The sequence below is a fragment of the Pseudorca crassidens genome, chromosome 3, assembly GCF_039906515.1.
Source record: "Pseudorca crassidens isolate mPseCra1 chromosome 3, mPseCra1.hap1, whole genome shotgun sequence".
NCBI classification, from domain to species: Eukaryota; Metazoa; Chordata; class Mammalia; order Artiodactyla; family Delphinidae; genus Pseudorca; species Pseudorca crassidens.
In genome coordinates this window covers 144,603,278-144,746,966 of record NC_090298.1, presented here as the reverse complement: position 1 = coordinate 144,746,966, position 143,689 = coordinate 144,603,278, and the positions used below count along the sequence as shown (strand labels likewise).

At 41.4% G+C, this 143,689-nt stretch overlaps 3 protein-coding genes across 5 annotated transcripts; all 3 read left to right on the top strand.

The window, feature by feature from the left end:
• The first annotated feature begins 9 nt into the window (after window positions 1-9).
• On the top strand, window positions 10-34,944 carry ATP6V0E1 (ATPase H+ transporting V0 subunit e1). Its single transcript, XM_067732835.1, has 4 exons — window positions 10-194; window positions 5,106-5,153; window positions 25,828-25,957; window positions 34,453-34,944. The coding sequence occupies exons 1-3, from the start codon at window positions 91-93 to the stop codon at window positions 25,919-25,921; spliced, it is 246 nt and encodes an 81-aa protein (XP_067588936.1). The 5' UTR covers window positions 10-90; the 3' UTR covers window positions 25,922-25,957; window positions 34,453-34,944.
• A 12,630-nt stretch (window positions 34,945-47,574) lies between these two features.
• Window positions 47,575-113,067, top strand: CREBRF (CREB3 regulatory factor). Of its 3 annotated transcripts, XM_067732833.1 has the most exons (10): window positions 48,580-48,905; window positions 72,872-73,065; window positions 75,365-75,490; window positions 76,949-78,035; window positions 85,054-85,248; window positions 86,903-87,092; window positions 88,308-88,381; window positions 96,440-96,562; window positions 103,329-103,464; window positions 112,931-113,067. In XM_067732833.1, the coding sequence occupies exons 2-9, from the start codon at window positions 73,057-73,059 to the stop codon at window positions 103,442-103,444; spliced, it is 1,920 nt and encodes a 639-aa protein (XP_067588934.1). In that variant the 5' UTR covers window positions 48,580-48,905; window positions 72,872-73,056; the 3' UTR covers window positions 103,445-103,464; window positions 112,931-113,067. The 3 variants fall into 3 exon arrangements, with proteins under 3 accessions (XP_067588932.1, XP_067588934.1, XP_067588933.1); XM_067732831.1 differs by lacking the exons at window positions 48,580-48,905; window positions 96,440-96,562; window positions 103,329-103,464; window positions 112,931-113,067 and adding an exon at window positions 47,575-47,713 and having other exon boundaries at window positions 86,903-88,324; XM_067732832.1 differs by lacking the exons at window positions 96,440-96,562; window positions 103,329-103,464; window positions 112,931-113,067 and having other exon boundaries at window positions 48,580-49,235; window positions 86,903-88,324.
• Window positions 113,068-113,074: 7 nt separating this feature from the next.
• Window positions 113,075-134,185, top strand: BNIP1 (BCL2 interacting protein 1). The gene is made up of 6 exons (XM_067732834.1): window positions 113,075-113,207; window positions 115,940-116,032; window positions 120,230-120,321; window positions 123,493-123,594; window positions 124,400-124,518; window positions 131,455-134,185. Exons 1-6 carry the CDS (start codon window positions 113,124-113,126, stop codon window positions 131,649-131,651), a joined length of 687 nt encoding a protein of 228 aa, XP_067588935.1. The 5' UTR covers window positions 113,075-113,123; the 3' UTR covers window positions 131,652-134,185.
• The last annotated feature ends 9,504 nt before the right edge of the window (window positions 134,186-143,689 follow it).

Genomic DNA, 143,689 nt, shown 5'->3' with positions numbered 1-143,689 from the left:
GCGCGCGCAGGTCACGCGGCCGGTGTTGACACTTCCGGGTGGGACCACAGTGAGGCGGCGGGGCAGGGGCTGGCACCTCCCGCAGCAGCCATGGCGTATACGGGCCTCACCGTGCCTCTCATCGTGATGAGCGTGTTCTGGGGCTTCGTCGGCTTCCTGGTGCCCTGGTTCATCCCTAAGGGTCCCAACCGGGGGTAAGTGCGCCAGGCCTGCCTGGGGAGGGACGCGCGGTGAGGACCCGCAGAGCCGGGCGGGGGAGGGGGCGATTCCGCACCGGTCGGAGACCTTGCCCGGGTGATCCTGCCCTCCAGTCAGGCCCCGACCCCCGTACAGCCCCTCGACTTCCTTATCGCAGCAGCCTCAGTGTCTCCCGGCCTGAACGTGAGGAGGGTGACTTCCGGCGGACCCTCCTTGGGAAGGAGTTGTAGGGGAATTTTTTCTCATCACGTCTCTGTGTGGGGACGGTGCAGTCGGAAATGGGTTTATAAAGACTCAAGGAGAAGTTGGGGTTCGTCCCTAGACGTCTGTCGCCCCTTTAGCCCTGCCGTCCACCCAAATGAGGCCTCGTTTGCCTAAACTTTAAAGGAACGGATCAAATAAATAAAACAGAAATTGATCTCTCTGCCTCACAGACTGTCGCAGTTGCAGAGGACAAGCTTGTGCAGCAACGTTGAGCCCAGGCCTTGCATCTAGTGGGCGCCAGGCTCTAGCTGGGGCTTGATCTAGAGCGAGATTAATTATCAAAGAGTCGGAGGTATTGTTTAGAAACCCCTGCGTCATACCTTTCCAAGGGCTCTCCAGCCCTTGTATGTGAGTGTAACAAGCTCTTAGAATGATTGGTTAAGAAAGACTTTTTTCCCCCAGACTTCTTTGTTAGAGCTTTATCTGTTTTGTAAGTAAACTTTTTTTTTATTGTAGTATGAAACAGAGTCTTATCTTCAAAGGGGCTTTGGAACACCCTCTTTCTGGTTCCTCTTTGCCTTTTAGTCATTTTTTCCTCGGCGGCAAGATCATGTGGGGTGAAACTTAGACTGAAGTCACAGATTTGGGGGAACACCATCTCTTGTTTTATTCTTTGAAACGAATTGGTGGCTTCACAGTGCTCTGCATGCAGAGTAGACATTCAGTAAAAAGTTATTGAGTGGATAAGTCTATTGCCTTTATTAAAGGAAAGAAAATGCTATTACTTCCTTAATGTTTTGTGACCTGAACCCCTTTTGCTCTCTGGAATAAACTGTGTTAGACCTGTTACTTCCATCGAGCTTACAAGTAAATCATAATTTGTTTAAAAAGGAAAAATGGTGGATGAATTTCTGTCATTTCACTGTATTAGGTTCCTCTTCCCCACCCCACCCCTAACGTCAGTTATATAGGGTCATCTTTCCAGCCTGTAATAGATGATTTAGAGTGTCAGAATTCTGGGGTTATTAAAACAATTTGTATTAACCAAATTTAATTCCTTGGGCTTGTTTCTCCTACTGGAATTAGAGAACAACATAGTACTCTTTTGTTGTGTTTCTGTCTTCAGCTGTTTCATTACCCACTGTCTGTCTTCCTTTCCAGCCTTCATACTCAGAAAGCATTTATTAATGTTCTGGTAGTGTTGATCACTCCTTTCTTGAAGACCCCCATTTGGGGCCCACCATGCCCAGCCTTGGGTCTTGATGCCACTGGTGTTACCCGGGGTAATGAAACGCCTCCAGTGGTCCATGGGCTACTCAGTTCCTAGCCCTAGTGTCACTATTCAGGTTTGACCTGCTAGTGATATGTTATCTGGATCTAATTCATAGCCTCCACCTCAGTCCTTGTATTTCCTGCTCTTGGCAGGATTGAGCAGGTCTTAAAACACTAGGTGTCTCCTAGGAGTTACTGTATTACACTTTGAGAAACACTGCTCCCGGCTGGATGATCCCTATGACCTTGGATAGTTTAGTTAACTTTTCCATGTTCCTGTTTCCTCATTGTAAAATGGAAATATTAGTACTGAATTAGTATTAGTTCCCCTTTACCTTCTGAAAAGACTGCAAGTGATTTTTTTTTTTTTAAATACACGAAGGAGCTGAATTGATTCAAGGACTATGGTGAATTTTTAACACGGGAGAGCATTTCTGATTTGAAGGATTAAAAACATCTTCGTTAAGGAGCTAAGTAAAGGTGCTGTGTGAGAAGGGAAGAAAGGAGACTTTGCTGTTAAATCCTCTTCTCTGAGATCCCTGCACATCAGAATGCAGAAACCTGGGTGATTAGGAGGTTTTCAGGACCTCATGAAGCTGGGGGGAAAAGGGAGCAAAAGGGGAAAAACTCTTCTGAATCTATGTATAACCTAAAACAAGCCTCTTACTCTCATCTTTTCTACAACTGAAAAAGGGCTGGATAAAATGAAGTCTGTACCTGGAGTACTGGTTCCTGACCATTCCTATTTTTCATGATTTCCCATTCTCCTCTTTAGGAATCCACAGATTCTCTGAAAGCTTCAGATTTTTTCACAGTGGCTCCCTTAGCAGTAGTTGTGGGGGAGGGAATGGGGACAGAGCACAGGGATTAGTGTTACAGTTCAGTCAGCTCCAATTTTTTCAGACATAACATTTTTGAACATTCAGAAAAATAGAGTAGTACAGGTGTTGTATAACACCACCTAGATTCAATAATGCTGACATATTCATATTTGCTTTATATTTGCTTTGTCTGTGAATCCAGGTGTGCATACATACATACGTAATTTTGCTGAATCATTTGAAGGTAAATTGCAGTTATCATGAAACTTCACCCCTAAACTCTTCAGCAGGCAATAACTTAGAAGAAGCACATTAGGAACTGGTATTTTAATGAAGCACATTAGGAACTGATATCTTAATTAAAAAATTTTTTTTCTTTTCTTTTTGGCTGCATTGTGCCGTGCGGCTTGTGGGATCTTAGTTCCCTGACCAGGGATCGAACCCGCACAGTGGAAGCGTGGAGTCCTAGCCACTGGACCACCAGGGAATTCCCATGAGGGAGCGTTTGATATCGAACTATTAATCAAATAGTACAGAGGGGCCTCAGCTGTTTCCGATCTCTGAGTTGGTCTTTTGGGGAAGGGAAAGACTGAGGGAGGGATTCCAGGTTGGGGCAGGGGAATGGAAGAAGAGGAGCAGAAGCTTGGGATGGAGAATAATAAACATGATGTGCAACCCCCAATACCTATTTATATATGTACTATAAGGTACATGTTTTGAAGAATGTGCCTTCAGGATATATCCAGAGTCTGACCGGTTCTCACTACAGGCACTGCTACCAGAGTGGTCCATTGGTGCAATTCCCCACTAACTGGTATTTCTGCTTTTCCTTTTGCTTTCTCTTCCCTAGTCTATTTCCACCCTGCAGAGAGATCCTATTAGAATTTGGGTCAGATTTTGTCAGTCTTCTCCTCAAATCCCTCCAAAATAGCTTCCCTTTTCCTTTCAGAGGCTACCAGATACCTCTGACCTCACTTCCTACCAGGCTGTCCTTGCTCAGCTCAGCCACACTGGCCTCTGTCCTCTTTGAATGCCTGATACCCTCTCACCAGGAACCTTTGCTTTGCTAAACTTCAGGGGTTTTCATCCCTTTTGTTCACTCCTCTCTCCCCAGAGCCTGGTGCATACAAGTCACTCTGAATCTGTTGAATGGACAAGCCAGTGTATTAACCACAGAAAATATATGCACACACACAGAATTTCTAAAGGATGAGTTAAACATAATATATATAGGAGTTCAGATATTTGCCCCCTGCCTTCTAGGAGATAGTCTTTCTTACTCTATGGGGTGTGGAGACCCCGTCTTTGGAAGTCACGCCTGTGAATGATGGGGGAGCATTGAAAGGTGATAAGCTGCAGAGTGATGTAATGAAAGGAATATTTTAGAAAGATTAACCCAAGGTGATTGTAGAATGAATGAAAGATTGTATGGATAGAATGAAAGGGAAGGAAGAAAGTTTTGAATCTGCCAGCAGTTAGCCAGGCAGACCTGATAAATTTTGATTTTAACGATGGGAATAGAAAGGAAAAAAATCCGCATAAGGAGAGCTGCTTCAAAGGACTAATCCACAGCATTTGGTGACTGAAGGTGCAGGGGAGGCATGAGTAAAAAGATGACAGATTGGAGGGGTGGGTCAGATGGGTGGAAATGGCAGAGCTTCTCTGGAGTAGGAGATTTAAATTTGGAAAGAGAAATGGGAAAAGAATATCATGAATTCAATTTTTTAAACGTTGAAATTCAGCTGATCAGAGATCCAGGTTTAACTATTTTTCAGACAGGAATGGAGATGGGGAGAGGTCAAGGCTAGAAAGTCATATTTTGGTAACACGGAAGAGCTAAATCGGACTCCACATTGGATCTGTTTCTTTGACTTTAACCTTTGCTTTTCATTGCTTTTGTTATTATAATCATACATAATGGCCTGCCTCAGGGAACCCTGTCCCTCTGCTAGCCCTGCTTACCTGTGAATGGCTGCAAAAAAGAAGAAACTAACACATCCCCTCACGGAGGCTGGTCATTCCAGATGTTTTGCAAGACTGATGGCCCTTTTACTTTACTTCCTCACCGCCTCTCCCTCTTTGATTCTATAAAAGAAACTGGCATCCAGACCCAGAGAAGATGGTTTTTCGGAGACACCAGTCTGCCATCTTCTCGGGCTGCCGGCTTTCCCAATAAAGTCGTATCCCTTGCCTCAACACCTCGTCTCCGATTCATTGGCCTGTCGTGCGGTGAGCAGAGCGAGCTTGGACTCAGTAACATTTTTAGCAGTATAGTGTCATTTCATATACCAAATAGGGCAGTTACTTGGATGTCAAAGCTATTACCAGTACAGCCTTTTGTGTTCAGTTTCAGATGGGTTTGGATTAGACCCCTAAACTGTGGCATCAGTACACATTCCCTTAAATACAAATGTTAATGACTTCCGTAGAATTCTGCTGTGTGCACCCCAGGGCACCCTGCTGTCTCTGGTGTTTGAACAGATTGAGATGTATTTTCCTGGTTGTGCAATCCTTGCCAGGTTTGATCACCTGGGAAGGGAACTTAAACCTCCTGCAAAGTCTGCATAGTTTGCTAGTTATCTAATGCTTGCACTTTTTTTTTTCCTCCAGAGTTATCATCACCATGTTGGTGACCTGTTCCGTTTGCTGCTATCTCTTGTAAGTAGTTTTTTCCTAAAACAATAAGCAGTTATTCCTGGTATTTATCATATGTGTGAATAAAAGTTAAATACGTGGAGCATGATTGTCATGAAACTTTACATTTTTGTTTCACTGGGGCTTGTTCCTGGTGTAACATCTAGAAATGGTATCCTAAGGTTGAAAAGAACACTTTTCCTATGTTCAGGATATATACCTAAGAACTGTACAGATGCTCAGTTCTTCTGGCAATACAAGTGTAATTTATTTGGCACAAATTTCAATCATACAATTAGCCAGAAATTGTCATCGTACTGCTTTATATTTTACTACTGTGAAGTATTTGAGCCTACTCATTTCACTTAAATTTCTCACTATGAAGCCAATAAAGCCATTCTTTATTATGTATTTATTTTTGTCTGCGTTGGGTCTTCATTGCTGTGCGTGGGCTTTCTCTAGTTGTGGCGAGTTGGGGCTTCTCTTGTTGCAGAGCACGGGCTCTAGGCGCGTGGCCTTCCGTAGTTGTGGTACATGGGCTCAGTAGTTGTGGCTCATGGGCTGTAGAACGCAGGCTCAGTAGTTGTGGTGCACGGGCTTAGTTGCTCTGCGGCATGTGGGATCTTCCTGGACCAGGGCTCAAACCCACGTCCCCTGCATTGGCAGGCGGATTCTTAACCACTGCACCACCAGGGAAGTCCTGCCATTCTTTATTATAACTTTTGTTTTATCTCATGAATAGAAGTTGAGCTAGAATTGTGATTGAGTAGAGTAAGGGTAATTTTTTTAAACAATTCATTATACACTGTATCAAAGTATGATAATAGTTGGCATCTGTTCGAATAGATTATATAAACTTGAATGAAAGCTTTGGGATATGTGAGGTAATTTCTCAACATATATTTTTGGAATACTGTTTAAAATGGCAAAACTGCATTTGAACTATTATTATTTTTTATTTCTTTGCGGTACATGGGCCTCTCACTGTTGTGGCCTCTCCCATTGCGGAGCACAGGCTCTGGACGCACAGGCTCAGCAGCCATGGCTCACGGGCCCAGCCGCTCCGCGGCATGTGGAATCTTCCCGGACCGGGGCACGAACCTGTGTCCCCTGCATCGGCAGACGGACTCCCAACCACTGAGCCACCAGGGAAGCCCTATTTTTTTTTTAATTAATTAATTTTTGGCTGCATTGGGTCTTCATTACTGCACGGGCTTTCTCTAGTTGTGGCGAATGGGGACTTCTCTTGTTGCAGAGCACGGGCTCTAGGTGTGCAGGCTTCAGTAGTTGTGGCTCGTGGGCTCTAGAGTGCGGGCTCAGTAGTTGTGGCTCGCGGGCTCTAGAGCACAGGCTCAGTAGTTGTGGCGCACAGGCTTAGTTGCTCCGTGGCATGTGGGATCTTCCTGGACCAGGGCTCAAACCCATGTCCCCTGCATTGGCAGGTGGATTCTTAACCACTGTGCTACCAAGGAAGTCCCAGTTGAACTATTCTTTCTTTTTTTTTTTTAATTGAGATATATTTCACATACCATAGAATTTATCCTTTTAGGGATTGCCTGTTAAGAGTTTAGAACCAGCAATTCTCTTTTTTTAAAGAGAGCTTGCTAGCTTCCTGAGACTTCCTTATATGGAAAGTATTGGTGATGGCCAACTCTTGCTTAGTGCCCACATGTGGTAGGAAGCAGCATTCTAATCCTGTGATGAAAGGCTGTGGCTCTGAATCTATGAATTTCTTGTATCCTGGGACTTTTGCACTAAGGTTTTTCAAAGAGGTTTGTGGGTATGAGCCAGTTCTGGTTGTTGGCATAGATCAAAATCTGCCCCTGACAAAGAGTTATTACCATGAATTTTGGCTATCTGGCCATTCGGTCACTTGCTTCAGTGCAACTTGAAGTGTTTAAAGCTGAATCATATAGCACTATAGAAGTTTGGCTAAATGATGATGATGTTGTTTGACTGCCTTGATACGAGTGCTTATGTGATGAGACTTTATGCAGTTGGCTTGTTTAGTCTTTTCGTTTTAGTTAGAAAGGTAAAAAAGAGGCCTTTTCAGGTCATAGCTCAGCCCCCAGAATGGAAGTCTGACATGTAGCGAATAGAGGGCATTCTTATCCTAGCTGTGTTTAACTCTAAAGAGTAAATGAGAAGCAGTACATGCATCATCAAGAATTCCTCGTTTAAGTAGGGGTGACTGAGTACCAGCCTATCCTACCGAATCTCCTCTAGAAATTACAGCAAGGAAGCCCTTAATCAATCCAGGAGCCAAGGAGTGGTCCTGTAATTGAAAAAGCCTTTGTTTTCATTCCTTTGATCTCTACTGCATGAGCAGTAAGGTTAGTGGTGGGGTCTTAAAAAAAAAAAAAAAAAGACAAAATTATTGAGCAGAGGAATGACTTGAGATTAAACCAAGATGAGGTTAAAATGTTTTGTGACTTTCTGGTCCTCCATCGTCTTTGAAATCTGGTTAATTTTCCTGTTATTCTCTTTTTTTAAAAAAAAAATAAATTTATTTATTTATTTACGGCTGTGTTGGGTCTTCGTTGCTGTGTGCGGGCTTTCTCTAGTTGTGGTGAGCGGGGGCTACTCTTCGTTGCAGTGCACAGGCTTCTCATTGTCATGGCTTCTCTTGTTGCAAAGCACAGGCTCTAGGCACGTGGGCTTCAGTAGTTGTGGCACGTGGGCTCAGTAGTTGTGGCTTGCGGGCTCTAGAGCGCAGACTCAGTAGTTGTGGCGCATGGGCTTAGTTGCTCCGCAGCATGTGGGATCTTCCCGGACCAGGGCTCGAGCCTGTGTCCCTACATTGGCAGGCGGATTCTTAACCACTGCTCCACCAGGGAAGCCCCTGATACTGTCTTTAAAACAGGCAGGAGACCTGTCAGTCTCATGCCTCCTATCTTCACTTTCAAGTGTAAAATAAAATAATTGGACTTGGTTGGAAATGGTGTCACTTTGAGTATTAGTGACTTAGTTGAGGACAGTCTGTGAGCCCTTACCTCTCTTGCTGTCTAGCTTTTTTCCTTTGTCCCAATGTGCTGGTGACTGCTCTATTGACAGTGGGTCAGTACTGTCATCGATGTATTAATAAAGTTAGTTAGTACACAGTGTTCCAACATTAAATGCTTCTGGAGGCCATTTTATGGGGAAATGAGCTGGGTGGTATAGACTTTATGCAATTGTTTTTTTCTTTTGTTTCTTTGAAACCTGATCATATATCCTATTTAGCGAAATATCTGCCTGAAGCATACAGGTGGAATTCAAATCCCAAGTATTTTACATCCTTATTCCACAAAGGGGTGGGATTTCTGTAACAAATTTAATTTGAAATTCAAAGGACACTTTACTGTTTGGCACTAGTACATATAGTTTCTTGAAAATACCTCATTTGCAATTAAGACACCCCCAAAGAAACTAGATTTCCTAAACAAAGTCATGTTTTGCAATACATTCATAGACTTTTGAATTGCCTTCTCTTTGTGGCACTTTTTCCCTCCTTCCAGTTTGTTCTAGTTGAAGGTTAGATTCCGCCAGCCGAACCTTGTTTGAGCTCTGAATAAATCAGGATCTCTGCCAGTACAACCAGCTTGTGTTGCTAGCTCAGCAGAGTAAAGTCTGAATGCTCTACATCTGGTTTCCTCTCTAAGGCACAAGATCACTTTTGTTTCTTAAGCATACAGGCCTTTTAGTTACTATTCTATACTTTCTCTTGGTCTTTGGTTAGTTGTTAATGTCGGGTTATGTTGTAGCTTACCCAGAGTTACAAAACTCACATCCTAGGGGTAAAGTAGAAATTTAGTGTTGTGTTGTGAAGGTACAATTGCTTCTTGGAAAACATGCTGTATCTTTAGCACTTGACTAATTGTAAATCTTACCAGCAGAGTGATACAGGAAAAAAAATGTTGACTAGGAGACCAGGAGACCTTGGTTCTGCTAGGCTGAATAATATTTGGCGTGATTATGTTGTAGTGTGGTTTGGTAAATTTTTAAATAAGATGCTGTGTGTGAAAACTTATAACAAAGGATAAGAAAAATATAGTATTATCAGTGATTTTTAAAAATAAATTATTTTAATTCAAAGAACTATATGTTACTTGTAAGCACAGTTTGCTTACATTGCCTTTGTAGCATTCATTTTATTGGGCCTTATTAGAGTTCATTCACTCAACTTATTTATTGTTAATAATAATATATACTAATAGTACTATAATGAACCTACTGTGTACCAGGCACTGGATATATAGCAGAAATATTCTGCCTGCCCTCTTTTTTAAATAAATTCATTTATATTTTTAATTTATTTTTGGCTGCGTTGGATCTTCGTTGCTGCGCGTGGGCTCTCTCTAGTTGTGGTGAGCAGGGGCCTACTCTTCGTTGCGGTGCACAGGCTTCTCATTGCGGTGGTTTCTCTTGCGGCGGAGCGCAGGCTCTAGGCAAGCAGGCTTCAGTAGTTGCAGCACACGGGCTCAGTAGTTGTGGCTCGCGGGCTCAGTAGTTGTGGTGCACGGGCTTAGTTGCTCTGCGGCATGTGGGATCTTCCCAGACCAGAGCTCGAACCCGTCTCCCCTGCATTGGTAGGCGGATTCTTAACCACTGTGCCACCAGGGAAGTCCCCTCCCTGCCCTCTTCAGGGAGGGGAGAGAGGCAGCAAAACAGAGAGCCAGTGAAGCCGCCAATCACTTCCCCAAGAGGTTTCCTCATCTACTCATTCTCCCAAACCCCTACTCTGTGGCCCCCAAACGAGTCCGCCTCACTCACTTCTCCAGCCCCCTAATACTGCCCATCTCACAGGACCTGCACAGCTTTCAGACACTTTCCCCTACGTGTCTAGGAATTTGCAGATCCACAGTTGAGCCCAACCTTGCTTTGGTCCTGCCTCTAGAGCCAGTTTGAGGACAGGACATGATTACCTCCCAGGGCCAGGGTTCTTCACTTTGGTTTCCCACCAAGTACCCACAGCTAGTCAGTTTCTAGAATGTTCTTTACTATAGCATGCTTTGTTTTGTTTTTTAAGCTTTCTGTTTTTGGACTTTTAAAACTTACTGTATGCTCTCTACAAAAGTAGAATAATGTAATGAATGAACCTTCACGTGTCTGTCATCCATGTTGAAAAATTATCAACTCTTGTTACATCCCCACACACTTTCGCTTTCCACCCCAGATTTTTTTGAAGCAAATCCCAGACATCAGTTTATCTGTAAATATTTCAATATATGTATATCTCTAAAAAGTAATCATTCTTTTTTCAAGTATAGCCCCAAACCATTATCACACAAAAAAAGTTAATTCCTTTATATCATCAAATATCATTTAAATTTCTGTAGTTGTCTCATATACTTTATTTATATATTTATTTTACAGTTTGTTTGAATGAAGATGCTCATAAAGACCCTGCATTGCGATTAGCGATGTGTCTTTCAAGTCTCTATTGGTTTCTTCTCCAAATCTCTTTTTTTCCTGGCATATTTTAATAGAAAAAAACCCAGATTGTTTGCCCCATAGTTTTCCAGAGTCTGTTCCTTATTAACTGCATACCCATGGTGTCATTTAACATAATCCTCTTTCTTCTGTATTTCCTGTAAATTGGTAGTCATACTTAGGGGCTAGATCACATTCAGGTTCAATTTTTTGTTAAGTCTGTTTTATAAATGGTGTTGATATTTTCATCAGGGGTACATCATGTCTGACTTTTCTTTGTGTTGTTGGCATCACTGATGATGTTCTATTTCTATAACTTCTTATTTATTCATTAGCTAGAATATGTCCATAAAGATTTACTTCATCAACTATTTTGTCATTCAAATAACTGAAAAACGGTTCACAAAGAAAAGCTAGGATATATGTGTGCTCTTCTCTCTGCTTACCTGTTTCAAAATAATAAATTGTTTCCTTAGCATCTTCCAGTGGTGAGTAATGATTTTTGTTTTGTGTTAGTATCATTATGATCTGATACAATTAAACATATTTGATGTATTTCAATCCAATATAATTAGTATCTCTTTGGTGTTCAAATTGTCTCACCTTTGGCCAGTAGAAGCACCTGTATATGACCTTCTGTTAGCTGGTTGGTGGGGTCTGTCTTCATCTCCAGCTTTGAAGCTCCTTCAGACAGGAAATGTGTTTGGCGTAGGTGAAATGTCTGTCTTGTCTCTCCATAGATTGGTAATTTTTGTGTGTCTCTCTCCTGTCTTGTTTGGTGATGTCTGCTAATAAAAGGAAATAGCGGCATCAGTCCTGGAAAACAGTGGGTAATTAAAATTAAATTTGTTCCTGAGATATGAAGTCCTCCTGCCCTTCCTCCTTTCAGCTTGGAACTCAGGTGGATAGCCAGAGGAAGCCATGTTCTGTTTTAGCTAATTTGCTTGTTGCCTTCGTGGGTTTTTCTGTTTGTATCTCTCATTTATAGTTGTCTGTGTGTTCCACAGCTTTGTTACCCATCTTGCCCTAGAATTCAACTAGTAAGTATTTCGTAGAATACCTACTCTGTGCCAGTTCCTGGGTTTATGATAGAGAACCACGTCCCTGCCCTCCTAGAGGTGACAGTCCAGTGAAGGGAGTCAGACAAGCAGGTTAACAACAGTAGCAGCAAAGCTGTTCTTGATTTGTAATAGACAAGGTGAGAAGGTGCTTTAAGGAGCCAAACAGGGTGCTGTGATAGAGAACAGTGAAGGGGTGGGAGGGAGGGAGGGTTTATTGAGAGCGCTCACAGAAAGCCTGTTGGAGGAGGAGTTAGCCATGGGGGCAGCTGGAGGCCCGGTCTTCTGCAAACACGAAGGCACTGAGAGGTAAGGAGCTTGGAATGTTCTGGGAGGGTAGTGTGATGGGGTTTGATAGTGAGGCGAGGAGTGGTAGGTTTGGGATTTAGGTGAGGGCCAGGTCATGTAGGATTTTATGGGCTTGGGGTTTAGGTTTTATTTTAAGTAGATAGGAAATCTTTTCAGATTGTAAATAACGGAGTGATTTGGTCAGATGACCACTTTGGCTGCTCTGTGGAGAGCAGGCTGCTTGGAGGCCAGAGTGGAAGCAGGGCCACAAGTTAGGAGGTTACGGCATTCATTCAGGTGAGGAATCTTTGTGGTTTGGTCTGAGGTGGTGATAGTGAAGATAAAGGGGGTGCACAGATTTGAGAACTAATTTGGGAGTAGAATTTATTGGTCCTGCAGGTGGAGGAGGTGGGAGGAATCAGCGGTGGGTCCTTGGTTTCTGGATTGGGCCATTTACCAAGATGGTGAAGACTTGGGACAGGACAAATTTCAAAACAAAACTTCAGTTAAGTTCGTGCGAAGATTGAGATGCCTGTGAGCCTTCTAAGAGACATCAAATAGGAAACTGGATATAAGAAGAGAGATTGGAGGCCATACGAGTGCATGTAATTGCCTAAGACAGGGGTTTTCTATGAGGCTGGCATCCAGTAGGTAGAGGCCAGGGATGCTGCTGAACATCCTACGCTGCACAGTGCAGCCCTCCTCCCCACAGTGCAGAATTATGCAGCCCCAGATGTCAGTAGTGCTAAGGTGGAGAAACCTGACCAAAGGGAAGGATGGCGAGAGAAGAGAAGAGAGGTTAGGGCCAAACCTGAGGAATGCCAACATTTAGGTGTTGTAGAGATGAGGAAGAGCCAGCAAAGGACAAACTCAAGCCTCCTCTGTCAAATAAGGGGGAGTGACTGGCACAAATGAGAGGGTAGTAAAGTCAGTAGGCACGCATACCCAAGCAGAAGGCAGTTCTTCGTGAGAGTGGGAGAGAATTGTCTGCAGGCAGCAGAGGGAGCAAAGAAGTTATTGATGCCATTGCCAAAGCCTGAGCTGTCTGTTGTAAGAATAAGCAGCCTTCTCAGCTTGAGAGAGCCTCAGGGGGGAGCCCGGCTTCAGTGATGCTGGAGTTGGGGAAGTGTGAGAATAGAAGGTATGAGTGGCAGATCACTGACCAAGTTACAGAGAAGACAGTGCACGGGTTTGGGAGAAACAAAAGGGAGCGAAGTTGGATCGAGTGTTGAGAAGGGCAGAGCAGTCTGGGAATGGGATTTGGGTCATATTAGATGGTCCTGGGAGGTCTGGAAAATTTTTTTCCGGCAAAAATTGAGATAAACAAAGATATGAGACCTGTTGAACAACTTCTTATCATTTACCTTATTAAGCAAGGACTTGGACCTAAAGGCTTTCCGCTATAGCCTGACCTTGGAGAGGGTTTGGCAGTTAGGCAAGACTGCTTCCAAGGGCCACCGGCACTAAAATGGTGGGGTCAAGCTTTGTTTTTGTTGCTGTTGTTTTGTTTTGTTTTCCCAATACAGATATCTAGTGGTCACTGCGCCATTTGTTGAAAAGACTTTCCCTTCTCCATTAAATTGCTTTGGCATCTTTGTTCAAAATGGTTTGACCATATATGTGTGAGTCTATTTACAGACTGTCTATTCTGTTCATTGATCTGTTTGTCCAGCCTTATGATAATACCACACTCTTTTGATTACTATAGCTTTATATTGAAATCAGGAAATGTAAGTCCTCTGTTTGTTCTTCAGGTTTATTTTGGCTATTCTAAAATAGCCATATACATTTTAGAATCAACTTGTCAGTTTCAACAACAACAAAAAAACCTGTTGAAATTTTAATTGGGGTTGTGTTGAATCTGTAGATAAGTTTGGAGAGAGCAAACAATATTGAGTCTTCTGATAATGAACATGGTATATCTCTTCATTTATTTCAGTTCTCTTTTCTTTGTTTCCTTCTCCTTACTTTGGGTTTAATTTGCTCTTTTTTTCTAGGCTGTTAAAGTGGAAACTAAGAGCATTGATTTAAACTTCCCTTTTTTTAAAATTCATTTATTTGGTTGTGCCTGGTCTTAGTTGTGGCAGGCAGGCTCCTTAGTTGCAGCTTGTGGGCTCCTTAGTTGTGTCATGGTAACTCTTAGTTGTGGCATGTGAACTCTTAGTTGTGGCATGCATGTGGGATCTAGTTCCCTGACCAGGGATCGAACCCGGGCACCCTACATTGGGAGCACGGAGTCTTAACCACTGTGCCACTAAGGAAGTCCCTCCTTCTTTTTATTATTTTTATTTTATTTTTATTTTTTTTAATTTAATTAATTTAATTTTTTGGCTGCGTTGGGTCTTCGTTGCTGTGTGTGGGCTTTTCTCTCTAGTTGTGGCAAGCGGGGGCTACTCTTCGTTGCGGTGCGGTAGCTTCTCTTGTTGCGGAGCACAAGCTCTAGGCACACGGGCTTCAGTAGTTGCAGCACGTGGGCTCAGTAGTTGCGGCACATGGGCCCTAGAGCATGCAGTCTTCAGTAATTGTGGCGTGTGGGCCCAGTAGTTGTGGCTCGCGGGCTCTAGAGTGCATGCTCAGTAGTTGTGGCACACGGGCTTAGTTGTTCCATGTCATGTGGGATCTTCCCAGAACAGGGATTGAACCCATGTCCCCTGCATTGGCAGGCAGATTCTTAACCACTGCGCCACCAGGGAAGTCCATCCCTCCTTCTTTTTAAATGTAAGTGTTTAATACCGTAACATTCCCTTTAAACATCACTTTACCTAGACCCTACAAATTTTGATGATGCTGTATTTTCATTTTCAGAATTGTGGTGTTTAATTTCCACGTATTTGGCACCTTTCTAGATATCTTATCAGAAGGTATATTATGTAAGATTTCAGTCTTTTGAAATTGGGATATATTTTATGGCTCAGCATGTGGTCTTATCTTGATAACCATTCCATGTGCACTTGAAAAGAATGTATATCCTCCAGTTGTTGGGTAGAGTGTTCTGTAAACATCAGGTCAAGGTAGTTCGAATCTTCTTTGTCCTTACTGATTTTTCTTGGTCTGCTTTTATTAATTACTGAGAGAGGGTGTTAAAATCACCAGCTATGATTGTGGATTTTTCTATTTCTCTTCTTAAAAGAAAGATCCTTTTTTTGCTTCATATGTTTTGAAGCTCTGTTATTAGGAGCATGCATATATATGATTGTCGTGTCTTCTTGATGAATTGACATTTCTGTCATTATATTAATAAGATATCAATCTTTATCCTTGGTAATACTCCTTAACTCAGTTTTTACTTTGATCGATAACCATACCACCTTTCCTATGCTCATTGTATCTGTGTCTTTATATTTAGAATGTGCCTTTTCGAAGACAGTAGGTGGCTTGTTTTTACTTTTTTATCCATTCTGACTGTCTTTGCCTTTTGCCAAATGGATATTCCTTATACAATTAATGTAACTATTGATATAGCTAGGTTTGGGTTCACTATTTTGTTAATTGTTTTCTGTTTGTCTCAACTCTTTTTTGTTCCTCTGTCCTTTTATGCCTTTCTTTAGGTTAATTGAATATTTTGAGTATTCTGTTTTAATTCCTCCAATGGCATTTAGCTATACTTTTGTATTTTTCTTTTTTTTCCTTTATTTTTTGTATTTTTCTTTTTTAGTGTTGCTCTAGAGATTACAACATGCATTCTTAACTTTTCACAATCTATTTAGAGTTAATATTGAACCATTTCAGGTAAAATGTAACAATCTTGCAACAATGTGATTCCATTTACTCCCCATCCTTGTGCTATTATCATATATTTTACATCTTTATATGTTGTAAAACCCTTACTACAGTGTTACAATTTTTAAAGAATCATATGTCTTATAAAGAAATTAAGAGAAAAAAGTCTTTTGTATTTGCCTACATATTTATCATTTTTTAAGTTTGTCATTTCCTTTTGTAGATTGGATTTCCAGCCTGAAGAACGTCCTTTAGTATTTGTTACAGGATAGGTCTGACTACAAATTCCCTCAGTTTTGTTTATCTGAAAATGTCTTTATTTCACTTTCATTTTTGAAGGATTTTTTTCTGGGCTGACAAGATTTTTTTTTCTTCCTTTCTTTGAGACAACTTTAAAGGTGCTCTTCCATTATCTTCTGGTCTCCGTTGTTTCTGCTGAGGACTGGCTGTAATTTGAATAATCGTTCTTTATGCATTCTTTGTCCTCTGGATGTTATCAAGATTTTCGCTTTATCTTTGCTTTTCAGCATAGTTTCACTGTGATGTGCATAGGTGTGGTTTTCTTTGAATTTATTCTGATTGGGTTTGCTGAGCTATTGGATCTTTAAGTTAATGTTTTCCACCAAATTTGAGAAAATTTCAGCCTATAGTCTACTTTTTTTTCTTTTTGCTCTATTCATTCTCCTTCTGAGACTACAGTTCCACCTATATTAGACTGTTTGATTTTTTTTTTCCAATATTTTTTCCCTGTTTCTTCAGATTGGATAGGTTCTGTTTTTCTCATCAGGTTCACTATTTCTGTCATCTCCAATCCTCTGGTAAATCCATCCAAATATTTTTCAGTTCATGTATTATACTTTTTAGTTCTAGAATTTCCATTTGGTTCTTTTTTAAAGTTTTAACTTATTTTCTGAGATTCCCAATCTGTTCATTCTTTATAGCCAATTTTTCTTTTAAGTCCTTAACCATACTTATAATGCTGTTTTGTTTTGAGTTTGTTTTAGATCAATAAACACCTTTATTATATGAGCTAACATAAGAAGGAGGAGGATTTCTTTGCTTTTCTGGGCCTTGATTTTCCTCAGATAGAACTCCAGCTCCTTGCCCTCTAGTACACAGCCATTTGCAGGCCACACCTACTTTAGAGACATTACCTTTTAACTGATCATCTGTGTCATTTTGGACTCAGCTTCTGTGGATTCCTTTGTCCTTGATTGTTGATTACATTTCTTGGGGTTTTTGCATGTGTGTTTTTTACTAAATGCTAGATATTGTAGATGACAGACATTCTGGATTCTACTTTGTTCCTCTGAAAAACGTTAAATTTTTTCTAACAAACGGTTAAATTATTAATTGATCACCTTAAACCTGTGGAGGGTTGGTTTTACACTTTGTTGGGCAGATCTATTTCAGTTTTTGCCCTTAGAGTGAGTTCTCCATTAAGATGTGGCCCTTCTGAGGTTTCAGTGGAAAGTCTGAGGTGTTTACCAAGCCCCTCTAACTTCAGACTCCAGTTCTCTTCCGCTGTTGTACGCAGCAGTGGAAATCTCTGCTCTGTTTTTTCGGCCTTCTGGGTGTTTTCCACCAGTCCTTGGCATTTGCATTCATGGTTCAAGGATGAGCCAAGGAGTTAAGGGAATTTATACACAGGTTTTGGGGCTCCCCTTTGTGACACATCTTTTTTTGTGGTTTCCCCTCTTAATTTCTAACTGCTGGCAGCTCTGAACTTCATCTGTTGATACCTCAAGCCAATAAGACTGCAGGGTTTTGCTAGAGCTTCACACGGACTGGACAGTGTCCTCAGGGGAAATGCTGTATAAAACTAACTTCCTTCTTTCAAGGATTGAATCCCTTCTAGTCTCTACCTGCTTTGGGCACTCTTTAGTACCATCAGTTAGTTGTTTTTCATATTTTGTTCAGAGTTTATAATTACTATCTATAGAATGAGTCTGATATAAGCCACTCTGCTACTACCAGAACCAGAACTTTACCTGTTGACTTTTTTTATTTTCAGGTATTATATTTTTCATTTCTATAGAAGTTCTTTTTGCTGCTTTTATAATTTTGTTTTCCCTCCCTCCCTATCCCCTCCTTCCCCCTCTCCCTCCCTTTCCTCCTTCTTTCTTTCTCCCTGCATGTGTTTTAAGTGTATCTTATTTCTTAAAACATAGTAGACAGTTTATTTTTAGTGCATATCTGATCATTCCATTATCTGAAGTCTCTTCAAGTTTGTGTCTGCTCTTTTCTGTCTCTCACTCATGGTGTCTTGTTTCCATATGCATTTAGTTATATTTGACTGCCATCTGTCCATTTTCCCTGTAGTGTGTGTTTGGTTTTTTTCTTTTGACTGTGCCACACGGCTTGCAGGATCTTAGTTCCCTTACCAGGGATTGAACCTGGGCCCTCGGCAATGAAAGTGCAGAGTCCTAACCACTGGACCACCAGGGAATTCTCTGTTTTCCCTATAGTTTTATATGTATGACTTCTTGGGGGCCTGGTATGAGGGTGGGCTCTTCCAGAAAGTATTTACATTGCTTCTGCCAGGTGCCTAAGGCCATCATGAGTGTGGCATTAAATTAAGTAAAATTCTTGGTATGTTCTTTTTTAAAACCATGTAGTTGGCAAACCTTCATGAAGACCAGTTCTCAATGGCAGTGTTTTTCTCCTTCCTTCTTGGTGTTTGTATTTGAGACAGTTGATTTTCCTAGCATTCCACTTAAGGGGGTCGTTTGATTTTTCCTTATCTTGAGACAGAACCCTTTGGGGTCTTAGCTTTTTTGCGGTGTGTGGGTGAAACTTCCATTAGACTTTCTACCTTCAATGGGCGCTGGGCTTTGTCTACCGTTTTTCATGCCCTTCGATGTCTGAAAATAATAGCTGAAGTTAATCTGGTTTAGTTATGCTCTCAAAGTATGGAACACAACCTGTAGTCACTTTATTTTCCTCTCTGGGTACTTGCCTTCACTTAGTTTTTTGCTCTGAGACTTGCTTACCTTTCTCTCATGGATTCATGTAAAATATTTGGATGTCTTGATTGTTGATAGTGGAAAGGAAATCTAGGTACCTGTAGATATTATTATCTACTATATTATCTACTATATCTATTATCTACTATATTAAAAGGTTTATTTTTCTTACTCTGACCATATAATCTCTTCATTTATAATTTGGCAGATAAGAGAATTTGAACTGGAAGGCCTAGTATAGGAAGTATGGAGAAAAGAAAGGAAAAGATGATTCAACTTTAGAGCTGGCAAAAATAGGGCATATTCCTATTTTTGTATTGTAGTAGTACAAGGGCCATAGAAGAGATACAGTTGGCATCAGGTTAATGGAAAGTAAGTTTATGCCTTCTCATCTGGAGCTTGGGGTCCTCTTCCAAACTCCCATGGCTATGGCAGAATTAAGTTCCTTGTGGTTGTAGGACTGAGGTCCCATTTCCTTGGCTTGGGTATTAGTTGGGGGCTACTCTCAGCTCCTAAATGACACTCACATTCCTTGCCATGTAGCTCCTCCATCTTCAAAGCTAGCAAGAGAGAATCTTCCTTTGTGTCAAATCCTCCTCATCCTGTAGCAGTCTGGGTCCAATAAGGAGGTAGCAACCACACAATAGGTTAAACACAGGAAGTTTAATATAATTATTCACTATGGCAGAAGAGTAACTATAAGATAGAAGGAAACTCCATATGGTACCCTAGGGCTCAGGGAGAGTACCCAAGCAAGGACAAACTTGGAAAGAATTTAGACCTTGTTGGAGAAGGTATAGTTCAGCCCACCAGATAGCAGAGAAGTTCATTAGTTTGGCCAGGCTGGAGTTGGTCTGGAGTTGGTCTGGAGTTGCTGGGCAAGCAGTTGGCCACGCTCTAAGTGCAGGTAGCAGAGCAGGCTGGAGAGATCAGTGGCCGGGTAGTGGGAATTCTTGTGCCACTGTGATCAGGAGGACTTCAAAGCATGTAGGCCAGGTAGGGGCTCTGGTTTTCATGTCGAGAGGGCTGCAGAAAGGTTATTTCCAGGCCAAGTCTCTAGATCAAAGAGCAACCGTGTTCTGGGCCACAGCCTGTGCAGATTCCACCAAATGTCCTCATACCCACTCCCCCAACTTCTAGCCCATGCTGTGTCCCTCCAGCTACCTCTACTGAGAAAGCTTAACATCGTGCTCACTTTAAAGGAGAAAAAGGGATTCAGTTTTTTATTACAGAGCACATATTAAAGGGTGCATTGCAGTTTTTTATTACAGAGCACATATTAAAGGGTGCATGGCAATGAATTAATAAGTGATACATGTACTCCAAATGGCCTTCATCAGGAAGAGCCCTGTCCCTTTTAGGAGCTCACCTGATTAGGTCATGCTCACTTGGGGTAAATTCTCTTTCTTTTTTTTTTTTTTAATTGAAGTATAGTTGCTTTACAGTGTTTCAGGTATACAGCAAAGAGATTCAGTTATACATATACATATACATATATATATACACACACATATATATACTTTTTCAGATTTTTTTCCATTATAGGTTATTACAGGATATTGAATATAGTTTCCTGTACTGTACAGTAGGTCCTTGCTGGTTATCTATTTTGTATATAGTAGTGTGTATCTGTTCATCTCAAGCTCCTAATTTATCCCTCCCCTTCTCCCTATGGTAACCATAAGTTTGTTTTCTATGTCTGTGAGTCTGTTTCTGTTTTATAAGTAAGTTCCTTTGTATCATTTTTTTTAGATTCTACATATGAGTGATATCATATGATATTTGTCTTTCTCCGTCTGACTTACTTCGTATAGTAATCTCTAGGTCCATCCATATTGCTGCAAATGGCATTATTTCATTCCTTTTTATGGCAGAGTAATATTCCAGAGTGTGTGTGTGTGTGCGTGTGCGCGCGCATGCGCACGCACACATCTTCTTTATCCATACATCTGTTGATGGAAATTTCCCTTAAAGCCAGCTGTATCTTTTTTTTTTTGAGGTATAGTTAATGAATAATATTATGTAAGTTTCAGGTGTACAACATGGTGATTCACAATGTTTAAAGGTTATAATCCATTTATAGTTATTATAAAATATTGGCTATATTCCCTGTGTTGTACAATACATCCTTGTAGCTAATTTTATACATAATAGTTTGTATCTCTTAATTCCCTACCCTTATATTGCCCCTCCTCCCTTCCTCTCCCCATTGGTAACCACTAGTTTGTTCTCTATATCTGTGAGTCTGTTTCTGTTTTGTTATATTCACTAGTTTGTTTTATTTTTTAAATTCCACATGTAAGTGATATACAGTATTTGTCTTTCTCTGTCAAGCCAGCTGTATCTTATAATCTAATCACGGCAGTGACTGTCCCTACATATCCACCATCCCCTGTTTATACAGGGTGTGTACGCAAGGGGATGGGAATTTTGAGCAACATCTTAGAATTCTGCCTACTGCAGAGCAGGTGGGGGCGGGAGAGGAGGTGGAGATGAGCATGACTCAGTGCAGCATGAGAAACTCCTTTGTAAAGTAAAATAGGTTGTATTTCATTCTGTGGCTTGAATGCATTTTTAGCTGTATCACAGAGAAAGAGAAGGAATAAGTGGTATTTATTGAACACCTGTTTGTCAGCTACTACACGGAGCACTTTCATATATTATTCCTTTAATTCTTTTTTTTAAATATAAATTTATTTATTTATTTTTGGCTGCGTTGGGTCTTTGTTGCTGTGCCTGGGCTTTCTCTAGTTGTGGCGAGTGGGGCTACTCTTTGTTGCGGTGCATGGGCTTCTCATTGTGGTGGCTTCTCTTGTTGCAGAGCATGGGCTCTAGGTGCACAGGCTTCAGTAGTTGTGGCACACAGGCTCAGTAGTTGTGGTGCACAGGCTTAGTTGCTCCGCGGCATGTGGGATCTAACTGGACCAGGGCTCGAACCCGTGTCCCCTGCATTGGCAGGCGGATTCTTAACCACTGTGCCACCAGGGAAGCCCTTTTTTTTTTTTTATATTATTTATTTGGCTGTGCCAGCTCTTAGTTGTGGCACGCGGGATCTTCGTTGCCGCATATGGGATCTTAGTGGCAGCATGCGGGATCTAGTTCCCTGACCAGGGATCGAACCCGGGCCCCCTGCATTGGGAGTGTGGAGTCTTAACCGCTGGACCACCAGGGAGGTCCCTCCTTTAATTCTTAGTATCTTGAGGCAGGGATTATTATCTTCATTTTACAAAAGGGGAAACTGAGGCTCGGGGTTGTAAGCTCACTTGCTTGGAGTCACTCCACTAATATTTGATGTAGTTAAAATTAAAATCCAACCCTGTCTAATACTGAATCCCATATTTTCTAATAGTGTATAATAACACTGCTGCCCTTGAAAGAATTTGCGTCATTGGATTGGGATAAGGATATTTGACAGAGGTCATCTCGGTAGAGACAGGGCAAGTCACTTCTCTGCTGTTTCTTAAGGAGGTGATAGAGGTTACTCCTATCATGGCCCTCGCTGGAGGGACAGCAGATCAGAAGAGAAGTTCTCGCCGGACTTCCCTATTCCAGCAGGGAAGCTGAGCAGTTATCCGCATGACCTGTGCATCACTGGGAAGTAACCATGCCTCTGTTCCCTGTTCTCATATCTGAATGTGGAACAAAAGAACAAAGTAGGATTTGAGAGAGCTCGGTGTATAGCCTTTTCTGTGGGGAGGACGTATTTTATGCTTGAAGAATTCTAATAACCAAGAGCTGAGCTCAAGATAAGTGGCCAGGAGTGTTTGTAGATGAAGTATCCTCTGCCTCTCTCTTCCAGAGCATACTCTGCCCCCACCCTTGGTTTGTCTCTCACAAGCTCATGAGCCCCTGGGGGCAGGGTCGGGGGGTTGGCCCCTCAGCTGATTCCTCTGAGCATCCTTAGGGCCTGACGATGGAGCATGGCATTGGTAAATGATTGTGGAATAAAAGAGGAACTCCTAGGCTGCCTGATCTGTTTCATCCTTAATACCCCATGGAAGCAGCCTGGTATCAGGGACTCAGAAGTCCTGGGTTCCCTTTCCAGCTCTATCCCTGATTCGCTGTGGGAGTATTAAGCTCCCTAGGACATAGTTTCTTTGCTGTTAAAATGAGGACCGTGAACTTGACCTCTGGTGCATTCCAGCTCTTCAATTCTCTGAAAGATGGTACCGTGCCATAGCTGCCTCGGTAGTTTGAATAAGCTCAGGTTAGTTATTAGGCTGGACTTCAGGTTGTGGAGACATGTGGAACAGTTTGGGCAAATATGAAGAGTACATTTAGTTCTGTTTTTTTGGACATGTGAAATAATAGATTCATTGGAATATGATCTCTTTCTCCACCCACTTCCATCAATTCAGAGTGGATTTTTTTTTTTTTTCTCCTTCCAGTTCTCCCCACTGTTTTTCAGCTTTAAAGAAAAATCTGAAGTCAGGCAGTAATCAGAAGGGCAGACGAAGAGCTCATCTGGTTAGAGGGGGGAATTTCCTCCAGGACATTTCAAATGAACTGACCTGGGCTGTTTCCCAAGGAATTTTCTTGAACTTCGGTTTGTTGTTGTTGTTTTAAGTAAGATGTTTCACTTGATTTGAAACATTAAAAATAGTACGTAAAATTAAATTCAAAAAAGTTTCCGAATACTGATCTGAGCAAGCAGAGTGGACTTCGTTCTTGCTTCTGGATATTTCTTCTTTACCTCAGGTACCAAAGGCTCATGATGGACTTCATCTATAGTTAGCAGATGGATTCTTTGTTTCCTTAACTCCCAGACAGTTTAGATTTAGCTAAACTGATTGATGCTTTCTGAACTGTTGTCAGTTAAAATATTTCAGAAGGTAACTTTTGTACAGAAGGTAACTTTTGTAAGAACATTAGTCTGACCTGATTTTGGGTTCAGGAGCTGCTACCACCTAATTAGTGTTGTGACCACAGGCGAATCATTTCACCTCTCTCTGCCTCAATTTCCTTAACCATGTTGTGGGAGAATTAAAGATCATTTGTGAAGTCTACCATCATTTTTTTTTTTTTTAAAGCTCCCTGGGTGATTGTAATGTGAAGTCAGAATTCAGAAGCATCGCTATCCCACATCGTACAAAGTACTGGGAGATGGTGTTTTTATTCAATATTAAACATTTTTGGTAACGAGAGGAGACAGAGGCGAGGCTCTAACGTATTTTTTATTTAGCATTTCTAAGCACTGGCCAGTATTTCAGTCTGTCCTGAAAGGACGGACGACTGTTTGTACTGTCTGCTTCCATTGCCTGCTGGGATCGGGAAAGTCCTGGGTCTGTGTGGAATTTTCCATGACTCTCAGCTCTGCACCATTAGTGTTCACTGCAGTCACAGCTCTTCAGTGTGTCTGCCTGTGCTCCCCTCCTCTTTCTTTTTTTCAGGTAGATGTTAAACCTCAACTACAAGTATGGGTATTTTGTTTGCGTCAAATATTGTAGTTCTAAGGACAGATCAGAGAGTCTCATCTGAATTTTTTGTTTATAAAGTGAGTCAGCTTGAGGTAACTGTCTTGGCTGGATGTCCTCAGGTGTCACGTTTCCTGTCACAGAACCACCTTCTGTTGGGCTGGGGTGGGGAGGGGCGGGTACATTGTTTCTGTAGGTGAAGCTGCTGTCACTGCTAGATTGTCCAGCAGTCTGATCATTGGTGATCAGAATCAGCTTTTTGATTCTTTTATTGGAAGAGTTCTAAATATTACAGCAAATGGAAGAAAAGAGATCCAGCCAGATAATGGTTGCGTTTGGCTAGTTCCCCTCTTCTAGGGGAATTTAAAGTCCTAAAATTGTAGAAGGAGACTACAGGATAGCTGAGGCAGGATAGCTGCTTTCCCTTAGAAAGCAGTTCTCTGTATCCCATGCAGAGAGGACAGCGGTATCAGATTATGATGCTAAAATCCATCCTCCAAGAACAGTAGTGGATGGAGTCTGGGCCTGTTTACCAGACCCCCTCCACCCAGACGAGAGCAATTCTAATTTCTAATTTAAATAAAAACTCATGTATTTTGAATAGGAATTAAAGGCACTGTGTGTTCTGCTTCATTCTGTGCTCGCCTGAAGCGGTAACTTCTTCGAAAGGCCTTCCTGACCACCCCATCAAAGGAGTACTACCTCCATCATTCTCTATTCCTTCGCCTCACTTTATTTCCTTCCTGACATTACATTCCGTAAGCTTTGTGAGGGCAGTAGCATTTCATTTTCTCCTTTGTATTGCTGGGGCCTGGAGCCTAGCAGGTGCTCATTAAATATTGGTTTAATAAAGTAAAACATGGAATGGTTTGAATAGCCAGCTGTTTATTTGCTGTCTTTCTGTTGAGCCATACGAGTTCTTTATATATTTTGGATATTAGCCCCTTATCAGATATATGATTTGCAAATCTTTTACTGTCTTTCTTTTTGTTCTTTGCTTTGGTCTTAGTTCAGTGATTCTCAAACTTCACTGAGTATATGAATTCCCATATCAGATACAAAACCATTTATTCAGAACTTTGTGAGCAGTAGAAGAAAACTTTAAAGACAGTTTTGGCTATGTACTGTTTTGCACTTCCGACCCTGAGGTAAATATGTAACACCATCATACTTCCTCCATAATCGGTCTGTGATACAGAGGAATACCTTGTTACTTAGATCTGAAGTAAGCAGGGGGAGTTAGATGCCCATTTGGTTCAGCTCCACTACTGCCCAAAAGATATGTAACACGTTTTAGTGGTGATGGTGATGAGAGAAGGGGTGCTCAAGTGATATAGTCTAATTGGGAGACAGTGGGCTGAAATTTAACCTTGGCTATACCAGTAAAACTGGATGTGTCATTTTGGTTGTGGGTCTTAGCATTTGGAGAATGGGTAAAGTAAACTGATTTTTCCTGAGCCCAGAAGTTGTGATGATGGTAAACTGAGATTAGGCAAAAACACTCTGAGGTGATGATATCATATGAATTCAGGAAATCTTGACTACTTGGAAAGGGAACTAAGAAAATGAGAGAAAAGACAGAGACATACTATGATGAAGCCTCACTGCTTTGTCAATAATGTATCAGATGAAGGGAGGGTTTGTTCTGTGAAGGCTTTTCTTACAAGACATGCTTCCATTAGCACAGTGTGCTTTATGAACTTTAAGTGTGTTGAAGGTTTGGTCTGAACAATAGATTTAAATTCTACTAAAGCACTTTTCTCATCCTAATTTAAAATGGTCCCGTTCCAACATGATTTCACCACTTTCTGTTGTCCTTCCTCCCCCATTATTTTTTTAGTTGGCTGATTGCAATTCTGGCCCAACTCAACCCTCTCTTTGGACCGCAGTTGAAAAATGAAACCATCTGGTACCTCAAGCATCATTGGCCTTGAGTAAGAAGACCTGCTCGCCAGTGCTCAGTCATTGAGGTGACTATGCCCTTGACCTTTCACATCAATGTTGTCAATCGGTCAGCTAGAGTTTGCCTGGACTTTTCCTCATTTTAACACTTGGCAAGGGCAGACTGCTGAAAGCAAACACAATCTGAATTGCAGAAATAGATTTGGAACTTAGGCCATTCACTTTTAGCAAAGGATTTATCCGTAAGATTCTTTTAAATTGTATTCTTACCCAGCCAGTTAAATAAATTATGTTTGCATGTGGTCTTTTGGGCACAGATCAGGAATGTGACTGTGTGTACTTGGTATTTTGAGATTTAGCAGCTTTAAGTGGCTGACAGATTTTAGATGAAGGGCATCTGTGAATGCTTTGGACAGAGAGAGACAGATGCTTTTTGAAAATTGGTCTCAAAATTGCAAGTTTCATTTGCTTCTGAGGATCAGGGAAGTAAGGAGTGGTGTAGTGGAATGATTTATTCACTGGCCAAGAGTCAGAAAGAAAGCCTGTCATTTCATTTGTTCTTCAGTCTCCATTATTATGTTAACTGGAGGTTAGCGCTAAATGTTTGACTAGATTCAGGTTCAGCTTTTTTGGCAAGGGTACTTAAGTGGTTCTGTGAACTTCATAGTGCCTTATATCAGGAGAGACGTGATGTCTGGCTGTCTGGTCGTTAGAGATGCCAAGGTGATCAGTGGGTTCTGGCCCCTCCAGGTGTAAAGGTCTCTATCACCCTTTATCCAGTGATTGTATCCATTGCTGATCTTAGCCTGAATGAAGCATTGCAGTAGAAATTGCAAAAATGGTGATTTTCTAGTTTTTGTTATTACTTCCATATTTGATTAGGTGAAATATTTCTATAAAAAAATGAACTTTTCCTGGACTGCCCTGGTGGTGCAGTGGTTAAGAATCCTCCTGCCAATGCAAGGGACATGGGTTCCATCCCTGGTCCGGGAAGATCACACATGCCACAGAGCAGCTAAGCCCTTGCACCACAACTACTGAACCCGTGCTCTAGAGCCTGCGTGCCACAACTACTGAGCCCGTGTGCCGCAACTACTGAAGCCCACGTGCCTAGAGCCCGTGCTCTGCAACAAGAGAAGCCATCACAGTGAGAAACCCGCACACCACAATGAAGAGAAGCCCCTGCTTGCCACAACTAGAGAAAGCCTGCACGTAGCAACGAAGACCCAACACAGCCATAAATAAATAAATAAAAATGTTTTTAAAAATGAACTTTTCCTTATCAACTAGAGTTATTTACTAACCTTGAAATGTAGATCATATAAGAAAGGTGGGATACACACTTCATTTTTTTCTTTTAATTTTCTTTTCTTTCTTTTCTTTCTTTTTTTTTTTTTTTTGTGGTACGCGGCCCTCTCACTGTTGTGGCCTCTCCCGTTGCGGAGCGCAGGCTCAGCGGCCATGGCTCACGGGCCCAGCCGCTCCACGGCATGTGGGATCTTCCCTGACCGGGGCACGAACCCGTATCCCCTGCATAAGCAGGCAGACTCTCAACCACTGCGCCACCAGGGAAGCCTCTTTCTTTTTACTTTATTTATTTTGGCTGTGTTGGATCTTTGTTGCTGCATGTGGGCTTTCTCTAGTTGCGGCGAGCAGGGGCTACTCTTCGTTGCGGTGTGCGGGCTTCTCATTGCGGTGTCTTCTCTTGTTGCAGAGCATGGACCCTAGAGCATGTGAACTTCAGTAGTTGTGGCGCACGGGCTTAGTTGCTCCGCGGCATGTGGGATCTTCCCAGACCAGGACTTGAACCCGTGTCCCCTGCATTGGCAGGCGGACTTTTAACTACTGTGCCACCAGGGAAGTCCCTCTTTTAGTTTTCAAAGTGAGTAACTTGGTGCCCAAGTTACTTCTGGGGTATTCAATGAGGTTTTCTTTTCTTTCCTTTTCAATTTTAATCAATTAAATGTTTATTATCCTTTTTATAAAGTTCACTTGTTCTTTCTTTGGCCCTGTGGGCACCTGTCTAGACTGGCTTCTATGTCCCTTTGATATTAGTCTTTGATAATTTTCTTTCTGGCAACATCAAGGTGTCCCAGACCTCTCTTGTATGTTTCTTGACTTGGAATCAGCTGTTCCTCTAATAACTTTCCCACTGAAAGGATTCCCTGGTTCACTAGTCAGTCCTCAAGCCCAGTTGGCCCTGTTTTTCTTTCAGTGGAAGTGGTATTTATAAACCATGATCTGATTGCTAGGTGCATTCATTTCTGTTGGGGTGTTGTTGCTTCTAAGCCTTTACAGTGGACAAAGCCAGGAAGTATGGATTTTTAAAAAGAAAAAAAAAATCACGGGTTCATGTCAGTATTTCTAATTCAGATTTAACATTACAGAATTTTTATTTGACTTCTTCAATTTTATACTTGAATATCATTCACATATGCTGAAAATCTTGGCTCCTAAAGGCAGTAACTTAATTACTTAATTTGATTATCATATAATATATATAAAATAGTTTCAAAATTACCCCAATGTAACTACTAACTATAAGGTTATTGAATGCAGTTTAGGATTTCTTTGCTGCTTTATTTGTTCTTAGAACAAATAAAGAACAACATGCTGTTTTCTGTGGTTACTTGAAATTATTTCCTCTGGTGGTTATCAATTTGTTATACAGTTAGGTTAAGATGATTTATTTTGTGTTCAATTTATAGTAATTTTTTCTTTTTTTTGGCTACATTTTTTGGAATATGTAAAACATTTCCAGAGTCAAAATTTTAAGTAAGCTATATTCATAGAAGTCTATATCCTTCCAGTGTTTCATTGTGCAGAGATAAGCAAATACATTGTGTGTGTGTGTGTGTGTGTGTGTGTGTGTATCCATCCTTCCCTGACACACACAGCTGTTACAGAAGAAATATCATATTACATATGCTATTCTGTACCTTGCTCTTTTTCACTGAACAATATATCCTATCAGTGTATAGAGATCTTCCTTAATTCTTTTTATAGCCATTGATATCCTTTTGCATTATTTCCAGTCTTTTGTTATTATCGATAAAGCCACAGTGCCATCCTGTGCGTATGGCACTTTGTATTTTTACCAGTTTTCTTTAGATTAGAGTCCTTGAAAATAGAATCTCTGTGTTAAAGGTATAAATACTTTTTCCAGGTATTACTACATGCCCTTCTATAGGGATTGTACCATTTTTGCATTTCTACCAACAATGTATGTGAATTTCTATTTCCTCACAGCCTGGATTTTTGCCAGCCTGATAGGTAGGCAGCCGTTTTTTTCCCTTAGAGTTCTGTCTGCCTAAAGGGGTTTTGATTCCCTTTTATATAGATTTTTTTAAAAAAATCTGATTTATATATATATATAAAACCTCCCCGCCCCCCCTTTTTCCCCATCAAGTTCTGTTTTATGTCCTTCCTCTTAACTATAGTGAATGTTAGGTGGTGGTATTGATTGGGGTTTAAAGCTGAGAACCTCAGGCCTCTCAGAGTGAGATCTTCATTCTAGCATTGCCTTTCACTTACCTTCTCTGAGCCTCATTTCCATCTCTCACCATAAGTAAATGGGGCCCACAGTGAATAACACTGTGTGTGTGGATCTGGTGTCATTTGCCCATTCTTTTCAGTTTCATGTGTCTGTAACCTGAATGATGAATTCCTAATGTTTGCACTCTGGTCCACAGCACAAACTAGGACTGCTTGAAACCCTTAAGTTAACGGTTGTTCCTTTAAAAGCAGAATGGCAGGAAATAGAGCACAGCCAGGCAGCCCTAGTTATGAACATCATGTCACATTGATTCCATGTTTGAGGCAATGATTGTGGTAGTACTGTACCTCTAGTCCTATGGAGTTATCACATCAAGAGATCTAATCTGATCTAATCCTAACATTGGAGCAAACAGAACTCTCTTTTTTTTAAAAAAAAAAATTATTTATTTATTTATTTTTGGCTGTGTAGGGTCTTCGTTGCTGTGTGTGGGCTTTTCTCTAGTTGTGGCGAGTGGGGGCTACTCTTCATTGTGGTGCACGGGCTTCTCATTGCAGTGGCTTCTCTTGTTGCAGAGCACGGGCTCTAGGCGTGCGGGCTTCAGTAGTTGTGGCTTGCGGGCTCTAGAGCGCAGGCTCAGTAGTTGTGGCACATGGGCTTAGTTGCTCCGCGGCATGTGGGATCTTCCCGGACCAGGGCTCGAACCCATGTCCCCTGCATTGGCAGGTGGATTCTTAACCACTGCACCACCAGGGAAGCCCATAAACAGAACTCTTAAGACAGAACTTCACTTTTCTTGGTGGTAAAATTCAAAGAATGAGCTAAATTCCCTTTAGAACTTTGAACTTTTACACAACTGTGGGATGATAAAGGAGTGCAGAAACCAGATTTAGGCCTGTCCTCAGCTGGTAAGGAAAAGTGTTCAATTCTGTATGTGATTCTTTAAGAGGCCAGATTTGGAAAGTAGGAGATGTAAGCCAGGCATGGTATTCAGCAGAGAAAAATGAGGAGCAGTCATGAAAGCTTTCAAATAATAATTCTATACAGATGAAATTGAATTGATCCTGAACAACACGGTTAAACAGCAAGCCGGTCCTTTGCTACTCTAAACACTTTAATTGCCATGATTTTCTTTCATATGTTGATAGGCTGAGTTATAGCACATTATGTTTATTGGCTGGAAATCTTACCCAATACTTCAAAGAACTATTTCACGCCATCTCTGACCCCTGCCAACCTTGGCTGCCTCTAGAGCCTCGATTCCTGAGATGCTTATGGAACTATCACATCAAGTTTGCTGTTTTTCCGATGTCCCATTTTCCTGCAGCTTTGGGGGTGTGATGCTTGTAGGGAATCTCCTTGGAATGGCTTCAGACCAGTGTTCTGTAAGTTAGTTGGTTAACTGCATCATGGTGATATGTTTAGATAAGCCTGTATGGTTTACCGCAGTCCTAAAAGGGCAGGCATTCTATTTTATTACAAAGTCTGGAGCAGAGAGGAATAGACTATTGGTAATTAGGCCTCTGCCCTGAGGAAGCTGTTTTTCTATGCATTCCAAAAATATTTGAGTGTCACGAGGTACATAGTACTGAGTGGGGATTTCAGAGGAGGCTATGGACTCTGAAGGGGTTTGTGATCTGTTGAGAGGTTGGAACTAAGCCATACTTGTGAAAAGTTAAAACAGTGCAAGGTGTTTTATGGTTAAAAAGCCTGTCACAGTTTTCCCTGTCACCTAGAACCCATTCGATGGCTTCTTTCTCCTCTTCCTTGAATCCAGTTGAGCCACTTATGTCACTAGTGTCTGCCTGTCTACTCTGTTCCTCTGTCGGGGACCCTACTATCTGACCCAGTCACTGCGGCTCTGAATTACTGCAGTGGCTCCTCATCACGTCTGCCTGCCTCTACACTCAAGGTATCTACAAACCACCACCCTGTTTATCTTCCTGACATAGCACTTCCTGAAACACATCCTGCTTGCCCCAGAAACTTTGAGTAGCTCTCCGTGGGCTACAGCAGGGCTTTTTCTTAAACCCAAGGTCCCTGATTTTAATGGGTACGTGCCGCTTGGAATGCTGTATGTAACGTGTTGTCAGCACAGCTTGTCAGGGTCACCAAAGGTCCCATGAGCCACAAAAGATAAGAATGACTAGTCTGCAGATTCTGTCCCACTTTCTAACTTGGTGGTCAAGGCCTGCCTAGTTTGCCTTCCAACCACCTTCGCCGCTTTCTGCACAACTTTCCTCCGTGACCTACTGGTTCCAGCCATACCATTTTCATGCTCTTGACCTAATTAGCTTTACTTAGCTTTTCCTGCCTCATTACCCTACCACAGTCATTAATGTAGAAGGCCGGTTAGTAAACACACTATTCAGCGAACATTCTGGTTTCTTGTCTCCACTCACCCATTCTCAGTTCTTTCTGATGTTTTCTCTTGAGTGTCCAGCTTGCAAATCCTTGCACTTCCTTTCCTGGCCACTTGGCTTCCCAGAGATCTCTTCTCTCCTAAATGTATTTAGCTCTGCTGTTTTTGCCTTGAATTGTGAAGCACTCAGGCCTTTATAGGTTGCTTAAATACCTCTTGTAGTTAATCTCCTACAATAAATACATACCTTACCATGAGAGTAAAGAAGGAATTATTTTGCGAAGTTATCGGAAACGAAAAAATAAAGATAAAAATGAGACCTCTTCTTTTTTGTTTAAAAATATATATATATTCACTCATCATCCTTCCCTGAACAGATTTCTTGACTCTAGCCTTAATATTTTTATCTTTGTTTTTTTTTTTTTTTTTGCGGTATGCAGGCCCCTCACTGCCGTGGCCTCTCCTGTTGCGGAGCACAGGCTCTGGAGGCGCAGGCTCAGCGGCCGTGGCTCCCGGGCCCAGCCGCTACACGGCATGCGGGATCCTCCCGGACCGGGGCACGAACCCTTGTCCCCTGCATCGGCAGGCAGACTCTCAACCACTGCGCCACCAGTGAAGCCCTAGCCTTAATATTTTTATGTTGTTTTCATTCTCAGTTTTATCTGAAAGTAGCTTTGTGATTCCTTTATTTTACAAAATGAGAGCATGGACTCTTTGGTTGAGTTCCCCACCTCCACCCCAGAATGGCTATTCATATCAGAGAGATGATTAGAATATGTGGTTCTTTAATTCACTCCAGAATCAAACCACAAGTCTTCGAGCATAATGCTCGTTCACGTTAATCTTAAACTGGTATCACTGAGCTTGAGGGAAAATTATTCCCTCTTTCGGTGTGGTTTTTCAAAAGTGAAGACCTGTTTTCCCCTTCTGTGATTGTTCATTCATCCAGAAAGGCCTAAACAGTGAGGAAGTCTGACCATATGCTCTTTTTTTAAAATGTTTGGCTGCGTTGGGTCTTCGTTGCTGCGTGCAGGCTTTCTCTAGTGGCGACTAGCAGGGGCTACTCTTCAATGCAGTTTGCAGGCTTCTCATTGCGGTAGCTTCTCTTGTTGTGGAGCGTGGGCTCTAGGTGCACAGGCTTCAGCAGTTGCAGCAGGTGGGCTCAGTAGTTGCGGCATGCGGGCCCTAGAGTGAGCAGGCTTCAGTAGTTGTGGCGTGCGGGCTCTAGAGTGCAGGCTAAGTAGTTGTGGCGCACGGGCTTAGTTGCTCCGTGACTTGTGGGATCTTCCTGGACCAGGGCTCAAACCTGTGTCCCTTGCATTAGCAGGTGGATTCTTAAGACACTGCGCCACCAGGCAAGTCTCCTGACCGTATGCTCTTCATAGGAACTTCACACACAAAACATTTGGATTCACTGCTTCACATATTCTCAAGTAAATTAATAATCTGCCTGGAACTCAAGTCTATGCAGAGGGCTGTTCTGCTGGCCTAAGGAAGAGAAGAGAAAATGATCGTGAGATTAATAGAAAGGTTTCATGAAGCCATGGAAGAAACCGGTAGCTCTGGTCATTGCCCCTACCTAGCCTGCTACGGTTATTTTCCTTAGTACGTGGTAAAAATGGTCCTCTAATTACATCTTCAGTTGACTGTTTGCACTGTCCTACCCTAGTGGGTCCCCAGCAGTCCGGTGCTTTCCACCATGGAGGGCGGCTGGCCTGCCCAGCTTGCTCCAGTAAGATTTACCAGCAGTCTCATGTCTGCTTCTGGGCACCTTGGCCCCGGAGCCTTGGGAAACCCGCCATTTAATCTCCCGGCACTGGGGATTCTCCAGGGTGCGTGCCCACTGGCTTGGGAAATCGCAAGGGCCCGTGTGGTCTCCCTGTGGGCTTTGTGACCTCCAGCCTTCCAGACCTGCCCGCTGCAGCCGTGCCTCATCCCCACTTAACTAGCCCCTCACTCCGCCTGCCCCTCCCTCAACACCCTAGCAAATGGTGGGCCACAACCAGCTTGTTTTCTTATCCACTAACTCGAGGCTTGTGTGGAAATCACCTCTTAAAGACACTATTTAACTTATTTTCTCTTTAGTTTTTCTCTTTAACTTCAAAAGTAGCACATATGGCTTTATTTATCAAGACGTTGTACAGTAAGCTTTTGCGAGAAGGAGTTATGCGACCACTGTTAGCAGTCTGATGTGTGAAGATACCTATTTTAAATGTTTGCCAGCTCTGCAAAGGTGGTGTTGCAGCTTTAAGCTTCTAGAAGAAGAAATTCTCATTTGTCACCTACACTTGGGGTGGCAAGAACGGTGAGCCATCGAGTAGCAAGGAGCCTGCTCTTTAGGAGTCTGACTCAGGGACCAGCTTGCCCGCCTGTGGGAGCGGAAGTGCAAATACAGATTCTTGAAGCCCAAGGGAACTTGTCAGGTCCCAGTGCAACGGGTCTTAGTCAGCTCCACTCTTCCTGCTTTCTATGATACCGTCAAACCGGGACTTGGGATCCTTAGTTTAGCATTGTCCTTGGTAACTGGACTTATTGTCACAGCGCTGCAAAACCTGCCCGAACTTGCACATTAACTGAGCCCACTTTCATTTAGGGGGCATCTGTGTATTTAAAATTATTGGCCTGGTTGACTTTCTTGGTGTTACCCTTTTGCCCTCCTGAGGTTGATGGAAAGGCCCAGTTACTGGAACGGTTTTGTTTTGCAGGTCACGAAGAGAACTCCTTTAGATGCAAAATCACCTCCATACCCAGACCACCTTCCTTGACTCGCCCAATTTGGCTGTCAGCTGCCTTAAACGTTCCCACCACGTTTGAATATCTTATTCTACAATGCAGTATTTTTTCCTGTCACCTTTTTTACACTTTGATGAATGATGTGCCTATTGAATCTAAACTGTGCTGCCTCTATAAAATGTTTATGTACTGTTTGGAGATAGAAAGTGCTGTTCTTTTGAGAAATAACATTACTCTCTCCTTGGAAACTGTGGATCTGAAGATGGCTCCTGCCTGCTCACAACGTGAGAATCAGTGAAGTGTTTAAAAACTGTTACATGACAGTAAGACTCCAGTGGGGCAGTCAGTAGGAGAACATGTTCAGAGGGAAAAATCTGTCCCACCAGAATTATACCAAAGTATATTTTCGGGATGAATTTCTTATTTCTGCCCTCCTTTGGAATAAATTATTTTTCTGCTCTCTATGGAAATCTGGTTTTGGTGTTTGTTAAGCTCATTTCTGTAAGCTCTTCTGTCTCTGGATAATGCCTTTTTGAAAAATGATTTTGTAGTCCAAACGTAGCTTGGATGGATTAACCTGGCTGTGTAGTTTGAGATACCTGAGGAGTCTGGTAAGTACTGTTGTTAATCATCCAGTAAACACCTGAGTGCTTGTTGTAGCCACTGGAGGAATCAAAGATGTGGAAATTGGGTCCCTGTAAATTCAAGAGCTGGAATGCTATTTGGGGAGGTATATAATTCAAGGCCCCGTTTGACCATTGTCCATAAACACGTGGTCATGATGCTAAGCAGGTAGAGGGGCGGTGCCAGCCACAGGGACAAGCGGGAACCAGCGGTTCCTTGTACCACCTCACTATCAGAAATAGGACTGAAAAATCAAGTGGTTAAAAAGCCTGGGACGGGAACAATAATTCTGTGTTTCGGTAGCAGGCATCTCAATAATTCACTAACTTGGGGACTTTATTAGTTTTAAGAAATTTAAAATGAAAATGGATCTAAATTTTCACCAGCTCATGGCTCTTTGACAGCCAGCCAAGAAAGGGTTTCCTGTTTTGCAGTTTGCACTTTTCTATTCCTCCCAAACTATCTGAACTCATTGCTTTGCTATTCTTATGACCAAAGAGAGTTTCAAGTTGACATGACTCTCCTGCTTTCATTTCTTTCTTTTCCTTCATTTTGAACTTAAAGTTTTTCCTGAGAGGCAGCTCTGTACTTTACATTTCCAGCAAACAGGCCTCTTCAGCTAATTTCATGGAATCCAGAAAACAATGAAGATTTGATGTTGAGGGACCATAGTGATACATGCTAACCCCATCATTTTATAGATGAGGAATCTCAGCCCAGACAGGGACAGTTACTTTCCCAGTTTAACATAGCTGGTCAGAGGCAGATGGGGGAGTAGGATCTGTGTTTTCTAATTTCTGCTCTAGAGCACTTCTTCCTTGTACCCTGCCTCTCTCAGAGTTCCACTGGCCAGGAGCCAGCTCTGGGGCTTGGGTGGGAGGGAAGAATTATGCCTTTGTGGATGATCAAGCTGTCTCTCATCGGAGCAACTTACTTGATCCTTAATCGTTATTTGTCATCTAAGAAACCAATGCTGGTGGTTACTGTGGGTACATGAAAGGATGCCACAGTCTTTGAGTCCTGACCACGGTCGGGGGAGCGTGACTTGAGTGCAGCTGTGTACCCAGATTCTTCAAGTCAGGCCCTACTGCCCATCATCACTGGCGGTCAGTCTGAAACCGTTCCAACTCCCACCCTGGACTGCTTCCCAGCAGGCCACCATGGGTTTGAAGCTGAGCCTCATGTCGTCCCTAGTGTGGTGCTTCCCTTGAGTGTTGCTTTTGCCTGTCCCGAGTTCAGCACGGCATGAGCTGATAGGGAGCCTACATGGGTTCAGCACAGCAGACCTCGGCTGTGGCATGCTTGCAGCAGTGATGGAGGGCAGCTCTTGGGGGGCCCTTCTCATTCACGATCGTGGTTTGACACATTTCTGATTTAATGGCATGGTTGAAGGCAGAGGTCACAACCCTGGCTGATCCAGGTCCCTGAGTTCTGCCTTAGTCTGTCACTTTGTACGGATCCATTTTCGTACTTCTTGTTCGCTGTAAGACATTAGGGGGTGAACTGGATTACATTGCTTTTTGCACTTGGGCTTGCTTGCCATTTGGTGGGTCTTACAGACGGGTAGGGAAGATGTATGTGTTGGCTGCACTAACAGCAGTGGGAGACACAGGGACATGAGCACTGAAGGGCCTGGTGATGTGCCAGGGAGGTTTTGAAAATCCTGCTCAGTAAACTTTCTAGGGAGATAAAAGGCCCTAATAAGGCAGCATCTCAGGCCTGAATCTAGAGGGTTTTCTCCAAACCCTACTAGGACTCACTCCTAATGAGGCCTCAGTATAAAGCCTGTGAAGAAGAAAGGAGCTCATTTCCTAGCCAGATTGGAGATCAAAGGCCACCCCCCACCCTCCCGCCCCTCCCTGCCCAAAGACTGATTGCAAGCTCCTAACAGCCAGGTAAACTCAGATGTATGTTTTCTCCTCACCTCCTCCCTAATAATTGAACCATTTTGTTAAAATGACCCAGCATCTGAGATGGATGCCTGTGAATCCTATTTCCTTTGACAGTGCCCTTGCTCTAGTGCTCGTCAGGGCCCAGATTGGAAGGAGCACCATCCAGCGCTTTAAAAGGATACTGGAAGTGTGTCTCTCCTCCAAAGTCCCGGTGAACATGGTGTGGCCTGGGGATGATCATCAGACTAGGAGAAGCCCTAGCTTTGCAGTTATTCCATCACTTGCTAGTTAGGTGACTTGGGTAAAATCATTTAATATCTGAGCCTCGGTTTTTTCATCTATAAAATGGGGATAATACCTGACCATTCTGCTATGTGAGGTTGTTACCAAATGTGGTGGTGAAGGTGATTTGTAAATTATAATAATACACAAAGGGTATTTTTCAAAGAAATGGTAAAATCCCTAGGACCCACTGACAGTACTTTTCTATGAAGATAGGCTCCAGAGAGGCAGCCAGCTGATTTTTTTTTTTTTAAAACATATGGTTTCCCTTTTGTTTAGTCATTTGTACTTGGGTTACAGAAAAATAAAAGGCACACACCAGGATCCAGGCCTGATCTCTGAGCAGGGAGATGGATCTCCTAGAAACAATCATAGCATAAGTGTCTAGACCACATCCTTCCTGCCCTTCCAGGCTCTACCAGCTCGTATACCAGAACGGGAGTATTTCTGGCATGCTTTTGAAGATGTAGTTCAAGGGTCATTGGTTTCTTTTAACATTCTTTTTGTTGTTTTCTTTAAACATATGATGTCTGTACCCTTATCACTGACCCAACAATTTTTTTTTATATCTTCCTTTGGTGTTGCTTCAGAAGTGGCACCTTTTTGTTTATTTCTTCTGGCCAGTTTTTTATTTTTTTTAAGCACTGGTAGGTGTTCTGCCATGTGGAGGGAAATATAGAATTGAGAAATTATTTTAAACTGTTGCTCGGACTCATGGAAGATTTGGCCCTGGATTTCATCTTCCAAAAATTTGAAGTCAGTTGCTCCTTTATCAACTATATTTAAATTACATTTAAAAATATCTATCTGGCAGTTTAGAATGGTTTCGTCACCCCACCTCTCTATGCAAGAGCTCTCTTCTGTTTGGAGAACAAATGTATTTAAAATGGAGATGGACTCTGAAGTGAAAATTGTGTATTACTTTTTCCCCTGTCCCTTTATTTCAGGTTTCTCTCAAGAATTGAATGTATGAAGTTAATTGTAGAAAATCCATAATTTTCTAAGGAAAAAAGCACAATGTAAAATGCTGTTGTGAAGGATATTTTTTGTAGCAGAATTGATGGAAAGCAACCTTAATGTTCAACAAAAGGAGATTCTTACATAAGCCATACTGCATACAAATAAAGGAATATCCTGGTGCATTTAATAATTTTTTCCCCAAAATATATGCCTGGAAAACGAGATTGAAAAGACAAACAGCAGAACTATTAACATGGCCTCTGGATGGTAATTGCAAATGATTTTAATTTTCTTTTTCCTTTTCAGCATTTTCTCCAATGAAGCTGTGATACTTTAGCAAAAAGAAGAAACAATAAGTTTCTTTAATAATAAAAGATAATAGGATATTATGTTAAGAAGGAAAAAAACCCCACAGGATTTCAAACTTACATGCACAGAAAAAAACCTGATAGGAAATGGACCAAAATGTTGATTGTGATTATGTCTTTTACAGCTTTGTGTACTTACAAATTTTCTACAAAGAGCATGTTATTTTATAATCAGGGGAAAAATGGTGTTTTGCAGGGGAACATTGTCAGAATAGTATTAGTGCTTCCTTCAAAGATTATATAACACACACACAAATACACACACACACACTTTTATTTTAAGAGTAATTCAGGGCCCAGGGAAATGAAGTCAGCTAGATTTATTAAAACACTGAAGCTATTCTGAATCAATGAAAATCCGCGAGTTCACACAGCAGTTCTGATTAACTGTTTGCACTGTGCAGGATGGAGTGCAGAGCATTCAGCTTATAAAACGCCAGCCTCCCTCTGTATAGGTGCTCACAGTGACCGCGCGGTGAAATGAAAAGGGAGCATTGATTTTGATTCTGCCCACATAGAAAAGTGGAAGCCTGGGGTATGAATGTTCTGGGGTCCCACACGGGTAGAAAAAGCCCTACTGTTCTTCCACTCCCAACTGCTCCAAGCAAGTCTTTCATTCAGGCTATGTTTCTGTTTCAGTTCAAACCCCCTCCTTGTGAAATGTATTGGCCCTTTTTTCCCCACCTCCCACTACTTCTCCCCAGACCCCCTTCCCAGGCCAACTCCAAAACAGGAGTATTCTAGCTGAGGATGCTCAACGATGAAGACGGCTACCCACGTGAATCCAGCCAAGCTTCTATTTAAGTTGCCATCAGGATTTTGACATGGTTTCCATAGTTTCTTTCTACTGTCCAAAGTGTGGTACTGCTGTGGGCGCCACCCCAAAATGGAACGCGAGGAGCAGATGTTTTGTAAAAGTAAGCGCTGTGTCTGGGGAAGTGTGAGTTAAGAAGCTAAGTGTGACTTTGCAAGCCGTGTAAGGTTTTCAGCAACATTCAACAAGTATTTTCAGCTCCTGTTCTTTGTCCTGAGGTTACCTGCTTGAGACACTGGTAAGCGGAAGAAACTCAGCCTGTGACCTCGAGCTGAGAGTTTAGCAATGGACCTCAGTGTAGGTGCAGTATCTTAGCAAGTACAGGTTGCTGGGTAAGAGCACTAGGAACCCTTAATGAGTGGTGGAGGAAGGCTTTTTAAAGGAAATGACCTTTAAGGGGAAACCCAAAGGATGAGTAAGAGCTAGGCAAACAGGAGTGAGTGAGGTGTTCTAGGCCGATGAGTGATGAAGTTGTGGGAATCTAGGAAAGGGAGAGGTGTCCTGGATTATGGGAATAGGAGTGAAATGAAGTCAGAGAAGTAGCTGCACTGGGGCCATATTTATTAGCAGATACAGATGACTGATGGTTGTCAGAGGTGGGGGGAGAGGTCAAGGATTACACCCAGGTTTCCTGCTGGCTGGACTGTGGAACCTTTCACTGAGATACGGAGCCATGATGAGTTCAGTCATGGACAATGAGAGTTTGCAGGTGCCTGAGATATCCACATGGACGTACCTAGTGGGCACTTTTTACATGGGCCTGGAGGTTGGGAAGGAGGACCAGGCTGGAGGTAGGGATGCTAGGCACCAGCATGGATATTACTGAAGCTATGGGTGTGGTTATGGGGGCTGAGAAGCAGTCTAGGCTGGAGACCTGAGACGCACCCACTCTTAAGGGGTAGGCAGAGGACGAGGGGTCTGTCTATAAATGACATCATTAGTAAACCCTGTGGCTTAGACAATAGCACCACCTTCACCTCCAGCTTACCAAATATTTTCACATATGTTATCCAATGAAGTAAGTGGAACACATTATTCCTATTCCACAGTTGGAGAAATTGAGGTCAACAAAGGTTACATGACTTAGCCAGTGCCACCCAGAGGTCTATAATACGTCAAAGGTCATCACATTCCAAAGGTTTTTTTTGCCCCTTCAGCGGGTATGGTTACAGGGCCTCCAGCCTTCCTACTCATCCACACCCAAGCCTCTTCCCATCTCTGAGATCCGAGAGCTCTTTTGCAACTTCTTTTTTTTTTAGTTTGTGTTTTTTCCTTCATTGTTATCAGTCCTATTGCTAATGATAATAGCTAGCACTTATGTAGCAGTTGGGTAAGCAAGACGTTGTTCTAAATGTTTCACATATGTTAACGTGTTTAATCCCCACAATAACCCTGTTAGGTAAATACTACGATTATCCCTATTTTACAGATGAAAAAATTGAGGCCCAAGGCCACAAGCTGCTACATAGAGGTAAGGGGATTTAAACCCAGAGGAGTCTGATCGCAAGGTCCCGGGCTGCTGCTGAGCCTCCATGGCATTTTGTCCCAGGGTAAATTTCCTCACGTGACCCTTTTGGGGTCTTGCAGTCTTAGCTGCTTCCCCGTGGTTTGTTTCTGTGGTACCTGCGGTAAAGGAGTAGCCCACACCTACACCTGCATGTCTGAGGGAGGGGGTGCGCTTCCTGCTCTCCGCTGGCATTTCTGAAAAGCAGGGTCACCAGTGGAATTTTCAGGCATAATGTAGCACATGCACAGAAAGTGCGGGTCTGGGCAAAGCATCGTCTCCTCTCTCACCTCCCTTTGCCTAGAACACCTCGCAGCCTTCTCATCTTGCTGTGTTGACCCGAGACAGGCCCTGGGGGCGCTTTCCTACCTCCTCCCTTCCTAAATTGTGCCCGCTCTGGGTTCCCACAGCAACTGTGGCTGATTCCTGTCATCACAGCTGTGTAATTTACAGGTCTTTCCCCCCAGTCTGCAAAAGCTTTGCTGTGCAGCATCTCTGGCTTGTTTGTTTCAAGTGTTTGATCTCTACAACCTTGCACTAAGTAGTTACTCAGTAAGAGTCCTATGGGTGGCCAGCTTTCAAATGCACATTTTGTAAATTCCATTCTTGGGATACTGAGTTTGCTTAAAGCAAAGGTACAGTGGTCTGACCTAGAGCTCTAAGGTCTTGGTGAGCCAGCTGCTTGGGTGTGGGACATGTGCAGTCAAGCAGGACCCCATGCAGAGAAGGGTCCCACACCTGGTTTAATGTTCTGCTTTTGTTGTCATGAAATTCTTACTAATTTTTGAACAAGGGCTCCCTGCATTTTCATTTTGTACTCGGACCTGCAAATTATGTAACTGTTCTGTAGGCTGGAGTGTGTCCTTCTGACCGCAGTGGATCCTAATCAGAGTATTACACAAATATCTGCACACCCCCTGAAATCACCTGCAAAATCAGGTGTGTGTATACTTGTGCGCTTTTTTCTGGGGAGCAAGTCTATGGCTTTTATCAGACCCCTAGGGAAGTTCAGAGCCATTGTTATTAATAATAACAACAATAGCTAACCTTCACTTAGGCTTGTTGTGTGCCAGACTCTAAGGACTTTACCTGTGTTGCCTTACGCCTCACCAGAGCGTAATTGAGTTGGGGCAGGGCAAGAGCAGTATTGTACATTTTCCTCCTTTCTAATACTCCCTACTCCTCTGTTCCCCAACCAGAGGAGAGAAGAAAACCACCGACCTGGTCCTCCCTTCTTTTATGGAGTTGGCAGGAGCCTGAACCTTTGTTTGGAGGAAAGGAGAACCACCCCTTACTTTGTCCTGAACCACCCTACTCCCAAATTCCCCAAAGGCGACTTCTCTTTTGCCAGACTGGGAAGAGGTGATTGGGTAAGTGGGCAAGAAGCCTCTTCATGTCAAGCTGACTGGTTATCAGGGCACCAAGAAGGAGCTGTAGCCAGCTCACCAGGACTTCTGCCACCAGAATCCTGACGTAAGCCTGAGCGGTGGGTGCACCGCCCAGGTTGCAGGGAGCTGATGCCCTTAGGATATGTATGGAAAGGCCAGCAGCCCTGCAGGAGCCTAGATGGGCACTGAGTTATGGGGGTAGATTAATGAGACTTCCTCCTAGTACTGCCCTCTTAACACAGGATAGAGTCCACAGCTGGCATTCAGGTTTGTTAATGTGCTCTATGTCTCACTGTGACTGGAGTGTGAATTCACGTACATTGCACCCATTTATTTTATGCATCTCACTCTTGGGCTGGACCTTGTGAAAACAAGCTGGAAACTCAAAACTGGTGAGCACCATCCCTGGTTTTGCTGTAGCATGAGGGAAATTTATGACCTTGTGAATTTATGGGGTGGGGGGGACCTTGGATACACAGGACCCCCTCACTTCACCCTCAGTTCTCTGAACTTTTTATTATTATTTGTTTCCTTTAGTGACCTTTTCTGGACTCTTTACTTCCTGTGTTTAGAAATCCAGCTTCACAGTTTTACACCAGGTTGGGCCTTTTGGAATGTGCCTCTATTTGTAGTTCAACAAACTGTTATCTGGCTACAGGTCTTGGTTCCTACTTCTTATCAGTCTGTTCCTCCGCTTTCTGTTTTTATTGTCCTATTTCTGGCCTCCCCAACAAGAAGGTCTTATTGTACCTGTCCGTTGGGAGTCTTTCCTACAACAAACACTAGATTGTTCTCACTCCCTGGCTTCCTGGTTAGCTCTCAGTTAGAGTGGCTGATAGTAACAGTGTATCTTCAGCTCAGCACTGACAAAAAACCAAAACCAAATCAAAAAACGAAAACCCCACAGGAACTACTAGATGTCCTGGAAATTTTCAGTCTAGTGAAACAGACAAAACAATTTTGACAGGAATGCTGCCTTGGAAGATAATGGCATCCCAAAACAGTCTTGAGTTGCTTGCTGCCCTCTCTTGCCATGCCACTTTCCCTTCTCTGCTGCTGCTTCTCTTGCAAGAAACTTCCGGTCACATTCCTCCCTGGAAGGTAGAGGAGGGGAAGACCAACACTGTTGAGAACCTATTAGGCATCAGGCCGTGCATTTCATCCTCAAAATCAACTTGTGAGGCAGGTGATGACAGAAATCAAGGGATAGATGGATTAGGAACTTGCCCAAATCAGTTAGCAAGAAAGTGGCCCTGAAACACGTGTCATATTCTTAACAATCAGGTCAGGGCTTCCCCTCTTATAAACTCTTGTATTGTCACCTTCCCAAGTCAGTCTCCTTCACCAGGTTCTGAGTTCTTCCAGGGCAGAGACTGTGTCTTCCTGTACACATTAGGCACTCAACAAATGTCAGTTTCTTTATTGCTTTCTCTTCCCTTATCTGTCACTAAGCAGGCTTGAATCTGCTGTCTACTGATGTGCCTGGCATTCTCTGTAATTCAAGGATGTGTTAGTGTTTATGCCCCTTGATTTACTCGAGGAAATAATATCAACACGTTACGAATAATACAAAGCAGTAAGTACATTAAATGCTCAGTTGGGTGGAAGAAGGAAGGAGATTAATGAGGGCAGAAATAGATACGATAGAAATAAACTTCATAAAAGATATGGGGGGCTTCCCTGGTGGCGCAGTGGTTAAGAGTCCACCTGCCGATGCAGGGGACACGGGTTCGTGCTCCGGTCTGGGAGGATCCCACATGCCGCAGAGCGGCTGGGCCCGTGAGCCATGGCCACTGAGCCTGCGCGTCCGGAGCCTGTGCTCCGCAACGGGAGAGGCCACATGAGAGAGAGGCCCGCGTACTGCAAAAAAAAAAAAAAAAAAAAAAAGATATGGGGTCTTCAGCCATGGAGGATGAATAGGATTTAGAGGTTAATCTGTGCCTTCCGACCACAGGCAGTTAACAAGCTCCTATCCTGTGGCAGACATGGTCTGGGTTTGGAGAACGAGGATTCAGGGGAAATAAGTAAATGATCGACTAGGAAAGTGCATTTGGGGCTGAACTTTGGTGCCTCCCAGGAGGAGTAAGAAACCGAAGCTCAGAGCTGTCACATAAAGAACACTGCATCCTATTGAGAGGTTGAGGCTATGGGAAGAACTGATCTTTTCTCTTCCCCCAAAGAATATTTTTTAGGAGGGATGAATGAGGGATGGGTGCCAATTGCCAAACATCAATTAGTATCCCTTTTAGATTCACCCTCAGCAACACTCCAGTTTTCTCAGGAAGAAAATTGGTTTTCAAAAGTGTCAGAAGGACACCGCTTTTCCTGGAGATCTTGATTAATCTTGAGTTAATTAATCTCACTTCTAAAGCTGTGAAATCTTAACATATTACACAGATCCAGATGGGTCTGGAAAGAAAACACAGATTCAAAAGGAAAACACTCATTTAGAAGATATGTGCATGACCAGCAGGCAGGGCTCAGTCTGTGCTCCAATGAAAAATTACACACAGTGCAAACTTTAGGTCAAAAGGAAAGTTAGGACCTGTGGCAATTATTTTAATGCTTTCAGGAGAACTCAAAGTTAGAAGGACCATAGGGAACATCCAGTTCTAGCCCAGTTCCTCCTGGTGAAGAAATTGGAACCCAGAGAGGTCGAGCCCCTCACCCTGGGTCTCATAGTTGGTGGTAGAGCTCCAACTGGGGTCTTGGCGCCAAGAACAGTGTTTCAAATACATCAAGGCTTAAAGTGGGTGAAATGTCTGCATTTCCAATGTCTCTGTAAGGATACAGAGAGTGTGGGTAACCGTGGTTGGTTCTGAGAAGGAGAAATGAGTGGCCCGGGAACAGGGGTGGGAGAGAGGTTTAATTTTCACTGAATACTTTTTGTACCTTTTGAATTTTGTACAGTGTAAACATGTTACCTAATCAAACAATAAAAATTATTTTCAAGAATTCAGTGGAGTCCTAAGTATTACTTTTTTACCCCATTGACTCATATTTGGGTAAAACATAGTTTTCTGACTCAGGCTATCCCACTATGTAAATGGTTCTGCAATATCAAGGTTAAGCATTTTGGAAGTGGTCATGGCAGTTGGTTACTGCTTTGTGGCTAGAACAAGAAGAGCCTTCTGAAACTCAAAGCAGTGCTATTCCAGAGTCCTAACTCCCTGCCAACTTTGACTGGCAGGATAAAGCCCAGAGAAACAGAAATCAATTAGGAGTCAGTGATTTCATTCACTTCAGAGCAGGAAGTAGTCATTAATAAAGCTTGATGGAAAGGTCTCTGTTAGCCAAAAGTCTGTCCTTTCCAAGACAACAGAACATGCAAATGCGGGAATACAACGTAATTCATTAGTAAGTGCTTTCAATGGGCAGAGTCTCGTGCTGGGAGAAGAATCTGGGTGGTCCTTGAGCCCAAGAAACTGTTGCCCAGTAGAGGAGGTGAAAATACTTATGTTCAAAGGGCAGTAACAGTGGAAAAGCTAACCATCTGCTGGAGTTTTTCCAAATATAGTATTACGAGAGAGGATTATCTGTGACCTACAGAGATTTAATGCATGAATCTCATGAATGAGTGAGAGGAACATGGCTCAAACTTCCCAAGCTAGTTTTTCTATTGGGGTTTCATTTTTAAACTCCAGTTCGTGTGGAAAATTAGAAGGTGGTATGTTAGACTTAGGAAAATAATTATAGTCCTGCTACTTCTGTGCAATCGGGAAAATACTCATTCCTTCATTGGGTATTGAGACCCTAAGGCATTTTGAAGGATACAGAGGTGAGATTTACTTTTACTGTCCTCTTTGGTATCTACATATACTTATCTATTAATATGGTGTACAAAAGTATTATTTCAGTAGCTGTTTAACTGCTGAAGTCTAAAGTTATCCTTGCTTGTATTTAGTCTGCTGTGGATCTTCTAAATAATGTCCTTGAAACAATCTAATCATACTGTCATTCATTAAGTGCTCACTATATTTGAAGCACTATGGTAAGTGCTTTATACGAATTATTTTCGCTCAGTTCTCACATCAACCCCATGAGCTACTTACAGTGGAGCCTCACGAGGTTAAATAATTTGTGCTGATTCACACACGGTAGAGCAAGGTTTCAAATCCAGGTTGCTATTCAACGAGTATTTAATGACTATGTGGCAGGCATGAAAGGTAGAGGATAAACAATACAGGCTGGTCCTTGTCCTCTTGAAGCTTATGACCTATAAAACTCTCTGATTCAAAAGTCCATGGTTTTGACATTGACGTTACTACTTCTCTATATGTGTGCAAAGAGGAGCCACCTTTTCAAAGGCAATTACTCCTAAGAGGAAACTGGCATCCTAAAGGAATCTAGTCAAGCATTTCTGTTCCCCAATCGTCCTTTCCCAATGCTTACTAAAATCAGATTTCTGTGCTCAGAAGATGAATTCTGTGCCCTTAAGGAGAATAAAGAGCAGTCTGCAAGCGCAGGCTGTGATGACAGAACTGGGTTCTAGTCCCAGTTGGGTCATTTACAAACTGCCTGACCTTGAGCAAGTAACAACCTCTCTGAGCCTTAATTTCCCCGTCTGAAAAATTGGTGTATTAGCACTGCGTGTTATTATTAATAGAATTAGGAAACACACACACTCAGGTACATGTGTTACGAAGGCTTGTTTGTCTAGGCGCTCTGGTAGCATTCTGTTTGTACCGTTGTGTACAGATCGCTGTCTCAAAGGTGCACGAAATCTGGTTTATTCCAGCGTCTGGAGCAAACGTGTGCAATAAATATTAGTTGAAAGAATGATCGAACGACTGACGGCAAGGTCAGTTTCTCAGTGAATTGAGAGGTTCAGATGCGAAGAACATTCATAAAACAGAAAGTGGATGCAATCCCCCTCCTAAGTTAATGCCCTCTGTTTTCGTAGATTCCTTCAAGTTTCAGTGAACTTAAACTGTAAAATGGGCATACGAGCACTTCCGGCCTCACAGCGTAGTTCTAAGGTTAGATAGAATGCAGGACGTGAAAGCATTTGTAAACGAACAGCGCCGAGAAACGTGAGGGTAGCTGGCTATCAGACGGCCCACGCCCACAATGCAGCTGCAGGCGCCGAGCCCCCGCTCCGCCCCCTCTTTCTGGTTTTTCCCGGCCACCCGCCCCTCCCGCGTCATGTGATAGGGGTGCTTCACCGGGCCGATCTCCTGATTGGCCGGGCTGCAGGACGCCTCGCGATTGGCCCGAGGCCGGCGGGCCCCCGCCTCCCTCCTCCTCCTCGCCGCGGCCCACGTGAGGGGGGCGAGTCACGCGATTTCCGGGAACCCGTCAGGAAGGACATAAACAAAACAAACCCGAGGAAGCATGGAGAGGGGCCGCGGCCCCTGCAGCGGAACCGGACCCAGCCCCTGAGCCGCCCCCACTCCCACAGGTGAGCTCCGCTGCCCGCCACCCGGAGCCCGCAGGGGCCAGGACTAGGGGACGAGCCGGGCGGGGGGCGGAGGAGGGCCGCTGGCCTAGGAGGTGGCAGCGCCGGGGCTTTGCGCTGGGCCGGCGCGGGGCGGGGGCCAGGACCAGGGCAGAGTCTGGGGGCGCGCGGGCCGCAGGCTGCCGCCTGCCGGTCACGGGGGTTCTGGCTCCCCTCCCCCACCCCCGGCCCGGGATGGTTATATAAAAGCGCGGGGCGGCGGTAGAGGGAGCTACGGGCGGGAGGCAGGCTAGGCCAGGGGTGGGCAGTGCCGGGCGTCCGCCCTGCCAGGCCGCCCGGCCCTTCACCGCTGCCTCGGAGCCCGGGGCCGTGGCTGCCGGCAACCGGCCTGTCAGAGAAGCGAGCGGGTGGGAGGGGCCGGGGAAGGGAGGGGAGGCGAGGCTGGCGGGGGAGGACGAGAGAGAGGGGCGTGTGAGGAAGGGCCGGGGCCACGAAGGTTGGAACCAGGCTGACAGGAGACGAGGAGGCGCGGGCTGGGGGTTGGGGGGCTCCAGGCAGGGGTGTCTCGGGGGTGGCCGCTCCCCTTCCCGTCCCCGCCCCGGCGACTGGCGAGCGGGGGCCTCCCTCCCGGGATTTGTTTATATGTCTTCTCAAAGCAGCTTGAAGCGGCTTGGAGGCGGAGCTTTTTGCGCAGAGTGGCAGGTCTGCTGTCCAATGGAGCAGGCGGATGAAGGCTGCCAAGCCAATGAGAGTAGGGGAGGCGGTGCCTCGGACCCCCAAATGTTAGGCTGTGCCGGGGTGGGCCGGGTGGGGCGGCCATGTTAGATGGGAGGGGACCGGTGGTGGTGGGTCACTGAGAGGGGAGGAGACAGGGCAAAGGGCAAGGGAGCTGGGCCGGGGGCGTTTCGGGTGTCCGAAGGCGAGTCATATCGGACGATGAAGTAGCTCAGGGGAGCTTGACCCCGACCCACCGCTCTCCCCACCCGAGCAGAGGAGGCAGGGAAGTACCGAGGGCAGTCTAGCCGCCCCTTGGGGGTGGTTCCTGGGACTAGATGGAGCTCAGTCTCTGGATTCGCCCTCTTTCTCGGCCTTACGCTTCCTGACAAACCCGGCCGCCAAACCCTGTAATTGCCCTCCTTTAACCCAAGAAGGCAAACCTTTTTGCTGTTTCTGAGCGAGCTTGAGCCTTAAGAAGGTACTTGGATAACTAGCGGTCTAAATTTCTGCACCAGGCCTCAGATAGAAGCAGTGAGGAGGAAGTTATGTTTTTCTGGATTTTGCACAGAGGAAGCCAGGACTAGAAAAGCCGAGAAAAGTTAAGGGCTGGGCGGGGTCTCCGTTTTTTCATCAGGATACCTTCTAAAGATCAGGCCCCTCGTGTTTGCCCTAGCTTAGTAGTAATTTGCCCCTCCTGCTTACATAAATTAGTAGCTAACTTAAATTAGCTTCGTGAGAAAACTGAGCCATGAGAAAATTATTTAGGTTTGAAGGTTCTTTAAGACTCTGTCTTGCGAATACCCTGCAGGTGAGAAATAGGATCAAGAGCTGACTTATTTCTTTTTAAAAAAGCAGAAAATAAGATTTCTTTGTAAATCTTGTGATTTGTGGTAAACTGTTTGTCACTTGGTTGTACTTCTAAATATTTTTTTCCCCATTTTCTTGTAATCCACAATAGCTAGGAGAAACACCAAAGATGAAAGAGGAAATGGTATGAGTAATTAGAAAGTAACTTATTTTACTTTATTTGGTTCACGATTATTTTGGCATCTTGTCCGCCGTATTAGATGCTTAATTTAGTTTCATGTTAACATAACCTTACAATCTGTGACTGCAATGGTATTGTCAAGGGTACCAGGCTGTTGTTGCATCTTTGGTTAAACACTTATGGTTAGGAACGTGCCTTAGGTATATCGTGCAGGGGCTATTCAAGAGTTGACTGTTTTTATTTAGGAATTTGCATTATCTCCTATTTTGTTAATTGGAGAAAAATAATAATTGGTAAATAAATGATTTATCGATTTCTGTATTAATTTGATATGATTGACTCACAGTTCTGTTAAGAATGATATATGAAAATATAATCCCTGATTATTTGATAGACTTCAGCTATTAAATATAATTTTTATGACAAATAAAAATATTACCTTATTTTTTCTCTTATTCTAAGAATGGTAAATAGATCCAACAGGACTTATTTGGATGTAATTCTTTTATATGATTGATAAAGCATCTTTGGAATTTTTAGACTAGTAAGCATAGAAGAGGCTAAATATATCCAAAAGAAGAGATTTGGGATCCTCCACTTACTATCCCATTTTCTGTCTGTCATGACAGGGGGAAACAAGCTTTTACAAAAACTATGTCTCGTCTGGTTTACTAGTTTAACATGTGTGGGTTCTTGGATGCCAGTGTAAGGAATAAAGGAATAATTATGGCTCCTTGTGGTGGTGAACTAAATACAAGTGACAATGAAAATACAGTGAGTTTGCATATTGATTCTATTAATGTAGCACAGTTTTAAAAGATTAAGAGAACTAAATTCCCTGTTCGCTTTTAAAGTTTAGTTTTTAGTCAAGATTGACAACTACGAGACTTTCAGTGATTCAGCAGAGGTTTGTTTCCATGTGGGTTTGTACTTGGATGTTTTGGGGATGAATCCTCTTTCACCGTATTCAGTAGTTTGTCTTTCAGAGTAGATAAACTCTTAGACTGGACATAAATTTGTCAGATCATTGGTGCTAATGATTCTAAGATAGTGTAACCTGTACAGACTTCCTGTACAGGGTCAAGTAGTAAATATTTAGGCTTTGTGGACCATGTAGTGTCTGTAACAGCTACTGAGGTCTGCAAATTGTAGCATGAAAACAGCCATAGACAATATGTTTGGGGCTATAACCCAGTAAAACTTTATTTATAAGAACAGGCTGTATTTGAAGGCTATAATTTGTTTGTCAACCCATGTTCCAAGACATCAGTCTCTGGGTTTTAAGTACTTAGATGTTAACTTATTGCAGCATATATAAACGTGAACTTCGAGTAATATTTGAGCACTTGCAGAATGTACATATCTCCTGCCTTGAAGAATTTTTAGAGTAAGAGCACATGGCAACATTGTATTCTATATTTTTATTTTATTTGCAAATAGGTGTTTTCCTGAAAAACCATTTAAAGTAAATGTTGGACTATTAAGTCCTATTTACTTTAGAGATGCATTGTGATTGAAAAAAAATTTGGCTTTAAGATGTCTCTAAGAACCTCAGTATATTCAAGGGTATGGTCCTGTTGAGGTTTAAAAGTGCATTTAACACATCATTCGTAACAAAACTGTACAGCTGTTTGAAGAGAGGTTGGTCAAGTGAATAGATAACACACTTAGCTCTTATTTATATATTTTATATATATATATATGTATATATATATACATACACATATAGTTAATTTGGAAGCCACATTGATTGTGTTGTTGCCTGAGATGTTTCTAGAATTACCTAAATAAGGTGGAGTGCTTTTTCAAAGAAGACCCCCAAAATTTTTAGGTTGCCGCCACTCCCCTTCCTTGGAAAATGTCAGGTGGTGCTAAGTGCCCAATGAAGCAGAGATGCCGTAACTAAAAATATTACACAGGCAAATACTTTTTCATGTGTAGTTTTTTGTTTTGTTTTTATGTAATATTTCACCAGTCTTGTTGATTTGAACTGGATTTCAAGCATGAGCATGGAAGTTCAGGAAAGAGAATATATTGACCTCTTAAAGCTGAAAAGCATCATGTGGCGTTCAATCTTGTTTCTAGTTCTAGTTAACCTATGTTTGCCTGGGTGACTATGAGTAATTCAATTTATTAATTTGTTAATAGTGGGGATGTTTTTCTATCTCACAGAGGGATATTGGGAAATTGTTAGTTATTGTGTTCTCAAACTCTTGTACTTTGAATATGCTAATGCTTCAGGCCGCTTGAAACCACATCCCAAATCTGGATTCAATTTTCTTTCTCTTAGTGATTGCCTCTCAGTTTCTCTTTATTAGGACTTTCCCCACCCTACAGCATTTCTCTACCCACTTAACAGCGAGCAACTTGAGGTCAGAGTCTGCCTCTTATTTCTATATCTCCAGTGCCTCACACCTTTTAGTGCTTCTGAACTACTTAAATAAATGAGTGAATCGCTAAAAACTGCTTATCTGGAAGGCAGTGAAGTCAGTCTGCTATTAGTAGAGATGTTGGGCTTTCTGACTTGGAAGGGAGTAATTAATCACCATCTTCTCATACAAAAAGTCTTCATGTTAAAATTGACCCTTTCTTGTAAGGAAGTTTATAGAGAAGCTATTTCGATGATGTCTAAAAACCCCTTGAATTCTTTTGTTAATTTTTTTCAGGTACATTCCGTTAGTTAGACTCATTGAATATTCCTTCCAGGTGCGCACACTCCCAAAAAACAACAACAAAAAGACCTTGTGCTTTGTCCTTGGATTTGTCATTAGCTCTTGGCACACTTGGTCTTTGGGTGTTTGGCAAATGTGAGTGAAACCTCTTATTTCTTAGCTGTTTGGGATAATTATTCATCTATGTAGCAGGGTCCCTTTGGGGGAGAAGCACTGTAAAATCATTCTGGCTAATAAGTCTGATTTACCCCAATGGGGAAGGCTAGATGTGGAGGGAGTTTGATGCAGGGGACTGCAGTGGTACTTTGTGACTGCAATCCCATTCCATTGCCAGCCAAGCCTTGTATGCCTTTTCGTGACAGTATGCCTTTTTTTTTTTTTTTTTTTACAACTTAGAATTTTTATTAAAACAATCATTTAAATTACAACAATCCCCCAGAATAGAAAATAGCCTTCCCTGGTCTGGCCCTGACAGGAGGCCCCATAGTTAGAAGGGTGGTTTGACATCTTTGAAAATGGATGGATGGACCTTCCCTGGAAGCCCAGAGGAGCCAGCCTGGCCCCAGGGCAGCTGGGAGAGGCCATCTCCCCGCCAAGGCCACCCCCTCCAGGGGCCTCCAGGCCCCAGCCCTGTCAGCGGGTGAAGCTTAGTCATTGTCGCAGGTTGTCAGTCTCAGGACTTGCGGTTTTGATTTGAAAGAGAAAAGAGAGGGAGAGAGAAAATGGTACTGTGTGACTGCAATCCCATTCGATTGCCAGCCAAGCCTTGTGTGCCTCTTCATGACAGTATACCTTTTCAATGCCAGTTCATGACATTCCTTCCAAAAATCTATATTGGAACTCTCCTGCCCCAACAGCTTTCTAAACTACTCATCTCTCCACTAATTCCCAGCAACTCTGATCATCCTGTCATTCTGTCCTTTTAACGCCAAAACCACTTTTACATTTTTTGTTACAAAGTCATGTTTCCACTCATTTATCTTTGGGTATTATTGACGTTGACAAGTTTCTGACGAAAGCGTCATGAGCTTGCTGATTTTTTGTCCTTCTTCAGTTTTCTTCAGATTCTTTGTTGACACTTATTTTCTTCCAGATAATGTTTTGTCTTGGCGAATTTAAGCTGCCCCTTTTGTTTTGTAGAGGAAGTTCCTTTGACTGTTACACACCATTCCTGGTACAATTTGCCTTCTTCCCTATTATATGTTTGCCATTCACCAAGAAATTTAAAGCATTATGAAAACAAAACTTAAAATGTCCTTGATGTTATAGGGAGAAACAAGGGGCAGGGTGGATATACTCTTGTTTGAAAGATTCACTGTACCCTTTTTTTTTTTTTCCTGGCCTCACTGCTCAGCTTGCAGTATCTTAGTTCCCCAACCAAGGATTGAACCTGGACCCTTGGCAGTGAAAGCACTGAGTCCTAACCACTGGACTGCCAGGGAATTCCCTCACTGTACCCTTTAAACAGCAAGGCTTCAAACATCCTACTTGTGTTGTAAAAGATGAGGTAGACTTTATAGCTTTTTGAACTGTTTTTAGTAAGAGTTTACATCCTTACTACTGAATCCTCTGCTGGAGTTGCCCATTGATGAGTAGAGGAGACAGACATTGCAGTTCAACATTATAGTATTTAGAACAACATGTCCTGAGAATATGGAAGATGGGCTACTAGCTCTGCCTGGGCAAGTTGGAGAAGCTTCCCAGAAAAGATGGCATTTGAACTGGGTTTGAAGACTAGTGAAGGAAGTCAGGGAAGTCTAAAAGGTGTACAAGATGTGTAGGGTGGGGTTGGGTATGAGAAGGCCTCAACTAAGGCAGAGGTGGAGATGGAAGAGGAAGGGACTACTTTGTGAGATTTAGGAGGAAAGAACATTTTTGCTTTCCCTTGTCCTTTAATTCTCTTGGGCCTGCTTTGCACTCAGGTCTCTGTAGCTCTGACTTTGGTCTCTTTCCCCCTAGTTTTTAGTTTTTCTTTTAGCCCCTCATCAAGGTCTGACACGCCTCCCTTCTGTCTTCTCATCTGTGGTCACCAGGTACCTTTGATTCTGACCCAGTGTGTCCCTTACCTTTACTTCATCTCCTTGCCGCCATCCCTTCCTTTACTCTCTTTAGGTTTCCTTTCCCTTTTTTGAGTCTTACTTTTCATTTTGCTCTATTTAAAAAGAAAACAAAAATTCTTTCACATTACTGTTTATTTTGCATATGAACAGCAATATATGTCTGAGTTGATTCCCTCTTGGGAAATCTTGGGAAATCAACTTGTCTTTGATACCTATCTAGGTACTAATTATCCATCTCTATGAATTTCCTTTTTCGAAGCATTTTTCTTTGTATTCAGAGTTGTCACTTCTCATAGGCTACAGTGCAGAATATTGCTAGTTATATCTTGTGTTTTTTACTTCTTATGTGCCTTAAACTTGTTCTGTGATGAGACCCAATTCAAATCTCACCTTGCCTGAAACTTTCCCAGGTAGAGATGGCAGTACTCTTCTCTCTAGTTTTATAGCCTTTTCTGAACACCTCTTTTTAGAACTAGCTTTATTGAGGTATAATTTACATAAATTCACACAATTTTTAGTTTTGACAAATGTATGCAATTGTTTAACCTCTTCTGCAGTCATGATATAGAATGTTTCCATCACCACAAAAAGTTCCCTCGTGCTCCCCTTCACCCCAGCCCCAATTACTGATTTACTTTCTATCACTGTAGTTTTTTCTTTTCTGGAATTTCATATAAATGCAATCATAGAATGTGTTGTCTTTCGAGTCTGACTGCTTTTACTTAACATAATGCTTTTGAGATTCATGTTGTTTCAAGTTATCAATTGAGTACTTGTTATTATACGGATGTACCACGATTTGTCTGTCCATTTACCAATTGGTGAATATTTGGGTTGCTTCCAGATTTTGGGCTACTGTGAATTAAGCTGCAGTAGACATTCATGTACAGTTCTTTTAAATACCTGTTTTCACATTCCCTTTCATTTTGGAGGTCGAGTTGCAAAATGGTTAAGAATGAAAGTCCTGGAGTTACCTGTGTTCCCAAACAAGCTTTTTGCTAATTCTGTGGTTTGGAGAATCTTTTTTTCTTTTTTTTTTTGCGATACGCGGGCCTCTCACTGTTGTGGCCTCTCCCGTTGTGGGGCACAGGCTCCGGACGCGCAGGCTCAGCGGCCATGGCTCACGGGCCTAGCCGCTCCGCAGCATGTGGGATCTTCCCGGACCAGGCCACGAACACATGTCCTCTGCATTGGCAGGCGGACTCTCAACCACTGCGCCACCAGGGAAGCCCTTGAGAATCTTTAAGATTCCCTACTTGTAAAATGGGCCTGGTTGGAGATTGGAGCAAGCTGGAAAGCACAGGCCCGTTTAAAGCGATAACTCTCACTTCAATTCAAGTGATCTTCCTGAGAATATGTACCCAATGTTGTCAGGTCTGATATTTCTCCCCCAAGGGAGTGGCATTTGATAACAGGATACAGAAATTTTATATGAAATTTCCAACTTAAGTGCTGGCAGTTAAAATTTAATTTTTTCAAAACACTAATGTGTGGGCTGAACAAAACTCATATGTAGGCATTGATTTGTGGCTGCAATCCAGTTTGAGATCTTTGCTTTAAATCTTCAGTTTTTTGGGAATTCCCTGGCGGTCCAGTGGTTAGGACTCGGTGCTTTCACTGCTGGGGCCAAGGTTCAATCCCTGATTGGGGAACTAAAATCCTGCAAGCCGTGCAACATGGCCAAAAAAACAAAGCCTTCAGTTTTTTGTCTCTTGTTTTAAAATGTACATACTCTTGGTAGAGTGAACTTATTAGGACCTTGTTACATTTGTTTTATAGCTTAGAATAATAACTTGCTGATTTTCTATCTCCCAGGTTAAAAACTAATGAATTACTGTAAATGAATTTTATTCTGTTTTCTGATTGTAGGGGGATATAAGAATTATGAGTGTCTAATGGAAGGGTGGGACCAGATTCTTTTTACTCTTTGTATTTCTCTTCTGAGAGCTGCTGATTCTATTCAAAGCTATGTTTTCCCAGCAATTGGGATAGTCTGCCTCCTTTGATTTATTCTGAACCCTGTTGAGACAAGTATAGTATAGATTAAACTGTGTGTTTGTATGTGTGTGTGTTCGTTAGAAACTGTGTAAGGCATTACGAGTACAAAGATAAATTTTGTATAAATCCATTCCCTCGAGTTGCTCAGCTTCTTTGGTGAAGCCAGTATAAATACTATAAAAAAGATAAATTGTATGTAATTTTTTGAACAATAAGAGCAGTAATTTCTCTGAAGAAGCCTTTCCCCTTGTAATTTATCCACCAATTCTTTACTGTGTGTAGAGATGACTAGTTTGCAACTTTATGAATTACTTTGTGACTCCAAAGATTCTTTTGCTGATTAAACCAGCATGTTGAACATTTCACCCTCATAAAGCTGGAGCGAGGGTGTTAAATGACCTGTGTTGCCTGCATATCCTTTATTCACCCTAGTTCCAGGCAGTTGGGTTTTTGTGATAATTAAGTGTGGAATTCAGACAATCTAGGATTCTGAATTGAGTTTAGGTTTATACATTCAATAGCAGCCACATCCCAGGAACATCTTACACTGACGAAGGAATCAGGAAACAAAAAATAGCCACCATTTATTGTCTGTTTTGTGCCAGGGCTAGATTCCTTACATATTATCATGAATCACAATATCCCTGCAAAGTAAGAGGGGGAATTCTTGTATTTACAAATAAAAGAAGGCAAGTAAGAATCTGGAATGAAATTCCAAATACTCAATTTTAAAGCAGAACATTTTATCTTGAATCTAGAGTTTGTTTCTCAAAGAGCAAGTCTTTAGGAGTATTGGAGCCAAAGAGGCAGGCAGCCTTTCTCAGTTTTGAAAGAAATGATTGCAAAACTGTATTCACAACCTCTTTGTAGTCCTGCGCCACAACCTCTGTACCTCTATAGTCCTGAGCTGGTGGTTTATATAGCCCATTTCACACTAGGAAGGAATTCGAAGGGAATTTCAAAATTGTCTCTAGTATACATTCATGCTACTTGTGAAAAGCATCAACTCTGAGAAGGGAGGGAGGAGACAATAAATTTTGAGGAAGAGTCCAGATCCCTGATAACAAGAGCACTGAAGTTGTTAGGGTATGTCCCCAGTGTCCTCTATGATGGATGTTTCCCTGCAATCTTGCTGGACGGCTCAAGTGTGATCTCACGTGCACCGCTGTTTTTATGCTGCTACCTTTAATTGTACTGTTCCCTTTTTACATCTTGTAGATTTTTGCAGAACAGCTCAGAAAACGAAATGATTCTTTAAAACTCCAATGTTTAACCTGGATAAAGTACTTTGTCTTAGTTAAAAATGTGTGTGTATGAGAGAGAGAGAGAGAGAGAGCGTGCATGCGAAAGATAGAGAGTATAGTACAACATTTATTAGTCCAGGGGCTTCCCTGGCAGTCCAGTGGTTAAGACTCTGTGCTCCCAATGCAGGGGACAGGGTTTGATCCTTGGTCAGGGAGCTAAGATCCTGCATGCTGCATGGCGTGGCCAAATAAAATAAAATTAAAATTAAAAAAAGAACATGTATTAGTCCAGTGCCTGGATTCAGTTGGTTTAAATAAGTTTTAATCCTCCTCTTTTCCTCTACCCTCTCCTCCGTAGACAAAAATTATTTCAGGTCTTTAAAATTGAGTGAAATTCAAACACTACTGTTCCTGGAAATTTAAAAGAAAATTCAGGAGTACAGTGTTAAATATTTTTACTATACAATACTACAGTGGTTCAAGACTCAAATGAACAAGCTTGTACAAGATACTTTGGAGCATTTAAAAGAGACTTAATAAATATATACTGAATGACTGACTTCTTTGTAATGTACTCTTTCTACATGAAGAACGTCGCACCTCTTGACTCCTTATCCAGAATGACCTGTGGTCTTAGGAGATTTCCTGTTTGCTGTCAGTCAGCTCTTGTCTGCATGCCTGTGCTGGGCATAGCATTGCTTTTGGCACTGTGGTGAAACAGACATGAGATGTAATGGTCATTCTCAAAAATTTTACAATCTCTGGTAGAAGAGGCAAGGGGTTGGGGAGGAGAAAGAGGAAAAACGTTATGGGCAAAGGCATGAAAAGCTGGGGTCTCACTGCTGGACATCCTTAGTGGAGTGAAGTGGGATTGTAAGTACTTCAAGGATTTGGGGGAAAATTGTAAGACCAAACTAATACTAATGTTATATTTATCAAAGAGTAGTGGAAGATGGGGTTGGAAAGATAGTTTTCTTGTGTCTGAGTATTTTGAATATTATCCAAGAGATAACGGGAGTTGCTAAAAACTTATGAGCACAGTGCTAATATGATGTGGTAGTTTAGGGAAAATAATTTTATAACGGAGCATAAGAACTGGAGAGAGGGAGAGGCTGAAAGCAAGAAGACATGCAGGGCAAATATTGGGATGGTAAATAGAAAATGATGAGGTCCAAGCAAGGGTTGAGAAGGTGGGAAAGGCAAAGTCAGACAGGTACATGCATGCTCTGTACAAGGTAAGTCGTCAGTGTATTTTTGATAAACGAGACTGACGTGATTTAATAACAAAGCAAGTGGGGAGGAGGAAAGAAAGAGTCAAGGCTGAGATCAGTGTTACATGCCTGGATGTCTGAGAGTGATGATACTATTGGCAGAATAGGAATGTTTGGGTGGGGAGGTGGCATGTTGTGTCCGAGGTCATGGGATGCGGGTGATCCAGGGAAATACCTGGATCTCAGATGGTAGGGATGGTGCACTGGTGTGTTTAGGATGAAGAGGTAGATTCGAGAGTTCTCTAGAGATGACTTTTGAGGCACTGAGAGTAGAGATGGTCTTTGTGATGATAGGTTTGCACAGAGGCATCCATTCACTGGCTGACCTTGGACAACTCTTGTCCTTGCTGAACTTTTTAAATTCATGTACAAGTGGTTAGACAGAGGGTGGGGGGTGCTAATACTAACCCTAATTACTTCACTAGGTTTTGTTAAATGACAAGGTATAGCAGTGTTTCTGTAATCTGTAAACAGTTACATCAAATATAAACTGTATATTTGTTACCAGGAGTAATCAAAGGTGGCTGGGGTTAGAAATGCATTCTTTGGTTCTATCTAAAACTGTCTCATGCTCTTATTCTTGTGCTTTGAACAACTTAATTGGCAGGTATCAAGGCTGCAGAAAGACCCTACTAGTATATTAACCGTCAGTAGTTTTCAGAAATAAAAACTCTTCCCATTCACCTCATGCTGATCTAGAAACCTGCTTTAATGATCTTTCTTATTGGTTCCCAAAGTGGTTTAAATAAGCTCTAGTGTGTTGTCTCTGTAGCCCAAAGATTAACGTTGTGCCAAAGCCTTTGGAAAAGAATTGAATAAAATTCTGAGAGGGCTTGTGTCTGTCTAAGACAGAATTCCAAGGAGAGATCACTTTTGAGATTTAGTATATTTTCTTAGCTCCTCAGGATCCTCAGGAAAATGTGCTTTTAATTATTTAATTAAGATATTGTGGCCAACCTAATTTACCCCCTTATTTTTTAAATTCTGAGTGTGAAGATAAAAGGAGACTATTGGGTTGACCCAGGGATAAAGAGTTCACAAGGTGTTATGGCAGAAGGATCCATATCCCGATTGTATTAACATCTAATTAGGATAACCATCTACATTGAAATTTACTTACTTGTTTTTCAGATTTTGGAGTCTAGAGAACTGCTGTTGAAGGGCAGAGAGTAGCAATTTCTCTGCAGTCATGTTCACAGGATTTATATTACATGATGAAGGGAGAACGCAGCCCCCGCCTTTTCTCCAATGCGTTCCTTGCATAGTCAGCCTCTTCCTCCTCAGTGGTTTGGAGATTTGGGGATCTCTGATTTCTACTGTACCATGAAATAGGTAGTGGCTTGATTTAGTAAGCATCTGAAGGTTTGTTTTGTTGAACTCCTGCTAAGTAGTTTTCAGAAAGCAAGGAATTGTTGAGTGGGACATTTGAAGTGTAACAGTTTGGATGGAGTGTGTGGGGGTCCTTCCTCCTTCCCTCCCCCTCTTCCCTTTCTTTCATCTTGGGGATTAAATCTCAGGAGGAATGACTGATTTAAATTAGGGGTCAGGACAATTACCACCTACAGAGAGAGAACCCAAGAACTCTGCCACCTGAAAGAAATGATGAACATGAACTAGCAGAGTTTAGGAAAGATCAAAATAAACCGTGGTATATAACAGTATAAATGTGTTGGCCTGTTTTACCACAGACTTTTTTTTTTTTTTTAATTTCCTTGTGGTGAATTCCTTGGTGGTCCAGTGGTTAGGACTCCGTGCTTCCACTGCAGGGGGCACGGGTTCGATTCCTGGTTAGGGAACAAAAACAAAGATCCTGGAAGCCATGCACGGCGTAGCCAAAAAAAAAAAAAACAATAATAATAATAAAAATTTTTCTTGTGGTAAAATAAACATAAAATTTGCCATTTAAACCATATTGTGTACAATTCAGTGGCATTAAGTGCATTGACAGTTTTGTATAACCATCACCACTGTTCTGAAATATCCAGAATATTTTCTTCACCCCAAACAGAAACTGTACTCTCCCAGCCTCTGGTAACCTCTCTTCTCTTTCTGTCTCCATGAATTTGCCTATTCTGGTACTTCATATAAGTGGAATCGTATATTATTTGTCTTTTCTATCTGATTTATTTCATTTAGCATAATGTGTTCAAGGTTCATCCATGTTGTAGCATGTATCAGAATTTCATTCCTTTTTATTACTGGGTAATGTTCCAATGTGTGTATATACCACGTTTTGTTTATCTTTTCATCTGTCAATGACCACTAGGGTTGTTTCCACCTTTTGGCTATTGGAAATAATGCTGCTCTGAACATGGGTGTACACGTATCTGTTTGAATTCCTGCTTTCGATTCCTTTGGGTATATATCCAGAAGTGGAATTGCTAGATCATATAGTAATTCTATGTTTAACTTTTTGAGGGACTACTAAACTGTTTCTCAGCTGTATTGTTTTACATTCCCACCAGCAATGCACAAGTTTTCTGATTTTTCCATATCCTCACCAACACTTGTTATTTTCTCTTATTTGGATGATAGCCATCCTGATGGGTATGTCAGAAAATTTTAACATCTACTCTGATGATTCAGAAGTGCTGCTTACTATTGTGAGGAACCAGTTCCCTCAAGATAGTAAAAGGGAGCAGTGGCCTAAGGCAGTGACATATAAAAGAGGAGCTGCAGGGATTCTAGCCATCATATGCAATATCTACTTATTCATAGACATTTTTATTTATAAAGAGGTTTATATTTTTCTTGATGTCAACCTTTTTTTTTGTAAAATATGTGGACCCTTAGGGATCAGCTGAAACCCTCAGATTTGGAAGGGGCACAATTTAGGAGCCCTTGGGTATGTGTGAGCTGCCTGGGCCACACCAGTCAGCTCTTGGATTTGGCTTTTAAGGTTTGGATTAGTGTTGTGAGCAGTCCCGGGGATGAACCTTTGTAAGAAGTCCTTTGATCTTTCCTATTATTTTACTTGACCTTTTGCCTTGCCTAATGTACATAGTAAGCCTCAACATATTTTCAAACGGAGAACCAAAAAAACGTAGGGTAGGACCTGGTGGAAAGGGCTATGAAAAGAGATTGAAGCTGCGGCTCTCTTCAGGTGGTACCATTGCTGCTCATAAATAAATCATTTGCCCCATCTCATTGCTTTAGAGAGGTAGTTCTCTGTTACTGCAGTGTCTTCCTGCCCCTAGGAGCTGTTGTTGAATAGTTTTGAATGAGCCCAGGTACAGAAAATCTACTGGTAAATATTGTTTCTGATGGACCACAGTCTTCTCTCCCTTGAAAGGCTCACAAAACTGTATTGGGACTGGTGAGCCAGAGCTGTGAATAAGAAAGTAGTAACTAGGGGAATTAATTTAGCCTTTCCCCTAGCTGTCGTTGGTTTTTGTTTTTTCGGAATAACTACTAGTCCTTGAGGTCAGCTTGAGGGCAGGGTGGAGGATTTTTTGATCAAATAAGTTTGAGAAATGAGATCTGCTCTGTTCACCTATTGGGGTCTGTAATGCACATTAACACCTAGCATCTTGAAGTTTCCAAGAAATTCTGCATAAAGGCAGTATAAGTTTGGTTAACGTGGTGTTTTCCTAACCTCACAACCCTTTTGTTGAGTAACCATTTAACATTCCTAGGGACAAATATTCCTCAGGTCACACATTGGGAAATTAGATCATTAACTTTTTATGTACTTTAATATCAAAAACTTTGAATAAAATATGGATATTCTTGAGACCCACAGAAGTGTGAAGGCGTCCCCAAAAAGCATGTTGTTACACCTTCCTCCTCAGTGTCACTTGGCCATCTAAGTATTAATGTGCCTTTTGTATATGGCTCCCTGGTATAGGAGGTAGTTTGTTTTGTTTGCCTTTTTTAATAAATTTACTTTATTTATTTTTGGCTGCATTGGGTCTTCATTGCTGCACGCGGGCTTTCTCTGGTTGTGGTGAGCAGGGGCTACTCTTCATTGCAGTGCACGGGCTTCTCACTGCGGTGGCTTCTCTTGTTGCGGAGCACGGGCTCTAGGCGTGCGGGCTTCAGTAGTTGTGCCGTGCGGGCTCTAGAGCGCAGGCTCATTAGCTGTGGCGCACGGGCTTAGTTGCTCCACGGCATGTGGGATCATCCCGGAACAGGGCTTGAACCTGTGTCCCCTGCATTGGCAGGCGGATTCTTAACCACTGCACCACCAGGGAAGCCCTAAGAGGTAGTTTTGAAGCAGTGTGTCATTATGGAAGATTCTGTGTAACGGTGTAACTGTAACGGTATAACTGCTGTAGAAGTCCTTATGCTTCTTTTTCCCTTCCACTTTTGGGTGGGGAATTTTGCTCTTCTTGGTTGTTTCACAATAAATGTTTGGAACAGTACCAAGCATTTCTGGAAAATGGGTGCAAAATGTTGGGAATGAGGATAGTTGGTGTTGTGACCTTTAGTCATTAGTTTTAGAGACTGGGAGAGTTTATCACTGAAAAGAGGTTCTACTGCTTGGGGTAGAATTGGCCCTCCCCCATCCTGTTTGCTGCCACCTAAGAGACTAGGAGAAGCAACTAAGGACCTTTATCCCAGGAGAACAAGCTCAACCCTCTATATGGTGGATACCCTCTTTTTGGGAATTGGTGTCTTTAAAATATACAGCTTTGTTGTCAACAGCTGTCACAGATGTTGAGTTTTTAAGCTGGAATAGCTGTGGGAGAAAAGAATGTGTTGGCAAAATACACCTATTGATAATAATCACCTTTCAGATTTAGTTCATTGCTACATCCTAATTTAATATCTCATTCAATTCTCATAACACCTCTATTACATAGTTAAGGGATAATAATTGTAATTCCTCAGTCTGGGAGCTAAAGCATACATTTAACTAACTTGCTCTAATTCATAAGGCCGTTTAGTTTTTTTCTTTTTTTTATTGAAGTATAGTTAATCTACAGTGTTGTGTTAGTTTCAAGTGTAAAGCAAAGTGATTCAGTTATACATGTATATGTAATATTCTTTTTCAGATTCTTTTCCCTTATAAGTTATTACAAGATATTGAGTATCGTTCCCTGTGCTATACAGTAGGTCCTTGTTGGTTATCTCCTTTATATACAATAGTGTATATGTTAATCCCAAACTCCTAATTCATCTCCCCCACCCCCTGCTATCCCCTTTCATGACCACAAGTTTGTTTTCTATGTCTGAGTTTATTTCTGTTTTGTAAATAAGTTCATTTGTGTCATTTTTTTAGATTCCACAAATAAGTGATTATTATATGGTATTTTTCTTTCTCTGTCTGACTTACTTCACTTAATATGATAATCTCTAGGTCCATCCATGATGCTGCAAGTGGCATTATTTCATTCTTTTTTATGGCTGAGTAATATTCCATTGTATGTATATATACCACATCTTTATCCATTCCTCTGTCAGTAGACATTTAGGTTGCCTTCATGTCTTGGCTACTGTAAATAGTGCTGCAGTGGACATTGGGGTGCATGTATCTTTTCAAATTAGAGTCTTCTCCAGATACATGCCCAGGAGTGGGATTGCTGGATCATATAGTAACTCTATTTTTAGTTTTTTAAGGAATCTCCATGCTGTTCTCCATAGTGGTTGCACCTATTTACACTCCCACCAACAGTGTAGGAGGGTTCCTTTTTCTCCACACCCTCTCCAGCATTTATTATTTGTAGACTTTTTAATGATAGTCATTCTGACTGGTGTGAGGAAACACCTTATTGTAGTTTATTTATTTATTTTTTCCTTATTGTAGTTTTGATATGCATTTCTCTAATAATCAGTGATATTGAGCATCTTTTCATGTGCCTCTTGGCCATTTGTCTGTCTTCTTTGGAGAAATGTCTGTTTAGATCTTCTGCCTATTTTTTCACTGCGTTGTTTGTTTTTTGGATATTAAGCTGTATGAGCTGTTTGTATATTTTGGAAATTAATCCTTTGTCGATGGCATCATTTGCAAATATTTTCTCCCAGTTCATAGGTTGTCTTTTCGTTTTGTTTATGATTTTCCTTTGCTGTGCAAAAGCTTCTAAATTTAATTAGGTCCCATTTGTTTATTTTTGTTTTCATTTCCATTACTCTAGGAGACAGATTCAAAAAAAATCACTGCAATTTATGTCAAACAGTGTTCTGCCTATGTTTTCCTCTAGGCGTTTTATAGTATCCAGTCTTACATTTAGGTCCTTAATCCATTTTGAGTTTATTTTTGTGCATGGTGTTAGAGAATGTTCTAATTTCATTCTTTTACACGTAGCTGTCCAGTTTTCCCAGCACCACTTATGGAAGAGACCGTCTTTTCTCCATTGTATATTCTTGCCTCCTTTGTCATAGATTAATTGACCATAAGTGCATGGGTTTATTTCTGGGCTTTCTGTCCTGTTCCATTGATCTATGTATCTTTTTTTGTGAGTACCATACTGTTTGATGACTGTAGCTTTGTAGTATAGTCTGAAGTCAGGGAGCGTGATTCCTCCAGCTCCATTCTTCTTTCTGAAGACTGTTTTGGCTATTTGGGGTCTTCTGTGTATCCATACAAATTAAAAAAAATTTCGTTCCAGTTCTGTGAAAAATGTCATTGGTAACTTGATAGGAACTGCATTGAATTCTGTAGATTGCTTTGGTACTACGGTCATTTTAATAATACTGATGCTTCTGACACAAGAACACTGTATATGTTTTCGTCTCTTTGTATCATCTTCACTTTCTTTAAATCAGCATCTTATAGTTTTTGGAGTACAGGTCTTTTGCCTCCTTGGGTAGGTTTATTCCTAGGTATTTTATTCTTTTTGATGTGATGGTAAATGGGATTGTTTCCTTAATTTCTCTTTCTGATATTTTTTGTTAGTATATAGAAATGCAACAGATTTCTGTATATTAATTTTGTATCCAGCAACTTTACCACATTCACTGATGAGCTCTAGTAGTTTTCTGGTAGCATCTTTAGGATTTTCTATGTATCTGCATATGTATCTGTATCTTCATGTCATCTGCAGACAGTGAAAGTTTTACTTCTTTTCCAATTTGGATTCCTTTTATTTCTTTTCTTTTTTTTTCTTCCTCATTGCTGTGGCTAGGACTTCCAAAACTATGTTGAATGAAAGTGGTGAGAGTGAGCATCCTTGTCTTGTTCCTGATCTTAGAGGAAATTCTTTCAACTTTTCACCATTGAGTATGATGTTAGATGTGGGTTTGTCATATATGGCCTTTATTATGTTGAGGTTTGTTCCCACTATGCCCACTTTCTGAAGAGTTCTTATCATAAATGGATGTTGAATTTTATCAAAAGCTTTTTCTGCATCTACTGAGATGATCATATGGTTTTTATTCAGTTTGTTAATGTGGTGTATCACACTGAATTAATTTGTGGATATTGAAAAATCCTTGCATCCCTGGGATAAGTCCCACTTGATCATGGTGTATGATCCTTTTAATGTATTGTTGGACTTCGTTTGCTACTATTTTGTTGAGGATTTTTGCGTCTATGTTCATCGGTGATACTGGCCTGTAATTTTCTTTTTTTGTGATATCTTTGTCTGGTTTTGGTATCAGGGTAGTAGTGGCCTCATAGAATGAGTTTGGAAGTGTTCCTTCCTCTGCAATTTTTTGGAATAGTTTCAGTAGGGTAAGTGTTAACTCTTCTCTTAATGTTTGGTAGAATTTGCCTGTGAAGCCATCTGGTCCTGGACTTTTGCTTGTTGGGAGTTTTTTAACTAGTGATTCAATTTCAGTACTGGTAATTAGTCTGTTCGTATTTTCTATTTCTGCCTGGTTCAGTTTTGGGAAATTGTTCCTTTCTAAGAATTTGTACATTTCTTCTAGGTTGTCCATTCTAGTGGTGTACAGTTGCTCATAGTCATCTCTTATGATCCTTTGTATTTCTGTGGTGTTGGTTGTAACTTTTCCTTTTCCATTTCTGATTTTATTGATTTGGGCCTTCTCCCTTTTTTTCTTTTTCTTTTTAAAAATTAATTAATTTATGGCTGCTTTGGGTCTTTGTTGCTGCGTGCGGACTTGCTCTAGTTGCCTCGAGTCGGGGGGCTACTCTTCATTGCAGTGTGCGGGCTTCTCAGTGTGGTAGCTTCTCTTGTTGCGGAGCATGGGGTCTAGGTGCACCGGCTTCAGTAGTTGTGGCACATGGGCTCAGTAGTTGTGGCTCACAGGCTCTGGAGCACAGGCTCAGTAGTTGTGGCGCACGGGCTTAGTTGCTCCACAGCATGTGGGATCTTCCCAGACCAGGGCTTGAACCCGTGTCCCCTGCGTTGGCAGGTGGATTCTTAACCACTGTGCTTCCAGGGAAGTCCCTCTCTTTTTTCTTGATGAGTGTGGCCAAAGGTTTATCAATTTTGTTCATCTTTTCAAAGAACCAGCTTTTAGTTTGTTGGTCTTTTCTATTGTTTTTTTTAGTCTCTACTTCATTTATTTCTTCTGACCTTTATGAGTTCTTTCCTTCTACTAACTTTGGGTTTTGTTTGTTCTTCTTTAGTTGCTTTAGACTTAAAGTTAGGTTGTTTATTTGGGATTTTTCTTGTTTCCTGAGGTAAGCTTTATTGCTGTAAACTTCCCTCTTAGTATTACTTTTGCTGCATCTTATAGATTTTGGATTATTATGTTTTCATTTTCATTTGTCTCTAGGTATTTTTTAATTTCCTCTTTATTTCTTCAGTGATCCATTGGTTGTTTAGTAGTGTATTGTTTAACCTCCATGTGTTTGTGTTTTTTGCAGTTTTTTTCATGTAGTTGATTTCTGGCCTCATAGTGTTGTGGTCAGAAAAGATGCTTGATACAGTTTCAGTTTTCTTAAATTTACAGAGGCTTGCTTTGTTGCCCAGCATGTGATCTGTCCTGGAGAATGTTCCATGTGCACTTGAGAAGAATGTGTATTCTGCTGCTTTCGGATGGAATGCCCTATAAATATCAACTAAGTCCGTCTGGTCTAATGTGCCATTTAAGGTCTGTGTTTCCTTATTGCTTTTCTGTCTGGATGATCTATCCATTGATGTAAGTGGCGTGTTAAAGTCCCCCACTGTTGTGTTACTGTCAATTTCTTCTTTTATGTCTGTTAACATTTGCCTTATATATTGAGGTGCTCCTATGTAGGGTGCATATATATTTACAATTGTTGTATATTCTTAGATTGATCCTTTGATCATTATGTAGTGTCCTTCTTTGTCTCTTATAAGTCTTTATTTTAAAGTCTATTTTGCCTGATGTAAGTATTGCAACTTTGGCTTTCTTTTGATTTCCATTAGCGTGGAATACCTTTTTCCATCCCCTCACTTTCAGTCTGTATGTGTCTCTAGATCTGAAGTGAGTCTCTTGTAGGCAGCAAATATATGGGTCTTGTTTTTGTATCCATTCAGCCAGTATATGTCTTTTGGTTGGAGCATTTAGTTCATTTACATTTAAGGTAATTATCGATATGTATGTTCCTATTGCCATTTTGTTAATTGTTTTGGATTTGTTTCTGTAGGTTTTTCCCCCCATTCTTTGTTTTCTTGTCATGATTTGGTGACTAACTTTAGTGTTATGTTTGGATTTCTTTTTCTGTTTTGTATGTATATCTATTATGCATTTTTGTTTTGTGGTTACCATGAAGTTTTTGTATAGGAGTCTATATTTATACGTGCTTATTTTAAGTTGCTGATCTCTTAATTTCAAATGTATTTTAGATACCCTGAATTTGTATTCTACTCCCCTGATGATTACTGTTTTTGATTTTCTATTTTACATCTAATTGTTTTGTGTATCCCTTAACTGCTTATTGTTGGATACAAATGATTTTACTACTTTTTCAAAAATTTGTTTATTTATTTATTTATTTATTGGGGGGCTGCATTGGGTCTTCGTTGTTGTACACGGGCTTTCTCTAGTTGTGGCGAGCAGGGGCTACTCTTTGTTGCAGTGCACAGCCTTCTCACTGCGGTGGCTTCTCTTGTTGCAGAGCACGGGCTCTAGGCGCACAGGCTTCAGTAGTTGTGGCGCACGGGCTTAGTTGCTCCGCGGCACGTGGGATCTTCCTGGACCAGGGCTCAAACCCGTGTCCTCTGCATTGGCAGGCAGATTCTTAACCACTGCACCACCAGGGAAGTCCAGATTTTACTACTTTTATCTTTTAACCTCCCTACTAGCTTTGTGTGTGGATGATTTCCTACCTTTATTGTATGTTTGCCTTTCCCAGTGAGATTTTTTATTTTGTAATTTTCTTGTTTCTAGTTGTGGCCTTTTCTTTTCCACCTAGAGCAGTCCCTTTAGCATTTGTTGTAAAGCTGGTTTGGTGGTGCTGAAATCTTTTAGCTTTTGCTTGTCTGTAAAGCTTTTGACTTCTCTATCAAAATTGAAAGAGAGCCTTGCTAGGTAGAGTATTCTTGGTTGTAGGTTTTTCTCTTTCATCACTTTAAGTATATTGTGCCACTCCCTTCTGGCCTGCAGGGTTTCTGCTGAAAAATCAGCTGATAGCCCTATGGGAGTTCTCCTGTTTGTTATTTGTTGCTTTTCCCGTGTTGCTTTTAATATTCTCTCTTTATATTTAATTTTTGTCCTTTTGATTACAGTGTGTTGTGGTGTATTCCCCTGTGGGTTAATTCTCTATGGGACTCTGCACTTCCTGGACTTGGGCGACTATTTCCTTCCCCAGGTTAGGGAAGTTTTCAGCTATTATCTCTTGAAATATTTTCTCAGGTCCTTTCTCTCTCTCTTCTCCTTCTGGGACCCCTATAATGTGAATATTAGCATGTTTGACGTTGTCCCAGGGGTCTCAGACTGTCCTCATTTCTTTTCATTCTTTTTTCTTTTTTTGGTTTGGCAGCAGTGATTTCCACTACTCTGTATTCCAGCTCACGGATCCATTCTTCTCCTTCATTTAGTGTACTGTTGGTTCCTTGTAGTGTGTTTTTCATTTCAGTTATTGTCTTCTTTAATTTTGTTTGTTTCCCTGGTGGGTGAGGTTGGTCCAGAGGCTTGTGCAGGCTTCCTGGTGGGAGGGGCCTGTGCCTGCCTCCTGGTAGGTGGAACTGGGTCTTGGTTTTCTGGTGGGCAGGGCCATGTTTAGGGCTGTGTTTAGAGGCAGCTGTGGACAGGAAGTCTTTAGGCGACCTGTCTGCTGACGGGTGGGGCTGTGTCCACACCCAGTTTGTTGCTTGGCCTGAGGTATCCCAGCACTGGAGCCTTCAGGCTGTTGGGTGCAACCAGGTCTTGGTGCCAATATATCAGCCTCCCCCATGTATCTTTCACCAGTGTCTGTGTCCCCAGGGTGGGTCATAGCTGCCCCCCACCTTCCCAGGAGACCTTGCAAGACCAACAGGTAGGTCTGGCCCAGGCTCCTGTGAAATTACTGCTTTTGTCTTTGGTCCTGGTGTGCATGAGATTTTGTGTGCACCCTTTAAGAATGAAGTCTTATTTCCCCCAATTCTGTGGAGCTTCTGCAATCAAGCCCTGCTGGCCCTCAAAGCTAAATGCTCTAGGGGCTCCTCTTCCTGTTGCCAGACCCCCAGACTGGGATCCCAGATATGGGGCTCAGAACTCTTGCTCCTGTGGGGAAACCTCTATAATATAATTATTCTCCAATTTGGGGTTCACCTACCTGGGGGATATGGGATTTGATTATATTGTAAGTCCATGCCTCCTACCAGTCTCATGGTTCTGTCTTTATGTCTTTAGCTGTAGAGGATCTTTTCTGGTAGGTTTCAGTCTTTTTCAACAATGATTGTTCTGCAGCTTGTTGTGATTTTGGTGTGCTTGTGAGAGTTGATGAGCTTAAAGTCCTTCTACTCCGCCATCTTGGCCACTCTCCTATTTCGTTTTTTGGGGTTTTTTTGTTGTTGTTGGTTTTGTTTTTTGTTTGTTTGTTTTTTTGCGGTACGCAGGCCTCTCACTGTTGTGGCCTCTCCTGTTGCGGAGCACAGGCTCCGGACACGCAGGCTTAGCGGCCATGGCTCACGGGCCCAGCCGCTCCACGGCACGTGGGATCTTCCCAGACCGGGGCACAAACCCGTGTCCCCTGCATCGGCAGGCGGACTCTCAACCACTGTGCCACCAGGGAAGCCCTCCTATTTAGTTTTAATTATGGAATCAAAACTGGAATCCAGGTCTCTTGTCTTCCAAACAAGTGCTCTTTTTGCTAACTGCATTGACAAATTTGTTTCGATGCCAAGTGTTTAAAATAACGTTTTACATAAATATTTGTATTTGTATGGAAGTTTTATGGCTTAGAAAATTTGGTAGCCAGGAGTAATATTATTTTCTTTATATAGATGAGAAAAATGAGTCTTAGAAAGATTGACCTACCCAATATTGTAGAGTTTGCAAGTGAGAGCAATAACTAGAACTTAGCCCTTTTTTTGTCCAGTGTTTTCCTGATAAACCAAGCTGTTGGTACATGGTGTCTATAGTGGTTGTCAATAAATATATGCCAAAATATATATGTTGTAGAGAACTCAATCTCTTCTTGATTCTTCAACCCTGTTGCTAGAAAGGATAAGTTTCAGGTTTTAGAGAGTATCAAACTTTTTTCCCAGATCCAAAGTTATAGACCGGGATTATACTAGTCCACTTTGTTGAATGCATCACTTGAATAATTTGTTTTTTGGGGGGGGGGGTCTAAGTAATAGGTCTGGAAAAGGCAACTGACCTTGTTTCTCACAGGAATCATGGGAAGAGTTAGGACTGAGAGTACGTGTCAGCAGTATGTCCAAGGAGGAATTGGGCCAGAACTAGCCTTTGGCACAAGCAGGCATCAGTCCATTTAAAAACTGTAGCACTGGATTGAGATGCATAGTTAATTCTGTTTCTGGGCCCAGGTTGGTCACTTGAGGGTGTTTCCTAGGCTAGAACAGTGCACTGAGAATGACAGCCAAGTAGTGGGAAAAGCCCAACAAAGATCTAGGAAATGCAGATGATACTCAATTTATTAATCTAATTGAGTAGAACAATTATTGCGTCCTTGTTGACTATCTCTTATTTGTTCAGCAAGAGGTCTCTGAAATTGATGTAATGTATCACTCTGAAGCTCTAGGCCAGAGAATGTGTTAACTACAGAGGGCAGCGTAGCTTAAATTGGCTCTTTACATCAGTCTAAGAAATGATACTGCATCTAGAATGAATAAGAGCAAGAAGTTCAGTTTAAAGCAGAGGTTCTCAGATTTTAGAGAGGAGCAGAATCACCCTGAGGGCTTGTTAAAACACATTACTGGGCCCTACGCTCAGAATTTCTGCTTTAGTAGGTCTGGGCTGGAGCCCAAGAATTGCATTAGTAACAGATTTCCAGGTTGATGCTGATGCTGCTGGTCCTGGGATCACACTTTGAGGACCACTTATCTAGGAAGAGATGATGAAGTGGGTATAGCTGTTTAGTTCTTCTTGATTAAAGCCTTCACAGAGGAGGGAAAGGGGAACTAACCTGTCAGTTTCTACCACAGTCAAGACCCTGTGCCAGGTGACTTGCAGTCATTTAATTTAACCCTTGAAACCACTCTGCAAAGTAGTCCTTATCCCTGTTTCGCCTTTCAACATACACGTTCAGAGCTTACTGGAATAATTACTTCAAGGACAGATTTCACTTATAACTCAAAGAATAATGCTGCGTATACCATTATGAACATGATTTTATGTAATGTAGAGGATATATTAAATTCTGTTATTGGTGATATATATTCATTGCTCTTCTTGTACATTTATGAGAGATATAAAATGTAGGTTCACTTAGCAGTAATGATTATACAGTAGATGGAATTGCTGAGACATTGTGTTTTCTCATACAAAACATGAAGAGAATGGGAGGTTTATTTTAACATTAAGTAAAATACATTTTTAGATCACAGGAAAGATGGGCCTATGTTAATAATATTTTTTTTCCTTTTGGCCGTACCACCGGGCATGTGGGATCTTAGTTCCCCAACCAGAGAATCGAACCTGTGCCCCCTGCATTGGAAGCATGGAGTCTTAACCACTGGACTGTCAGTGAAGTCCCAGGCCTATGTTAATTTTGTCAGCGTTTTTTTTTTTTTTTTAATGGTGCCAGTTGGTTATTGACCAGTCCTATTGTAGAAACAAATAAAGGGAGGGATGGTGAATTTCAGAATAGTTGGTACTAAAAAATGGCCTAAATTCTTGATAGTACAATCACAGTACTTATTCCTTTAAAGTGTTCTTTGTTAATGTTATTTTTGAAAGGTCAACTTGTTTCTAGTGGCTTTCAGTGAAGTTACTTTGTGTTGTTGACAGATTCGCACAGAATTATTAAAAAAACAACAGTGATACAAGCAGTTGAATTGAAGGCATTCTGGGAAACCTACTGTTTATTGTGAAAATCATCTTTGATCTTGAAATTAAAAGTAAAGCTGGAAAGGAATTTACAAACGAGAAAAAAAAGAAGTTTGGGATCGGACTCACAGGATCTGGGCTTGGAAATGCCTCAGGTAAATCATACAGAGTAGGTGCAAAGTTTTATATTTTCCCACTGCAGTTGGTTCAGTAAGTTCTCTGAATCTTAACACAACTTGCTATAATATCTTTTAAAGACATTTTGCTGCTGATCTCAACTGGTTTTGAATACATGTCCTTCCTTTGCTATAGCTTTGAAATTTAATGAGGTTGACACAGGGAACAATGTGAAGGAAAAGTTGGTTAGAAGGTAGCAGAGGTGCTGGCTTTTATGGGGTCTAAACCAACTCCCCTGAAAATTAATCTGCCACAGAAAGCCCATTTCCATCCCCTCTATCTTCTTCTAGTTTCCCAATTGTTCCTTTCCCTTCATGCCCATTGAATTCAGTTAGGAGGAAATGGTGAGGGACTTCAACCTTTCTGTCTTTCACACACACACATACACACACACACACACACACACACACACACACACACACACATACACATATATACCTATACCTCCCACAAAACATGTCTAAGGATGACTATTTATATCATGGTAATTACTTTGAATTGCTCAGTTCTGGTTTGAGGCAATCACTGAAACAATAAATGAAGTCCTGTTAGTCCCTATTCGGCATATCCAAACTTCTTCCCTTCCCCCTCCCGTGGTTAGGTCTTATCCCTCCCCCACTTTTTTTTTTTTTTTTTTTTGTCTGCGTTGGGTCTCCGCTGCTGCACGCGGGCCCTCTCCAGCCGCGGCGAGAGGGGCCACTCTTAGCCGCGGTGCGCAGACCTCCCACTGCGGCGGCCCCTCCTGCCGCGGAGCACGGGCTCCAGAGCGCAGGCTCAGCAGCTGCGACGCATGGGCCCAGCCGCTCCGCGGCACGTGGGATCCTCCCGGACCAGAGATCGAACCCGCGTCCTCTGCATTGGCAGGCAGACTCCCATCCACTGCGCCACCAGGGAAGCCCTGTCCCCGCTCTTTTTATGCTGGGGAGAAACCTAGAAATAATGAGAGGGCAGGGACTCTGAGGTGGCTTTATGTGGGGCCAGGCAGAACTGTGCCTCGAGCACAGGAAATCAGCAACTTGCCGAGATGGTCCAGTGATTTGGAGACAGGCAGCGGAGGCAAAAGGGGGTTTGCTAGCTGATAGTAAAAAGACCAGTGGCCTCCCTCCACCCCAACCACTATACCAAGTGGACTGCAGATACCCATTTTGAGTTCTTTCCCATTCAAGGTTTCATTCGCTATTTATTGAATACTTGAATTTAGGTCTATAAAACACTTATTTTGAGCTTGCAACCTGGCAAGCTTGCGGAAAATTAGAGAAAGAAAAGAATGGGATGGGAAGTACCCATGAAGGAAAACATGGTGAAAGAGTGTGTGAAAAGGGGTCAGTCTGTGGTAGGTAGAAGGTATATGAATAGAGAAATATAAGCAAGTAGACTAATATAATTTTAAAAGTTTTGACAGAAACTTGCAAGAGAAGAACAAAAAGGCAAACAGGGAATTTGTATTCTTTCCCATCTTCCTTTATCCAAGTTAGATTTCAAAGTGAGGCCTTTGACTTGTTTGGGCCACTTTAGTAGTCTTAGCCTGAACTTCACTCTGAACTGATTTGTTTAGACCTTGAAATGATAAAGGGGGGATAAAGAGAAAAGAAGGAGCATCAACTCTGGGTGCCGAGCCTTTTTTTCTCCCTTTCTTATTTATCATAGAAATTGTATCCTTCTCAGGGATCACGATTAAGGCTACTGAGTTCATGCACCAGTTACTGGCCTCACGCAGCAGATTTTTTGATATTTGGCTGATCCTGACTCCATCACGTTCCTGGAGGCATTAGTTGGACTAGAGATGCCCAAATGGTCTTACACTTGTTTTGGGAAATAAGACATTGAACTCATTTAGGAGTATAGAGACTGTCTTGCTATCTCTTCAGACCCGAAGAAATGGCAGGGGATTCTCCACTTTCTGGAGTTAGAACAGCGAGTGTTGTTAGAGATGGATTTGAAGAAATGTTACAATAGCTAATAAATAAAAGTACTCATTAGGTATTACATGCTGACTCTGGTGGCTAAATAAGCTTTAGTTTTTAGAAGTTAGGTATAATTAACAATTTCCAGTCTATTCCTTTTCCAATGTTTGATGCATCTTAGTTATTTTCGTAATATAATTCCATAGTTTAATGTTAGTTAGATATTTTAAATGTACTAAAATTAAAAAGCAGGAAAAAATACAAAATTGTTTTAAAGATAATTATTTAGTAGGTGTGAGGGTGGGGCTTGTGTGTAATAAACTGGTCTCGAAGCAGTCGTTAACTTTCCAAAATTAAAATCACTCTGTTGTAGCCTAGTGTAAGCGGAATGGATCCGCCTTTTGGGGATGCCTTTCGAAGCCACACCTTTTCAGAACAGACTCTGACGAGCACAGATCTCTTAGCAAACAGTTCAGATCCAGATTTCATGTATGAACTGGTAAGTAACATTTTCTTGGATTCTGCTTTAATCGATTTGAGGTAAAGGTGTTGTATCATTTTTTTATTTATAAATGTCTAAAAAGAAAAAATGATGTGATCAGGCCAAATTTTTTTCTTGTCACTATCAGTCTGGTATTTTAGAAGGGTGTATGAGCCCATTGAAAATAGTAAGAGGAAAGGTTATCTAAATATCCTTAACTCTAGTTTTTGACGATGAAGGTAGAAGCCGTCTTTTTAATATGCCTAACTGCTAAAGGACTTTTCAGCTGGGATATTTAGGACTGATAACATTGAGCAAGGCAGATGACACAGAGAATGTGAGACAAAGGTAGCAAATCCAAGCAACATCTGAATATACTAATTATTTATTCTCGAGGTAAAAAGACACTTAAGATTCTTAAGAAAAAGACTTTAAAAATAACTTAAATTACATGCAACTTCAGAAACACGGAGGTATATCAAAACTGGAAAACTAACACAAATCTGTTAATTTGCTAAAAATTATTGAGTTGTACGCTTAATAGAGGTGAATCTTGTGGTATATAAACTATATTTCAATAAAGCTGTTAAAACACACGGAGACATACGTGCAACCAAAAAAAAAAAAAAAAAAACCAAAACCCCACAAACAAATGGAGAAATCAAAAACAGAACAAAAACAAACTGGAAAACTGAAAATTTCCTCATTTTCTTCCTGAGCCTCCACCCACCAAACCTTCTCCCCAGAGATAATTACCACTAACAGAGTTTTTCTATGCATATATAAATATATGAATATTTTAAATTGGATGACATATCATTGATACAGTATTCTGTAACTTAACTCTTTCTAACATAAAAACATGGTAAGTGGCCTTTCATCCTAGTACATTAGAGCTTAACTGCATTCCTTTTAATGGCTGCATAGTCTTACTGACATTTAAAAAATCATCTCTCTACTCATGAGGAGTTAAAGTACTTTCCCATGCCCAAGAGTTATTACGAGGTCTTACCAAAGATTTTATCTTTCTGTGGCTGAGTTGCACCTCTCTTTGGATTGCTCTTCACCTCTATGTTTAAATTCTCACTTAGGAAGACATATTCTGTGATGAAGGTAAGGCCTTTGTTATTTGCTTTATAACTGAAGCTTGTTTCTGAGAAGGTCCCCAAATCCTTCTAAGTTAAAGATCAGGAAATGTAAACTTTTTTTCGGGAAGAGTGTTTACAGTGAAGTTCAAGAGCCCTGAACCATACCTAAGTTTCTCAGGGGACATATTTTCCCTTTTTTTTTTTCCTTGCCCGAGGAAATGATATTAAATGGAATGGTAGAGTGTCATGTAAGTAGTGTTTATCGTAAAAGCAGACCAGAGGTTGAGTACTGATTTATCAGTTTGATGCATGAAAGTGAGGATGGAGGTAAATAATTCTTTCCTCAGTTACAGTATGTGATTTATATATTTTTTTAAACCTTTCTCAGGATAGAGAGATGAACTACCAGCAAAATCCTAGAGACAACTTCCTTTCTTTGGAGGACTGCAAAGACATTGAAAATCTGGAGTCTTTCACAGATGTCCTGGATAATGAGGGTACTTTAACCTCAAACTGGGAACAGTGGGATACATACTGTGAAGACTTAACGAAGTACACCAAACTAACCAGCTGTGACATCTGGGGAACAAAAGAAGTGGATTACTTGGGTCTCGATGACTTTTCTAGCCCTTACCAAGATGAAGAGGTCATAAGTAAAACTCCAACTTTGGCCCAGCTTAATAGCGAGGACTCTCAGTCTGTTTCTGATTCCCTTTATTACCCTGATTCACTTTTCAGTGTCAAACAAAATCCCTTGCCCTCATCATTCCCTGGTAAAAAGATCGCAAGTAGAGCAGCTGCTCCTGTGTGTTCTTCTAAGACTCTTCAGGCTGAGGTCCCTTTGTCAGACTGTGTCCAAAAAGCAAGTAAACCCACTTCAAGCACACAAATCATGGTGAAGACCAACATGTATCATAATGAAAAAGTGAACTTTCATGTTGAATGTAAAGACTATGTGAAAAAGGCAAAGGTAAAGATCAACCCAGTGCAGCAGAGCCGGCCTCTACTGAGCCAGGTTCATGCAGATGCAGCAAAGGAGAACACCTGCTACTGTGGTGCCGTAGCCAAAAGACCAGAGAAAAAAGGGACGGAGCCTCTGCAGGGCCATGCCACTCCAGCTTTGCCTTTTAAAGAAACCCAGGAACTATTACTCAGTCCCCTGCCCCAGGAGGGGCCTGTGTCTATTGCAGCAGGAGAGAGTAGCAGCCTTTCTGCCAGCACATCGGTCTCAGATTCATCCCAGAAAAAAGAAGAGCACAATTATTCCCTTTTTGTCTCTGACAACTTGGGTGAACAGCCAACCAAATGCAGTCCTGAAGAAGAGGAGGAGGACGAGGAAGATGTTGACGATGAGGACCATGATGAAGGATTTGGCAGCGAGCACGAACTTTCTGAAAACGAGGAAGAGGAAGAAGAGGAAGAGGATTATGAAGATGACAAGGATGATGACATCAGTGACACTTTCTCTGAACCAGGTATTGTAGTGCTTGGAGGCTTACTGAATTGACTTTTTGCTACTCTCTTGAAATAGAAAGTTTTGCTGTGGTTGCTTTCTTTGTCTTAGTTTGGGGATTAAATGACTTAGTATCTTGACTTGGATATGTAATTGCTTTTATCTATTGAAACAGCTCTAAAATAATCACTCTTGCTCATGTGTAGTTCATATGCTGATTCCTCGAGGGCTTCTTCTTAGTTTATCTTATGTTAAGTGATCTGATTTGTTACTGTCTTGAGCAGCTGTGCAAAGATGCCAAAATTGATTGGTTTAAAAAATATTCCTATTTCTGCCTGTGTCCCTCTGTTATAATTGAGGTATGTTTGGAGTCCCTAGAATGGTGAACCAAGCAATGATGGTTTATATTACTCATCCCTAATAACCAACAAAGCCTACTTAATGAATAAGGTAAAAGAGAGCTTTTTCTTTGTGTCTGCTGCATCTTTCATTTGCACAGTATTTTTCCACTGAAGAAAAATACATGCTGTAATTTAATGAGCATGAAGGAGTCTCTGCTCTATTTATATACAGTGCATATAAAAAAAAAGGGAGAAAGAAAATGAAACCTGTGGGGAACTGGTTCACTTCAGCATGTACATGGTTGGGCTTTTGCCACTGTTGGCTTGTGCAGTTTATTTATGAAAATGGTGTTGCCAAGTGGCACACAGTTAAATGCACAAAGAAGTGAAGATCTTCACATTTAAGCGAAAGTTATTTTCTTCAAAAATAATATTGGCAGTATAACTTCTACATAAAAGACCAAGTTATTAAGAAAAATATAAATTGTCAAAGAGAGCCCTTTCATTGTTGGAATTTCAGCCAGTATAAACATTGGTATTTAATTTTCAGAAAGGTTTTTCAGCCATAGTAGCTATATTGTAGCCAGTGAAGCATATTATTGCCCAGAGACTTTCCTCTTAGTGAAATCTTTCTATTGCACAAATGCTTAGATTTATGCATTTGAGACAATTAAGTTGTTTGACTTGAGTGGATTTTCAAGTAAGGAAAAGGTGGAGGAAAAGGGTTTATGCCTTTTCTTTGGCTTACTTTAGCACTCAGTATAGTCTAGACAGAACAATTGTCTTTTCTACTTAGCAGGAAAACTTCTCTCTCAACAAGTTAATGAAATCTGCTTTGAGGTGTTTCAAACTGTCTTTGCAGTTAGCAGTAAGTTATATAGCTCCCTCCCATAGGGAGACCAAAGTGCTCTCCATGAGTGGTCCTTAAAACCTGACAGGTCAGTCCTATTGTTTTGAGTCCCATATTTAGAATTAGGGTAGGAGGGAGGGTAAGGGTTGAGACAAGGAGTGATAACTAGGGTGATAACTAGGAAGTGGAAAGTATGGGGAAGAAAATGCCTTTACTGGCTGGTGCTAAAAGGAATATATAAATCTGAGGGAGTCGGTAAATCCCACTATCACCAAGCAAGGCAGGCAAGGACTATACTGTTTATTCCACTTCTGGTTGTAGTTTTGCTTTTCTTTGACTTTTTTTTTTTTTGGTGGGATCTTAGTTCCCTGACCATGGATTGAACCTGGGCCTCGACAATGAGAGCGTGGAGTCTTAACCACTGGATTGCCAGGGAATTCCTGCTTTTCTTTGACTTTTAACTCCAGTCATCCTTGATCTTTTGACTTGATTTCACAAGGATAAATGTGTTGAGAGATGAGTAGGTCCATGAAAAGAAACCACTTGATAAGTTGACCCTCATTTCCATTTTCTCAGCCTTTTGACTCTTGTCGGGGGTGGGGCGGGAGAGCCCTGATTTGTGAGTTTGTTGGTGTTAAGCAACCAACAGTGCTTTAAACAGAGATGTGTTAGCTGGCATTTGTCAGGGTGAACCCCTCTTATTGGCACTATTTAACAATACTAAATATTTGGATGGCATTTAATTCACTCACTTCCAGTTGACTTGAAGTAAAACCTCTTTGGTTAGTATTACTTGGACACTTCTCACAAATGTCAACAAATGACATGCCTTATCCACAAATCAATGATATTTTATGGTATTTTGGGGGCTTATTCTCATTTGCTAATGAAAATTTCCCTTCTTCTTGGAAGAAAGAGCTAAACAAGTGACTTTAAGAATACAAATGTGAGTTATTGGTGAGAGGCAAGAAGAAATTCTTTGAAGCAGAAAAGTGGGATAGTTATAGTTTCTTCAGAGTGGGTTGATTGGTTTAATTTGCAGCAGTTTACAAAGGCCCTTTTGTGATGACTAGCTCCCTTGATGCTGTTTCTTGGCAGTTGGCTACAACAGTGCCTGAGCCTACAAAGCTCCAGGAAAGGTGTAAAATGGAGTTTCAGTCCCTACTCTGGACTTGCTCCCAAGTTTTAATAGAGCCTATTCTGTGGACAGGCTACAACTGTTTGGGGTCATGGAATTACATGGTTGTAAGGCTAAGAATTAGGCCCCCAGAATGAGAGTTTATTTTGTAATCCCTACTAAGGATTTTCATGATTGACTTTACCAGCTTAATGGCAGTAATCTGCACTAACCAAAGACGTGTGATCAGAATTTTAGGCCTTTTTGACTACGTTTTGGTAACTGTGTCAGGAAGGAATGAGTTAGATCAATATGGTGATCCATCAAATGAAAAGAAAATGGAAAAGGCTCCATGGGAAATGTTACATTAAACAAATCATTGATTTGTTAAAAAAAAATTGTGTGTGGGGGTGCCTATTTTTGTGTTAGGCACTGTGTGTACTAATTTTTGGCTATGCAGAGATGAACAAAATAGACATGATCCTTATCTTCATGCAACTTAGAGTTGAGTGGGTTTATTTACTGTCATGATTTCTCAGTCTTCTGATCTTATGTGTACTGTGACTTGGCAAGAGAAAGATTCAGGACAAGAATTTCTTAAAATTTATTTGATCACAGAACTCACTTGGGATTGAAGACATTTTATAGTAATAGTGTTCCTCAGAACACACTTCAAGAAATATTTAATCACCTTAAATGCAAGACCAGTGATCTGGGAATATAATTTTCATGCATTCTACTTGATCACAGTAGTCTCTGTATTGAAAGGCAGATGACTTTAACAAATCCATTGTGTGAATGTGTGTTATTGTGAGTTCATGGTGTATGCTATTAGAAAATATTAAAATATTAGGTCAAAGAAAACTGATAACCCTTAAATACTTTTTTTGGGAAAATGCTGAACATATGTAAGTAAATAAAACTGGTTATTAATTTGGGTGGGAGAGAAGAAATCCAAATCCTAATGACTCTTTGGATTTAACGTGGAATATATGTGGGGGAAAAAATCTGTTTAGACCATTTAACTAGATAGGCACAGGCAAAGCGGGAAGCCCATTTGGAGCTGGAGTCATGGGGCCTGAGCCAGTCCCAGCTCTGCCAAATCACTTAAACCCTCCATTGAGCATGTTTCTTTGTGTAAATAGGGTTAATAACCTCTTCCTACCCAGTTCTTAGAAGCCTCAAATGAAACATCTGTGAGTGAAATATGTGAGTACATTAAATGAGAGAGAAAGTGTTTTGCCAGAAATCTAGGCCACTGAGGGAGCATATCAAATAAAGTGTCAGGGGATGGGTTGCCTGAGGGAGCTGTATGTAAAAATGTTTACCTTATACTTTGGGCCGGGATAGACTTGGGACACCAGTTCTTGACATTGATAGGAAGATGGGAGTGTTTTGGTTGGTGCTGCCTGTGTTGAGGTGTTCCCAGCCATACTAGGGTAGTCTCTGTGAGCCAGTAATTTTAGCTTGGCCTCATGGAGCAAAGGCCTTTTTAAAAAGGCCATTTCTGGCAGAAGCATGTAGCCCTTGCACCTTTTCCAAAGCTAGGTTGATAACTGGAATAAGATAAAGTCCTTTAATTTAAAGTGATACATTAACACAAGTAAATAAAAAAATATTACTTTATGTATCTAACAGAATTTTTAAAAATCAGATTTCCAAAAATGATTGTGTCACTTGTGCCTCATTTCTTATTTATTTATTTAAATTGTATTTTTGGCTGCGTTGGGTCTTCGTTGCTGCATGCGGGCTTTTCTTTAGTTGCGGCAAGCGGGGGCTACTCTTTGTTGTGGTGCACGGGCTTCTCATGCAGTGGTTTCTCTTGTTGTGGAGCACAGGCTCTAGGTGCGTGGGCTCAGTAGTTGCAGCATGTGGGCTCTAGGATGCACGGGCTTCAGTAGTTGTGGCATGCAGGCTCAGTAGTTGTGGTTTGCAGGCTTAGTTGCTCCACGGCATGTGGGATCTTCCCGGACCAGGGCTCAAACCCGTGTTGCCTGCATTGGCAGGCGGATTCTCAACCACTGTGCCACCAGGGTAGTCTGTGCCTCATTTCTTAAGAAGAACTAAGGTTCTCTGTCACACTGCTTGCCATGTTGTTGTTTTGTTTGTGTTTTTTTAATTTGTTTTAAAGTACTACATGAGCATTTTAATGCTGTTAAGCCAGCAGTGCTACAAAAGCTTGTCTTTACTGTTGCCTCGAAATCATTCTGCTCTCTGAATTGATTCTTTTTTCAAAGGTCATGTTTATCGAGGCATAACAGTAAAATTCACCCCTCTTTAAGTGTACACTTCTTTGAGTCTTGACGAGTGCATGTAATCATGAAACCACCACCACCACAATCAAGGTACGGAATAGTTTGATCACCCCCCAGATTTCCCTCCCGTTCCTTTATAGTCAGTCTCTCCCTCCACCCCCAACCTCTGGCAACCACTTTGTCCCTGTACTTTTGCCTTTCCCACAATGTCGAATAAATGGAATCATGTTCCTAATTAACTCTTAATGTGAAGAAAACCTGGCAAAATTCTAAAATTCGATTTTTATTTCCAAAATGTCCAGATGTCATCACTTTCTTAGTGTCAGTTCCAGAGGAGTCATGTTTTTAGGAGGGAAAATGGTCATTTTGCTTGGCCATTGCCATCCAGTTTTTCCTTGCTACCTTAGGTTTAGGGCTGTATACACCCCGTGCACAGCCCATCTCCATTGCCCCAGGTACCTAGTACTAATTAGGTGGAGTAATCTCTAAGATGGGCATGCTCTGAGGGTATTTTAGATTTATAGGTTATTCTGTATTGGGTCTGACCAGTAGTTCTAGCAGCTCAGAATTAAGTATTTTCTGAAACTTCCTATTAGTAGGGAAAATAACTTCTTAAAAAGTGAAGTAAATGCAAATTGCTTCCAATAAAATATTAGTTAGAATAGGCATATAAGTTTTTATTTGAATAGCCTGTGTGAGAACTGTCATTTTTGTACTTTTACAAAAAGCGTATTGTGGGAAGTAGGAAGAAAACCACTGCTACCTCACAGAATTCTGCTTCATAGGATACCTTCCCAGAAATGCACACAGCTTTCTGTCTGGGGATGTTTCAGATGCATAAATATTAGACGGAAGACATTAAAAATAATTGTATAGTGTCTAAGTACCGTTAATTAATGGTACTTTTTAACATTTCTGTGCCTGTATTTCTTTTTTTTTTAATTGAAATATAGTTGATTTACATAATGTTGTGTTAGTTTCTGGTGTACAGCAAAGTGATTCAGTTATACATATATATATTCTTTTTCATTATAGGTTATTACAAGATATTGTATATAGTTCCTTGTGCTATACTGTAGGAACTTGCTGTTTATCTATTTTATATATAGTAGTTTGTATCTGCTAATCCCAAACTCCTAATTTATCCCTCCCACCACGTTCCCCTTTGGTAAGCATAGGTTTGTTTTCTATGTCTGTGAGTCTGTTTCTATTTTATAAATAACTTCATTTGTATCATATTTTAGACTCCACATATAAGTGATATCATATGATACTTATTTTTCTTTCTCTGTCTGACTTCACTTAATACGATAATCTCTAGGTCCATCCATGTTGCTGCAAATGGCATTATTTCATTCTTTTTTATGGCTGAGTAGTATTCTGGTGTGTGTGTGTGTGTGTGTATGTATGTGTGTGTGTGTGTGTGTGTATATATACATATATATATATATATACACACCACATCTTCTTTATCCATTCATCTGTCTGTGGACATTTAGATTGCTTCCAAGTCTTGTCTGTTGTAAATAGTGCTGCTATGAACATTGGGGTGCATGTGTATTTTTGAGTTAGAGTTTTCTCCGGGTATATGCCCAGGAGTGGGATTGCTGGATCCTATGACAACTCTATATTTAGTTTTTTAAGGAACCTCCATACTGTTCTCCATAGTGGCTGCACCAATTTACATTCCTACCAACAGTGTAGGAGGGTTCCCTTTTCTCGACACCCTCTCCAGTATTTATTGTTTGTGGACTTTTTAATGATGGCCATTCTGACTGGTGTGAGGTGATACCTCATTGTGGTTTTGATTTGCACTTCTCTGATAATTAGCGATATTGAGCATCTTTTCACGTGCCTGTTGGCTATCTGCATGTCTTCTTTGGAGAAATGTCTATTTAGGTCTTCTGCCCTTTCTTTTTTTTTTTTTTTTTTTTGGCAGTACGCGGGCCCCTCACTGCTGTGGCCTCTCCCGTTGCGGAGCACAGGCTCCAGACGCGCAGGCTCAGCGGCCATGGCCCACAGGCCCAGCCGCTCCACAGCATGTGGGACCTCCCGGACCGGGGCACGAACCCATGTCCCCTGCATCGGCAGGCCGACCCTCAACCACTGCACCACCAGGGAAGCCCCTCTGCCCATTTTTTGATTGGGTTGTTTGTTTTCCTGTGGCTGTATTTCATTCTCTCAATCTCATGTGAAGATACAAAAAGAAAGTGTCATATACTAACCAAAGAGAAACCTAAGGAAGGTAAACAGTGTAGTTATCTCTGTTTATTAGTCTCTAAATATTTTGAATTAGAGATTTCTATATTAAAAGTTATTTTATAGATTTGGTTTATTATCTTTGACATGTTAATACTGTTTTTTGATGAAAGGAAATGTGTCAGATGGTAAATAGAGGGGATCTTTTTGTTTTTCCTGATTGGTTTATTGAAATGTACGGAACTTAAAATCGGGGCGGGGGGCTTTCTTTTTTTAAGGCTATGAAAATGATTCTGTGGAAGATTTGAAGGAGATGACTTCAATTACCTCTCGGAAGAGAGGTAAAAGAAGGTACTTCTGGGAGTATAGTGAACAACTCACACCATCACAGCAAGAGAGGATGCTAAGGCCATCTGAATGGAACAGAGATACCTTGCCAAGTAACATGTATCAGAAAAATGGCTTACATCATGGTAAGAGGGGATTGTGATCATGTATGTTCCCTCCCTCCCTCCCTTCCTTTCTCTTGTTATTGAAATATAGGTGATGTGCAATATTATATCAGTTTCAGGTGTATTACATTGTGATCTGACATTTGCATGCACCATGATCACCATGATAAGTCTTGGTGTAACCATCAGTCCTGGATATTTCATGTCACTTTTAAATAGAGATAGTAAACCATAATGCTTAATCATTATACATTATATGTAGGTATTCAACCCTTCCTAGCAAATTGGAGAGTCTAGAACAGTAGAGCTGCGGTATTTGCTATGACTGCTCTTCATTCACAAATAGCGTTTATCAGTATTGAGAGCCATCAGCTAAACAGGGAGGAAAGCTTGTGTAAAAATGATTTGTAGTCACTTCTTGTTCTATATATCCTACCCAGGAAATGACCCAAGAGCCTGCTGATTCCTGACCTGTCACAGTTGCCATAAGCAAGAAGGGTTGGGGAAGAAGAGAATGGGCTCTAGCATCTCTGTCTTTCATTTTTGTCCAATCTCCAGGCCTAAATATAAACAGGGAGATTGGAATCAAAACGGTGGTGGAGAGAAAAGAGGAGGGAAAGGAAAGAAAGGAAGAACAATTGCGGAGAAAAGGAATGGAGCAGGAAGAATTGAATAGTAAGAGTCAGGAGAGGCTTATAATCTTAGGTAGGCCAGATTTTGATCTGTGAACCCAGGAGGATGTAATTGAGTAGAATTTCTTCTGCACAGATGTTTTTACCTTAATCCAAAGTCTGTACTGAGAAGGTGAGGGGCACTAGTAGGCTTGGACTCAGTAAACAGTTTAGTAGTTGCTCATGCTACAGATATAAGTTGCTAAGCATTTTTGACACAGAAGTTGTATCAGAAGTATATTTGTGCCTCATTTTCCCTTTCCACTGGCACCCAGGTCTGTACTCTATTATCTTTCAGTGAATAAAGGCCTAGTTTTTGACTTCAGATTAATTTTCTACCAGAAGTGAAAAGATGGGTCCAAAAAATAGGTCCAGGTAGCATGTAGTGAGTACTAGGAAAGTTGTTCAGGGTATTGTAGTTCAGAGGACAGAGCCATTCCTCTTGCCTGCAGTGGTAGGGAAAGTCTTCTTGAGTCTTCTGTAATGTTATTTATCAAACTAACTGAAGACGTGGTTTCTGAAAAGGCAATCCTTATTTGTTGGACTTTTGGGTCCAACACAGGAATATGTATGTCTGACAAATTTTCAGTCATAGCAGCATAAATGTCTTGGTTTGGGTAAAATTTCCAAATTCGTTGCTGACCATATACTGTACCCTAGCCCTGATTTTTGTGTGCAGGTGAACTTGGACTCCAGTCCTGAGGTTTGAGATGCTTATTACTTCCATACAGATAATTAAGAATCCATCATACCAGGGCTAGAAACCTTAAGGTGGAGAAGGTTTGGGAAAAGGCTGGAGTTGTGCTCTATTACCCCCATTTCTTGCCATCACAAAGTGGGAAGGAGAGGAGGCCAGCCCTTCTAGCGTAGGTTGTTCACATGCTGAGACCTCTGAAAAAAGAAAAGGGACGAGGGGAGAGATGGATTTTTACATATGGCTATATAAAATGTATCTCTTGTTAAATAAAATGATCTCACTTAAACTTCTTTTAAACCATCTATAGGAAAATATGCAGTAAAGAAGTCACGGAGAACGGATGTGGAAGACCTGACTCCAAATCCTAAAAAACTACTCCAGATAGGCAATGAACTACGGAAACTGAATAAGGTGATTAGTGATCTGACTCCAGTCAGTGAGCTTCCCTTAACAGCCCGGCCAAGGTCAAGGAAGGAAAAAAATAAGCTGGCTTCCAGGTAAATGGTAATGTTTACTCATGTGATTGAAGTCTAGGAGGTGAGGTTAGACTTCAGTGAGCTTTCATAGAGGAGATGGCCCTCGGCCCTTTTTTCAGAAATATACTTTTATAAATACTACAGTGAGAGTATTATAATTTTTCCCTTGAAAGTAAATGATGGTATTTATGCTTCATGGAAGAAGTTTTTAAAGGGGAGAGGTGAATGAACTCAAGCGCCTTATAGTATAAAAAGGAAAAATTTTATCATAGCTCTTTATTTTTTGTTTGTTTTGCAGTAAGTCACGTTTTTTTATTGAGGTATAATTTACTTGATAAATTCTTCACTTTCAGTGTATCCTTCTGTGAGTTTTGACAAACATATCCAATTATGTAACCACAACCACAGTCAAGATATTGAACATTTTTATCACCTTAAAATATTTCCTTATGCCTCTTTGTAAAAGTGAACTCCCTCTCTCACCCCTAACTCCTCACAACTACCGATCTGTTTTCTGTTCCTACAGTTGCGCCTTTTCCAGAATATAGATGGAATCGTATTATATGCAGCCTTTTGAGTCTGGCTTTGATATCGCACAGGACGAATTTGAGATTCATAATGTTGTTGTGTGGAGGAGTATTGATAGTAGTAGTCCTTTGAAGTGATACACTGCAGTGTATCTGTTCACCGGTTGAGGGATAGTTGAGTGGTTTCTAATTTTGTGCAATTATGAATAAAGTCACCATAAACATTCATCTGCAGTTGTTTATGTGAACATAAGTTTGCATTTCTCTTGGGTAAATTCCCAGGAGTGTGTGTTTAACTGTATAAGAAACTGCCAGAGTAGCTATTTCCAAGGTAATGAAGTAAATTAAAACAATATTTACTGTTTTCCGAAGTAGTTGTATGTACTGTTTTACATCCCCTCCAGCAACATACGAGGGTTACACTTATTCACATCTTCTGCACCACTTGGTATTGTCAGTGTTTGTTTGTTTATTTTGGCATACTAGCCATAGCTTTATTTTTGAATCTATGCTGAAACTTTAAAAAATCAGTTTGGATAAATGATGATATTGTATGTTTTGGGGTGATGATTGAGGCCCTCGATACAAACATCAGTAGGCAGCGATTTTTGGTTGCTATTAGAAAATGTCTGACAGCAGCAAAAAGAAGTATATTCTGAATGTTCCTTTTAAAAAAAAAAGTGAACTAAATTGCTCCTTCCTTTCACAGGGCTTGTCGGTTAAAGAAAAAAGCGCAGTATGAAGCTAATAAAGTGAAATTATGGGGCCTCAACACAGAATATGGTAAACCTACACTTTTAACAATTTGATTAACTTCCTTTTACCTTGCTGACCACTCTCTTTTTCTTTGGTTTTGTTATTTGCTTTCCCTGTATTCTGCCCAGCTTTAGGCCAGCCTCTTTTTTGTTCATCCATTCAGTAAGCTATATACTCACTCTTACTCATTCACGTCCTTCTCTTAGTATGTCCGTCTGTGGCGCGCCAAGCCAAATCTCACCTCTATCCTAAAGAGCTCACCTCTTGTGACCATGGGTAATCTCTGACTTCCATTTTACAGTTGTGTGCTGGGTTAGCCAATTTTATTAACTAATGTATACTTTAACCTTTGAGTGGATAGTTTAGAAACATGTTTTACAAATGTGATTGTTCATTAGAATCATTGGTGTGTACATGTTAAACTGTAGATTTCTAGGCTTCTCCCCAGATACTCTGAACTGTAATCTATGCAAGTAGAACCCAGGAATCCATATTTTTAACATTACCCCAGATTACCCTTTTTTTTTTTAATTTAATTCATTTATTTTTGGCTACGTTTTGGGTCTTCATTGCTGCGCACGGGCTTTCTCTAGTTGCAGCGAGTGGGGGCCACTCTTTGCTGCAGTGTGTGGGCTTCTCATTGCGGTGGCTTCTTTTGTTGTGGAGCACAGGCTCTAGGTACGTGGGCTTCAGTAGTTGTAGCATGCAGGCACAGTAGTTGTGGCTCGCGAGCTCTAGCGCTCAGGCTCAGTAGTTGTGACGCATGGGGTTAGATGCTCCGCGGCATGTGGGATCTTCCCAGACCAGGGCTCGAACCTGTGTCCCCTGCATTGGCAGGCGGATTCTTAACCACTGCGCCACCAGGGAAGCCCCTACCCCAGATTACTCTTATGCAACCATCCTAGTACATATTTGGGAACCGTTGGTTTAGATCAGTGCTTCCCAATCTTTCACATCATGGCACATGCAGAAAACTATCATCCCTAAGGCATCCTGGAGTATAACAGAGTAGGCTGCTGATGGGAGGAGGCCCTTTTGGGCTGAGATGATCATTATCTCATACACCTGGAACCCTTCTACAACGAACTAGTGGGTTGGAAAGCTCTGCTTTTGATCTTCTGTAATAAGAACCACCCCTTCTTTTCCCCTTGCTCTGTTACTCTTCCTTAAGCCTGGTAGCATAAGAGCTCATATGTTCCTTTGCGTCTAAAATTGTCCTCTTCACTGTGTTGCTCTTGGGCTAAATTGTATCTGAAAGTGGAACAGTGGCTAAATGATCGATTATTATTTGTTTCCAGAGGTTTTCTTAAGTCCAGCATGATGTCTGGCACATAAGTGCTCAATAAATGTTGTGGAGTTTTTTCTTAATCCTTTATCTTGGTTATCTTGTTTCCATTTGTGAGGACAGAAAGAGGATTTCCAACTGTGATGTTTACAACTTGTGAAAGGAACTGATCGTTTTATTTATTAATGACCACACAGGAATTCTAATCAAGGTAAATGAATTAGGTAAAACAATAGTTGGTTTGTTGGAATGGAGATCTTCCCATTTTCCTATTATTCGTTCTTGCTTATTGAAGCATTTTGACCTTGAGCTCTGTGAGTATATATATGATTGCAATGTCATGGACATTCATACTTCATTTTAGAACCCAGCTGACTCACACTGCAGGGAAGTGTGGTGAGCTCCTGGGAGCCTTCTGGTCTCTTTTTCTCTGGACACATGTAGGCATATATCTGTGTGTTACTCAGTTAATAAATTTATCCATAATGATGTACATCTGTGTGGCCATATGTTTTTGCATTTGTATATATGTACATGCATGCCCACGCACACATGCTTTCTGTCTGTGATGTAAATATATTCTGGGGTGTGGAACAATTGGGGAATTGGTAAGGGCCAGGAATATGTGTATTTCTGAATGTGTTGTTCTATCTCATTGAGTTTTTGATGGCCTTAAATGTTTCTTGTTTCCAAAGCTAGCTTAAAGCCTCTAGATATTTTCATGTAGGAAAGGCCTGTCTTTATTTTTTATTTATTTATTTTTTAACATCTTTATTGGAGTATAATTGATTCACAATGATGTGTCAGTTTCTGCTTTACAACAAAGTGAATCAGCTATACACATACACACATCCCCATATCTCCTTCTCCCTCTTGCGTCTCCCTCCCACCCTCCCTATCCCACTCCTCTAGGTGGTCACAAAGTACCTAGCTGATCTCCCTGTGCTATGTGGCTGCTTCCCACTAGCTAGCTATTTTACATTTGAAGGCCTGTCTTTAAAAGGTAGCATTTTCTTCTCAGTTAGTCAGCATGGAGGAAAAGGATCTTCTCATTCATTTATTTCTCGTCCACCTCTGTCTTACTAGCTTCTCTCCTCCAGTCTGGGGAAGAGCAGCTTCGACTATTGGTTTAGAAGACCTCAGAAGCAATGAGATACTCCTGTGTAGTTTGCCACATGTAGTCTGAAAGTTCTTCCCGGAGTTTCTGATACATCTCTCAAGGGAATGGTGCCCTTGATTCCTCTAAATATCTGGGAGTCACTCTGTTACTGCTTTGTGGAACACTTTTATCCGTTACTTATCTTTTTTTTTTTTGCGGTACGCGGGCCTCTCACTGCTGTGGCCTCCCCCGTTGCGGAGCACAGGCTCCAGATGCGCAGGCTCAGCGGCCATGGCTCATGGACCCAGCTGCTCTGCTACATGTGGGATCTTCCCGAACTGGGGCATGAACTCGTGTCCCCTGCATCGGCAGGCGGACTCTCAACCACTGTGCCACCAGGGAAGCCCTGTTACCTATCTGTTGACCCAATGGTTTCTAGAATTTGTGATTTACAAATCGGTGACATCGGAAAAAGATTTTGGGACTTGGGAACCATAGTGTTGCCAGCTTTATATTTTGCCATGTGAAGCCATTAAAAGGAACATCATCTACAATTACTGTCATTTCATACAAGGTAGAATATTTTAGCATTAGAAAATTGAGACAGGCATAATTTCAGAGTAAAGTTAGCTTTATGAAAAAATGTACTCTGTTGTCCTTATCCTTTTAAATTTGTCATCAACTAGCACCGTTCCAAGGACTAGCTTCAGGGCCCAGGACTGTCCTACTCATCCCGTCCTATCCTGCCGAACCTCCTCCTCCTATTGATTCCTTCTACCAAAGCTCGCAAGAAGCTGCTCCGAATGAAAAGTATGACTTTTCATGTATGACTTTTCATGACTCAGAATGAAAAGTAAAGCTACTAAGAGGATTGGACGTTCATCCTGATTGACATATTTTATCCCTAAGCAAGCTACATGAGAAAATTAAAACTGGAAGATTCTTGGATGAACATGGAATCAAAACAGGAGGGATCTGTTAGAGATTTAAGGTTTGGCCTCACTTTCTGAGCCAGATGCCTCCGCTTCCTCACCCAGAAGTTTTTGATGTTGTTAGAACCCTTCACCTCTGCCCTCCCTCCCCCCAGGGCCTGGCATGGACACTGCCCAGGTTGAGAAGAGCTGTTCTGCTCTGTTTCAATTTTGATTTTACAGTGGGTTTTTTTTTTTTTTCTTTCTTTCTTTTTAAAAGTGACCTGGGGCTTCCCTGGTGGCACAGTGGTTGAGAGTCCGCCTGCCGATGCAGGGGACACGGGTTCGTGCCCCGTTCCGGGAGGATCCCACATGCCGCGGAGCGACTGGGCCCGTGAGCCATGGCCACTGGGCCTGCGCGTCCGGAGCCTGTGCTCCGCAACAGGAGAGGCCACAGCAGGGAGAGGCCCGCGTACCGCAAAAAAAAAAAAAAAAAAGTGACCTGATTTACTTTACCTGTTGAAGATGAGGGAACCTCATTTGCTTCTCATAAGTCCAGCCTGCATGTAAATGTCGTTATATTTGAGTAAATGGTGTTCTCTCTCAGTTATTCGAGAAGAAGCATAAATTTCTTGTTTCATGTGGTTTAGGGAGTCAGCTGTGCTTTCCTTGTTTACTGACACGTTTTATATATATTGTTCCTGCATGTAGTTTTAAACTGCCTCCCCACCCCCCCACCCCCAGTTATTTCTGACTTCTCGCTTCAATGTTAGTCTAGATTGGTCTCTTCTAAGTATTACAAGGTTAGGAATAACACATCATTGATTTCAAAGCAGTGTCTGAAGTAGTAGAGATTTATTTCAGACCATAGGAATCCTGTGTGTTGAAATTGGTGATGTGTTCCCCCCTGCAACTTTATTGAGGTATAATTGAAGTACAATAACTCTACATATTTAAAGAGTATTATTTGGTTCGTTTGGACATATGTATATACATGTGAAATCAATCAAGATAATGAACACTTTGATCACCTCCAAAAGTTTCATAGTGCCCCTTTGTAAGCTAACCCTCCCTCCATTCCTATCCCTTAGTAGCCCCGATCTGCTTTCTGTCACTGTAGATTAGTTTACATTTTCAGAATTTTATATTAATGGAATCCTACCATACATTCTCTTTTTTTGCCTGGCTCCTTTCACTCTGAATAATTATTTTAAAATTTCTCGGGCTTCCCTGGTGGCGCAGTGGTTGAGAGTCCGCCTGCCAATGCAGGGGACATGGGTTCGTGCCCTGGTCCGGGAGGATCCCACATGCCGCGGAGCGGCTGGGCCCGCGAGCCATGGCCGCTGAGCCTGTGCGTCCGGAGCCTCTGCTCTGCAATGGGAGAGGCCACAACAGTGAGAGGCCCGTGTAACGCAAAAAAAAAAAAAAAAAAAAAAAAATTTCTCCATGTCATCTATATCAATAGTTAAATCCTTTTCATTGCTGAGTAGTATTCCATTGTGTTAGATATATTACAGTTTCTTTATCCATTCACCTATTGATGGATACTTGGGTTGTTTGCTTTCGCTGTAACAGAGCTGCTGTGAATATTTCCGTACAAGTGTTTGGGTGGACATATATTTTAATCTCTCTTGGTTAAATACCTACGAGTAGCTGTATAGGAAACCGCCAAACTGTTTTCCAAGTAGCTGTACCATTTTACATTCTCAAAAACAGTGTATGAGGGTTCTAGTTGGTCCATATCGTTGCCAACGCTTGGCACGGTCAATCTTCTTACTTTTAACCAACCTAATGGGTGGTATGTGGCAGTATCTCGTTGTGGTCTTAATTTATATTGCTTTGATTAATGATATTCAACATCTTTACTGTACTTACTGGCTATTCATATACTTTGTGTGTATATGTGAAGTATCTATTAAAATAGTTTGCCATTTAAAAATTTTGTCTTCTAAAAGTTCTTTATTCTAGATACAGGCTCTTTGTCTGATATATGTATTGAAAATATTTTATACTAGTCTTTGAATTTCCTTTTTGTTTTCTCACTGACATCTTCCAAAGAGCAAAAATGTTCAATTTTGATGAAGTCCAATTTGTCAGTCTTTCCTTTTATATTTTACATTTTTTGTGTGTTCTAATTAGAAACTTTGCCGACTCCAAAAATTGTATTTTCTTGTATATTTTCTCCTAGGATTTATGTAGTTTTAGGTTTTACAGTTAAGTTTATGAGATCTTTTTCAGGTTAATTCTTATGTATGGTGTAGCTAAGAGTTGATTTTCTTTCCCCATATGAATATCCAGTTGATCAAGCACCAGTCATTGAAAGAACTTTCCTTTCCCCATTTAATTGTTTTTGCACCTTTATCAGATCAGTTGATCCTATATGTATGGGTCTACTTCTGGACTCTGTATTCTGTTCCATTGATCTATTTGACTATCTTTATGTGAATATATAGTGTCTTACTGTAGATAGTAGATTGTGAAAGTCAGGCAGTGTTAGTCCTTGTTAGTCTTCTAATTTTGTTCTTTCAAAGTTGTTTTGGCTATTCTAGGTCCTTTGCATGACCATATAAATTTTGGAATCAGTTTATCACTTTTTACAAAAAAAGTTTCTTGAAATTTTGATTGGAATTGCTTTAAATCTGTAGATCAATTTGGAGAGAATTATCATCTTAACAAAATGGAGGCTTCCTATCCATGAACTTGGTTTCTCTTTCCATCTAGTTAGGTCTTCTTTAATTTCTCTCTGACTTGTTTTATAGTTTTCAATGTAGAGTGCTTGACCATCTTTTGTTAGATTTATTCCTAAGTATTTTATGTTTTTTGGTGCTGTTGTAAATGGACTCATTTTTGAAATTTCAAATTCTTTCTTGGTAGTATATAAAATGAATTTTTGTGTATTACTCTTATACCTTATTTTCTTGCTAAATTTATTAGTTCCAGTAGTAGATATTCCAGTAGATGCCCTGGAATTTTCTATTTAAGCAGTCATCATCTGCAAATAGAAATGGCTTTATTTATTCCCTTCTGATCTTTATGCCTTTTAACTCTTTTTCTTGCCTTGTTGCAATGTCTGAGACATTTGAATAGAAGTGGTGACTGCCTTGTTTGCAGGGGAAACTTTGACCTTTAAGTTGATATTGGCTGTAGGTTTTTTTGTAGATGAGATGCTCTCTATTATTTTGAGTAAGTTTCCTTCTTTTCCTAGTTTCATTTATCATGAATAGATACTGAATACTGTCATTTTCTTTCCTTTTTTTTTTTTTTGCATTTATTGGAACAATCACATTGTTTTCCTTTATTCTGGTAATGTATCACATATTCCCCTGTTAATATGGTGAATTATATTAACTAACTGTTTATTAAACCAACCTTGCATTCTTTGAATAAACTCTATTTGGTTATGATGTATTTTCCTTTTTATATTAGAGTCTATTGAAAATATTTTGTAAGATTCTATTCCGATATTTTAAGTTGGATTCTGTTGTTAATATTTTGTCAAGGATTTTTATATCTATATTCAAGAGGGTTATTAGTCTGTGATTTTCTTTTTTTGTAATATCTTTGTCAGGTTTTGGTATTTGAGGATACTGGGCTTAGAGAATGAATTCAGCCATGATCTTTCTTCCTTTTTTTTTGAAAGTTTGATGAAATTAATTTTATTTCTTCATTGTGCATTTGATAGAATTTTCCATTAAAGCCCTCTGCATTTTCTTTGGGGAATACTTTTTGATGAATTCAATTCCTTTATTAGAAATGAGCTGTTCAGATTTTCCATTTCTTCTTGTGAAGTGGCATTTTCAATAAATTTGTCCATTTCATCCAAGTTTTTGAATTTGTTAGCATAGCATTTTCTTATTATCCTTTTAATGGCTGTATTCTGAAGTGATAACCCGTTTTCCATTCTAGGTAGAGGTGATCAAGCCGTCTAGCTGGAGATGGGGATGAGGGTGGGAGTGGGTATCAATTTTGTTGATATTTTCAAAGAACCAGCTTTTGGCTTTGTTAACTTTCTCTGTTGTGTGTTTGTGTTCTGTTTTATTGATTTCTGCTCTTATATTTATTATTTCCCTCCTTATTTACTTTTGGTTAACTTTGCTCTTTTTTTTTTTAAAGCTTCTTAAGGTGGGGAAATTTGTTGTTGTTTTTTTAATTTATTTATTTTATTTTTGGCTGCGTTGGGTCTTTGTTGCTGTGCGCGGGCTTTCTCTAGTTGCCGTGGGGGGGGCTACACTTCGTTGCGGTGCGCGGGCTTTTCATTGCGGTGGCTTCTCTTGTTGTGGAGCGCGGGCTCTAGGCACGCAGGCTCTAGAGCGCAGGCTCAGTAGTTGTGGCGCACGGGCTTAGTTGCTCCGCGGCATGTGGGATCTTCTCGGAACAGGGCTCGAACCCGTGTCCCCTGCATTGGCAGGAGGATTCTTAACCACTGAGGCACTGGGGAAGCCCGGGAAATTTGTTTTTAAAGCTTTGTCTTTGAAGGGCTTTGTTCGATTTATTTAATAAACATTTACTAAGACCCTATGAGTCAATATACCAGGCACTGTCATAGCTGTGAAGACAAGTAGGGCAAATTGCTTACAGGATAGTGGACATTGATACATGTCTACAATCTGTTATCAAAAGTGGCATATCGTTTGATTATTAGTCTCTTTGGATAAGAAAGCTTACAACCATCACTGCTTAATGTTTTCTTATATGTTCTTCATTTTTAATTGAGTATCTGTTATTATATAATTAAAAGTAAATTCTTCCATGTTAATGACATGCTCCAACTGTCCTGTTCTGTCTTACAGATAATTTATTGTTTGTAATCAACTCCATCAAGCAAGAGATTGTAAACCGAGTACAGAATCCAAGAGAGGAGAGAGGACCCAACATGGGACAGAAGCTTGAAATCCTCATTAAAGATACTCTTGGTAAGAAGAACACTGGATAAACTAATAACCATTAATAACGTATAGTGTAAGGTAGATGATTCAAGGGAATATTCAAAATTCTTTTAAGGAAAAACTCAAGTGGTCTCATTGTAGTTACCTCCCTTTATGAGAAGATTTGTTTTTTGAGAGTTAGCATTCATAAACATGTTCTGCTGGTTACCACGATTGATTGATTGATTGATTGATTGATAGACAAGAAGTGATTTATTAGGACGCTTACTAGGCTTACAAGTGGGCAGGTGAGCGTTGTGCTGCCCCACAATTTATTATTTAGACTTCGTCACTGAACTGTTTTAACACTTAGGAAAGATAAACTTCTAGCAACTTTAACCTTCTGTGGGGAAAATAAAGATCCCTGACCTTGTCAAGCCTGCAGTATATACTTCAATAGAGGTTCTTACCTATTTGTTTTACTCTTTCACAGGATTCTAACAGACTTGATTATCTGGTTTTCCATCCCTGAACAGTTTATACCACATGGGGAGGAACAGAGAGGCAGGCATCCACAAGTCAGGCAGAGTGATACTGACAGGGAGGGTAGAGGTAGCTAATGTAGACAAAGACATGCAAACCCTAGAGGCCCCAGGAGCTTGGCTGCCATAGGAGCAAATCACCCTATGATCAGTAGCATCCCAAGGGCATTACAGCATAACACAAGCCATGAAGACCCTGAAGCATCATAAAATTGTTTCAGCTATATTATATGTTCTTTGTTTAACAGTTTTTATTCTAGGACTGTCTCTTAAAAACTGGTTCTTACATAGTTGTTGTGTAGAGTAGTAAATTTCACTTACCTGAGAATTTTCTTCCCCAGGATGCTGACTGTATATTGAATCACATCACTTAAAAGAATTACAGCTTACTTTTCAATCATTAATTAGTTATTTACCTGAATTTTAGAGTGCCAAACACTATAATTAAAAAAATTTTTTTAATTGTAAATATCTTAGAATTTGTTAAGACAATTTTTCTGACTTCCAGTTATTATAAATTCATTCATTCCACAAAATTTTTTCAATGCCTACTACGTTGCCAGGTGTTGGGGGATCCACAGGGGTTAAGTAGAGACTTGGTTGCTACTCTTCTTAGATGCTTGTAGTCTAAAAATGGAAGGCAAGGAATAGAAAACCAAAAATAATAATAATAACATTGTGGTAACTGCTATGAAGAAATCAAGATGCTTAGATGCAGTGGAGTGAGCAAGAATATTTTATTTCCACTTATACAGAAATGCTTCTGTATACCAAATCTGCTACCCAAATCATTGCATTTTCTTTAATTGAAAATAAATACACATTTAATGCTTCCATGCACTTAGTAAGTTTCTTATGGTTTTTGAAATGTCATTAATTTCTCTTGTCAGTGTTGTGTTCATACTGAACGTAAAATATACTAGTGTTTCTGTAGGGCAATTTGGAATCATTAGTAAAATTAGCAAGGCATATAGATTTAAACCCAACGATTTCATGAAATTTGACAACTTTCATGTTTAAAGGCCAAAGGAGAAGATCTAAAAGAGAGATTAAGAGATGAGAAAAAAGAATTCCTTAGTCTAGGAAGGGATAAACAGCTAACATTTATATAGTACTTATTATGATCCAGGATCTGTCTACTCAGATTTAGTGATTTACTTCCACAGTTCTGTGAAGAAGGTATTATTATCCTGGTTTTACAGATGAGGAATTGGAAGCCCAACAAGGCATTAGGTAACTTGCCACAAGTCCTACAGCCAACAAGTGGCAGGACTAGGAGCTAGAAGTAAGTGCTCCTAGTTGCAAGTGCTTGCACTGTACCCATGGATCATCACTTGGCCCTGTCATCTGACACTCATCTCTAGATAGTTTCTGAACTGTATAGTTCCCAAGTGGCCCACTAATTGCCTCATCCAGTAGACTTACTTGAGAATTTATTTTTCTTGACATTCTGTGTAACATTTGATTCTTTTGAGCATTTATCTTCATTCTTAAAACATTTTCTTTATCTTAAGATACTTAAGGTTCTGCATGCCTTGTTTCCTATCTTTTTACACACAAAATGCTAGTGGTTTCTCTGTGGCTCTAGCAATACCCACTGGTCACGTGCAGAAATTAAGATACGTTTCCAAAAAACAAAAGCTCATTCAGCATAATGGTTAAAATCAGAGTATTTGAAATCAGTTCTAGATTCAAGTCCTGGCCCTGCCACTTACTACCTGAGGACCCTAGGGAAGTAACTTCACTTCCCTCAACCTAATTTTATTCATCTATAATGTAAAGTGTGGACAGTTGTGTGGATTAAATGGAAAGAGTGCATGTAAAGCACTTAGCATACTGCTGAACACAAATTCTCAATACTTAGTAAGTATTAGTTGTTGATGTTACCATATTACATCGTAAACATTTTTTAATTAATTAATTTATTTATTTATTTTTGGCTGTGTTGGGTCTTCGTTTCTGTGCGAGGGCTCTCTCTAGTTGTGGCAAACGGGAGCCACTCTTCATCGCGGTGCACGGGCCTCTCACTATCACGGCCTCTCTTGTTGCGGAGCACAGGCTCCAGACACGCAGGCTCAGTAGTTGTGGTGCACGGGCCTAGTTGCTCCGCGGCATGTGGGATCTTCCCAGACCAGGGCTCGAACCCGTGTCCCCTGCATTGGCAGGCAGACTCTCAACCACCGTGCCACCAGGAAAGCCCACGTCGTAAACATTTGAATTTTTTTCCTTAAAAGAATTTTATTTCTACATTGTCTTCCTGTGTTAGGTAGAGAGAGAAATTTAATGTTATAAGAAAAAATTCTTCCTGCCTTTTCATTTTTTAACTTAAAGGTCTTATATATTGATAAGTTTGTGTTTTCCCTTTGTACCTGATTGTCAGTTTTACCAGATACAATCCTTGACTCACATTTTCCTGCCTTGAGTATTTTAAATATGTTTCTCCATTTTTATTCTGGAATAAAGTGTTGCTGTTGCAAAGCTAATAATTGCCTAATTTTTTTCCCTTATGCCGTTTGCTATTTTTGCCCAGATGTCAACAGGATTTTTTCCTTTTTCTTTAAATCCTAGTAATTTTACTAGACCATGTCTTGGAGTTGGTCATTTTAGGTTGATATTCTCATATACACTCTGTGCTCTTTCAGTAAGTAGCTTCAGATCTTTTAAATTTTATTTATTTATTTATTTTTAAAATTTCTTTATTTAATTGATTTATTTTTGGCTGCGTTGGATCTTTGCTGCTGTGCGCTGGCTTTCTCTAGTTGCAGTGGGCGGGGGCTACTCTTTGTTGCGGTGTGCGGGCTTCTCATTGCGGTGGCTTCTCTTGTTGCAGAGCACAGGCTCTAGGCGCCTGGGCTTCAGGAGTTGTGGCTTGCGGGCTCTGGAGTGCAGGCTCAGTAGTTGTGGCGCACGGGCTTAGTTGGTCCGCGGCATGTGGAATCTTCCCGGACTGGAGCTCGAACCCGTGTCCCCTGCATTGGCAGGCAGATTCTTAACCACTGTGCCACCAGGAAAGCCCATATGTTTTTAATATTTGATTTGTTCCCTTGCTTTGGTTTTCTTCTTTGGGGACTCTTACTATTTGTGGGTTGGATCTTCTTTGCCTGTCTTCAGTATTTTCTGAAGTATATTCACTTCTTCTCAAATTTAAAAAAAAAATCTCTTAATTTCTTATTTTAAAATTCTTCCCCTTTTCACTGCTGTTTCTCTTAAATGCGTTATCTGTTGTGTTTATTTGCGGCTCTTATATCCTTTTAGATTTGTTTTAATTTCAGGAGTTCATGTTTTCATTTTTTTCTCTTTTTTTTTTGAGGTGTGATTGACATAACATTATATTAATTTCAGGTGTATAATGTACTGATTTGATACTGGTATATATTGCAAAATGATCACCACAGTAAGTCCAGTTAGCATCCGTCAATATACATAGTTATAAAATATTTTTTTCTTGTGCTGAGACCTTTTAAGATCCTCTCTCCTACCTACTTTCAAATATGCAGTATGGTACTATTAACTACAGTCACCATGCTATATGTTACATCCCCCTCATTATGGATTATAGTCTTTATCATCAAGAAACACACATCTTTTGTCTTGTTTACAGCTTTTTCCCTGAATTCAATCTTGTCGGATCTTACAATCATGAATGTAGCTTTCTTATCATTTATCTTTGCTTGGTAGCCTTCCCTTTTATTTTCAGTCTTTCTGAATTACTTTATATGATACACATCTCTTTTTAAAAGATCTTAATTAGATTAAAATTTACATTTAATTTCAATTTGCATACCATAAAATTCACTTCTAGATTTTTATATATAACTTGTAGTTTGATTTTCTTTATTAGTCAGCGTAGGAGTTTTTCTTTAATGGATGAGTTTAGCTCATTTTTATTTTATTATTTTTTTTGGCTGCTTTGGGTCTTCATTGCTGTGTGCAGGCTTTCTCCATTTGCGGTGGCTTCTCTTGCTGCAGAGCACGGGCTCTAGGCTCACGGGCTTCAGTAGTTATGGTGCACAGGCTCAGTAGTTGTGGCTCGCAGGCTCTAGAGTTCAGGCTCAGGAGTTGTGGTGCACAGGCTCTAGGGCACGTGGGCTTCAGTAGTTGTGGCTCGTGGGCTTGGTAGGTGTGGCTGGCGGGCTCTAGAGCGCAGGCTCAGTAGTTGTGGTGCACGGGCTTAGCTGCTCTGCGGCATGTGGGATCTTCCGGGACTAGGGATTGAATCCGTGTCCCCCGCACTGGCAGGCAGATTCTTTTTTTTTTTTTTTTAAATGTATTTATTTATTTATTTTTGGCTGTGCTGGGTCTTCGTTGCTGCGCATGGGCTTTCTCTAGTTGCAGTGAGTGGGGGCTACTCTTCGTTGCCGTGTGCGTGCTTCTCATTGTGGTGACTTCTTTTGCTGCGGAGCACAGGCTGTAGGCTCATGGGCTTCAGTAGTTATGGCTTGTGGGCTCTGGAGTGCAGGCTCAGTAGTTGTGGTGCACGGGCTTAGTTGCTCCGCAGCATGTGGGATCTTCCCAGACCAGGGCTTGAACCCATGTCCCCTGCATTGTCAGGCGGATTCTCAACCACTGCGCCACCAGGGAAGCCCGGCAGGTGGCTTTTTAACCACCGTGCCACCAGGGAAGTCCCAGCTCATTTTTATTTATTGATGTATGTTTGGTTTTATTTCTGTTATCAAAAGAGCTGTTAGGGCCTTCCCTAGTGGTGCAGTGGTTGAGAGTCTGCCTGCCGATGCAGGGGACACGGGTTCGTGCCCCGGTCCGGGAAGATCTCACATGCTGCGGAGCAGCTAGGCCCGTGAGCCATGGCCGCTGAGCCTGCGTGTCTGGAGCCTGTGCTCCGCAATGGGAGAGGCCCTCGTACCGCAAGGAAAAAAAAAAAAAAAAGCTGTTAAGATTTGTTCATATGGCTTTCTTGCCTTTTTATGTCCTTCACTCTATGATCCATTATTATTATAGTTTCATTTTGTATGTGTCCTCTGATTATTTTCAAGCTCTACATTTTTGTCTTGCAGGTTCACTTTTTAGCTAATAACATGTATACTTAATTTTTTTCTCAACTTTTCATTTAAGATATCAATCCTACAAGAAAAGTAGAAAGAAACAGTCCAGTGAACACCTGCCTGTCATTCCGCTAGATTCACCAGCTGTTAATATTTTGCTGCATTTGCTTTATTTCTGCCTCTGTGTACATTTTTTCCCTATATATTTGAAGGTAACTTATAAACATATGATTCTTCATCCATAACTACTACTTCAGCATGTATTTCTCAAGAACAAGGACACTTTCTTACTTAGACACAATACTGCTATAACTTACGTTGATGTGACATCTATATGGAGTCCATATTTAAATTTCCCCAGTTGTCTCAGTAATGTCCATTATAACCTTTTTGTTTGTTTTTGATCCATTTAAGGATCATGAGTTGCATTTAGTTGTGTTTTTTTTTTTTTTTTTTTTGTATCCTTTAATCTAGATCAGTCTCCCAGGCTTTTTTCTTCCATAAAAAATCCAGGTAGTTGATCTTGTAAAATGTCCCAATATTTGAATTCATCTGTTTGCCCATGATTAGTTACAGTTAAATTTTCTTGGCAAGGATTCATTGTAGCTTATATATCCTTCTCATTATGTCAATCAAGAAACAGTATCAGTTTGTCCCATTATTGGTCAGGCTGATTTTGATCACATGGTTAAGGTGGTGTCAATTCTCTGTTTTTTACAGTATCTTTTGACTTCTTATGAGCAATTACTGCATAGTATTTTTCTGCTTCCATCTCCTTTAATTGCTCAGCTTTGTATTACATTTAAAACACGTACACCTTTGTTACATAAAATCAATATATCAAATATCTTTGACCTCAGCTATAGAGGATGAGGAAGACGAAAAAATCAACATACCTGCAGTGTCTCCCACCTTTCCTTCTTCTCTTCCAAGTTTGCTTATTTATCCACTTTTCTTTAAAATGAAGAAAAAGGAACGTAAAATTGATCGTCATTATAAAAATGAATGAAAACATCCTTCAGGTATATATTTTCAGTCACGTGGGTGAAGCCCATCTATGAGATGTAGTGAGGTTGGAGCAGTTGGTGGTTTGATCCTTCTAATCTTGTAGGCTCTAATTATGGTGGGTAGAATTATTTTCTGGGCTGCAGTAGCAAACGGCAGAACACTCATCTGGGACCAGTGTCTAGCTGAGAGTCACCCCTGACCCTCAGATTTTCCTACTCCTCACCTTCATATGTGTCTAAGTGTGCCTATTATTCTTTTCTTCAGGTCTCCCAGTTGCTGGGCAAACCTCAGAATTTGTTAACCAAGTGTTAGAGAAGACTGCGGAAGGCAATCCCACCGGAGGCCTTGTAGGACTAAGGATACCAACATCAAAAGTGTAATCAGCCTCATTGGACCACTGGTCAGAAATGTCTGTGTTTGTCACGTTATTCATTGTAAATTTTCATTCTGTTTTGCATGTCAGTTTAGCATTATGTAAACATTTACAATTAGGTTACATTGTTTTAAGAACTAAGTAGCATAAGTGAAGCATGATCCAAAATACTTGATTATTACATTTTCAGAGCATAAACCGTTGGTTAAAACTGCTACTGGCATCAGAATTGAAACTCATACATTTAAGTAGATGTTTAGATACAGATTACAAAATCTGTTAAAGCAAAACATTTTGGAAGAGTGAAGATAATAGTAAATGCCAAATATTGTGGCAGGTTTATGCTCTGAACCACAAAAAAATTGAGGAAGCATTTTTTTAAACAGTCAGTTTAGATTGTTTTTAGAATTATTGCTTTTTATTCTAATTTTCCACAACCATTAATCTCACTTGTACATGGCACAACCCAGCACTCATGCCCATGTGCCATATTAGATGTTCATTTTCCGAGCTCAATATGGTATATATAAATATATATATAAATATATATATAATGTCTGTGCAAGTAAGAAAAAAAAAGCATATTCTTTGTGCCTTGTATTTTGGGGAAACTATAAAACTGGTAATATTTTGTATGATGAAAACCCTAATGAGGAAAAACAAGATATATAGATGGAAAAATTATGGGGTTTAAATGTTTTTTTGTTCCAACTCTTTTTCAAATTTTTTGAATGTATATAGGACTATGTTGAAATGTAGATATATGCCACAGAGTCTGTGTATTGTATAAAAAACAAAACAAAAAAACAAACAAAAAAAAGATGGCTCTAGAAAACTCATATTTCGGTACTTGACCGGAAGAAGACAAATACTTGCACATTATTGCGATTGTTTTATTTTTTGTACCAAAGACAAATGCAACTGATATGGCATACTGCCAGTCTAAGTAAAGTTTTGCACAGCTTACATGATACTGTATGAATGTATGAAAAAAAAGGAGAAAAAAAAGAAAAACGAAAAGGTCAGGGTTAGGGATCTTACTGAACTGTGAATTTTATTTCTGTTTGGGTCCAATTATCTACAGAAGGAGCATCCACACATACAGATATTATTTTGCTGTTCCTCTAGTTCGCTTCCATAGTAGATAAGTTGGTGGCCATTTAGGTGTCTATAAGTCTTTTTATTTCTGCACTTATTGTAGGAAATTTTAATATATTTCATTTTAGTAAGCTATTGGTAAAATAGTTTTTGACCTTGAAAATTAAAAAGTTTATTTAGCTTATTGTAGTATACTTCCACCAAACAACCAAAATACAGATTATTTTTATTGTATTATGTATATATATATGTAAAGACAGAAAAAAGCTAAAAATATCTAATTCTTTAGTTGCCACTTTTCCAATTGATGTATTATTGTGCATGTAATATTTTCAAAGATCAACACAAGCTTAAAACAAAAACAAAAAGATTTATAGATTTTTATATTTTTGTACAGGTATTTTCAAACTAGCTTCTTCAAACTTAACATGTGACTTATTCTTCTTCTATAGTTTCTAGAACTGAGAAATATTAACACATTTAGTTTTTAGGTGCTCTTTTTTGTTCACATAAAACAGCTTCATTAGTCAGTGTTTTAACTATGTTAAAGCTTTACCTCTTGATGAGAAATTTCTTATGTCAAGGCAACGTTATAAACCTTCCCTACAGATCTTTCCGTCCTGTCTCTCTTACTGTTTTATTTTCAAATCTTGTGTTTTGAACTCTGAAAACTGGTAGCTTAAAAATTATACCTTAAAAAAAATCCTATTTAGCCAGAAAAAAAAAATACCAAAAATTTCCGACCTAGCTGCCGGGAAAGTATCTATTTCTCCAACTATTTCTCCATTACCCCTTGGAGAATTTATTTTTAATTATAGTTTGTCTACACAGTGTGTTTCCTTTTCTGTTATTTTCTCCCTCCCCACCACGGTTTCCCATTTGTAAGTGATAGCACATGAAGCTATAGCTTATAAAGGTTTGCTTGATTCTAAAACACACAGTAACAAGTGAGCAATGTTGCTTTCATGCTTCTTTGACATTATGAAAAAGAAACTCCAAGAAGGATTGTCTTAACACCTTAGCTGAACTGTGATGCACAAGATTACCCTGTGTGCTTGGTGGAAATGTACCTGGTTAGTGCATTCACACTAAACAGATAAGCTTAGATCTAATGGTTTAATAGAATGTAAGTTTATTGTTTTAAAGTTTTTCATTTTTAGGTGGGAGAAGGCAAAGCACAGGTTTGTAACTTGGAGGTATATGAAGTTTTGACAGAATGTGTCTGGGAAATTGAAACATGTTCCAAAATATGGCAGTTTTGCAATCAGGTGAAAATCACTTCATGATAGAGATTCAGCTGATGAGGTTTATAAAATTGCCCCTTTCTAGCTGCTCTGTTAGGAATTCTGGTTTTTTATACCTTTTTCTTGTCTGCAAACCAGAATTTGATTTTTTGGTCTTGCATTTCAAAAAAAGACTTTGAATCTGTTTAGTAGATTCCATATCCTTGCATTTCAGTGTTTTATATGTACTACTTAAGTTAAATAGGTAAAAGCTTTTAAATAGTTGAGCTTTTTAATGTTGACACTTTATTTTGTACCTATTTATATATGTATGTATATCTTAGAAAAGCACTTTGTTAAAAAAAATTGCATTTTATATGATTCCTGCCATTTGCTGCTAAATCTGGGCTGGTCAGAATGCTGCAGCGATACTTGATCTAAATAAAAACCTGGCAGTAAAATGTAGAGTGAAAGTTAAATCCTCTTGCTGTTTTAACTTTATCATAAAGATGACATAGGCAAGCTGTGCAGCTTTACATTTTAACCAGGGGACTCTGTGGCATTTAAAACCGTCTAGAAATGGTTGTACTTTAATGCCAGTAATAATCTGCTTCCTCTATTGTCATTAAAATGTATACGTTTAGTGTATCACACAAACAAATCTTATAAGGGTAACGTAAAAACCCCAACAATTGTACGTGTTCTGTTTTTGAAAATTGTGGCATGTATTTTTGGGTGAAGATCATTAGAGAAGAGCTCTCTAAAGGTTTTCTGTGTTCATACATGGTATACAGATAGCTCATAATGAAGTCCAGAATTTTACTTTAAGTGAAGGCATTGTGAATTCACCTCAAATAAACCCATTGTTCCCAAAGCGATTATAAACTTTGACTCTAGTACTACTATGATTTAAAAAAACAAAAAACGTTCTTCCTCTTTTCAGATACACTGGATTCTTTATAGAGTTTGTCTCCATATGAAAGCATGCTGTCCAGTTGTTCTTGTTAAGATCTTGTCTGAGTTTTGAATTGGGTGCCACACTTTTTCAGTCAATATGATTGCTTGTTCTACTGTACCATGTACGATTCTTGTCCTCTCCTATATCCTTCATGACAGATTATGATGTGGCTTTATATTGTGCCTTACTTGTACATTTAAAACAAAACATCTCCATTCCCTTTCACTTCCTAAATCTTTCACTTTGACCTTTTTGGTAAGAGAATCAGAGCTATTATAAAAACATCATGAAGGATTTCAGATGGGTATGGTTTCAAATTCCCTCTCTTTATTGTTATTTTATATTTGTATGAAAGACCAGTTTTGAATGGTCTTTGAATATGAGGGGGAGAGATTAGCAGTAATTTCACTACATCCCTTTTTCCTAACTTTCATGAATTTGTCATACATCTTCTTTCTGATGCTTGACTTCATTTGCTCCTTAGCAGTAGTCTGCATTTAAAGAAAGGTATGCTCAGTTCATCAGCTTGAAATTGACTATTTTCATTTTTCCAGAATTTTTTAGGAGAAGAGTACTCGTTTTGTTTGTTTTATAAAACAGATGACAAGTCTCTTTAAAAGAAACAGAAGTACAGTACTTTTGAAATACAATGCTGTTAGTTTGGATTTCTTTTTTTATATATAATATTCATACAGTTATCTGATGTTTGCCTTCATTAATAAAGCTGTTAGTTTATTCACCAAAATGTCAAGAATGGATGTGCTTTTCTTTATTCCATACATTTCTAAATATTTTAGCTGCTAAGAGTTAGTTAACTTTCTAAGAAACGAAATCAAGTTGCCTTCAGCAGGAATTAACAAAAACTTATGTTCCCTTTCTTTATATAGTCTTCCTAAAATTCTGTTCAAGTATTTTCTAGTTAATTATGTAACAGAATGTTAGCATCTCTCCAAATCTTGAAACTTGAATTTTGAGAATGCATTGAATTATGCTTTCAGTGTTAAAGTTTCAAATTATCCTTCTAGTGAAGTCTATTGTGGAATACCATTTCCCATGGAACTAAGGCCATTTCCACAACTTTGCACAGAACTGCAGTCTTGTTCTTCCCTCGGATCATGACAAATAAGCCTCACACAGTGCCGTAATACTTGTGGATTCTTTTGTAATCTTTGTAATCTTAATAAGGGCATTATGAGAAGATGACTCCATGTTTTTTTAATATTTCAAACACATTGGGATGTAACCATGAATGTCAACTGTAGGAATGGTTGTTTCGTTTTAAGGAATAAGCATGTTGGGGGAAGATGATGAAAATGTACTACTGACAGTTTTACACTTCCATAGACAAGTGGGATTATGTGTTGAAGCATAATCCTCGTGCTTAGTAAACTGACTGAAATTGTAGAAATTACACCTAGGAACTGAATTATGCCAAATTGCCATTTTCCTTTAGAAAAGAGAGATTTGGGGGTAGTGGTGAGGGAATAGAACCTTAAAACTACTTCCAAATAGTATTTTGGAATTGATGACTTGGTGACTAGTGAGGAACATCAAAGTTGGGTATTTCAATGTGCCAAGTTCGGGTGAACTAAGTTTGCCTCTTTCATAACAATGTAAACACAATGGTGTAGTTAATTAAATTATGGGTGGATGTGAGCGGGACTGATTACTGTGTCTTGCCCTTCGCCCTTTGTTTTTTTCAGAACCAAATAACAGAAATGTATATGTGTGTACTGTATCTGCCTTTTCACCACATTTTTATGACACTGTATTCCACTGCCTGCTTTTTTTTTTTTTTAACCTTCTTTCCCTAGGATTTGTCCTATAACTTAGCATTTGTGGTTAACAGTGATACTAGGGCTGACTGCACATAAGACGTCACAAGAGAAGAGCGGAAGGGCAAGAATTCAAAGTGTTTGTTCATACAATGTGGCGACCTCTTTTGCATAGTTGCGTAGGATCCTGTTTGTAATGCTATCATAAATATTCTGTAGTTTTGTTCCCCACTCCCCTAACTGTAGCTATGAAACTTTTTATTGGATTTAGTCTTGTCTATTGTCTAGAAAGAATTTTATCTCGTTGACGCATGAGCTGTTTAAAAATTATTCTATTAAATGTTGGTTAATAGTTGTGCAGTTTTTCTTTTCAGAAGAAAAGGCAATTCAAACATTGCCTTTGTTTTCTGTCACTTTCCAACCCCTCAGCACTTCTAGTCAGATACAGATTCATCAGTGTATGCAACATCCTTTGTAATTTAAAATAAAAAAAGATGAAAAGAAAAGGTTTTGAATTGTTTGCCTCATGCTTTCGTCCTTCCTTTTTCTGTTGCTTTTCTGTTGCTTTCCAAGGTGATCATCCACCCTTCAGAATAACCCACTGCAACAGAATTCCAAACTGGAGACAGCAGTGAACTCTTGATCGTGCTGCGCCTCTCTTGGTGTAGTGTGCGAACAGCTAACTTTTTTTTTTTTTAACATTTTGGGCTGCTTTTTCAATACTTTAGTTAAATTTAGCTATTACGTAGAATTATTCATTGACAAAAACATTTACATTCTTTATAGTTTAGAGCATAGTTTAGTTTATCCTTATTTCTCCTCCTTGATTCTTTGGCCAAGCGATTTCTCTGAGGGAAAGAAGGTATTTTGAGTCTCTCCTGACTTAAGCCTTTGTATGTGTTTGTGTGTTTCATAATTCTAAGTAGGTCCCCAAGCTAGGCTGGGCATATACATAGAACTGTTAAATCAGGGGACCCGAGTAAACACCACTGTAGCAGTGTGTTCCTTCGGCCAACAAACATTTGTTTAGCACTTTCTCTGCCAAGACTTGTGCTGCGTACTGGCCAGAAGGAGACTAAAGAGACCGCCACTAAGTCTGCTAAGGGAGGCCACGTGTGAACAGGGCCACAAAACAACACAAGAGCTGTTAAACACACAAAGGGTTCTAGGTACATTACCGCAGAGGTATTTGCAAGGACACTGGTACCACATCAAGTGGGGTATGTTAAGAGAATTGACAGGCTGTGTGCATGACATCCCTGGTCCCTTGAAGAAGCCCTTTTTGCTTCATTTGAGTGACACTGAGGCTGTCAGGAAGCAAAGTGGGCCTAGCCTCTCATGGACTGGTTCTGCTTCAGGACTTGACCTCACAGGAGCCTCTGTCAGAGTCTGGGCACTTTAAGGAGCTGGGTGAGCCAGCCCTTCCAGTACAGCTCTTAGGAAACCAACCCTTCTGTTAGGTAGCACCCAGTGAGATGGGCTGTTCAATTGTCTCTCGTTGCCTACATTGATTTCGGAACCAGGAGAGCACCTTAGAGAGAAAAACATTAGTTGGGAAATACTTTAATATCCCAGCTGAAAGGTTCAGAATAGGAAGAAGGCATTAGAAAGTCCTAGAAGGCTAGGGTGGCATTCATTAAGCCCCTGCTAGGTGCTTTCCTATCAGGGAACTCACCTGCTGCTCTTTGTGGCCCAGTAAGGTGGGTGATCGTGTCCATTTTACAAAAGAGACTAGAACCAGATGCAGGGACTCACCCCAGACCCAGCTTAGGTGATACAGAACTCCAATTCAAATGGCAATCTGCTTGCAGCACTCAGAGACAATCCGTACCCCTCTGTAAGGGACCTGGCCAAGTCACTGGCAATATTTGGATGGATGTCTGTGTAGGAGGGAGATAATGGGCTTAGGGTCTGCAAACCAGAAAGAACTAAAGCCAGAACCTAGTAGATGCAGTAAACAAAAGCTAGTCTCAGGATCAGTAGGTAAAGGTGACGGAAGCAAAACAGCATTGGCAGTAGTCAGTGATGGGGAGTGCGGGTCACCAAATTGTATATCTATCCCTCAAAGATGGCCTCTAGCTGAAGGCCTTAGAATTGAGTCTTTTTTGTTAGAATGGAGTATGTTGGAGGGTGGAGAAAAGAGGAGCTATGTTTTCTCTAATTGCCTCATGGAAATGCAATTGGTGACTGTTGGTTGCAGAGGACTTTCCACCAAGTAGCATGATGGGAAAGGGGCTCAAGGTCACGTGGGCCTATCTACTGCGTGCAGAGTTTGGGTTTCTTCAGTGTCCTGAACAGGGAGCTTCTACTTGAGGATCCAAAACGTTTGACCTGAAGAATGTCAACCTCAGTTTCTTTAAAAGGTTTTAATCTTAAAATGTCTCCAGGAATGAGCTTAAAAGAAAATGTACAAACTCTGAAGAAAACATTAAAATACTATGAAGGATACAGAAGACGACTTGAACAAGTGGAAAGATAGACCAAGTTCTTGAATAGGAACAGTCAACGGCATAAACCTGTCAGTCCTCCTAACTTAAATGAACAATTCAGTGCCATCCCGATAAGACATACCAATACGATTTCAAAAAACTAAAGTTCACATGGGGAAAAAAGTGGGGTGTTCGATCCTAACAGATATTAAAACACATAAAACTAATATTAAAACAGTATCATTTTGGTGAATGAATGAATAGGCCAACAGAATAGAATGGAAAGTATAGAAATAGATTCAGATGTATTTATATTTAATTTATATATTATAAATAATATTAATGTTATTAATTTATATATTATTTATATTTAATTTATATGGTAAGTGTGGCATCTGAAACCAGTGAGAAAAGGATGGATTGTTCAGAAAATAGTGTTGGAACAACTGGGTAACCCTCTGGAGAAAGTAAACTTGGCTCTGTATCTCCCACCATAAGCCAACACATATTTCAAAATGGGTAAAGATCTAAATGTAAAAATAAAATTTCAAATAAAACTTTTTTAAGGCCCAAAACACCATAAAAGCCAAGTCAAAATTCTGTAGACTAAGAGACAAAGCTCATTTCTAAGGGCAAATCCTCCTACTATCTAAAGAACTCTGGGAGCTGATATGAAAAAGACTGACAACCTAATAGAAAAATGAGCAGATAGTAAAATAAATACAAGTAGTTCTCCATTCATGATAAGAGAAATGAAAATTGAAAGATGGCATTTTTCACTTAATCAGATTGGCAAAAATCCCAGTGTTTGTTAACACACCGTGTGTACGAGGCCGTGAGAAAGCAGGCATTTGTACCACATTGCTGGTGGGAGTGTAAATTGATATAACTTCTATGAAGAGCAATTCGGTAGCATGTATCAGAATTTTAAAATGCATATATCCTTTGACCTAGCAATTCCATTTGCTCTGGGCAACTCATTATCTCTCTGTGCCTGTTTCCTCATCTGTAAAAAGTGGATAACTCTACCTCACAGGGTTGTTGTGAGAGTTAAGTTAGAATGATACATATAAAGCACTTAGTACAAAGTACCTGGCACAAGGGAAGTGCTCCACAAATGTCAGTAATATAATAATAGCAGTCATGTGCATTGCATTCTTACGATGTACCAAATTACTACATTGTGCTTGGTGCTTTTTATGTATTACCTCTTTTAATCTTTCAGTCAATGCTGTGATCACCAGCATTTAGCCTCTGAAGCACAGAGATGTGAAGTGGGTTGTCAAGCAGGATTCAAGCCAGGGCAGATTCCCAAGCCTGCAATATACAGCCTGTTTATTAGGTGCAGTGGGGTGATGAACACCTTAAGGGAGGGTGTTCCCTCCAAGGCTACAGATCCAAAAAGAGCTTGAAGAATCCAGGAAGGAGACAGGGCTGTATGGGGTACCTGATGCCCTTGAGGTCCAGCTAAGAAACTTGGACTAGTTAATAAAAATTCAATGAAAGAGCCTCCATCTGTTGAGGGTCTGTTCTTAATTATTTCCATCGAAACTACTCCAGCGAGGTAAATTTATTAAATCCAATTGTACACAAAAGGCAACCACCAGGAGCCAGTGAAGGGGTGTAAGCTGGAATGTGACTTGATCAGATGTGCGTTTTAGGAAGATCCCTTGGACCGTGGGCTGGACTGACAGGAAGTACCCTAGCAAACTGCTTTGAATTCCGTACATTTAAAAATGTAATGATAACATTTGTCTTTTTTTTCTTTCACTCCACAATTTATATTCACTGTAGAAAATTTGAAAAATACAAGAAAGTTTAAAGAAATATAAAAAACTGTTAATTCCACCTTCCAGAGACATCCCAATTGATACTTTTCCTCCAGTTTTTTTCCCCCCTCTATGCAAAAAATATGCAGTCATTAGAATGACTGATGGGCGGAAGATGGGGAGAGGCCCCTGTTAAAGCGTTGCTGATAATTTCCTCCTCTCTTTCTCTCCGTCTTACTAGGTCCACACCAAGGGGCCGACTGATTTTTCCCACGAGTCAGGGAAAGTCCACACGACTCGGCGCTACCACCCTCGCTCGCCGCAGGCCGGTCTCTAGGGGTCGCTGCCGCAAAACCCGACGGGGAAGAAGGAAGCTGGTGCGAAAACGCGTTGGAATTTGGGCACCGCGGCAGCCCGTAGCCGGCTTTCCCAACATGGCGTTTCCCCAAGACGTCCACGTCAGGATCTGTAACCAAGAGATTGTCAAATTCGACCTGGAGGTGAAGGCGCTTATCCAGGTACTAATGCCCGGGACCCCCGCCGGGGTCCAGTAGCCCTAAACCCAAGATCCACTGGCCTTCTGTGAGCTCGGCGGTCTCACTCCCGAGCTTTTCCCCCTTGGTCCCTTCCCCTTCGTCCCCTTGACCGTTGGCCTTGATACTCCATCTGGCTGCCGTTGGCTCGCCCTCTTCCGGGACGCCCCCTCCACCTCAGTCCCGACCAGCCTTCCCCTTTGTGGCCCCTCCCCTACACACCTCTGGCCGTCGCCTCGCCCCCACGACAGCTTCAAAGCTTACCTGTCATCCTGCTTGGCCCCGCCTTCTGGCACCGTCCTCTCCATCCTTTGGTAGCGTCCTGGAAGCCATTAGCCTCGCCCCCTGCTGGCCAGCTCCCAGGGTCCGATGCCCCGTGGCACCAAAGGCCACCTGGCATGGGAGGCACCGTTCGTTACGTGAAACGAACGTCACCTAGACCGTAGTTGAGATTGTTGTAAATGAGGAAATCGAGTCTGCCTGGATCAGAAAGCAGATACTGGCAAAACTGCGACCCGGACAGGGAAAGTCAGTCTGTAGAAAAGACTTAAGAGTCTACTCTTTCGTTTAACAGATGGGGTAATTGAGGTCCTTTGCCTTAAGCCAATTTTAAGGATAGAAGGTAGTATTGCAGTAAACCAATTGGCATAGGCAAGAGTTAGGAATGTAGAAATAGTTCCTTGAGTTTAGCAAAAAGAAACCAAAAGTTTAAAACCTTCCTTTTAGGCAGATCGTTTCCATTTCCAACAAATGTTACTAAACATTCGATGTAGACTCAGAGTTTGCAACTAGCTGTCGTAAAAGGTGAAGGAAAGTAAGGCTACCCACGGAAATCAGATGCAAAATAAACCAAATTAATAGCTTATTATATGTTGCGAGGACTGTGATTTAACGAGTAATCCAGAGAACAAGTGAGGCAACTTGATGCAAACATTTAAACTTCTTGAACTTCACATTTCCCATGTGTAAACTACAAAACATCTGGGCCAATTCTAGAAAAATAAATTTAAGATTCAGAACAAATGAAATTGCCTTTTCACATAATCTAAATTGCTTAAGCGCCCTTTTGCACTTTCCAACATTTGCATTCTCATGATGAGAGCAATTGACGATAGCTAGATTTAGCATACTCTTACTGTGTTCCAGCTCCTCTGCTAAGCCCTTTACATAGGTACCTGGTCTGTGAAGTGGGTATGTTGTGATGAGGAAACTGAGGCACAGAGGACTCTAACTTTCAAGGTTACACAGCTAATAAACTGCTACAACCAGAATTTGAATCCACATAATCTGGCTCTAGGGCTTTCTTTAAAACCTGGCCCTGGGATGAGGTCTCCATAGACCTCTGCGAGCTGGAGGAGGAGTATTACTCGTCTAGCTCAAGTCTTTGCGAAGCTAATGGTCTGCCTCTGTGTGAAGCTTACTGGAGGCTGGACCTCAACACAGACTCCACTGACGGCCTCTCAGGCCCTCTGCCGGCATCCCCAGAGCCCAGTGCTGGCCCCCTGCAGGCTGCAGCCCCTGCCCACTCCCACGCCAGTGGCCCCGGCCCCATGGAGCACGCCTGAGCCTCCCAGGGCTCCCCTCCCCGGGCCTCTAGGGTCTTAGGAATGAAATCCAGTGCTCCCCTCTGGGCCCACCACAGCCTCAACTCCCTTCAGCCTTGGGGAGCCGCCATGGCCTCTTTGGGAACTGTTTCAGCTCAGGGACAGCCCACCTAGGAGTGTTGGGGGAAAGCAGTGCCCCCAACCATGCTGGGGTGGCCCATCCTTCCTCGAGTCGTCACCCCTTATTTGCTACCTTCCTGGCTGGCTGGATGGAAGGAAGTTTCCAGGATAGTTTGTCCTGTTGAGGACCTAACAGCGGGGCAGGGTTGATGCCCAGCATTGGGAGACCTGACCTGAGCATGGTGTTTACAATGGCGGGGAGGATGGAAGTGCTCAGAGTGGACAGTACTAGCCAAGGCCAGGCCCCCATGCAGAGCTCTGCCCGCTACCTTGCCCTGAGGCTCTCTGCGCTAGCTGACTGCCCCTGCAGGGCTGTGGGGAAAAGGGGGCTGCCCACTCTTGCAGAAGTCAGGCAGGGTCCTTCCTAATTCCGCTGCTGCATACATTTTGGTTATTTTTGTAATGAGACTGTTGAATAAAACCAGCTCCGCCCTTTTGCAAAAAACCCCAAAAAAACAAAAACAAAAAACCTGGCCCCGGTAATTTTGAATGTCCAGAAACAAATTCTAAATCTACCTTCAAACATGTTTATAAACAGTGTGATTTATAATAGATGGTTTGTAAAATTAGATTGAGAAGTTAATCTTGGCATATGATGCCAGGAATTTAGCATCCTGATTTTCAAGTTGGAAAGATCTAAAGTTATAGTATCTCTTTCGGATGTTTATTCTTGTCAGATGTATAAGCTGCTTTAAGTCTTTCATAGTGGCTGGGTGGCGTTTTGTTAAGCTTCAGGAACTAAGAAGTCAAGACAATTTTGTTTCTATCTATGCCTTTATGTTGCTTGGTCAGAATTAACCTAAAGAGGGATGAGAAAATGTAAATTATAATGTTTTTGCTTGTGTTGCAGAGGTAAACAGCAAAGATCAGGGTGAATTACAGTCAGTAGGCCAAACTTAGTTGTGCTGTAAGCCAACTCTCTCACTGTACAGCTGGTGTCATTTCATTGCATTGTCTTGAGAACGACCTCTTCATCTCTTCAATGTCTCCTAGGATATTGGAGATTGTTCAGGGCCATTAAGTGCACTTACCGAACTGAATACTAAAGTGAAAGAGAAGTTTCAACAGTTGCGGCACAGAATACAGGTGAGTGTCTGCAGAGCTGGGATGCTGAAACTGGGTAACGATGAATGGGGCTTGGAACTGGGACTAACCTCTGCTCGAGAGCTGTCCAGGTCCTTCAGTAAATGTTCAGATGGGAGTAGTAAACGTTTAGACAGTGGAGGTAATTGTACTAACCTGCTATCCAGGTAGAGATGAGGGACTTCTGAATGCACGGCACTGCCAGCTATGTTACAGGTAGATAGTAGGGACACCATTGTCCTGGGAATTTTTCAACTTGAAAACTCTGAGGTCACTTGCATTACTTTCTTTTCTCTACCACTCTCTCCAACCCATCCACCTCAATCCATTACCAGTGTCCCCTGGTTTTTTTTTCCGTGCTGTCACTTTGCCCAGCCTCTTCCTCTCTGTTTCTGTAGTCTCCAGTCACATCATATGCATATGTAACAGTCCTGAATTCGACTAGGGTATATGTGCTGTCTCCAAAAACAATAGAATGAGAAAAGTAGCAGTCTGAATAGCATAGGTGTTTCTGTGCTGTGCCCTGAGTGAGGGTAAGATGGGTGGCATGGAGCTGGCCATTCCTGTCTGGGTCTTGGGGCACCTGGTCTCGCTGCATATGGTTCTTGGATTTAAAGACTTGTGCTCTCTTTATGACATGGCCCCAAATGCCAGCCAATAACCCTGTTTTTGCTTACCAGAAGAAGACAGTCTGTTCCAAAGATGATAGAAAAACTGGCAGTTTGGACCCTGAAAAACAGGATGTCTGTGTCCTGTGCGTTGCTTCCTAAGGGATTTTCAAGGGCAATTTTGGCAATATGCAGTTTTTGTCAAAGGAGTTCACTTGAAGATTTCAGCAATGTCACTGAACCTGGCTGATCTCTTTCCACCTCCATCTCTAGTGCTGATTTAATCATTTTAATTTTTTAATTTAGAAAGCCTGTTACTTTCACATTTTTTTATATATGCGTATATGTGTGTAAATATTGGCAGGCAGGAAAAAGTGCAGTGAAAATCTTAGGTGTGCCTCCTTATTTGTTCTCTGTTCCCCTCCTCCAAATAGGTAACCACTCTTATATGTTACTTATGTATCTTTCCATAGTTTCTCTACTCAGATACTAAAAAAGACAAATGTTTTCTTACTTCTTCCCCATTTCTCATCTAAAAGGTAGCATATTAAAAATGGTATTTTAATACCATTTTTAAACTGAATATGTATTGGAAATCTTTCCATGTCAGTATTGGGAAGCTTCCTCATTCTTTTTCTATAGCCATAATTTATTTTTGGCCTGTTCTCTGTCAAAGGGCATTTATTTGGACTGTTTTTTTTGCTTTTTAAAGCAAATTTATTCCATGAAAGACCTTTTTTCAACTCATATGACTTCAGCTCTCCAACCACACTCACCACCTTAAGTATAAGTATTTCCTTGTTCTTTCTGTTTAAGTTTCTGTGTGCTCACCCAGTGTTTATGTCCTTCACTAAGTAAGATAACCTCAGTACATTTACACATTTGTTATGTCCCTCCCTCCCAATCATCAGCTCTTCAAGCACCAGTCTACCCCTGGCACCTAGTAAGGCCCTAATAATTTTGCACATGCTCAATGAATATTGACTCCATCCCAGTTTTAATCTGCATCTCCAAACATTTATTAGTGTATAAACAAGCATATAAATAAATAAATTAGTATATAAATGAGCTAATAGTTTATGTTTTTGCATCAATAGCTTGATTAAAACTGGAACTTGTTTTAATTTGAAAGCCAAAAGTATGACATGACCAGACAGGGAAGGACAAATATCATATGATATCACTTACACGTGGAATCTAAAGAATAATACAAATGAACTTATTTACAAAAACAGAAATAGACTCACAGACATAGAAAACAAACTCGTGGTTAACAAAGGGGAAAGGGTGGTGGAGGGCTAAATTAGGAGTTTGGGATTAACAGATACACAGCACTATATAGAAAATAGTTAAACAACAAGGATTTACTGTACAGCACAGGGAACTATATTCAAATCTTATAATAACCTATAATGGAAAAGAATTGGAATATATATATATATATCTGAATCACTTTGCTGTATACCTGAAACTAACACAATATTGTAAATCAACTATACTTCAGTTAAAAAAATAATGACATGAGGGCTTCCCTGGTGGCGCAGTGGTTGAGAGTCTGCCTGCCGATGCAGGGGACGCAGGTTCGAGCCCCAATCCAGGAGGATCCCACATGCCGCGGAGCAGCTGGGCCCATGAGCCATGGCCGCTGAGCCTGCGCGTCCGGGGCCTGCGCTCCGCAACGGGAGAGGCCACAGCAGTGAGAGGCCCGCGTACCGCAAAAAAAAAAAAAAAAAAAAAAATTGACGTGAGACTCAAGGTATATTGACATCTTTAATTATAGTCTGTCTGATAGTGCCATCATCTGAAGTTCTCGGGGGTCTCAGACAGCTGGTTGTTAGGTCTGCTGTCCCTCACTGTGGTGGAGGGTTGGGTCCTGGTGTTTGGTTATTTTGGGCTCTGAGTACTCCTCTTCAGAAGCCCTTCCTGGTGGGACTTTTGTGTGGCCTGAGTTGAAGGCAAGTCTCTTCAAAGGTTTTTGCATTTGCTTTTGCCAGGTCTCCTAGGATTAGCACAAGTCTGGGAGCACTTTTGTGTTCATTTCTCCTCGTGGAGTTTCTGAAACCACTCAGGGAGTATGAATTTGAATCCTAGATCAGTGTGAGGGTAGCTCCATGGTTATATATTCTCAGGGAAGGTATTTTGTATCCCTCTAGCCAGACCCCACAGCAAAAAAGGACAAGCTTCCACATTTTCTCTGTGCTGGTTGACAGACATTTTCCTAGTTCACCTTTTCACTGAGGGTGTATCCCTTTGTGGTCCTGGCTTTGTGGTGTTCTCCATTCCAATTCCTGGCCTCAAATGGCCAAGGCTTCATTTTCTGTCCCCACATGGACTTTACTTTTTTCTGTTTTTTTAAAAATATTTATTTATTTGGTTGTGCTGCGTCTTCGTTGCAGCAGGTGGGCTCTTTAGTTGTGGCAGGTGGGTTCCTTAGTTGCTGCTCGCCGGCTCCTTAGTTGTGGCATGTGAACTCTTAGTTGCGGCACACGTGTAGGGTCTAGTTCCCTGGCCAGAGATTGAACCTGGGCCCCCTGCATTGGGAGCGTGGAGTCTTAACCGCTGTGCCACCAGGGAAGTCCCCCCACATGGACTTTAAAACCCTGTTTGCCGCCAGTCTAAAATGAAATATGTACAGAGATTGAGAGTAAGCATGAAGCAACAGTAGTGGTATTTCCATCATATTTCAGAGTGGAATCAGTAGGCTCCTATATAGTTGTATTTTTTTCCTTTTCTTTTCAGGCATGCCCTAGATTAGAGAAGTGTATCTCCTGCTCCAGGGCAGCCTCACATCCCTCACAGGAAGACCGCTCTGGCTCTTAGTTCCCTTCTTGTTTTGTGGTCCTGGGGATGCTCCTTACTTCCTGCAGACTGAGCTATCTATGTAAAAGGATGTTTATTGTATGTGAACTGGCATTCCTAAGTCTTCCGTTCTAGGAAGGTTTTCTTTTTTCTAATATTTATTTATTTGGCTGCATCAGGTCTTAGTTGTGGCATGTGGGATCTCTCGTTGCAGCACGTGGGCCCTTCATTGCGGTCCGCAGGCTCCAGAGTTTGCGGGCTTAGTAGTTGAGGCATGTGGGCTTCTCTCTAGTTGTGGGGCACGGGCTCAGTAGTTGCAGCACATGGGCTCTCTAGTTGTGTCGCACGGGCTCTAGAGCATGCGGGCTTAGTTGCCCTGTGGCATGTGGAATCTTAGTTCCCCGACCAGGGATCAAACCCGCGTTCCCTGCGTTGGAAGGCAGATTCTTTTTTTTTTTTTTATGGTGTGCGGGCCTCTCACTGTTGTGGCCTCTCCCGTTGCGGAGCACAGGCTCCAGACGCTCAGGCTCAGCGGCCATGGCACACGGGCCAAGCCGCTCCACGGCATGTGGGATCTTCCCGGACCCGGGCACGAACCCTTGTCCCCTGCATCGGCAGGTGGACTCTCAACCACTGCGCCACCAGGGAAGCCCTGGAAGGCAGATTCTTAACCACTGGACCACCAGGGAAGTCCCTAGGAGGGTTTTCAAGTGCTGTTGCATAATAGAAGTGCTCTCCAGTTTTGTATTAGCTTTTAAAGTCATTTTAATTTAGAGCTGTTTTCCCCCCACAGGAGCTTGAGCAGTCGGCTAAAGAGCAAGACAAAGAGTCGGAGAAGCAAGTTCTGCTCCAGGAAGTGGAGAATCACAAAAAGCAGATGCTCAGGTAGGTAGAGCCTGGCCTCCTGCTAGTGGCCTTGGCTGGGTTGCTTGCTGCCTGTGAGGCTTGTGCCAGAGTTTGCCTAATAAACCTAGCTTAATGACTCAATTGTGCCATTTATACACAGACCGGATGTAATTCTCAAAGCTGGGGGGCAAGCAGGGGCTGTTGGGTAAGTGAGACTGTGTGTAGTTTACAAAAGCGTATTTAACATTATACTGTATTTTATATTTTTAAAAAAGCAAAAAAATGGTTGCTTTTGTAATACAAGGTCCTTTTTTTTTTTTTTAATATTTATTTATTTGGCTGCACCAGGTCTTCGTTGCAGCACGCGGGATCTTTGTTGGTGCGTGCAGAATCTTTAGTTGCGGCAGGTGAGCTCTAGTTCCCTGACCAGGGGATTGAGCCCGGTTCCCCTGCATTGAGAGCAGGGAGTCTTAACCACTGGACCACCAGGGAAGTCCCAGTAATACAAGGTCCTTTTTAATCTAAAGAGAATTGATATCTTAAAAAGTCCATTGAAAGTGAACCTACTTAAGACGGACCAAAATGTAGAAAGTTTTGAATGGGACTTTATCTTAAAAAATGAAAAAAAAAATGTAAATAAGCTTATGTTAAATAAAATTGAGGTTTTCATTGCAGCTATATGCTAATCCTTGATTATATAACTGAAGGTATGTGCTATTTCTTGGTATTGAAATTGGGGGACTTATCCAACAAAATTGTCTGATAGCATGAAACTGTACCTGACCCTTCACATTTGATGTTTGCACCACAATCAAAAAGAGGATTGTTATTGCAAAAATATTTGAGGGCCCCGTCAACTTTTCCAAGCCCCTGGTAGCCATATCCTTCTCTTTTGAAGTCCCTATCAATGTCACCATCCTTGTAGGTTTTCTCTTCATCCTTGTTAATTGGACTAACTGTCACATCTGTATTTGTCTATGGCTTTGCTTCTGATTTGAGTAATTCTCCAGCATCATCCTTGCTGACAGCAGCTCTGTTTATAATGCCCAGCCGTCAGGAGGATAGGGACTGACAAAGACATGGGCGTGGTAGAGGCTCCTGTGTGGAGGGAGGGATGTGTGAGTGGGGACCAGTGAGACTTTGTGTCATGATGGCTTTCCTTTCCCTAGGCCACCATGGGGACTCAGATTATAAACATTGAGTAAAGAGGACCCTTGTGTAAAATCTAGCAAGTTACACCAGCAAAACCACCTCAGCATGGGTTTAAAGTTAGGAGTGGCCATTCAGGATGTGCAATTCCAAGGTAGAGGAGAGAAAGCAGTAAATTAATACTTCGGCGATTTTGTGTTGAAACAGTACTTGTGCTTACCTGGGTTATCGTGCTTGTCACACTATACAGTAAATATTTTTGCTTGTCTTTCTCCCCAGTAAATGTGAGTCCCTGAGGGCAAGCACTGTTGTTCATTTATCTCTGCATTGCAGGGCCCAGCAGAACTCCCTTGTAAACAGTTGAAAATGTAATTGATTCTTTTAAAGTATCAGATGTGAGACGGCATAGCAGATGCTGGTCAGGCATCAGAGAGCTCATTTGAACACTTTCAACATAGAGGTGCTATTCAAAACCACCCTATCAGTTCGTGTACTCTCATTTGCCTCTTTAAATATTCCGGGGGTTAGCACAATTGATTTGAGCCAGCTGCGTAAGAGTTCTAGTGCATGAGTTTGATTCTCTGAGGAGCCCAGTTAACTTTTTTATAGTCCATCAAACAAAGACCTCACTCTAATGTAAACTGGTACAGCCACTATGGAAAACAGTATGGAGGTTCCTCAGAAAACTAAAAATAGACTTACCATATGATCCAGCAATCCCACTTCTGGGCATATACCCAGAGAAAACTATAATTCAAACAGATACATGCGTCCCTATGTTCATAGCAGCACTATTCACAATAGCCAAGACATGGAAACAACCTAAATGTCCATCGATAGATGAATGGATAAAGAAGATGTGGTACATATATACAATGGAATATTACTCAGCCATAAAAAAGAATGAAATAATGCCATTTGCAACAAACCGAGAGATTATCTTACTAAGCAAAGTAAGTCAGAAAGAGAAGGACAAATACCATATGATATCACTTATAAGTGGAATCTAAAATACGACACAAATGAATGTATCTATGAAACAGATAGACAGACAGACAGAGAGAACAGACTTGTGGTTGCCAAGGGGGAGTAGGGGAGGGAAGGACTAGGAGTTTGGGATTAGTAGATACAAACTAGTATGTATAAGATGGATAAACAACAAGGGCCTACTGTATAGCACAGTGGACTATATTCAATATCCTGTGATAAACCATAATGGAAAAGAATATGAAAATATATATAACTGAGTCACACTGCTATTCAGCAGAAATTAACACATTATATATCAACTATATCAACATTATATATCAACTTCAATAAAATATTAAATAAAAAAAGACCCTACTCGAACTCCAGGGAACTGTTCACCAAATTTGAGTTGTTTCTCGCAAGGAGATCAGGTAAAAAATGTAAATAAATCATGTCAGACTGGACTCTTCTAATACAGTGTGTTTGTGTTGTCCATGGTTGGTCTGTGGTATGTAAAGAACAGCAAATCTTGAAGAAATACTGAAGAAGACTGTCTTATGATTTTTCTACTTCCTATTACACATATTGATTGAGCAGCTAATGGGCCAATAACTGTTGTTCTGGGTACTGGTTATACAAAGATGAGCAAGTCATGGTTCTCGAGGAACAGAACCAAGTCGCACACAAGGCAAGGCAGTAATGTGTAAGAGATAACTTTGAACGGGCCTCGTGTGCCCCGCTGGGAAGTTTGGATGTTACCCTGAAGTCTGGAGCCATTGTGGGCTGTAAACAGAGGCATGCTATGGCCAGGTTGCTCCCTGTGGCTGTCCTGGGGGGGAGAGGGACAGTTAATGGGCAGTAGGAAAACAACTCAGAGACAGCCTCCAGGATCCAGACAAGAGGTGTTGGGGCCTGAGCTGGAGCAGCTGCTGGGGCAACCAAGTGGAGGAAGTGGTGGGGGGGTGGGGATGGACCCTGGGCCAAACTCGGGTGGCCTTCCTTACTCCCTGGCTGGAAGGAAGACCTGCTGTGAATTGAACTGACAGCCTGGTGGCATCAACAGAAACTCACACATGACCCTTCTAATTCCAGCAATCAGACCTCATGGAGGAAGGCAAATCTCACTTGCAAAATTGCTATTGACAACCTAGAGAAAGCAGAACTTCTCCAGGGAGGAGACCTCTTCAGGCAAAGGTACCTGTCTTTTTGTCTTTCTGGGTTCTGGTGACAGAATAAAGAGCAATCGGCAAGGTGCAAAACCCACTGTGGGGAACCCCTTCTTGTTTTCAGCATAAAATTAGTATTTAATTTTATAAGTAATATTTTTTTTAAGTATGAAAGAAATATATTCTTATTTGTAGTAAATTAGTAAAATAAAAATATGAGTAACAAACTGAAAGTAAGTCATAATTGTACTACTCACAAATATTTTGATATATTGCCTCCTCTCATTATTTTTTCTTCCATATTTTTTATAAAGTCAATATCATACCATGCATAAAATTTAGTCTCCTACTCCCCTTCACTTAGTATCGTTGCACAGACTTACATTTTTTTTAAAAAGCTCTTTAAACAAAATATTAATAGTACATAGTATTCCCTTATATTAACTAATCCCCTGTTTGTGTGTGTTTATATTTCTAGTTTGTCAGTATTATAAATAACACACCAGGGCACATGTCAGTACATAAGGCTTTGTCCACATTCTGGATGTTTCCTTTGGAGAGATTCCCAGATGAGATTATTGGTTCAAAGGCGTGAACATTTCTAAGGCCCCTAATACATATCGCCAGATGGCTTTCAGAAGGTAGCACCAGTTTACGTTCCTAATCAGCAGTCTTCAAGAGCATGCTCTCTGCACGCCTTTGTCACCGCTGACTATAATCATTTAAAAATATGTACTAATTCGATAGATTAAAAAATGGGATCTCATTTGAATCTGGGGCTTTCCTGCAGCCAGGCTTTTGTTGACATTCCTCCTCCCACTCTGGACTTCTAGGAAAACCGCCAAAGAGAGCCTGGCCCAGACGTCCAGTGCTATCACAGAGAGCCTCATGGGGATCAGCAGGATGATGTCCCAGCAGGTCCAGCAGAGCGAGGAAGCCATGCAGACGCTGGGTAAAGCCGGGCCTGCAGTGGGAAGCTGCTCCCAGAGATACGGGCTCCAGAGCCCTTGCCCCCGGGCTCCTCCACCTCTGCCCCCATCCGCCCCCAAGCTTACTGATCTGTGTGGCTTCTCACTTCTTTGACAGCCTGGTCTCACCCAGAGTGGGATACGCCTCTCTCATTTCCCTTTTCAGTTTTTATAGTTGTACTACAAGATCCACACAACCCCATCAAAATGTGCAGAAGCACTCCCAGGGGCTCTCTCCTGGAGAGTGGGCGCAGCAAGGCTGGAGGAGGGGCCTGGGAGTCTGTTTCTCATCTAGGGCGCTGGGGACACCCCTGGCCAGGCAGAGAGATGATCAGTTATTGGCTGGCAGCTAGTCTGCTAGCATTTCATCAGCTTACAGTTGTACTCCCCAATGTTATTTTTACTGTGAGCTCCTTTTATTTCTTTATTTTTGGGCTGCACCATGCGACATGCGGGATCCTAATTCCCCGACCAGGGATCGAACCCGTGCCCCCTGCAGTGGAAGCACGGAGTCCTAATTACTGGACCGCCAGGGAAGTCCTGTGAGCTGCTTTTAAAAGATGCAGTCAGGGCTTCCCTGGTGGCGCAGTGGTTGAGAATCTGCCTGCCAATGCAGGGGACACGGGTTCGAGCCCTGGTCTGGGAAGATCCCACGTGCTACGGAGCAACTAGGCCCGTGAGCCACAACTACTGAGCCTGCGCGTCTGGAGCCTGTGCTCCACAAGAGAGGCTGCGACAGTGAGAGGCCCACGCACTGCGATGAAGAGTGGCCCCCGCTCGCCGCAACTAGAGAAAGCCCTCACACAGAAACGAAGACCCAACACAGCCAAAAATAAATAAAAAGAAAAAAAAAAAAAAAAAGATGCAGTCAGAGGCCACAGAAGAAGCTTCCGCAGACCATCTGGGTCTCCCCAACAGCTTTTCCATGATGTCTCCCTTATAACACAGAAGAGAATCTGCCCTGCCCAGGATCCTCCGTGTAGGAAAACAGGAAGAGAGTTTACTCTTTGAAAGACTTTTGGAAGATTTTACACAGAGACAAAAGTAGAGAGCCTGGTACATGAGTCCCAGGAACCCATCACCCAGCTCCAGCAGTTGTCACCTCCTGGTCAGTCTTGTTCCAACTCTGTCCTCACTATGCTCCCATCTGGATTACTTTGAAGCAAATCTCAGACGTCATCCATATAAATATTTCAGTATGTCTCTCTAAAAGATAAGAGACTCTTGAAACAAAAAACAAACAAAACAAAACCACAATACCATTACCACCCCTAAAAATTATCTGTAATTTTGAACCACTCTTTTTTTTTCAGTGTACTATCAAAACAGGCAGAAGCAAAAGGAAAGCAAGCAGCTTATCCCCAAGGTCACTCCCTGTGTTTGAAAATTTTCTGGGTTTAGGCTCGGAACCAGCTGGTCACCTCCTCTGAGTGTGCACCGGGGTCATGGCCTGAGCCTGGGGAGAGGCCTTGGAGAACGTGAGAGGGAGGAGCCAGCCTGGCCTTGGAATCGAGGACTTTTCTGCCTCTGGTCGAGCGACAGGACACCCACACCCAGCACGTATATCAGAAACAGACCATATATTTAAGTGGTGAGAAGGCTGCACAGATCCTGATGGTTTCTGGGGTGTTGAGGGTCATTCTTGGGGTACATTTTGTAGGAGAGATAGCCATTGAAAAAAGAATGCAGTTCTTTTTTTTTTTTTTACTTATTTATTTTTGGCTGTGTTGGGTCTTCGTTGATGCACCAGGCTTTCTCTAGTTGCGGCGAGCGGGGGCTACTCTTCGTTCCGATGTGTGGGCTTCTCGTCGCGGTGGCTTCTCTTTGTTGTGGAGCGTGGGCTCTAGGCGCACGGGCTTCAGTAGTTGTGGCTCTTGGGCTCAGTAGTTGTGGCCCACGGGCTCTAGAGCGCAGGCTCAGTAGCTGTGGTGCATGGTCTTAGTTGCTGCAGGGCATGTGAGATCTTCCCGGATCAGGGCTTGAACCCGTGTCCCCTGCATTGGCAGGAGGATTCCTAACCACTACATCACCAGGGAAGTCAAAGAATACAGTTCTTAATCCTTTCTTTATGACTCACAAATTCAGAAGTCTTTTAGGGGCTTCCCTGGTGGCACAGTGGTTGGGAATCTGCCTGCTAATGCAGGGGACACGGGTTCGAGCCCTGGTCTGGGAGGATCTCACATGCTGCAGAGCAACTAGGCCCGTGAGCCACAACTACTGAGCCTGCGCGTCTGGAGCCTGTGCTACGCAACAAGAGAGGCCACGATAGTGAGAGGCCTGCGCACCGCGATGAAGAGTGGCCCCCGCTTGCCACAACTAGAGATAGCCCTCGCACAGAAACGAAGACCCAACACAGCAAAAATAAATAAATTAATTAATAAACTCCTACCCCCAACATCTTCTTAAAAAAAAAAAAAAAGTCTTTTAGGACCATAATTTTTTTTTAAAAGCCCATTAAGGATATGATGTCTGGTATTTGCTGTAAAATTGTAGGTGGGGGGAATTGAATGGGGGTCGTGAGGGGACAGGACTGCAAGGGAGTTGGTGGTTCATGTGTATGGGTGCTGACACATGGCACTTCATGATATTATTCTGTCTACTTTTGTGATGGTTAAAATTCTCTGTAAAGAAAGTTTAACAAAGAAAGGCCTATTAGGTTTTTACTTAACAGGTTCTTACTTAGGTTTTCAAAATGGCAGCAGGCATGGAGAAAGAGGGCTGAGAGGGATTTTTGTTACATGAGTGTTTGTTTTTACCCCTTCTCTGTGTTTTTTTTTTTTTAAATAGATCTTTATTGGAGTATAATTGCTTCACAATACTGTGTTAGTTTCTGTTGCACAACAAAGCAAATCAGCCATATGCATACACACGTGCCCATACCCCCTCTCTCTTGCGCCTCTCTCCCATCCTCCCTATCCCACCCCTCCAGGTCATCGCAAATCACTGAGCTGACCTCCCTGTGCTATGCGGCTGCTTCCCACCAGCCAACTATTGTACATTCGGTAGTGTATATATATCGACGCTACTCTCACTTCACCCCAGCTTCCCCCTCCCACCCCATGTCCTCAAGTCCATTCTCTATGTTTACCTCTTTATTCCTGCCCTGCAACTAGGTTCATCAGTACCAGTTTTTTTTTTTTATTCCATATATATGCGTTAGCATATGGTATTTGTTTTTCTCTTTCTGACTTCACTCTGTATGACAGACTCTAGCTCCATCCACCTCACTACAGATAACTCAATTTCGTTTCTTTTTATGGCTGAGTAATATTCCATTGTATATATGTGCCACATCTTCTTTATCCATTCATCTGTTGATGGACATCTGTAGCTTCCCTGTCCTGGCTATTGTAAATAGAGCTGCAATGAACATTGTGGTACATGTCTCCTTTTGAATTATGGTTTTCTCAGGGTATATGCCCAGTAGTGGGATTGCTGGGTCATAAGGTAGTTCTATTTTTAGTTTTTTAAGGAACCTCCGTACTGTTCTCCATAGTGGTTGTATCAATTTATATTCCCACCAACAGTGCAGGAGGGTTCCGTTTTCACAACCCCCTTTCCAGCATTTATTGTTTCTAGATTTTTTGATAATGGCCATTCTGACCGACGTGAGGTGATACCCCATTGTAGTTTTGAGTTGCATTTCTCTAATAATTAGTGATGTTGAGCATCTTTTCATGTGCCTCTTGGCCATCTGTATGTTTTCCTTGGTGAAATGTCTGTTTAGGTCTTCTGCCCATTTTTTAACTGGATTGTTTGTTTTTTTGATATTGAGCCCCATGAGCTGTTTGTATATTTTGGCGATAAATCCTTTGTTGTTTCATTTGCAAATATTTTCTCCCATTCTGAATGTTGTCTTTTTGTCTTGTTTATGGTTTCCTTTGCTGTGCAAAAGCTTTGAAGTTTAATTAAGTCCCATTTGTTTATCTTTGTTTTTATTTCCGTTACTCTAAGAGGTGCGTCAAAAAAGATCTTGCTGTGGTTTATGTCAAAGAGTGTTTTTCCTGTGTTTTTCTCTAAGAGCTTTATAGTGTCTGGTCTTACATTTAAGTCTTTAATCCATTTGGAGTTTATTTTTGTATATGGTGTTAGGTAGTGTTCTAATTTCATTCTTTTACATGTAGCTGTCCAGTTTCCCCAGCGCCACTTAATTGAAGAGGCTGTCTTTTCTCCAGTGTACGTTCTTGCCTCCTTTGTCATAAATTACATGCCCATACATGTGTGGGTTTATCTCTGGTCATTCTATCCTGTACCGTTGATCTATATTTCTGTTTTTGTACCAGTGCCATACTGTCTTGATTACTGTAGCTTTGTGGTATAGTTTGAAGTCAGGGAGCCTGATTCCTCCAACTCCATTTTTCTTTCTCAAGATTGCTTTGGCTATTTGGGGTCTTTTGTGTTTCCATACAAATTGTAAAATTTTTTGTTCTAATTCTGTGAAGAATGTCATTGGTAGTTTGATAGGGATTGCATTGAATCTGTAGATTGCTTTGGGCAGTATAGTCATTTTCACAATATTGATTCTTCCAATCCAAGGACATGGTATATTTCTCCATCTGTTTATGTCATCTTTGATTTCTTTCATCAGTGTTTTATAGTTTTCTGAGTACAAGTCTTTCACCTCCTTAGGCAGGTTTATTCCTAGGTATTCTATTCTTTTTGTTGCAGTGGTAAATGCGAGTGTTTACTTAATTTCTCTGATTTTTCGTTGTTGGTGTATAGGAATGCCAGAGATTTCTGTGCATTAATTTTGTATCCTGCAACCTTACCAAAGTCATTGATTAGTTCTATTAGTTTTCTGGTGGCATCTTTAGGATTTTCTATGTATAGTATCATGTCATCCTCAAACAGCGACAGTTTTACTTCTCCTTTTCCAATTTGGATTCCTTTTATTTCTTTTTCTTCTCTGATTGCTGTGGCTAGGACTTCCAAAACTATGTTGAATAAGAGTGGTGAGAGTGGACATCCTTGTCTTTTTCCTGATCTTAGAGGAAATGCTTTCAGTTTTTCACCACTGAGTATGATGCTTGCTGTGGATTTGTCATATATGGCTTTTATTATGTTGAGGTAGATTCCCTCTGTGCCCATTTTCTGGAGAGTTTTTATCATAAATGGGTGTTGAATTTTGTCAAAAGCTTTTTCTGCATCTCTTGAGATGATCATATGGTTTTTATTCCTTAATTTGTTAGTGAGGTGTATCACATTGATTGATTTGCGTATATTGAAGAATCTTTGCCTCCCTGGGATAAATCCCACTTGATCATGGTGTATGATCCTTTTAATGTGCTATTGGATTCTGTTTGCTAGTATTTTGTTCAGGAGTTTTGTATCTATGTTTAACAGTGATATTGGTCTATAATTTTCTCTTTTTGTGATATCTTTTTCTGGTTTTGGTATCAGGGTGATGGTGGCTTCGTAGAATGAATTTGGGAGTGTTTCTCCCTCTGCAATTTTTGGAAGAGTTTGAGAAGGATCGGTTTTAGCTCTTCTCTAATCTGTGTTTTTCAAAACGCTACTCTGTTTCCTCTGGTAATTTCTTTTATTTGTTAATTAACTTGTAATTTTGTGAAAAGGTAATATAAATTACGTGGTTAAGGAAAAAACCTCCAGGCCAACACTGTCCCATGGAAACATAATGGGAGCCACATACATTCACTTAAAATTTTTCATTAGACACATTAAAAAAAGTAAAAACAAACATATGAAATTAATTGTAATCATATATTTAACCATTTCAATATATAATTCATAGTGAAAATTATTGAGATATTTGACATTCCTTTTTTTTCTTTCCACACTAGAGCTCTGAAATCGTGTAGGTATTTTACCCACAGAGACATGGATATTTGGATTGGACACATTTTACACACTCAGGTGTCACATGTGTCTAGTGGCCGTCGTTCCGGGCTGCACAGCCCTGGACAGTACAGGAGGGAAACAGAAAGACGGCTCTCCCTTCTGACCTCCCCCTGCCCCTGACTTCCAGGTCTGCTGCCAGAGGGGCGCACTGTTACCAGTTTCTTTCATAGCCTTCTGAGACCCTCCAGCATGCAGAGTACAAGCAAATTAAATGTTACCTATCCCTTTCTTACAGAAATGGAAACATTTCACATGTTGTCCTTCATGCCTCACCTTCTCACCCGACAACATGTTTCATTCTGTGGCTGTTCTGGTGATGCCCTGTAGAGGAATCTTGCCAGGGAAACCTTCTTCCTCAAGTGTCAGGTCCAGGAACCCACACTCCAGTTAGTTTGACATGTGGGCACAACGAGCCTTAAGGGACACGTGCCTCCTTGTAGGTTTCACACAGGGGCTGGAGCACAGGTGTCACGTGTTTAAAGCTACAGCCAGTGTCCCAGGACTGCAGGACAGGCATGTGTGAGGGCATGTGGCAGGACCCAGGACATCCCTGCCCCTTCACGATCCCACAAAGAGCAGATCTGACCACCAGGCGTCCTGGCGGGTGCACCTCACAGGCGGCAAGTCCTACCCCCAGCCCTGCCCCCACAGAGACCTCACAGTGCCTGTCCACGGCACCCGCGTTAGTTTTGCGGCCGGGGGTTCTTCTCAGCAGCGCCTGCCTCCTCCAGAAAGCGGAGATTGGTGGTGAGGAAAGGAACCGTCCTCTGCCCTTTTCCCTGGTTATGTCCATGTGGGGAGGACTCCTAGTTATGGCCCTGTGACTGTATGTAAACAAACCTCCTCCTTCCCTGAGCTGGATGGGACCCAGGGAAGTGCCTCTCCTTGCCCTGTCCTTGTTCTGTGCTCCTCTGCGTCGCGTCTGTTCACATCCTTTGCCCTGGCTCAGAACTTGCTTCCGAGCACAGTGTTAATTACTGGGAACCCAGCTGGCAGAGCAGAGTCTTTGGATTCTGTGTTGTACAGTTTCTTAGTCAGGCTCCCTCCCTCTTTTGTTTCAGTTAATTCTTCACGGACTATCCTGGATGCAAATGAAGAATTCAAGTCCATGTCGGGGACCATCCAGTTGGGACGGAAGCTCATCACAAAATATAATCGCCGAGAGCTGACTGACAAGCTTCTCATTTTCCTTGCGCTCGCCCTCTTTCTTGCTACGGTTCTCTATATTGTGAAAAAGCGGCTCTTTCCGTTTTTGTAAGATCTGAGAGCTGCCAGCTTTTGCCCTTTGAGTTCCAGTGTCAGGATCCAGCCACACTCCTGAGCTCTGGCCCCGGCCACCAGACTGATCCACGCCCCCCAGTCTGCTCCAGTCGCTCAGCAGGTCCGATGGAGACACAGCCCCGCCTCCCGGAGCTTCTGCAGGTGGCTGGCGTGTAAGGGGCGAACAGAGCAAGGGGAGGAAGGCCTGTCATCGGGACACCTGCAGAGACAAAGGGACTCCAAGAGCTGTCCCACACTGTGGGTGGCTGCCACTTGAGGCACTCGGGCTGGCCTCCAGGATTTGATGCCCCTCTTGGGTCCCCCTCCCCCACTGCAGCCTTAATGCCAGATCTGGAGGAGGGAAGAGAAAAGGGGGAGAAAGAGGAGGATGGAAACTCACGTCCATTCCTTGAATAAAGTTGACTAAATTTTTTTTTTATCTAAAAAAATGTATTTATTTTTGGCTGTGTTGGGTCTTCATTGCTGCACGCAGGCTTTCTCTAATTGTGGCAAGCAGGGGCTACTCTTCATTGCGGTGGCTTCTCTTGTTGCGGAGCACGGGCTCTAGGCATGTGACTTCAGTAGTGGTGGCTCTAGGGCTCTAGAGCACAGGCTCAGTAGTTGTGGCACGCGGGCTTAGTTGCTCCGCGGCATGTGGAATCTTCCCGCACCAGGGCTCGAACCCCTGTTCCCTATATTGGCAGGTGGATTCTTAACCACTGCACCACCAGGGAAGTCCCAAGTTGACTATTTAACAGCATGAAATGCATTCGGTTTTCTAAGGTATCCCTCTGGGAATTCGTGTGCCTGTCTTGATGTCCAGATTTCTAGAACATGAATTTAGATCACTGATTTGTTCACTCACCAAAGAGTGATTAATCAACAGCCACATGCAGGGTGTCACAGACACTGCCGTGGTCCCTCCCTCAAGGAGCAAGACGAACAAGATCCCGCAGACTCTCAGGAAGGAGGGTGCACCCAGCCCCCCCTGGAGGAGGCTCACACCAGTGTCTGAAGAGGATGAGGCAGACACCCTCTTTCGACGCACAGTGGCCTGGCCTGGCCTGGGGGTGTGCACTGTCTCAGGGGCTGGCCCACACCTTTCTCTTTGAGGTCCAGAGCTAAATATAACCAAGAGAGTGAAGCTGGTGATAAGCTGGGGCCTGTCTGGGCCTGAGTTCTGTTGAGGCCTGGGGGGATAGCAGGGCCCAGGCTAGGCCAGGCTGGGAGATGTTAGTGTCTCCTTGTGCTAAAGGCCTGGCTGACCTCGCACACAAAATCCCAGCCTCCCCCACTATTTATAGCCCCAGAAGCCCTGGGACGGTAATGTGGGGGCAGAGGGGAAAGTGAAAAGAACATGTGGATTTGAATGTTGCTTCAAAGACTTGGTTTTGAGTCTTGGCTCTGCCACTAAGGAACCACATGACCCTGGGCAAGTTACCTTATGCCACTAAGCTTCAACTTCCCCCCCTGTAAAGTGGGGGTGATAGTCCATATAGATGCTTGTAGGGTCCATTTGAGAATCACACAAGAATGTAAAGTAGCAAGTGCAGCTTCTGTCTGAGCCATGGGCTTCCCAAATCCAGCCACCTTCAGGCCTCTGGGCCCCAAGGTTTCCTGAAGCAAACAGCCAGGTTCTCCAGGGAAAGCTGGCCTGGGCATCAGAAGTTCTGTTTAGATCTGTTTGAGCAGAGGATGTCAACAGTTAAGGCCTCAGTTATGAAGTGTCACATCGTCCTGGGACCAAGTTAGAAGAGACTGGCTGCACACCTCAGACTGACTAGTTTAATGAGTAGGTTCTGAGTTAAAGTATACACAGTTTATATATATATATATATATATCTCATCCTTAAACAACTTCTGGCCCCAAAAGGCACTCAGTGCAAGTTGTGCATGTGTGTGTCTTATTTATAGTCAAATTAAAGCTGAGACTAAAGCACAGATGGGAAATTCCCACTCAGATTCCAGCTGTAAGTGCAGCAGATGGATGTGATCATGTTAGGATTTTCTTGCTTAACATTTTTCTTTACTACTTTCCACTAATTGTCAACATCCTCCTCACAATATGGAAATGTGTGGGCTCTGTACTCCCTAGAAATTCTCCTTTTGACACTTTATTCCTCTTTTCCTTGCCTCCGTCTGAAAATAGGGTTGAATGTGACCCATTTTGAAATGTCATCGATAGCATATCTCGCAACCCCACCAGGTCCGTAAGTCGTCCCCGGTGGGGCTGGTGGTGCAGAAAGCCACACCTCCATGTTCAACCAGGAGGGGGCAGTACTCACATTTGCTCTGTGGTCTTGCTATGTGTAGACTATTTCCATCCGTCCGCATGAAATGCTCTCACGGATTTTTTCTTTTTTAAAAGATACCAGATATTTTAAAAACACGCAAATGTACAAAGTTTACCTGTATAGTTTTTGGAAGACATTTCATGAATCACCTTAATTTTCACTGTTAAGCAGTAAGGCAAGCTTCTATTCTCCATTTTGCTTAGCCGACAGTCAAGGAATTAAAAGTATTAGAACAGTCTTCAAGGGGTCATTCATTCAAGTATTTACTGAACACCTACTTTGTGCCAGGCACTATGTTAGGGATACTCAGTGAACAAAACAAAGATTCCCTGCCGTCCTGGAACTTGTAGTACGTGGGGGGAGGGTGGGCAGATGATAATTAATGGCCTAGAAGACAAACTTGTGGTTACCAAAGTGGAGTGGGAAGGGAGGAGGGACAAATTAGGGGTATGGGATTAACAGATACAGACTACTATGTGTAAAATAGATAAACAACAGGATATATTGTATAGCACAGAAAATTATAGCCATTATCTTGTAATAACTTAAAATGGAGTATAATCTGCAAAAATACTGAATCACTATGCTGTATACATGAAACTACTATTATTAATCAATAATACTTGAATGTACTTCAATTTAAAAATTAACATACTAAATAAGTCATTCATTATGTTAGAAAATAAGTGTTTTGGGAAATGTGGCCCCAGCTAATGAAGATTTGGAATGGGGGAGGGCAGGTTTGCAGTGTTAAGTTGGGAGGTCACAGTTGGCCACACTGACAGGCAAGATTTGAGCAGAGTGGACGGCGGAGGGAATAGGGTTCCACACAGGGACCAGCTAGAGCAAAGGACTACGGTGGGAGCATCTGTGATATTGTGATTCATAATAAGAAATATATATTTGGTCTTCGTTGTGTTCCTGGCACAGAGGTCCTAAAACCATTGGAATTTCCTACGATAAAGGAGTGATAGATTTGTCCTTTGTTATGTTCAGGAGGAGAATTTTGGAAAGCACAGAGGATGGGAGTCGGTTGCCAGGGGAATCAACCACATGATTAGTGGATTGGAACTTACAGTCCTACCTCCCAACCTCCAGGGAGGGGAAAGGGGATGGAGATTCACTCTATCGATCATGAGTTCAATCATCGATGGCCAGTGATCTTCTTCCCTCTCCAGCTTTACATATTCTCAAAGGCAAGCTGATCTATCCGTGTCCCCAGAGCTGTCACCATCATCTAAAGGACCATCATCAAGAGTTTCAAAGTTAGAACATGAAAAAGAATATATATATGTATAACTGAATTACTTTTTGTACAGCAGAAATTAACACTGTAAATCAACTTCAATAAAATAAATTTTTAAAAATTTAAAAAATAGCATTACACAGGAACTATATTTAATATCCTGTAATAAACCATAATAGAAAAGAATATATATGTATAACAGCAGAAATTAACACATCCTAAATCAACTATACTTCAATAAAATAAATTTAAAAAAATTTTAATAAAAAGATAAAATTCAAAAATAGAAAACAAAAAAACCCAAAGTTTTATCTCCACTCAGGTGAGCTCTGGACACCCCCTGTTATCTCCATTCAGATGTCCCCAAGGTCCCTTCACCTCAGCTCATCCCTGACCTCTCCCACACACAGCCTGGGCTTCTGCAGGCTTCTCTGTGTTCCCTGACATCCTCTCATTTCCCCTTCCTGGGTTCCTTTTCCCTCCACCAAGCTCCTCCCCTTGACTCCTTTTGCCTCCAGCCCAGGAGATAGTACTTCATTCAACAGGTACAAGTCCTGCCTCCACCACTGTGTGGGTGAGTTTAAGGGGCCCAAAAGGCCCTGCTGGAGGGGATCTAACAGTGTGACTCAATTTGAAGATGCTTCTAAGGAGAAAAGATTTTTTAAGAAAAGATAGTAAAATGTAAAATAAGCTCTGTTTTCTTCTTTGGTGAATGGCGGTCTCCCCTGGGGCCCGGCCTGAGGGTTTGCCCAATCTGTATTTCTTCCCTAAGCAAGGGCAGAATAAAAATAGCTGGGGGCTAATCTAAGAGATAACAGGCGGGAGTCTCAGCCATGCTGTCGGGAATGAAGGGCTGCAGGCTGGGGTGAGGGGAGTTGGGTGTTAACAATCCCCTCTCCTCAGTCCCTAACAGCGAAGCCCCAGGGCCTGTGGTATTGGTCAACCCGCCATAGTGCATGGTGGTCAAAATTGCGGCCTTTGGGTGAATTGCACTCTCCCTGGCCCTATGTCCTGGGCAGGGATCGCCCCTCTTTGTTTCCTCCTCTGGAACACAGGGACAGCCAACACCACTGACCTCTTAGGGACACCGGGAGGATTAAAGGACAAAACTCAGGCCAAGAGCTCACACCATAACCCCAATGGCCACGGCATCCATTCCCCTTTCTTTTTGGGACCTTATTTTGGGGGAAATGGTGCTTAGGCCAAGAAAAGGATGTAAGGAATCAGGACTAAGGATGGAGTGGAGTTTCCCAAACGGCAAAGGTCTGAGAGTGGGACAGAGCAGACCGGGGCAAATCGGTCATCTCTCCCAATCCATCCAAAAAACAAAAGGCAATGGGTAGAATTAGCTCAGTGTAAAATGTTCTCTTTTTTATTATTCTTACACCTTCGCTCTTCCCCTCCTCCCCTGACAGTTTTGTTTGCTGGCAGAGTGCTCCTGGATGAAATGAATGCATAAAGTAGCGAAGGAATATGGGCTGAAGAATGAGGAAATGGCCCATCAGTTTTAATCTGACAGCTTAACTGGTATGAAGAACAAGCATGCTTCTGACGGAAATGTCACAGTTTCTCCGAAGGGTGTTCATGGTTTGCACGAGATGGCTCTTCCACGCATTCTCTGCCTCCACCTGAACAGGTTTGTGAATCAGGGGATGAGAGGGTGAAGCGGGTGTGAGTTGCTAGACTCTGCAAGCTCCTGGCTGCCTTCCTGAATGACCTCATCCATCTTACTGAGTGTGAACACTGGCTACACACTGTGCTGGGCGCCGAGGACAGAGGGGTAAAATTCCACATGCCTTGTGGAGACTGCATTCTGTTGAAGACAGACCCGGAGCCAGACAGCTAGACTAGAGGGTGGTAGCTGTCCTAGAAAGGGCCCCGGAGACCCTGGGAGCCCGAAGTGACTTCTTTAGACTACTTAGAAGAAGCAAATGGTAGTCTAAATAAAATTAATGGTAAGCAATTATAATGAGATCCTAAAGCAATATTTGGTGAGATGTTTATGTTCAGCAGGTGATGGTGATGTTAATAAATTTACTGAGCGCTTACTTATTTCATTTAATCCAGGAATTCTCTGAGGTAGGCAGTGTTATCGCAGCTGAGGCGATTAAGACCCAGAAAGGACCAGAAAGATGCCCCAGGTCACACAGCTAGGAACTGGGGGATCTAGGGTTCCCATCAGGCAGTTGGGCTCCAGAGACTCTGGAATTCTCTCAACAGCAGGAATAAGGGGGGCCAAATAAACTCTAGGGGCAGAGGGACTAGCTGCTCCCCCTTGATGCAGACCCCACCCAGCAACCAAAATCATCTAAAGGGGAGGATGGAGAGGGAGGGGTCAAGGGGTGTGAAGATGCCTGTTGACCTGGGGTTGGCAAGGGGAGTTCAGGAACGGGGCAGTCACCTAAGCTTTTGCTTACGTGGGAATTCACTGGCTCATATAACACGGAAAGTGGCTTTAATCACGCTGGATCCAGGTGCTCTAATAACGATGTTAAGAACTGGTCTCACTTCATCTCCCCTCCCTGTTTCTCTCCATGTTGGCTTAATTCTCAGGCGGATTTGCCCGACATGGCAGCATCCCCCTTCCCCCACAGGCAGCTTCAGACTAACATCCACTTATCTTGGAACCCCAGAAGAGAGATCCTTTTCCCTAAGAGTTCCTGAAAATCCCTGGGTGGTCCTGCCTGGACTAGTTCTTGCAGCCAGGGGGGCAGGATGGCCTGATTGGTCAGGCCCAGGTCACATGCCCAGCAAGGGGGTGGAGTCAGCCCTGCTTCCACCAACCATAGAGTGGAAGGTGGGAGGGGGCAGTTCCCGCTGGAAAATCAGGGTGCTGTGATCAGATGGGGTAGCCAGTGCGGGGTGGATCCCAAACCTCAGGGGTAGTGATGGTGTGCATGTGAGTTTCCAGCCACCCTAGGGTCAGCCCTTCACAGACATCAGCTTGGGGGTTTCACCCCAATTTATGAAGGCTGGGGGATGATTCCTTTGTAGGAGGGAGCATACTTTTGTCAAGATTAGTTTTCCGTATTACGAAAGCAATACAGTATAGGCCAGTTGCAGGACAGCTAGTAAATATATTTAATCAGAACAAACTTCTCCCCCCAGATATATGAAGAAGTCATAATCCCATCTGGAGAGAATTGCCATTAACACTTGGGAGTGGATTATGTATCTTCTTTTCTATCTTTTCCATCTTCTTCAAAAAATACGGGATCACATTTTACGAACTTTTTTTTTTACTTTAAAAATAGTTTTACTGGGATAAAATTGATATATAACAAACTGCACATAATTGAACTGTACAATTTGATGAGTTCTGACATAGGTATACAACCATAATCAAGATGATAAGCATATCCATTACCCCCAAAAGTGACCCTTTGTGATCTATTTACCCTCACTGCTCCTCCACTGCTCCTGAAATTTCTCCAGGCAACCACTGATCTACTTTCTATCACTATTGAATATTTTGCATTTTTCATCATTTTATATAAATGGATCATACAATATATACAATTTTGGGGGTGTGGGTCCTTTCACTCGGTGTAATTATTGGCTTCTTTCACTCAGTATAATTATTTTGAGATTCATTTGTGTTGTTGAATGTATCAAGAGTCCATTCCTTTTTGTTGCTGAGTAATATTTCATTATAGGAATATATCAGTCTGTTTATCAGAAACGAATAATAGTCATTAGAGTTATTTCCAGTTTTTGCTATAACAAGTAACGTTGATATAAACATTTGTGTAGAAGTCTCTATGAACTTATGCTTTCATTTGTATTAAGTAAAATACCCAGGACTGTATTGGTTGGATCATACAAGTGTATGTTTACATTTTTAAGAAATTGCCAAACTGTTTTCCAAAGCGCTTGCCGCATTTTACATTCCTACCAGCAGTGTGAGCGAGTTCTAGTTATTTTACGTCATCACCAACGCTTGGTATGGTCAACATTTTAACCGTATAGATTTGAGCCATTCTGGCCAGTGTATGACAGTATTTATTGTGGTTTTAATTTGTATTTCCTAATGACTAATGATGTTATGTGCTTATATGCCACCCGTATATCTTGTTTGGCGAAGTGTTTATTCAAATATTTTGCACCCCCCCCCCTTTTTTTTGGCCATGCTGCATGGCATGCAGAATCTTAGTTACCTGGCCAGGGATTGATCCCTTGCCCCCTGCAGTGGGAGTGCGGAGTCTTAACCATTGGAACGCCAGGGAAGTCCCTATTTTGCCCATTTTTAATTGGATTGTTTGTTTTCTTATTGTTGAATTGTAAGAGATGGGTATGATCTTTTTTTTTTAACATCTTTATTGGAGTGTAATTGCTTTACAATGGTGTGTTAGTTTCTGCTTTATAACAAAGTGAATCAGCTATATGTATACATACATCCCCATATCTCCTCCCTCTTGCGTCTCCTTCCCACCCTCCCTATCTCACTCCTCTAGGTCGTCACAAAGCACCGAGCTGATCTCCCTATGCTATGCAGCTGCTTCCCACTAGCTATCTATTTTACATTTGGTAGTGTATATATGTCCATGCCACTCTCTCACTTCGTCCCAGCTTACTCTTCCCCCTCCCCGTGTCCTCAAGTCCATTCTCTATGTCTGCGTCTTTATTCCTGTCCTGCCGCTAGGTTCTTCAGAACCTTTTTTTTTTAGATTCCATATATATGTGTTAGCATACAGTATTTGTTTTTCTCTTTCTGACTTACTTCACTCTGTATGACAGTCTCTAGGTCCATCCACCTTGCTACAAATAACTCAGTTTCGTTTCTTTTTATGACTGAGTAATATTCCATTGTATATATGTGCCACATCTTCTTTATCCATTCATCTGTTGATGGACACTTAGGTTGCTTCCATGTCCTGACTATTGTAAATAGAGCTGCAATGAATATTGTGGTACATGACTCTTTTTGAATTATGGTTTTCTCAGGGTATATGCCCAGTAATGGGATTGCTGGGTCATATGGTAGTTCTATTTTTAGTTTTTTGAGGAACCTCCATACTGTCTTCCATAGTGGCTGTATCAATTTACACTCCCACCAACAGTGCAAGAGGGTTCCCTTTTCTCCACACCCTCTCCAGCATTTATTGTTTGTAAATTTTTTGATGATGGCCATTCTGACTGGTCTGAGGTGATACCTATGTAGTTTTGATTTGTCTATCTCTAATGATTAGTGATGTTGAGTATCCTTTCATGTGTTTGTTGGCAATCTGTATATCTTCTTTGGAGAAATGTCTATTTAGGTCTTCTGCCCATTTTTGGATTGGGTTGTTTTTTGATATTGAGCTGCATGAGTTGTTTGTATATTTTGGAGATTAATCCTTTGTCAGTTCCTTCATTTGCAAATATTTTCTCCCATTCTGAGGGTTGTCTTTTCGTCTTGTTTATGGTTTCTTTTGCTATGCAAAATCTTTTAAGTTTCATTAGGTCCCATTTGTTTATTTTTGTTTTTATTTCCATTTCTCTAGGAGGTGGGTCAAAAAGGATCTTGCTGTGATTTATGTCATGGAGTGTTCTGCCTGTGTTTTCCTCTAAGAGTTTTATAGTGTCTGGCCTTACATTTAGGTCTTAAATCCACTTTGAGTTTATTTTTGTGTATGGTGTTAGGGAGTGTTCTAATTTCATTCATTTACATGTAGCTGTCCAGTTTTCCCAGCACCAATTATTGAAGGGGCTGTCTTTTTCTCCATTGTATATTCTTGCCTCCTTTATCAAAGATAAGGTGAGCATATGTGCGTGGGTTTCTCTCTGGGCTTTCTATCCTGTTCCATTGATCTATCTTTCTCTTTTTGTGCCAGTACCATACTGTCTTGATGACTGTAGCTTTGTAGTATAGTCTGAAGTCAGGGAGCCTGATTCCTCCAGCTCCATTTTTCTTTCTCAAGATAGCTTTGGCTATTCAGGGTCTTTTGTGTTTCCATACAAATTATGACATTTTTTGTTCTAGTTCTGTGATAAATGACATTGGTAGTTTGATAGGGATTGCATTGAATCTATAGATTGCTTTGGGTAGTATAGTCATTTTCACAATGTTGATTCTTCTAATCCAAGAACATGGTATATCTCTCCATCTGTTTGTATCATCTTTAATTTCTTTCATCAGTGTCTTATAGTTTTCTGCATACTGGTCTTTTGTCTCCTTAGGTAGGTTTATTCCTAGGTATTTTATTCTTTTTGTTGCAGTGGTAAATGGGCGTGTTTCCTTAATTTATCTTTCAGACTTTTCATCATTAGTGTATAGGAATGCAGGAGATTCCTGTGCATTAATTTTGTATCCTGCAACTTTACCACATTCATTGATTAGCTCTAGTAGTTTTCTGGTAGCATCTTTAGGATTCTCTATGTATTGTATCATGTCATCGGCAAACAGTGACAGTTTTACTTCTTCCTTTCTTATTTGGATTCTTTTTATTTCTTTTTCTTCTCTGATTGCTGTGGCTAAAACTTCCAAAACTATGTTGAATAATAGTGGTGAGAGTGGGTAACCTTGTCTTTTTCCTGATCTTAGTGAAAATGGTTTCAGTTTTTCACCATTGAGAACGATGTTGGCTGTGGGTTTGTCATATATGGCCTTTATTATGTTGAGGTAAGTTCCCTCTATGCCTATTTTCTGGAGGTTTTTAAAAAAATTTACTTATTTATTTATTTTTGTCTGCATTGGGTCTTTGTTGCTGTGCACAGGCTTTCTCTAGTTGCGGCAAGAGGGGTCTACTCTTCATCGTGGTGCACAGGCTTCTCATTGCAGTGGCTTCTCTTGTTGCAGAGCTTGGGCTGTAGGTGCCTGGGCTTCAGTAGTTGTGGTGCATGGGCTCTAGAGCACAGGCTCAGTAGCTGTGGCACACAGGCTTAGCTTCTCTGTGACATGTGGGATCTTCCCATACCAGGGCTCGAACCCATGTCTCCTGCATTGGCAGGCAGATTCTTAACCAGTGCGCCACCAGGGAAGCCCTCTGGAGGGTTTTTATCATAAATGGGTGTTGAATTTTGTCAAAAGCTTTTTCTGCATCTATTGGGATGGTAATATGCTTTTTCTCCTTCAATTTGTTAATATGGTGTATCACATTGATTGATTGGTGTATACTGAAGAATCCTTGCATTCCTGGGATAAACCCCACTTGATCATGGTGTATGATCCTTTTAATGTGCTGTTGGATTCTGTTTGCTAGTATTTTGTTGAGGATTTTTGCATCTATGTTCATCAGTGATATTGGCTTGTAGTTTTCTTTTCTTGTGGCATCTTTGTCTGGTTTTGGTACCAGGGTGATGGTGGCCTTGTAGAATGAGTTTGGGAGTGTTCCTCCCTCTGTTATATTTTGGAAGAGTTTGAAAAGGATAGGTGTTAGCTCTTCTCTAAATGTTTGATAGAATTTGCCTGTGAAGCCCTCTGGTCCTGGGCTTTTGTTTGTCGAAAGATTTTTAATCACAGTTTCAATTTCAGTGCTTGTGATTGGTCTGTTCATATTTTCTGTTTCTTCCTGGTTTAGTCTCGGAAGATTGTGCTTTTCTAAGAATTTGTCCATTTCTTCCAGGTTGTCCATTTTATTGGCATATAGTTGCTTGTAGTAATCTCTCATGATCCTTTGGATTTCTGTAGTGTTATTTGGTACTTCTCCTTTTTCATTTCTAATTCTATTGATTTGAGTTTTCTCCCTTTTTTTCTTGATGAGTCTGGCTAATGGTTTATCTATTTTGTTTATCTTCTCAAAGAACCAGCTTTTAGTTTTATTGATCTTTGCTATCATTTCCTTCATTTCTTTTTCACTTATTTCTGATCTGATCTTTATGATTTCTTTCCTTCTGCTAAATTTGGGGGTTTTTTGGTTCTTCTTTCTCTAATTGCTTTAGGTGTGATGTTAGGTTGTTTATTTGAGATGTTTCTTGTTTCTTGAGGTAGGATTGTATTGGTATAAACTTCCCCCTTAGAACTGCTTTTGCTGCATCCCATAGGTTTTGGGTCATCGTGTTTTCATTGTCATTTGTTTCTAGGTATTTTTTGATTTCCTCTTTGATTTCTTCAGTGATCTCTTGGTTATTTAGTAGTGTATTGTTTAGCTTCCATGTGTTTGTATTTTTTACAGATTTTTTCCTGTAATTGATATCTAGTCTCATAGTGTTGTGGTCAGAAAATATACTTGATATGATGTTAATTTTCTTAAATTTACCAAGGCTTGATTTGTGACCCAAGATGTGATCTATCCTGGAGAATATTCCATGAGCATTTGAGAAGAAAGTGTATTCTGTTGTTTTTGGATGGAATGTCCTATAAATATCAATTAAGTCCATCTTGTTTAATGTATCATTTAAAGGTTGTGTTTCCTTATTTATTTTATTTTGGAAGATCTATCCATTGGTGAAGGTGGGGTGTTAAAGTCCCCAACTACGATTGTGTTACTGTCAAATCCCCTTTTATGGCTGTTAGCATTTGCCTTATGTTTTGAGGTGCTCCTATGTTGGGTGCATAAATATTTACAATTGTTATAT

Excerpts from the sequence above, each read along its gene's own strand:
- ATP6V0E1 (XM_067732835.1), top strand. The coding sequence starts at position 91 with ATGGCGTATACGGGCCTCACCGTGCCTCTCATCGTGATGAGCGTGTTC. Across the intron at positions 195-5,105 it reads CCTAAGGGTCCCAACCGGGG|AGTTATCATCACCATGTTGG; the intron begins GTAAGTGCGCCA and ends TTTTTCCTCCAG. Across the intron at positions 5,154-25,827 it reads TCCGTTTGCTGCTATCTCTT|TTGGCTGATTGCAATTCTGG; the intron begins GTAAGTAGTTTT and ends TTATTTTTTTAG.
- CREBRF (XM_067732833.1), top strand. Across the intron at positions 85,249-86,902 it reads GAAAAATGGCTTACATCATG|GAAAATATGCAGTAAAGAAG; the intron begins GTAAGAGGGGAT and ends AACCATCTATAG. Across the intron at positions 96,563-103,328 it reads CCTCATTAAAGATACTCTTG|GTCTCCCAGTTGCTGGGCAA; the intron begins GTAAGAAGAACA and ends TCTTTTCTTCAG.
- BNIP1 (XM_067732834.1), top strand. The coding sequence starts at position 113,124 with ATGGCGTTTCCCCAAGACGTCCACGTCAGGATCTGTAACCAAGAGATT. Across the intron at positions 116,033-120,229 it reads AGTTGCGGCACAGAATACAG|GAGCTTGAGCAGTCGGCTAA; the intron begins GTGAGTGTCTGC and ends TTCCCCCCACAG. Across the intron at positions 123,595-124,399 it reads GGAGACCTCTTCAGGCAAAG|GAAAACCGCCAAAGAGAGCC; the intron begins GTACCTGTCTTT and ends CTGGACTTCTAG.